This window comes from Mustela putorius, unplaced genomic scaffold, assembly GCF_011764305.1.
Source record: "Mustela putorius furo isolate JIRA1106 unplaced genomic scaffold, ASM1176430v1.1 tig00003909_pilon_pilon_pilon, whole genome shotgun sequence".
NCBI classification, from domain to species: domain Eukaryota; kingdom Metazoa; phylum Chordata; class Mammalia; order Carnivora; family Mustelidae; genus Mustela; species Mustela putorius.
In genome coordinates, this window is record NW_025422057.1 from 27335503 (window position 1) to 27474458 (window position 138956).

Genomic DNA, 138956 nt, shown 5'->3' on the forward strand with positions numbered 1-138956 from the left:
CAGATGTGGAATATTGTTGGGTTCCTCTTGAAAACAGAAAATGTCCTGTAGCAGTTTTGCAAATTCATTGTGGCACTCTGGGATGCCTCCACACACAGTTTGGAAACCACAGATTTAGGGAGTCTGCCTGTTTCCTTTACACAACAATGGTCTTGGAAAGTTTAGGACAATTAGAAAGTTTAGGAAGTCATTTGATTTGGCAGAAGGAAAAGAACTTGAATTTCATCCACAAGACAGGGTCAGCTATAAGCAGGGGAGTCTGGGGGCACCTGGGTGGCTCAGTGGGTTAAGCCGCTGCCTTCGGCTCAGGTCATGATCTCAGGGTGCTGGGATAGAGTCCCGCATCAGGCTTCCTGCTGAGCAGAGCCTCTCTCTCTCTGCCTGCCTCTCTCTCTCTGCCTGCCTCTCTGTCTACTTGTGATTTCTCTCTGTCAAATAAATAAATAAAATCTTAAAAAAAATAAAAAAAAAAAGCAGGGGAGTCTGACAGCTTGAGGTTTAGGTGTTGGAAGCCAGCTTGCAGAAATGGGGCCTTGAAAGAAAATCACTAGCCGTGAGGAGCAAGTCCAGCCAGGAAGAGTCAGGCTCAGCAGAAGGCCTGAGTATCATAAAAAGGAATTCCTTTAGGTAGATTGTAGGAGGGATGCTTAATCTTACATCACTACTACCCAGTACCTTCCCACCCCATCGTGCCTTGGTGCCTTGGAAAACAGGCCATGAAAATGAAACCATATGACCAGAGGCCCAAGCAACTCTACCGTGGGACCACTCAATGGGAACTGGACAAGAGTAAGGCGAAGATGTCTCCTTTCCAGCATGCCTTAAATGATGGCAGCTCAGTGCCAACCCCAGGAAGCTACAGAGGGGGGCCGCCTGGGTGGCTCAGTGGTTTGGGCTGCTGCCTTCGGCTCGGGTCATGATCTCAGGGTCCTGGGATCGAGCCCCGCATCGGGCTCTCTGCTCCGCAGGAAGCCTGCTTCCCTCTTTCTCTCTCTCTCTCTCTCTGCCTGCCTCTCTGCCTACTTGTGATCTCTGTCTGTCAAATAAATAAATAAAATCTTTAAAAAAAAAAAAAAGAAGAAGAAGCTACAGAAGTAGAGAGACGGTAGGTCAGCACCACGGGCCACAAACTACCACAGGAAAGAGGCATTGACATGGTGCAGAGAAATAGACAACAGAGTGGAAGACAGTGGCTCTGATTACATGTGAAACACTCTCCCTCACCCCCTTTCATTTGGGGCTCCTGGAGAGACACAGAAGAGATGGGGCTGAGCTCCTCTCCCTGGCCATCATATGTAGGGACATTTCTAGGGACAGCTTCACTTTGCCTGAAGGACTTTTCAAGCCCCTAGGTTCTTTTTTTTCTTTTTTTAAGATTGTATTTATTTATTTGACAGAGAGGTCACAAGCAGGCAGAGGGGGAGGCAGAAAGAGAGGGGGAAGCAGGCTCCCCACTGAGCACAGAGCCCCACTGGGGGCTCGATCCCAGGACCCCGAGATCATGACCTGAGCCGAAGGCAGAGGCTTCACCCACTGAGCCACCCAGGCGCCCCTAGCCCCCAGGTTCTGATAAACCTCCCTGGGAGGATATTCTCTCCCATTCTCCAGGCTGAATGTCACTAAAGACATGAGCCACTGTTTCCTTTGTAAATATGTGACATATTTTAGATTTGCTGAGGAGTAAAACAGATTGAGAACCACTGTGTTAGTGATCTTACCGAGGACCAATCTATAAGTGGGTTTAGGGCACTTTGCTTTCCATTCATTTATTCAGCAGACATGTATTCAGTACTTACTGTGAGTCAGGCAGCATTATAGGTGTTGCAGGCATGCAAAAGTAAAGATATGGGCTGTTGTTTAACAGCTATAGAGTTTCAGATGTGCAAGAAAAAAAAGTTATGAAGATCTGTTTCCCAACAATGTGAATATACTTAACACTAGTGACTTTTACACTAATAAACAGTTAAGGTGGTAAATTTTGTGTTCCGTGTTTTTCACATTTTTTTTTAAAAGATCTTATTTATTTATTTGACAGACAGAAATCACAAGTAGGCAAAGAGGCAGCAGGAGGGAGGCAGGCACCCTGCCAAGCAGAGAGCCTGATGTGGGGCTTGATCCCAGGACCCTAGGATCATGACCTGAGCTGAAAGCAGAGGCTTTAACCACTGAGCCACCCAGGCACGCCTCCACATTTTTTTTTTTTTTTTAAGGGTAAGATATGGTGCCAGCCCTCAGGGAAGATTTCATTTCCGCTGGAGACAACATGGAACCAGTAATAACACATTGTGTATTAAATATCAATCATGGCAATTCCCAGCTCACAGTTATTGCCCTACTCCCCAGTCATAGAGCTAGATCTGAACCAATGATGTCCACTGTCCTTGTAACTTGACCCTGACCTCTGGCCACCTCCTGGGAGGAGACAACTGATCTAACCTGCACAGATTTCTGAAACTTGAATGGGAGATCAGAAACTGGAGCTGTTGAAGCTGCTACCTGAATGGGGGTGTCTAGAAACTCCAGTTGCTGAGGCCCCAGAGCTGCCCAGCTTCCTGCTCTTTGCAAAGCCAGGCTGGCTAGTGCTGCCTCTGGTTCTGAGAGCTGCTGCGGAGTCCTTCCAATACATCTCTGTTGACTGAAGCTAGCCACAATCACTGTTGTTTTCCACAAAATAACTTGAATTAAAAATAACCCAAACCAGAAGTGTTTCTTCTGGGAAATGAAATTGCAGTTGATTAAGGACTTGCTGGTGATAAGAGAAGGAAGGTCTTTAGTCAGGTAATAATATAGGTGGTTGATTGGTTAGTTCATAGATTTACACAGCAAATTCTTGTTCCATAAACAAACACCTTACCTTGAAGAAACTGCTTATGTCTTGTTAACAGGAGCAGGTTACTCTCCTATTGGATGTACAGGGTCACAGGAGGAGGAAGGGGTTGTGTGTGTGGCCCAAGCTATGCAGGGTTCCTCCCCCTTCTCCCCGTCCTTATTCAGTTGCAAAACTTTGCTAAGGGGCGCCTGGGTGGCTCAGTAGCTTAAGCCTCTGCCTTTGGCTCAGGTCATGATCCCAGAGTCCTGGGATCGAACCCCGCATCGAGCTCCGCATCGAGCTCGCATCGGGTTCTCTGCTCAGCGGGGAGACTGCTTCCCACCGCCCCCGCCCCCGCCTACTTGTAATCTCTGTCTGTCAAATAAATAAACAAAATCTTAAAAAAAAAAAAAAAAAAAAAACCAACGTTGCTAAGATTAGAGGGAGAAGGAGAAGCGGGAGGAGGTTGGGATGCAAAGCTGGGGACTGCAATCGTCCCTCTGGCAGCCAGGGTTGGGACAACTGCCCGGGAGGTAAAGGTGTGTGTATTTAAAAAGAGAGGAGGGAGCTGCCCAGGAAGCTCCCTTGGAGGGGATGATGCAACCCGGTCAAGATCCCTCCCAATTTCCTAGCAAAAGAATGCATCTGCATCGGGGGCCAGAGATCGTTGACAGGTAGGGAGACTGACTTGGAGGGGATGGAGAGAGGCTTAATGACTGCTGGGCACAGGCTGTGTCCCTGTAGCTGGGAAGGGCCTCGGTTCACTCAACAGGCCATTTCTACCTAGCTTCGGCCACAGAGCCACTCTTAGCAGAGTTCAGTAAACGTTTCCTGAACTGTGCGAGGCAGGTGCAAGAGGCAGGGCCGATAGCCTCGTAAGCCGCGAAATAACCCGGGCTTGGGACCTAAAGAGGGAGAGGCCTCGCGCGATTCCTCGAAAACCTCGCGGATTTCCGCGCAGGAAGTCAAGGGGCGGGCGTCGAGGTGCTCTTGGGCTTCGAAACTGGAAAGGAGGGAGGCGATTTGGCGGATTTAAGGGTCCGGGACCGAGGTCACCCGGAAAGCGGATCTGGGCTCCTCGCTCAGACCGGGAAGATGAATCGCATTCCGGGCCGGGGAGGATTAAAGCCGTTGCCTGGGAAACAGAAAGGAGGTGGAGCCGAGCCTGACTTTGACAGGGGCCAGAGCAGGGGCGGGACTCTGCGCCAGACTGGCTTTGCCCCCCCGGGGGGCGTGGCCTACCTATGACTGACAGGCACCCACCCACCCCCAGGGCGGGGCTGGCTTGAGACCGACAGCCGGACTGAGGAAACCGGGCTTTGGCTGTGATTCGTCGGGCATCGCGAGGGGACAGGGGACTAGCCTAGTCTGGCTGGCATGCGCCCACAGCGCCGGAGCTGAAACTGGCCCTCACCACGGCCCCTAAGATGCCGGCCTCAGTGACCCTAGAAAAGAGTAGGGGACTCCAGAACAGAGCAGGATATACTGACTTGGCCCCCTCCCTCTGGCCAGGCTAAGCCAGAGGGGAGCCCTTTTCTTCCTTAGAGCATGGGCTGGGAGAGAGGGAGGGTTGTGGTTTTCATAATGGGCAAGGTGGGGGCTCTGGAGCAGATGAGGCCAGGCCAGGGGAAGAAGGCTGGGAGGAAGACCAAGGACGCAGATGTAGGCTCCCAAAGAAGGGTCCCAGAGTCTGAGCAGGAGGAGGAGAAAGGGAGGCCCAAGAATGGGAGAGATCGCTTTCCAGTGAGAAAAGGGCTGCCTCTGCCCAAATGCTGACTTCTGAGGAAAAAGTCCAAGAGTCTGGAAGCAGTTTGGAAAAGGTACCTGGCTAGGCTTTGCCCCTAGAGAGCCAGCCGGTGAAGTGAGCTGAAAGCAAACTTTTGCTCTGAGAAGCAGGTGTGGAACTAGGAAGGAAAGATGGGAAGAGAGCCTTCCTTCCTAACTGTCCCCCCCCCCCCCAGTGCCTTGGCTGGTCGTCTCTCTGATAGGGCTTGGTGTTATCTGCAGAGTGTAAATAAGTACATTATAAAATGTTCTTAGTGATTTTAGCAGAGATTCCTGCACCTCACTCCCCAAGTAGGTTTATTTTACATGGATTTTCCAATAAAAGTTCAAGGCTGCTTTTCAAGGGGGCTACCAAAGGCCAAAGCTGTACCTTCAGACAGAGGCTTGAAGAGTTGACCCAGGGCCCCATGGGCTTGGTGGGAGGCAGCACTCAAGACAGGCAGAACAGGATAGAATTGAAATGTGTCTTCTAAATGTCACCCCATATTTTAAAAAAATTTTTTTTTAAGTAAGCTCTGGGTTGAAGGTGGGGCTTGAATTCAGGAGCCCAAGACCAGGAGTCACATGCTGGACTGACTGAGCCAGCTAGGGGCCCCCTCTAGATGTTGCCACAAATTCAATTAAGAAAAAGATGGGTCGGGGCGCCTGGGTGGCTCAGTGGGTTAAAGCTTCTGCCTTTGGCTCAGATCATGATCCCAGGGTCCTAGAATTGAGCCCCGCATCGGGGGCTCTCTGCTTGATGGGGAGCCTGCTTCCCTCTCTCCCTCTCTGCCTACTTGTGATCTCTGTCTGTCAAATAAATAAATAATCCCAGGACCCTGCTTGGGGCTTCCTGCTCAGTGGGGAGTGTGCTTCTCCCTCTCTCTCCTCCCTGTTTGTGCTCTCTCTTTTATTCTCTCAAATAAATAAATTAAATATTAAAGAACAGGAATCTTTGCTCATGCTCCTTCAGCTATAAACCCCTCAACTCTTCTGTGGCTTTAGTAAAAGGTCTGAGTATACTGTGGGCCTCAGTTTTGCTGGACTATAACCAAACTGGGCCCAGGGAGGAGACGCCCTGAAATGTCAAAGGGACCAGGAGAACTATTTCAGGTTTGGCTGGAGACTAGCAGGTCAGGAAGAAGCTTATCGTCGTGGCTTCAGAGTCACCAGGCTTGGCTTGAATCCTGGTTCCACCAGTCCCTAGTTATGTAGCTGCGGGCAACTTTTCACATGTCTTTAAGCCTGTGTTTTTGCTAAGAGTGGATATAACATGTCTGACCCCACAGTGGGTTGTGAAGATCATAAAAAATAGTGGGCTTAAAGCACTGGGCTTTATTAAGCCTGGCACCACACATAGGGCTCAATGAGCAGTGGCTGCTATCACCTCCACTGCCCATATGAGTGAATTTCTACGGCCCAAGACGCATAAGTGAGCCCAGGCCTAGGTACCAGGTTCACTTCTGGCTGCTGTGGGAACATGTGGCCCTAACGATTTTTCCCTAATCACCTACTGTGAGAGGTTTGAGCTGACAAGGGGAAATAAGGTCTATGCCCTGCTTGGAGTAGACAATGGATTTTACCCTAGATTCATTCATGTTTATTCTTTTGCATCTTCCAAAGACAAGACTTACAGTAAAAGATGCAGCTATAAACTGTTTAATAATAGCTCTCATCATCTATTCATAGACATGAAATTTTGGTCTCAGTTTTCCCAGGAAAAAAAAAAGGGTGGGAGTTTGCATAAGGAGGAATGGAGGGCCTGGGATGGGGGTGGGGGGTATTAACCAGCAAATGGTCTGTGCCAGGCTTATTCCTGTGTTGTACTGATGGGGTGTGAAGGGGTATGGAGGGTGTGCTGGTGCCCTAACTTCTCTCTGATAGAGCTGGACAGTCCTTCCTCTCTCCAGAGGCTGCCCCGGGAACCAGAAGCTACCAACCCATGCCAAATGCCTGAAGGGAACCAAGAAGCCCAGAGACTGGGTTGGCCTGTAGGTGTGTGATCAGCCTTCTTAGCAAAGAAGGAAATGGAAGGCATGTACATCCCTTCTAGGGTAGTTAGTACTCAGGGTGTGAATGGAGGACTGATTTTCTAATCTCACCGCGCCCTCTGCTGGGAGCTGAAGTTCCTTACAGAAGGGGAAGGAAGAGACTTAAGACCTTCATTTCGTGGGGAGGGAAGGCAAGGCCACAGGCAGGAGGCTGGCTCTCCCTGGACCCGCAGGACATGGAATCAAGTGAAGATCAAGAAGTAGACAGGGTAAAAAAAAAAAAAAGAAGAAGAAGAAGTAGACAGGGTTTCACTTTATTGAGTAACAATGGCATCATAGTTTTAGTTGCTGGTGGCAGATAGCTGGGAGAGAAGGAAAGTGCTCTTAGAGGATCCCATGGGGGCCTTCCTTCGTCGGCCAGAAGGCCCAACTCACTGTTCTCACTGTGCCACCCACTGCTTTGGCCACAGCTCGTGGGAGTTGGAGTCAAGGTCCAGCCCTGTACCCTATGAATGTATCATCATATATTCCATTCCAAAGCCTACCTCTCCTTTGGACCCCCTGTGGATGCCCCGGCCCTTCTTCCTCTTGGGAGATGAGGGCAGAAGTAAGGGTAGGAGCAGGACTAAGCCTCAAAAAAGAGGAGCTAAGGTCGGACTTCTGCTGAATGTCTAAGAGCCAACAGAACACAAAATGTCCTGTCTTAAGATTGTACACTCAGGGCCTAGTTGCCCTTGGGGGTGTCCTTGTCACATCCATCCACTCAGATACCTGAGCAGGGTAAGCACCATGCCCACAGCTGTGTCCCTCTGTAAGAGGGGGCAGTGGGAGCTCTTAAAGGGGAATGTTTGCTCTGCCTTCATGGCTTTTTGGTGTGAGGAAGGAGTTGGGACCGTAGCGTAGAGTCTATGATGTCAGAGCAGACCAAGAACTCTGAAGGTTGTCCCTAAAGATGCCCACACTGTGGTGTGGGGGAGATGGAAAGATGGCCGGGGTGCTACAGGATACTGACACTCCTTTGTTCTCAGAGAGGAGAAAGGATGAAGGTAATCTATTTCAGGATGTGGGGGATGCCTAAACTGCCTGTCTCCCTTATCCTGTCATGTCTTCCTCTGCCAGCCCAGTTCCCAGGTCAACTTTGGGAGCTAGGAACCAGAATTCTGAAGAAGTCAGCCCAGTTTGGCTGGCAAGTGTCCCTCAGTCTCTGCGCTGAGATCCCGCGACTCCTCCTGCATCTAGAAGGGGCGAGGTGCTGCTAGAAATGTCTTGGCCAGTGGAACTGTTGAGGCAGGAAAGTCGTGTAGCCTGGCTGGCTGACAGGTGGCGAGAGGCCAAGAGAAGCCAGATAGCAGGATACCCTAGGACAGCATGTCTGTTCCTAGTTTCCAGAACAGCACGTACACACACACACACACACACACACACTCTCTCTCTCTTACGCACATGTATCGTATACGTACAAACGTAGGTAGAGAAGCCCAGCAGAAAGGGATTGTGTGGCCCTGCTCTTTGAAACCAGAAAGGAGAGAAAAAGGCTGAATGGAGGCACCTCTCTCAGCCTAATGGACTGCTGATCTCCCAGGCGGCTCCCCCACCCAGACCCCACCCAGTACCAGGCAGATGGGCAAGGGAAGGGGAGGGAGAGTGAGGCTTCAGGAAAGCAGCAGCCCGAGGAGGTGAGGGAAGCGGCCAGAGACTGACCCTCCCTCAAAGCCCCTTGTTGTAGTAAACCACTTCGATGTCAGGGTTTTGCTCACGGATCCGAGCCCTCAGCTCTGGCTCCAGCCTGCTCACAGGTAAGGAGCTGCAACAGAACAGCAGAGGTAGGCTGAGTATTCCCGGAACCCAGCCTGCATCAGGCCAAGCGATCACCGCCCTTCCTCCTCCCGGACTGAGGAATCTCCTTCGGCGGCCAGAAAGCCCAGCTCACTATCATTTCCCGGCCCCAGAATAAGTTTAGTGCCAGGCAGGCCAGCCCTCCTCCTGGAACACACTGAAGGCCCCTAAGGGCAGCTGCTTCCACAGATATGGAGACCCATCCAGAGCCCCCAGTCCAGCCGGGGGGCAGCACTTACCTTCTCTGAGGGAACAGGGCACAGCACAAGGGGGTGGCAAATACCAGGCTGGGGAGAAAAGTGTTGGAAAGGTTTGTGAAGTTTTGACCTAAGGCTGTTCCCTCCCTGCACCCCATGCCTTCTCTGGAGACAGCCCCCAGGGGTGGAGACTGATTAAAGCCAATGGTGACATTAGGTTCTGGCTGAGGGACGAGCCTCAGGGCAGCGACCAGAACCAGAGGGCCAGAACCAGCAGTTAAATGTGCATGAAACTCCTGGATGGTACCAAAAGGTATATTTTCCTGCTTTCCTCTCACAAACGAAGACTAGAAATATCTCTTTGAGGGGCACCTGGATGGCTCAGTGGGTTAAGCCTCTGCCTTCAACTCAGGTCATGATCTCAGGATCCTGGGATCAAGCCCTGCATTGGGCTCCTTCTCTGCTCAGAGGAGAGCCTGCTTCCCCCTCTCTCTCTCTCTGCCTGCCTCTCTGCCTACTTGTGATCTCTGTCTGTCAAATAAATAAATAAAATCTTAAAAAAAAAAGAGAGAAGTATCTCTTCGACTAGACTCTTGTCCTTTAAGGATGGAGATCACCCACAGCACGCCCTACAAATGTCCCAAGACCCCCTACAAGCCAGATGTATGAATGAATGAAGTACATGAACATCTTAAAGTCAATAAATATCCACCACACCCACCGTGGAAAGCACACTCTCACACACCCTAGCTGAGTCTTCACACACTTACCAGAAGCCCACCAGTCCCACCTGCAGGGGCGCCCCCAGCCAGGGGCGACGCTGTGGGGAAACAGAGACAGTGGAATGGTTTGCAACCCCTCCTCCCCTCCCCTCCGCCAGGCCTGCTTGCGGACACCCTCCTTAGCATCCCATCACCCATTCCCCCCTCTCGGAATGGGTTCACACCTCCTCTAATCCTCTACTCACTTCCTCCTAGCCTAGTGGCCTCCATGAACCTGTCCCTTCTCAATTCACTCCAGCCATTAGGGACCACCATTCTGTTCCCCCCAATGGACCCAGTTGGTGCTCAATACTTGTGAATAAAAGATTCAGTGAATGAGCTTATATTCCTGTGTCCTGCTTCTCTGTTCTGTTCGTGCATGTGTGAGCCCGTGTGTCTTACTGTTGTCAGTAGGTGACCGCATGAATATGCTGTCAGATGTGATTGTGGTAATCCATCCCCGAGTCAGAGGCCTCAGGAGTGACACTGATTCTCTTCAGGACAGAAACCATTTCCTTCCTTCCCTTATCTTCTCCTCCTGTCCCCTCAGGGTTCCTTCACCCCAGACCAATCCCCTCTTGCTGAAGGAATGAAGGGGGAGGAGGCAGCGCAGGGGTGGGGCAAACAGGAGGCATGTCTCGGACTCAGGCCAAGCTGGAAACAGGCTCCGGGGCAGGTCACTTCTGCTTCCAGCCACCACCACTTCCAGGATGGGAAAGGTGAGAGTGACCTACCTTTAGGAAGTCTTTCTTCTCCAGAGTGTCCATGATCACGGGGGGAATGGCTGCAGGGAGAGTAGGGCAGCAAAGGAGGGAGTTAGTGACGTGAACATCAGGATGCCCCCGGGAGAGACGGATCACCCTTCACAGCTCCTCCCACTTCCCCCCCCCCCCCCCCCCGCAGTGTCACAGCCCCCAGAGTGCTCAAAGCCCCTGGAGAAGCCCCACCCCCCCAGGCGCCTGTGCCTCACCCATGGCAGGAATGGCCATGCAGATTCTCGATATCACCACCTGGAAGATTCCTTGCTTGGCCGCAGCCACCGAGTGGCCAAGTCTCTGATTTTCCTCATCGGTCACTGGGATGCCCACTTGCAGTTCCCTGAAAAGGAAAGGGGGTGGGGAGGGGGGGGTCACACCACAGGCCCTAAATCTTACCAGCAATGCCCTCTTGGGCAGCTGTTCCCTGGGGTCCCCTCAGGTGTCAGAGAGTCAAAGGCTATAGTTCCCAGCCCAGGATCCCAGAGTCAGACTGAGACTGTGCCCAGAAACTTCTGTTTGGGGAGGGAGAGGGCTGGGCCCCCCCTGTGTGGCGGGTCGGTGTGCCCACATGTGCACCACCTGTGTGGTGGGCGCGCGTGCCCAGAGCGGGAGCCACTCACCTCTGCCTCATCAGGGGGATGTTGATGCAGTTGGCAGCCGCCACCGCGGCGAAGGGCACAAATCTGCCGACCAAAGGGGACAGGTGCTGGGGGAGGGAAGATATCACTTAGTGGCCCTAAGGGCCATGGGGTAGGAGGAACTCTGGGGAGAGATGTGGGGAGCCTGTGGATTGGTGTGGACGAAAGATGAGGAAAAGGGAGATAAATAAAGGGCACGTGAAGGGCATTTACCTTGGTGAGGGATTTGAGCCCCAGGGCTGTGGCCACGGCGCCCGTGGTGGCACTCACATAAGCCGTCCCCAGCTGCCTGTGGTGACAAGAATCAGGACAAAATGTGGGAGGTGAGCAGTCCGGCCCGCGGTTATTTCTCTCAGGGAAAGGCCAAATCCTCCATACGTGAGGCATGGAAGGCAAGAGAAATTCCTCCCCTGCCACAGTGTAGGCTTGTCTGGAAGCTCCGCTCCCTCCCTTTCGAGAGAAGAGGGGCCCCCACAGCGCATGCAAGGGGATGCCATGCCCTCAGGCCAGGAAAGTGGGGAGAGGCGCAGGCCTCGAGGAGGGCTTTGAGGCATCGGACCAACAAGCACAAGCACTGGGGGAACAGTAGCAAACAAGAGGGAACAACAGGAGGCCGGGGCGGAGTCGCTGGATTCGAGCTCTCACCTCACAGTGATGGGAGCATCGCCACTGCGGTTGGAGTAGTTGACAACAGCATTGAAGGACTGATTCACCCACTGCCAGAACACCACGGTCGGTGTCTTCCTGAGGGAAAAAAGACACTTACTTCTGCCCCCTCCACGGTGTCCCTCATCCTCAAATTCCTGATAATGCAACCCCAGAGGTTATGCCCAAACCGTCAGGACGGGCCCAGCTGAGGACCCTGGGACTTGCTCTGGTGACCCCCGCACGACCCTCCCCACCTGCCCCACTTACACAACCACAAACCCTGTCTCTGAGGCTGAGTTCCGCACAGTGTTTGGGATTCTAACACGAGTTCTCACCCACCCACTATTTTCAGCCCACCCAGCCTCACCTCGTCATCAAGCTACACTCTGGCATGCCTAAAGTACTCAGGGAGGGCACCCATGGGACAGGACCTGCCTGTAGAAGGTAAGCATGCAGCCAGTGATGGTCATGTTCATGGGCACCTGCGCCGACATACGGCCAATCAGGACCACCTTCTCCCCTGTGTCCGGATGGAAGGCTGAGTCATACACATACTTGGCCCTCCACAGCTGGTCCTCGGTGAGCCCAGGTGTCACCACACCAGCCCTGCAGAGAATGGCAGGGAGGAGATAGGTAACTGGAGGTGGCAGATCTGTCCCTGTAAGGCCTGACCACTCAGCTCAGGGGACGTCTGGGCAGAGGACCAGGAACTTTGACCCCCAATCTCAGAATAAAGGAGCTCCTTGTCTCGGTGGGAGAACCACATCTTCCCAGAAGAGTAGGCAGGTTCCTATTTCTGTTTTCCTTGTAGCTCCACAGAGAGGGGTCCCCTTCTCTTTCTGCCTCAGTGCCTGGTCGTGGGTGATGGTGGTTCCCAGTGGAGTGAAATGGCTAGGGGCATCACAGGGGCTTTTTCTCCTGGAAACAAGGGGGAAGCTCTCCTTCTCCCTGGGCTCCACGTTGAGACCCTCTGTTCTTGTAGAGGGTGGCCTAGCAGTGGGACACGCCCCTTTAAAGGGTTTGTGAAATAGACAGCAGTCCCCTGCCCACCAATATCCATGCCACCTCTTCAACCCAAACACCCTCAGATTCTCTGGATTAAAGCTCTGTGCCATAGCTGTCTGTGAGTCCAACACATAAGGCCAGGGAAGAAGAGGGTTGAGGAGTGGGGCAGGGTCACTCTCAAGCTTGGGGAGATAGATGCAAAAGGTACTGTAGTCATGGCAGGGAATGAGGCTCTGGGCTACAGGGTCAGACGGGGGATTGGTCTACCTATAGTTCTGCACGATGTTCCGGGAGGCTTCCAGCTGTGCTCCAGACAGCAGCAGATTTCGGGGGTCGGTGACAGTGAAGAAGTGCCGGGCTCTGCCCAGGAAAGTGCTTTGGTCCCAGCGAGGTTCCTGGATATTGATATCCAAGGGCAACTCACCCATTTTCTGCAGGGCAAACACCAGCGTTGGGAGGACTCCAAGGAGGGGGTCCAAGAGCTCTGCCTGTGGGAACCTCTGGTGGGCCCTGCCCTAGTCCCTGGGCCGCTGGCCAATCCCTTCCAGAGCTCAAGGTGACTCCAGATAGGTTAGCAGGGTTGGGGGGAGGAGCTGTTTTCCAGGCAATGTTCTGCCTCGGAGACTTGCAGCCACCGGAGGAGGGGGCAGGGGAAAACAGAACCAGAAAAACAGATCTCCTTTGCACTCTGGCCTAGTGCAGATTTTCACCAGAGAGGGCTGACACGTGTATGGTTGACGCAAGAGCAGCAGCTAATCCTGTGTAGTTACTCTCGGGCTCTCTAAGCACAAAAATACATATTATATGCATTATATATCCATGTTCACGTCAGCTTTAGGGCCCAGCTGCCTGGAGACCTAGATGCAAACTTCCAAGGCTGCTGGGGAAGATGGCATAAGCCATCCAAAACCCCAGCCCCTGATTGGAGGAGAGCAAGGGCTCAATGGCCACCCCAGGGGCTTATCTATTCCAGATCTCAAGTCAGGGACGCTGATGCCGGTCACGGTCACGCATGCGTGCTAGTGGGCACGCCCCAGTCTCCTCTCCAGGGGCATCTTCCTCAACCCACACTGAATGGCCCCAGGCCCTCCTTGTTCCCCAGCTGGGCGGGGCTGGCACTAACACCCGTCCACCTCTCCCCAACACACCTACGGCCCAAAAGAATTCAGTAAGTGCCCTCTCCACCCAATACAGAGAGGAAAACCTGAAGCAGCATCTGGCCGTGTTAGGCAAAATCCTACAATATGACTAATCCTCTCCAACCACACTTCCTCCCTCCCTGGAGACACACCCTCCCCTCTCCCGCGCACTCACACGAACATACCCACACACATACATACATGCCCTACACAGACACACGGAGGACACGCCCTGCATACCCTAGCCCACAAAGACCGTTATCTGCACGCTCACACATGCACGCACAAACCATGGCCATCAGCTGCAGACACCTGAATGTACAGCCCCATGAGGCCCCACCCTGACATTCCTCCCCGCAAGCCGCCTCCCCTCGCGCTCCAAGGACTCCTAGAACCAAAGATACTGAGTCCGGAGAGGACAGGGAGCACACTTCAAGGCAGGCTTCCGTCCCTCTTAGCGCCCCCATCTCCTACTCCCCTGACCGCCGAACCCCGCCCGGGACAGCAGACACTCACGCTTTCTTGAGCTCCGGGGCTTCTGGCCTCTGCAGCTTGCAGACCCGCCTTCCTCTAGGCGCCGCGCCCCTGCTCCTGCCCTCCCACCCATCACGCGTAACGTCACGCGTGACGCTAACCGGCAGGAGGGGCAGGGGCTCCCCGCCTCCGCGCGTTCGCCAAGCGTGCCCAGGGATTGGCAGAGCTTGGGGGCGGTGGGTGCCATTTGGGGAGACGCCCCCAGCCCGGCTCCCGGGACCTGGCCCAGCGCCGCCTCCCAGAGCCAATCAGGGCTCGGGAATCAGTTCTGGCCAGTCCCCAGCCAGAGAGAGGAGGCGGGGGACGGCGGAGCGCTGCCCCTTTGCTTGCAGTCCCCTAGCTGGCCTCTGGGGGGACCCGGCCTCGGCCCCAACGTGTCTAGGTTCCCCCGGCGAAGACTCGCAGCGCCTTCCACCGCGCGGAGGGGCCATCCTCTGATGGTGCGCTCCGAGGGCCTCGGATTACCGCCCGGCATGTTGCCAGATGGCCGCCTGGGCAGCGGCCTCTGCCTCATTGGCCCCCAGGGCTCCTACCCCAGTCCCCACAAGCTCTTGTCGCAGCACTCCGGCATTCGCAGCCCTTCACAGTCTCCCTCCTGCCTGTGTCCTCTCCATGTCCCCACCCTTTTCCTCCTCCAGTCCCCTCCTTATCCGCCTCTTGTAACCCCTAGCTCCACTGGGTCCCCAGTTTCCTTCTGCCCCCTAAGCCCGCACCGCAGACCTTGGCCCTAGTCCCTGCCCTGGGATGTGTAGGGGCAGAAGGCTCAAGATACCCCTGTCTGCATCAAGCAAGTGGATCAGAACGATTCTTCCTCCCCCTAGTGTCGTGGAACCAGCGGCTCCACCCTGTGCCCTTTCCAGAACTGAATGGCCGGAGAGACAGCGACACAGAAGGAGGATGCAAGTGAAAGAAGGCAGTACACACACACACACACACACACACACACACTCACTTCACAACTCACCCAGTCACCTCAGAGAACACGCTTGCCCCATACCCAGGTGCCAGCCCACGCTGTGCCAACCGAATGCTTACACCCCCTCTGCCCAGGTGCCATTCCCTCACTGAGGCCTTGGGGGTGGCAATTCCAAGAGCCCTAGTGTCTGGCTTGGCCTGGAGAAGAAGTGGTTCTGGGCTCCCCTGCACTGAACCCGTAGCGGGAGGGGACGAGGCGTGACCCAAACCCTAAGTTCGTGGGGCGGGGTAAGGCATCAGAACTCGAACTGCAGCGGGCAGAACCCAGCGGCCTCAGCCCAGGTGACAAACTGCTGTCCTGCGTGCCCAAGGGAGGGGACGGAGGCAGTGACTGGCGGCTGTCGCAGCCAATGGGAGCCTGCACCTACGCAGGCCGCCTCATTCCCGTAGTCTGGGCGGAGCACGGGCGAGGTTTCCCCCGGTTGCTGCGCACGCGGGCGCCTACGGGCTGGGGAGGCCGCCGGCGGCCGCATCAGCGAGCAGGTGAGAGGAGCCAAGCTGGAGAGGTGGGGGCCGAGAGGACCGACTCGAGGGTGGGATGCTGCGTTCTGAGTCCCAGAGCTGCTCTGGGGGACTTGGCTCCGGGTTTTGTGCGCGCTGTTGTGGGGCTCTAGCCTGCAGGTCCTCCGCCAAAGCCTGGCCACCTCTTTAGAGGAGAGAGGAGGGGGACGGAGGGGACAGCAGCATGGGACCAAGGAAGCAGTGGTGGTTGGGGAATCTCTGGGACCCTTGGCTGCAGCTGTCCCAGGTCCTGAAGCCCTGCCCTAGAGATCCAAGCCCCCTACCCACAAACACAAGGAGAGGTGTGCAGGGAATTGTCCTGGCCCCAATTTCCTTCACACCATCTGACGCTCTAGGGCCCGCAAGAATCCATCTCCACTCTACCCAGGACTGGGCACTGGGGTAGATGACTCCGCTGAGAGTCGGAATGAAGAGTGAATGAGAGGCTCCCACTGGCCTTGTAGAAATGGCTCCGAAAGTCTTGCGGTGATGCCTGGGCTGGGCCAGGGCTGGAGAGGAGAGGGGTCTAAGGCATGGGACGACAGGATGCTCAAATTAGGGCCAGGGTGGAAGTTCTAGGGGTAGCGAGGGCAGCGATTAAACCATTGTCCCCATCCCTGCTCTCCATCCGCAGGCCTGGAGCGCACACTCCCGAGAAGCAGCCGAGGTGGGGCGCTCCCAGTACTGAGACCCCTGCCCCGCACAGAAGGCTCATGGAGCTGGGGGGCACGCAGGGCCCTTTTTGCAAGGGCTAGCAGGTTCCTTCTGGACTTGTAGGGCGTCGGCCCAGGCTAGCCACAATGGCGCAGGGTTTTGCAGTGGGCTTTGACCCACTGGGCCTCAGAGACCTCAGCTCGGGCTCCCTGAGCTCCCTCTCCTCCCGCGGCCACCTGGGCAGCGACTCGGGCTCCGCAACGCGATACCTGCTGAAGAGGCAGCAGCGGCTGCTGAACGGGCCCCCCCGCGGAATCCGAGCCTCATCGCCCATGGGCCGCGTCATCCTCATCAACTCCCCCATTGAAGGTGCGAGCAGGGCCCACCTCGGGTCTGGCGCTGAGGGTGGGGGTAAGGGCCCCGCTGGGAGGAGGAGCTGGAGAGATGGGAGTCTTAGAGCAGTGGGGCGTGGAGGGCCCCTGTTTAGCCACACACTCCTCCTCCTCAGCCCTTTCCTCAGGTTCAGGCCAACCCTATAGGGTTGCAGGATTGTAGAGAGGTGGGAGGAGGAACATAGGAGTGTGGAGGCAGGGACAGGTGTGTGTGATGTGCTAGCTCCCCAGCCAGCAAGGTAGGCTATGGAATGGGCAGCTCCATCCTAAGGACTCCGCCTTTCTCCTTTCCCTTGGTGTTCGCCCCTCGGCCTGGGGGGAGCAGGATGGAGAAGGCTCTATCCATCAACCAACCAGTGTGTGACCAGCTCCATGCTGGGCTGTGAGGACTTAGTGACCACTGGGGAGACAGAATTAAAGATTTCAGGTGCAGGGGTGCCTGGCTGGCTCAGTCCAAAGAGCTCGTGACTCTGGATCTCAGGACATGAGTTCAAGCCCCAAGTGGGTGTAGAGATTATGTAAAATAAGTAAATAATTAAAAAAAAAGATTTCAGATGAAGAAGAAAAAAAAAAAAAAAGAGGTAGGGTAGCAAATGTTCCAAAGAGAGGGGAGAGGAGGAGGGTTGAGGGTCCAGGAGGGAGCCCCAGGCCTGGGCCCCGAACCAGGGGGTTACCTGATCTGACACAATTGCTTCACGCTGTTACATTGCACACCCGCTCTACACCAGGTCCTGCGGGGGACCTGGAGAAAAACGAGGGTCAATCTTCACCTTCCAGAAATGTACAGTGTAGTGGGGCTTAGAGACAGAACGATGAGAGCGGTTGGTGCTGGGATGGAGGTTTCCCAGACAGGGCTGGAAGTGGAAACCGAGAGCACAGGGCAGAGGCCCTGATGGGAGCGGGGGGGGGGGCAATTAGGAGCCAGTCTGGCTGCAGTGGCAGATGTGAGGCGACAAAGAGGCAGTGAACAAGGCAGGACCTTGAGTGTCAGCAGGGGTGGGGAGCAGAATGGGCACCCCCTGGGGCTAGGCTTTCTGTGGGACAGATGTGATAAATATCTCCAGCTCCCCTTCTGTTTCCCAGCCAGCAGAACTCCTCTGGCTGGATCCCACAGTGGACTTTTCAGACCCATCTCCTCCCCTCTGACCCAGCTGGCATCACTGTCCCCTACCCGGCTGCTGGGGTGCTCAGGGTGCAGGCCTTCCTGCACCAGTGGCCCAGGCCTGCTCACTCCCATCATCTACTGTGCTGGGTCTCCCCCACCCCAATGAGCACCAAGGCTTACCACTGTCACTCGGGTCACAGAGCAAAAGTCCGCAGAGGAGCTAAGGGACGTGGTAGGGGACAGGGAAGGGAGTGGGGCACGACCTTTTTAGGTCCCATTGTATTAAAAGAACATATACATCCCCCTCACACAGCCCCCCAGACAATGTCCCAACTATGGTGTGACGGCTCTGTGTGCTCTCCCCCTAAAGATGCTCTTGCAGAAGTTCCAGGATGGCTCTATCCAACTGCCTCGCCTTCGAGCCCTGCTTCTGCTGCAGCTAAGGGGAGGGCCAGACAGACTTCCACCAGCCAGCCCCTACCCTATCTGGGCTGGGAGGCCCTGAGCTCAGAATTTTCCCTTCCACCTGAGCACAAACATCTCTCCAGTCACTGCATCCCGGAACCTTTCCTCCTTGTTACTATTTAGACCATTCCAGAGTCCTAAAGTAACTGATAAGGGAGACATAATGGGGAGGGAGAAACCATGACCCTCCTCACCCCCGTGACTTCCCACCAGCTTGTCAAACTCAGCTGGTCCCAGAGAAAATTCATTCTCTGATCCAAACCAGCCCTTCCTCCCCTCTCTCCTTCATCCATTTATTCTTCTACTTACTCAAAAAATCCTTGGCAGATACCAAGTGCTGTGCAACATACTGGAGATACATTGGCAGAAAAGGATTACAAAGTCCCTACCATGAGTGAATTTATAATCTAGTGAAAGGTGACAGACAATAAATAATATGTGAGCAAGCCAGTCATGAGAAAGGATGGTAAGACCCTTGGAGGCACTAATTTGCATGGTAGGATAGAGTAGTGGCTCGCAAACTTGGGAGGACATCAGAATTGCCTGAGGGGCTTGTAAAAAGATAAGCTGCTGGGGTCCCACATCCAGAACCTCTGATTCAGGGCACCTGCAGCGAAGCCCAAGAATACACATTTTTTAAAAATATACTTTTCTTTTAAAGATTTTATTTTTGAGTAATCTCTACCCCAATGTGGGGCTCAAACTCACAACCCTGAAATCAAGAGTCACATGCTCTACTGACTGAGTCATCCAGGTGCCCCAAGAATACACCTAAAAAAAGGTATTGGTGGGGCACATGGGTGGCTCAGTGGGTTAAAGCCTCTGCCTTCGGCTCAGATCATGATCCCAGGGTCCTGAGATCAAGTCCCGCATCGGGCTCTCTGCTTAGCAGGGAGCCTGGCTCCCTCTCTCTCTCTGCCTGCCTCTCTGCCTGCTTGTGATCTCTGTCTGTCAAATAAATAAATAAATAAAAAGTCTTTTAAAAAATTGTATTGGGGCACCTGGGTGGCTCAGTGGGTTAAAGCCTCTGCCTTTGGCTTGGGTCGTGGTCCCAGGGTCCTGGGATCAAGCCCCACATCGAGGTCTCTGCTCAACGGAGAGCCTGTCAAATACATAAACAAAAAATTTTAAAATGTATTTATTTTAAACAGCAGGGGGAGGAGCAGAGGGAGAGGGACAAGCAGATTCCATGCTGAACTCAGAGCCTGTTGCAGGGCTCGATCCCAGGATCCTGAGATCATGACCTGAGCTGAAATCAAGAGTCAGTTGATTAACCAACTGAGCCACCCAGGTACCCCAAGAATACACATTTTTAATAAGTTCCTAAGTACTGCTGGTGACCTGGGGGGCACGGTTTGAGAATCACTCTAATAGAGGTCTCCTGGGAGGAAAGGAAGGGACTTTAGGGAGGGTAGACCAGGAAAGCTTCTCAGAGAAAGTGCTGTGTGGACCAGGAGGGGCTGCAGATTGGGAGCTGGCTTTATGAAGTTCTGGGCAAGAGTTTCACAGATTGAGGAAACACTGAAATGATTAGCCTGTGAGAGGAATAGGAGAGAGGTCAGTGTAGCCAAAGCTCAATGAGGTTGGGATGGCCAAAGCTCAATGAAGGGAGAGAGGTGGGCTGAGGACAGCCCACAGAGGGCCTTACTGGGCCTAGGGGACTGTGGAGTTCCTTCTAGAAGCAGGAGCATGTGCTGAAGTTTTTAATAAGCAGGACTGATCTGTAAAGGCTGGCTGTGGCCATTGTGTAGAGAATGGCCCAACACAATGGCCCAAAGGGGGCAAGACTGGGAGTGAAGAGACAGTGAGGAGGCTGTGTGCTCCTGGAGTGGGTGGTCAGTGGGCAGGGGTAGGCCAGTAGAGGTAGAGAAGTGTCTATCCTTAGAGGCCCCAAGCTCCTATGCTCAACACTAGAGATTGGCAGCCCACTGGCCCAGGGCCCTAGGAAGGGCCCAGGGAGGAACTGAGAAGAAAGAGGGTTGGGGGACAGGAGAGCCACAGACTCCTGTGCTGGGTTGAGATGTGTGCAGACAGAATCAGGCAGGAAGCCTCAGGATGCCACACATATCTGTCTTGCACCATCCCCTACCCACAGGCTGCCCTTGGAGATTTCTTCCAGAGCTGCTCTGGTCATGTATTGTAACCTGATTTCTCGTACATCAAGCAGAAGTGTGTGTGTGTGTGTGTGTGTGTGTGTGTCAGAGACAGAGACAGAGACAGAGACAGAGAGAGAGAGTTCTCCCTCTCAAATACCTCTAGAGTAAGCTTTGCCCAAGAAGAGATCTCACCTTCTCACCTGGGACCCAGCTTCCCTCTCCAGTCTTCTTAACTTTTCTAACTGAAGACCTTCTCAAGGACCCACCTCAAAGCCTTTGCTCACTCCATCCCCTCCCTCTTGGCGCCCTCCCTTTCTGCTCCACCCATTGAAATCCCACCCATCTTGTCTTCCCAAACACCTTCCCTGGCGACTGCAGCTCCTGGGAAGCCTGCTTCTCTGACATTCCCCAGTGCTGATAGAGAGGACCACTCTGGGAGCTCTGGGCATATACTGCAGCAGAGTGGTGTTTTGGGTTTCCCTCCTCATCTAGTCATGTAGCTCCTTGAGCCCTTACCTTCAGAATCATAGAGTCTAAGAGATAGAAGGGGCCTCATAGACCCTTCTACAACACCCCAGACAGGGATTTATCAAGTGCCAACTTGTATGCCTCCAAAGATGGGGAACTCACTATCTCCCTTGTAAAACTCATTCCATTGTCTGACAGCTGAAGGTTTTAGAAAGTTTTTTCCTACTAAATTGGCCTCCATTGAAGTCCACTATTGAGCTTGGCTCTGCCATCTGGGTTACACAGACAAAAACATCCAGTGCCTTTCACAGAATAGCTCTACAACTATTTGAAGACAGAGCTTGAGCTTTGTGCAGGGGCAGTATCGTAGCCAATGAGGTTTATTCGAGGCGCGATTATTGCTAATTGAAGACAGAGCTTGAATATTCCTTTCTGCTCAAGATGAAGAGCTCAAACTTGGCTCAACTCTGCCCCATAGAATGGAACCTTGAATTTCTTTTCTATCCACCTGACCCTCAGAGTGGCAGGGGTTTTAGGAGTTTGTTCTATCCCAGGCCTGTGGGAGTGAGAAGCTTAGTTAGCACTAGAAACACACACACCCCTATATAATCAGGGAAGGAGAAGAGCATCTTCTAATATGGAGCCCTGTCCTGCTTGTTCCCATACTCTCTCCCTGACCCATACTCTCAAAGGCACCGAGAGGGAACTCAGAAATTGGCTGCCCTTAGGCCTTAGGTATCTGTGCCTAACAACCCAGCCCAAACTGGGAAACCCAGGGGCCCTCTGTGCCCAGACTGGACATGGGAGTCATGCCCGTGTCCCTCCCTGCTCCCGCCACCACACAGCCAACAGTAATGAGAGCGATATCATCCGCGCTGTCCGAGTGGAGAAGAGTCCAGCAGGGAGACTGGGTTTCAGTGTGCGGGGCGGCTCTGAGCACGGCCTGGGCATCTTCGTCAGCAAGGTGGAGGAGGGGAGCAGTGCAGGTGAGCAGGGCCCCCTGGAGGGAGGTGCTGGCTGAGGGTATGAGTCCCCACCTCACTGGGGTTCTGGAGTCCTATTTTCAGGGATGACAGGAAAGGGTCCTCAGCTTTGGAGGGACTGATCTAATGGGGAAATGGGACCACCTCCCTGGATGGAGTGGGCTAATGGACAAGTCCCTAGTCTAATGAGGAATACCCAGACCTCATCTGGGGACCCCAAATCGCGTGGAAGGAAGCCTGGTTGCGGGGGGTGGAGGGGCAGTGGAAGGCTTAGTTTTGCCCTGGGGGAATTGTCCCAAGAGGCCCATGCCAGCTGCCCCCCTCCCCTGGTGCAGAGCGGGCTGGCCTGTGCGTGGGGGACAAGATCACGGAGGTGAATGGGCTGAGCCTGGAAAGCACCACCATGGGCAGCGCCGTGAAAGTGCTCACAGGCAGCAGCCGTCTGCACCTGACAGTGAGACGCATGGGCCGAGTGCCGGGCATCAGGTTCTCCAAGGAGAAGACCACATGGTGAGAAGGCCTGGTCCCGGCCCTGACCTTGCCCCACCCTGTCCAGCCCACCCAGCCCACGGCAGGAGAGGCAGGAGACAAAGGACTCTGCGTGGGACTTGGCTATCCCTGGCTCCTGCTCTTTCTGTCCCCCTGGTGCTGGAAACACAGTGATCCCAAGGCCTGACACTGCAATGAGACAAGGCCGTGTCTGTCCCCCAACCCTCCTCCCAGCTCTGTCTCAGATGCCAGTGGTCCTGCCCCCAGTGCTGCCATCGCTCTCCGGAGCCTGGGCATAGTAACAGCTCCTCACCCTCAGGGCTCTTGTGGGGATGTGAGAGGAGCCCTGGCACAATGGGCTGCTCCACAGAGAGAGGAAATTGGGGCAGTTTCCCTACCTGATGAAGGGGACTTCCCACTGAAGGGCTCAGGACTGGGGAGTCCCCCAAGGCAACCTCCCCTTACCTGTGCAGTCGTCCGGGATGCTGGGAAGAGAGGGGGTGCCTGGTGGCGGCCTGGGGGAGCCCAGACTGATGGCTGCTTGCTGCTGTCCCAGGGTGGACGTGGTGAATCGGCGGCTGGTGGTGGAGAAGTGCAGCTCGACGCCGTCAGACAGCGGCTCGGAGGATGGCGTGCGCCGCATTGTCCACCTGTACACCACGTCGGACGACTTCTGTCTGGGCTTCAACATCCGCGGGGGCAAGGAGTTTGGCCTGGGCATCTATGTGTCCAAGTGAGGGTTGGGGCAGGGCGTGCAGTGGAGACGGGTTGGCAAAGAAGGCTCAGCCAACCGCATGATCCAAGGAGGGCCTAGGTCAGGGGTGGGGCCTGTGTAGGGGTGGGGGGCTCCAGGAGGAGGATCAAAGATTTTGGCTGGGGCGTTCCTGTATCTAAGTGAGGGAGGGTAGGCCCGGTGGCCTCTCAGACTGCCTCCTGTCTGACCCCAGAGTGGATCATGGTGGGCTGGCCGAGGAGAATGGCATCAAGGTGGGGGACCAGGTCCTGGCGGCCAACGGCGTCAGGTTCGACGACATCAGCCACAGCCAGGCCGTGGAGGTGCTGAAGGGCCAAACACACATCATGCTGACCATCAAGGTGGGCAGGACTGTGGGTGTCAGGGAGAGGCCAGACTGTAGGAAGGACTTCCCAGACCTCTCTAGTACTTAATATCTGTTGCCCTACAACTTAGGACTTTTTCATAGCCATTTGTGAGGGCCAGACATTATGCTCATCCCTACTGCACAGAAGAAGAAACAGAGGCTCAGAGAGACAGAGTTATTCAGGAATCACAGTCACTTTCTCAGCTGGCCAGCAGCAGGACCTGCTTGCAGTCCTGCTCCCCAGACCTGGAGGGCAGTGCCCTTTCCGATGAGTGGTGGAGGTGCAGGAGTGGAAGGAGAAAGCGTCCTGCCCAGAGGGTGGGCACTAGCTGTGGCTTTGGGAGGGGCCTGGGCACAGGGCCAGAGATTGGATTTCAGGGGAGGCACCTGCATTCATGATTCATGTGGGTCTCACACTAGCCTGAGGATCATGTCATTCTCACTCTGGCTGCAGGGGCAGGGACAGCTCTCTCTCCACTGGAACCCACTCCGGCCCCACTCCGGCCCCACTCCGGCCCCACTCCGGCCCCACTCCGGCCCCGCTCCGGCCCTGCTCCGGCCCCACTCTGCTCTCCTCCCTTCCCTAGCCTTCACCCATCTCGCTCTTCAGAGCCTCCTCTGCCATTCCTCCGCCTTCTGCCACTTGATTTCCTCTCCCGCAACCCCCTCCCCCAGCCCGTTTCTCCCTTTCCTTCCTCTCACATGATCCCAAACACTCCTCCTCTCTCCTACTCTGCCCCTCTTTCATTCACTCAACATTTTTGAATAGGTACCGCGTGACAGCCTCTCTGCCAGGTGCTGGGGCTACGACAGTGAGCAAGACAGAAGTCTCTGCTACGAGGGGTGGGGGGTGATGGGGTGGGGGGAGCCAGGCCAACAGGATGCATGCTGACTGACAAATGCTGTAAGGAAATTAATAGAGAAAGGGGAGGGGTCATTGAGGAAGGCACTTTTAGCCTGGGGGTCAGGGCAGGTCTCTCTAGGGGGCTGACACCTGCAGAGGGAGAAGGAGCTAGCCAGAAGATGAGGAGAAGGAGGAAGGAAGAGAATCCAGACCGAAGGGGCAGCAAATACAAAGCCTTGAGTTACAGAGGAGTTTGGCATGTTCAGACATAAAGTAGCCCATTTGTCTCGAGCGTGATGAACTTGGAGGAGAGAGATGGAGTTGGAAAGTTTACTCCTATCCCGTCACTCCCCCTTCTCACCCACCCCCTTCTCACCTACTCCCCCATGCCCTCCTATGCCCACCACGATCTTCCCAGGAGACTGGCCGGTACCCTGCCTACAAAGAGATGGTTTCTGAGTACTGCTGGCTGGACCGATGTAAGTGGCTCAGGCCCTGGGCTGGAGGGAAAGGGCTGAGGCCCGACAGTGGGTCAGAGTCTCTGAGGACTAATTGGGCAGGAGGAGCAACCTGCGTGGGACTTCCTCACTGCCCGGAGCCATTTCTGGGCTCCCCTCTGGAAGTTGCAGGTTCAGTTCCTGGCTCCCCTGGCTCTGGAGTCCCAGGTGGGGTGGGGGTGGGGGGCTGCCGTGAATGGAGAAGGGACTTGCCTAAGGTCTCTCAACAAGTCAGGGGCAGGACTGCTGAGCCACCGGTTCCCCAGAGCCCATGCTTCCAGCCTCTGCGGCTACCCAACACTCACCCACCCCCATACCCAAGGTGGTCTGCAACCCTGGCAGGGCCCTGAAGCTGTCCGGCCTTCCCCTGAGATGCCCCTGCCTTCCCCACTGCCTGCAGTGAGCAACGGGGTGCTGCAGCAGCTGTCCCCGGCCTCTGAGAGCAGCTCCAGCGTCTCCTCCTATGCCTCCAGTGCCCCCTACAGCTCCGCTGAAGGCTCGGGCTCCCTGCCCTCCGACCGCATGGATGTCTGCCTGGGGCCCGACGAGCCGGGCAGTTGGGGCCCAGGCTGGGGGCGGGCAGACACAGCCATGCAGACAGAGCCTGACGTGGGGGGCCACGTGGAGACCTGGTGCAGCGTGAGGCCCACCGTCATCCTCAGGGACACTGCCATCCGCTCCAACGGACCCTGGCCTGACCACCGCCTGGATTCTGCGCTCTCCGAGTCCCCGAAGACTGCTCTGCTGCTGGCCCTGAGCCGGCCGCGGCCCCCCATCACGAGGTCCCAGAGCCACCTGACCTTGTGGGGTATGTAGGGAAGGGGCGGCTGATGCTCTCTCCAGAGCTCCCAGTAAAACGCCTGCCGCACATCCAGCCCTGGGCCCTCCCTTGGCTCTAGGCCTTGACTCGGCCTCATTTCCAGCCCCAGAATGCACTGAGATGCCACTCTGGGCCCCATTTTCAACTGGTCTGGGCCCCAAACCCACCCTCAGATCCAGTCCCAGCTCCTGTCAGCTTTGGGCCCCAAACCAGCCCTAATCCATCCCTGCCACCCTACACACACACACACAGGCACAGACACACACACCCCGGCCTTCTCGGAGAGTCCTCACAGAGCTGGAGCCGTGGGTGGGGGAGAGGTGGAATGTGAAGGGGGAAGCCCACCTATGTCCATCCCCACCTCCCCACAAGGCTGGGGGTCCTGTCTGCCCCTCCTGCCCCTCCTCTCTGCCCCTCTTCATACCCCCGCCCCTCGGCCTTCCCTTCTGCCCACCACCCCAGCACCCTGGGTGCTCCCTCATGTCTGCAGAGGAGAAGAAGCAGCGGAAGAAGAAATTGGGGTCCTCTGGGGAAAAGGGGGCCCTGCAGCGCTCCAAGACACTGATGAACCTCTTCTTCAAGGGAGGGCGGCAGGGGCGGCTGGCAGGTGATGGGCACAGAGAGGCCTGGACGCTGGATGGAGGGAGCCCAGCCAAGCCCCGCCCCCGCCTAGACCCGGAAAAAGGTAAGCAAGCAGGATGAGAGACGGGGAGGAAGGCAGTACAGCCCACTTTGGCATCCAGCAGCTCTGGGCTGAACTCCTGCACTGCCTTCTACCAGCTGGGAGTCGCTACCTGCCCCCATAAGCCTGTTTGCTTATGAGTCGCGTGAGAGTAGTGATTACCTATTTCTTCAGGAATGGTGAGGAATAAGAGAATGGTTGTATGTAAATCACTTAAGGACATTGTCTGGCATACAGAAGGTCCTCAGAAAACGCAGTGGTCATTGTTAAACTGTCTCATCTCCCCACTTTACAGAAAGGAAAACTGATAGAGCCACAGCCTAGCCAGGAAGTTGAAGGGCTTGGGTCAGGTCTCTGTGCTCTTGGTTCTGAGGTGGGTAGGGCACGTCTCTCCTGGAATATTTGTCTTCACCTCCCCTGGCCAGAGCTCCACAGACCCTACCTACCCAGTTCTAGAATCATCCCTGGGCAAGGCTGTTTCTAGATCAGGGCTCAAGTGGAAGGGCCTGGGCAGGCTTCACTTAAGACAGGGGCTTCCAAAGGACCCTCAGAGAGGCCTCTTGTCTCTCAGGAGAGGCTCCAAGACTGGACCACAAGTGGATGAGTAAGACTCTCAGGGTTGTATAAGACAGAAACCCAACTCAAATTAGGTTTAAAAGCACTTCTCAGCTCAGCTACTGATGTAAGGAGGTCTAAAGGTTTAAACAGTCTCATCAGAACTGTTTTTCCCCTTCATCTTTGGTTTCCCTTTCCCCTGGGTTGGCTTCATTATCCTGCAGGTTTTGCCCACTCAGAGGGAAGATGGCACTGACACTTAGCAACCCAGGGACAGAGGAGAGCTTCTTAAAGAGGTCCTGCTGAAGTTCCAGGCTCTCATTGGCCCTGCTGGGCCACATGCCCAATGGGGCAGGCCCATGGTACTTTCATGGGCCTTCCTCAGTCACAGACCCACCCTGGAGCCCATGGACTAAGAATGGAGGTCCCCAGATGAAACTGCGGTGCTGTTTGTGGAGGGAGAGTGGAGGTTGGGTAGGCAAAAAGAATGATGGGATGAGGATCTGGACCCAGCCCCTACTGGGGGGCTAAGGTGAGAGTCCCACGGAAGAGACAAGCTCTTCAGATCTGGCCAGGCCAGGCCAGCCCCACTTCCTCAACCCACTTCTTTTTCCACAGCCCCCCCGGGCCCTGCTCTCACCTGACCCTTCTATCCCTCTGGATACCCCTCTCTCTCCTCCAAAGGCTCCTCTTTTTTTCTCTGTCCCCTGAAGGTAGGTGCTCCCTCAAGCTTTGTTCTTTGCTTCTAAATGAATTTCCACAAGCAGAACCCAAACTGTACCCTCTCTCGATCTCAAACTTTCACTGACTCCCCACGGCCTATGAATGAAGTCCCTAGGGGACCGTGGTCCCTGAAGACCTCAGTGGCCTGGACTCTTGCCTCCCCATTCTACCTCCTTCCAGCCCAAGTTCTTCATTTCAGCCAGTGACCCAGCCACCCCTGAGCCCTCCAAGCCCTGTGTTCAGATTGGGAGCCAGGGCCCGCCACTGAGCCTTTCTTCTCCACAGCAGGGGCAGTGGGGCCCGTGCAGAAGTTTGTCACCTGGAGACTGAGACGCGGTAATTCATGCATCTCTTTTCCGAGGCCTGGTTGACATCAGAGCCGCAAATGGGGTGCATGTTGGGGGCAATTAACGGGCTTTGGGCTGAACTCAGTTGGGGACATGCATGGGGGATTGAGTGCATACTGGAGGCAACTAAAGAATTAGGCTAGGCTAAGCTTACCAGGAGAGACAGGGCTGCAGAGAGATATTGGGGTGCATTTTTGAGAACTGGGTACACGGAGGGACTCCTAAAGACAGGTTTTGGGGAATGAGGGAGCCTGGGCCAGAACTCCATTGAGTACTATGACAGTGACTCTTCATAGGACACCAGCAAGGGACAGACTAGTTTAGGGGTCTGTGTTGGGGGCCAAAGGGTCTGGATTGGAGCTCCCTTGCTGGGCAGATTGTTACAGGAGACCATGGTGGGGAGATCTGGGGCTAGGCTGGGATTCTGTCAGCAGTACCTAGGCCTCTCAGCTGACCTGTTCTGGGGTCTGAACCCACTGAGAGAAGCCCCTGTCTCTTCCCCTGAGGGTTCCTGGCTCCATCATCATATGCCTTTGCTCCTTCCCTGCAGAGCGGGAGAGGGGCCGGGCCCTGCTCTCTGCCAGGTCAGGGAGCCCCTCCAGTCAGCTGCCCAGCATGGATGAGCAGGTGCAAGCCTGGGAGAGCCGGCGGCCTCTTATTCAGGACCTGGCCCGACGGCTGCTGACTGATGATGAAGTGCTGGCCATCACCCGCCACTGCTCCCGGGTGAGCTTCCAGCCTACGCCCAGCTCCAGCCCACGGTCACCCAGCCACCCAGTCCCTCATTCATTCAGGCCACAGTCTCTGGTCAGTATCTGGGTTTGATGCCATGAGGCCAGTGGTCGGTAAAAGCAGAAGTCACTCCTGTTGTGCACACGCGTACACGCGCGCACACACACACACAATGAGCTCACAGACAGGAAGAAGAGATACAATAATTAGAACCTAAATACCCATAGTGACAAATCACATCAAGTGCTAGGAAAGGAAAGAACAGGAGAAAATAACCCAAAAGGTACAAATTAGGTGGTGTGGTCTAGGAGGGCCTCCTTGAGCAGGTGATGTTTCAGCTAAGGAGAGAAAGAACTGGACAGGTGATGAGTCGGAGGACACGAGTCTATGTGGTCACTGCCTTCGAGCTCCTCAAAAGCCCAGCCTTCTCCCGGAACCCCTGCCTCCCTCTATACCTGGGTCAGCCCACAGGCTGACTTGATGCCACCCCCCCTCCCCTGTTACCCAAGTAAGTAATCCTTTGTCACCTCCCCATACGCACCTCAAGCCTCCCCCAGCATCTGCACTGTTGTTCTGTTTCCTTCTACTTCAAACAGAAAGTGGGGCTCCAGGGTGGAGTGCAAGTTAGATGTGAGGGAGTCCTTGTGGCCTGGATGTTGGGGAGGCACAGCCTCCCCCTCCAGGGGGATCAGAAGGCCCTCTGCTCTTGTCCTGTCTCAGAGTCCCCGGGTTTCTTGTCCTGATGTCCCCGTGAGGTGGCGGCATCAGCGCACATTAAGCCCGCACGCAAGAACAAGCTCCAGGGGCTCCAGGAAGTCGCTTCTGATTCCCCCCACACCCTCAGCCTGGTCAGAGTTGGGCTGTGTTGTTTGTCTGTGTGATGTGCACAACTGTGTGCCTGTGGGGTACCTAGGTTTGAGTGCGACTGTGTTTGTGTCTAGCTAAGGCAGGTGCATATCAACTGGAGACTGAGACACAATAATTCATGCATCCCTTTCCCGAGGCCTGGTTGACAGCAGAGCCACAGATGGGGTGCATGTTGGGGGGCACCTAGGGCCTTTGGGCTAAACTCTTGTCACCACCCTCAATTCAGTGCTGAGTGGGAACCCAAGCACCAACTTCCGCGAGCTTGCACCTCTGGCTCTGGCCATTAGGTGGCGCGCTGTGTCCATTTCTTGGCTCAGCTCCTTTTCCATCAGCCCTCGGTTCCTCCCACCTTCTCCAAGCCAGGACCACCTCTCACTGCACCCCCACAGCACCTGCATACCCCCCAAACCTGACCCATGCCTCACCAAAGCAATCAGACCCTCTGGGGTGGAGCTCTGCTCGGAATGATTAGTAAATCTCCCCTAAAGACTGGAAAGTGTGGCCTCAAACCCTAGGCCTCCCTTCTCTCTCCTCTGTGCCAGCTCTCCATGGCCACCAGGCCAGACTTTAGAAACCCCATCTTGGATCACTTGACACTCCCCAAATCCCCTTGCAATCTCTTACCTTTGGTGGAACAGAGAAAGTTTCTCAGGCTCACATTCAAGGCCTTCCCTGCTTTGACTCCCCAGCCACGAACCTCAGCCTTCCCATGGTTGCCATGTCACCACCTCGTCATCTTCTGTTGGCCACTGCCTAGGGTTTACACATATGATGAACCGCACAACGCTGGGCCACCACTCACCCCGCAGTCCCAACCTATGCAGCCTACATGGAGGCCCTTCTTGTAGCCCGCAGTCAAGCTAAACTTCCTTCTATCCATTATTCCACCCCACCCTTAGGGCACTTTCCTCTGAGTATTCATGCTGTTCCCTGCCTGTATCCTTAAGAGTAAATGTAAATGAAACAAACCTACCAAGAGGGGTCAGGGTAAAGGTCGCTGCCTCCAGGAAGCCAATCCCGGACATCGCACGCTCCTCTGAGATTCCCTCTGCCCCACTGCCAGTGTTGTGTAGTCCACTGGGGCACTTGGCTCCTTCTGCCCGTTTCCCGCTAGACTGACTTCTGAAGGATTTGGAACAGGGTCTTCATCGTGTGCCCCCACTGCCAGCACAGGGTGTGACATTTAGTAGGAGCTGAATGCAGATTTGTGGCCTTGAAGTGTGTACCTATGTGACAGATTCTGTGCAATCATAGATCTCTCTCTCCAGACATAAGGAGGTGTATTTTGGACACGTGTATGTGTGAGTCCCTGTAACTTTATGTGTGTTTAGGACCACATAGTTTATATTTTATTTCCTGAAATTTATAATGTCTCACTCTGACCACCAGGGCTTGCTGTCTGTGTTTATTCCTTTCCAGGATGAAGGGCGGGGGGGAGAGAGAGAGAGAGAGAAAGTGTGTGTGTGTGTCCCTCTGAATCGGTACTTGTCTCCATTCCACCACTAGGGGGCAGTGTGTTGTCCAAAAAGGGAGGCTCCCAGTGTTCCGTTTGCCAGTTTTTCTGCGTTGGTGGGGTGTGGCTGGTGGCATCGGGCAGTGCCAGGCAGAAGGGCTTCCACTCCCGCCCCCGCCGGGGACTGATTGGAGAGGCTTTCTGTCGAGCCACCCCTTCCCTAAGGTCCCTATTCCAGCACTGAACAAAGCTTAATTGGTAGGTCACTGTGCAGACACAGGCTGGGCCCAGCGGGCCCAGAGCCTAGCGTTTGGCCCCGGTTCCTTCCTTCTGCCTGGAAGGTGGGGGCGGGGAGGAGAGTCCACAGCCCGCACATCCTTTTCCGGCACCGAAGCTGGCGGGAGCCTGACTTCTCAGGTTCCAATCGCTCTTCACACTTCCTTATCTGTGTGGCCTTGGGCAAAGTCCTTCTCTCTCTGATCCTCAGTTTCCTCAGTCTGTAAAATGAGAATAATTCATGTTATCTCTCAGCGTCACTAAATGAGAGACCAGATGGAAAAGGGCCCGTCCCAAAGCCGTTGCTGCCCCCCCCCCGCCTACCCCACCAGCTATTATAGGTCTGTTAGCTCACTTGCAGGCTTCGCCCTAGTCACCAACACTGCCCTGTCCCGGGGACAGCCTGGGGATGGGGAGCAGCTTTCCTAAACATGGGGAACCCCACAGGCCCACGCAGCCCCTCCCCCCAGCTCTGGATGTCCCGGCCGCTGGGTGACCTGCGGCACCTCTCTCTGCAGTACGTGCATGAGGGTGGCGTGGAGGACCTCGTGAGGCCCCTGCTGGCCATTCTGGACAGACCGGCGAAGCTGCTGCTACTGAGGGACATCAGGTGGGGTGGAGGCTGTGGGGAGGGCTTGGGGGCAGAAAGGAGACCCCAGAGAACTCCCCCTACTATACCCCACCAGAACTGTGCCCCTGCCCACCTCTCATCTCTCGCCCTCCCCCAGGAGCGTGGTGGCCCCCACCGACCTCGGCCGCTTCGACAGCATGGTGATGCCCGTGGAGCTGGAGGCTTTTGAAGCCCTTAAGAGCCGGGCAGGTCAGCAGCTGGGGGTAGGACGCACAGATTCCGGGCCCCAGCTGGGGATGGCAAGAGGGCCTCCCAGGGGAGAGGAGGCAGACATGACCTTCAGCTGTGTCCATCATGGAGCCTGGCAGGGGCCCAGGCCTCTGAGGGGATCTCCTTTCCCAGCAGTGCGGCCTCCTGCCTTGAGACCAGCCCGGCAGGACACACCGCCCAAGCGTCACCTCATTACACCTGTGCCTGGTCAGTCGGAGTCCCAGCGCTGGGGGAGGGGGCACATCCCTGGGGTACTGGGGAAGGGAGAACGGGTCTTCCATCCCTGCCCCCACATAGGGTGTCATGGCTTCAGAACACCGTCTGGTCCCCTGAAGGAAATCCCTTGTCCCCCAGAGTCACACTTATCACTGCCACTCACCACCTGTACTATTATTTACTTAATAATTGGTTTTAAACCCACTCACTTTTTAAATCTAGTCTCCTTCTACGTAATAATCTCTGAGAAATGACCAGTTTGGTGTGCGAGTCATGTTTTTTCTAAGACATAGACTGTGATAGAAAGCTTTCAAGTACTGTGTTAGCCGGGAACCTAGGCAGAGTCCCTCCCTGTGGGAACACTACCGGAGGGCCTGAGCCGACCAAGCCAGGGTCTCACGCGCCCTCCACCAGCAAAGGCAAGGACTGGAGCCTGGCAGGGTGGCCTGGGCTGGTGAGGATGGGCAGCCTGACCTTGACCCTCTTCCCCAGACAGTCGTGGAGGTTTCTATCTGCTGCCTGTGAACGGCTTCTCAGAGGAGGATGACAATGGGGAACTGAGGGAGCAGCTGGGCGACCTCCAGCTCTCCCTGGGGGCCTCTGCTCCCCACCATCCTCATAAAGGGATCCCCCCTCTCCAAGATGTGCCAGTAGATGCTTTCGCCCCACACCGAAGCACCAGCACCCCCCCTCCCCAGCCACCTCCTGTCACTCCCCGGCCCCCAAGGCCTAACTGGCTGCTGACGGAACCCCTGACCCCAGAGGACCCGCGGCAGAGCCAGAGCCAGGGCCTGGCTCAGAGCCGCAGCCGCAGTCGCAGCCGCAGCCGCAGCCACAGCCGGTGCCGAGGCAAGTCCCCGGGACGCAGGCGCTCCCCATCCCCAGCACCTATCCCCACCCCGAGTGCTGCTGACGGGCGCTACCACAAGCCTCGCAAGGCCAGGCCCCCTCTTCCACGACCTGTGGATGAGCAAGCAGCCAAGGCAGGGAGCCGTCAAGGCCACTCTGAGAATGGAACTGGCAGGACAGCCAGGGAGGCCACCGAGAAGGCCCCTGGCGGGGAGCTGAGGACAGTCACGCTGTCCAAGATGAAGCAGTCCTTGGGTGAGTCCACATGGGACTGGGCCTGGCAGACGGGGCCCTTGGGTTTGGATGAGATTCCTGGCCTTGGTTTTGGGGTACAACTCGGGGGTCTGGTGTTAAGATTTGGATATGGGGGTCTATTGGGGAGGTTTGAGATTGGAGAGGGTGGGGACTGGAGGATTTTTGGAGTTGAAGACTGAGTGGGAACCGAATCTGGGGATTTGGGAGCAGTTGGGGTCAAGACTTGGTGCTGGTGTGCTGGGTTTCTTCTGGGAGCTCTGGGGTGAGGGGAGTGGCCACACACTCACCCAGTGCTTCTCTCTCAATAGGCATCAGCATTTCTGGGGGCATTGAGTCCAAGGTGCAGCCCATGGTGAAGATAGAGAAGATCTTCCCTGGGGGGGCTGCCTTCCTCAGTGGGGCCCTGCAGGTGGGTGAAGAGTACCCAAGCCCACTCCCAAGGTCCAGAGCTGAATTGGGGAATGGGGGTGGGGGGTGGGCAGAACCTGCTCATCTTCCAGCCAGACAGGTTTAAACCAGGTCACAGGAGGCGCCTTAGGTGCGGGAGGTGGGGGGGTGGAAGGGTGGAGGGGTGGGGGTGGGGGAGTGGGGGTGGTGGTCAGGCCGGCAAGATGAACCAGCCCAGGGAGAAATCTTTCCCCTCATGCCAGCCGGGGCCTGAGGGTGGCCCATCCTGTTCCACCCCTATCCCCAAGGGACAAAGGGCTATTGTCTGTGCTTCACCCTGCCCCCCAAGGCCCCAGGCACAAAAGTCCCATTGTCCATCCTCTCCACCCAGATGGGGAGGAGTGTCCTAGCTGCTGGAGGTGAGAGGTTGGATGGTGGGATGACCTGTGATTTCCCCACCCCCATCCCAGGCTGGCTTCGAGCTCGTGGCAGTGGATGGAGAGAGCCTGGAGCAGGTGACCCACCAGCGAGCAGTAGATACCATCCGCCGGGCTTATCGAAACAAGGCTCGGGAGCCCATGGAGCTTGTGGTCAGGGTCCCTAGGACCAGCCCACTACCCTTACCCTCGGACTTGTCAGCCCTCACTGATCAGTGTCTTCCTGTTGACCATTCCCCTGCCCACTGACCCCTTGATGGTACTCCTTCCCTCCCACTGCCTCCTAGAACCTCCCATTAATGCTCTGATTCCTCCCACCGATGCCAGGCTCCTCCTTCAGAGAGCCAGCCCAGTCCCTTCTCTAGGCCTCCAGACTCCTGATGCTAATCCCAGACTCTCCCCACCTATGCCAGGACTCTTCCCACTGGCTTCAGATCCTCCCACTGACTCCCAGGACCCTCCCGCTATCTCCCAGACCCCACCTACCAACCTCCTTGGGACTCAGGAACCTCCCACTCTTGCTTGACTTGGCTCCTCCCAAAGCTCCCTCCACCTTCTTCCCTCTCCAGCTATCACTAAGGCTCTGCCCTTTCCAGATAAACTTGGTGTCAAGGACAAGGTGCTCCTGGGTAGCCTGTGTCACTCGCTCACTGCCCACAAACTCCCAGGATCGGAAGAGGCTGGGAGGAAGCCAAGGTCTGGAGCTTGGGATTCATGGGCACTTTCTCCCGATGTTCCTTTTAATGCCCAAGCACTGAGGAACATGGGCTCTCAGATAGGGCTTTGAAGGGTCATAGCATCCATCCCCCAGCCCCAAGTAGTGTTCTGTGTAAGGGACAGGACGGAAGGCCTTTCTAGTTTCTCAAACTCTGAGACACCGTTTCATGTCGTAGTCCACTGGGACCCCACACTTTCTACTGGATTTGTCCTCCCCTATTCACCCTCTCTCCCCATGACCTCTATGAGGAGTAGGGGAAGAGCCAGCAAATTGGAGCGGGAGCTGCGAGGAGGGGTCAAGTAAGTTCCCATCTCTACCTAGCACACTCGTCTTTTTTTTAAAAACAAAAAAAAAATTTTTTTAATTTTTTTTCTTTGGGTTTGTACAAGAAATTTACAGTGTGGAAAAATATACAAGTGAAAACGAGGCCATAAACCTGGGTGTGGGGAGGGGCCCCTTGGTCACAAACACAAATAAACAAGACAATTCTGAGTTCTTCCTTTGGTCTGACTACAGCCCCCTCGCCCTAGGAGAGAGGCTGCAGGGCTGGAGCATGGGGGTCAGACCCCAGTCCCAGCCCTGGCCCCCGACCCCCGACATAGGCAGAGAGGGGGCAGGCACATCTGGAGCAGCTGGTGCTATCTGGCTCTCTCTGGCTTTGGGGTAGGGGAGAGTGTGGAAAGGAGGGACCCCCCTCCTCCTCCCAGCCCCCCCCCACTCCCTCGTCAGGGACAAATGCAGTTGGCAGAGTGGCAATGGCAGCAGCAGGAGGGGTGGGATAGGTCAAGTAAGGAGGAGCCTCTGTGAGACAGTGAAACGGGGACCTTCAAGGGGGCTAATCTTGCTCAACCTAGTCAGAGGGCTGCCCCCAGGGCCCTGGCAGAGGCCCAGAAGCCTGGATCCTGGAGCACGAGCGGCTCTGGGGCCCTTAGACCCGGGGGACCTCCGTGGCCCCAAGGTTCCCGCCCCACTGCAGTCAAGCTCCCTGCTGCTCCAGGATGCCAAGGGCCCTAGATCTCAGTGGCAGTGATCTCCTCCAGGCAGATGCAGGGGGCCGGCTCGGCCAGGCCCAGGTCAGCGAGCTCCCGGGCCTCCAGCTCCAGGCTGAGCTGCTGCAGCTCCTGCTCCAGCTGCCGGTTACGCCGGTACATCTGGACATAGTTGTGCTGCAGCTGCTTCTGGTAGCGGATCACCTGCTCCTTCTCCGCCTGCCAGGCCAGCCGCTCCCCCTCAAAGCTGTCCCGCTGCTCCTCCCCGCGCCGCCGCTCCCGTTGCAACTCTGCCCGCAGCCGTTCCACCTGGGCCCGCAGGCTGCCCCCGACCCCGGAGGCTGCCCGCTGTGCCTTGGCTTCATCACTCTCTGCCAGGAGGAAAGGGTCCGTGGTGGTAGGTGGCCCAGGGGGTTCCCGGAGTCCAGCTGCCTCCGTGTCCAATTGGCCAGCTTTCTCTCGGAGCCGCTCGGCCTCCTGGCGGTGCCGCTGCAGCTCCTGGGAACAGGCCTCCAGCTCCAGCTCCCGGGCCCGGGCGGCCTCCTGCAGGCCCCGAGCTCGGCCCTCGCTGACCCGGAGTGCAGCTCGGGCCTCTCGCAGCGCCACCCGCAGGGCCACCAGCTCACTGCCCTTCTGCACCAGCTCTGCCTGGGACTCCTTCAGCTGCTGCTTCAGCAGGGAGATCTCACCTGACTTCTGGCACACCTAGGAGTGGGAGGGGGTTGGGAAGCCTAGTGAGAAGTTTTTTCCCACAGGCTTGGGCCCCGAGATCATGCAGGCTCTCCGGGGACAGTTTGTTTGATCCTGACACCCACTACATGGACAGACACACTGAGGCAAGCCTAGTGACATGTCCAAGGTCATACGGCTAGTAAGTGGCAGAAGTAAAACGCAGACCCAGATCTTTTTCCTTCAAAGCAGGTGACTTCCAACCATCATGACGCACTGCAGAGCCCCAGGGACTGGCTGGTGGCAGATTGTGCAGGCATGGGAGCCACCAAGAGGCACCCCAGCATTGTGGGGAAATGCGCAGATGCTGGAACCACACGGCCCGGGTTGTGATCTCAACTCTGCCACTGACTAGCAATCATTCCGGGCTCCAGTCCTTCTCAGCTCAGAAATGGAGATGAACAACAGCCACCTCACAAGGCTGCTCTGAGGATCACAAGATCCACTCTTTAAGTAACAGCTAGAAAGTTCTGGGCGCAGAGCAGGCTACACTCCTATTCTTACTGGTTGGGAGGCAGTGGACGGAATTGCCACTGGCTATGTGAGCACTCGACCTGACTTGAGGACACCTACAATGGTGGCAAAAGGAGACCCTCCCCCTACCCAGAAAGGGAAGCCTGAGGGGGATCTTCATCTCCAGGAGGTGAGGACGGGGAGGATCTCTGGGAGTAGCAGGCTGGAGGGGGAGTGGTATGGCTAGACCCTTTGAGCCCCGCTCCCCGCCCCTCCTGGCCTGGCCCACCTCCCACTTGGTCTCCTCCAGCCGTGGCCCAAGCTCCCGCTGTTCCCGCTCAAAGGTGGCACAGCGCCGCTCCAGCTGCTCCCGTTCCTGCAACAGCTGCGCGAAGTCATCCTGCAGCTGGCGCTTCTCCTGCTGCAGCTGGAACACCTGCAGCTGGAGCAGCTGTTGGGCCCGCTGCGCCCGCTGGGCCTGGGCGGTGCTGTCGTCCCGCAGCGTCTCGCGTTCCCGTGGCCAGTGCCGCTGCCGCTCCTCGTAGGCCTGGGGACAGAAGGCAGACCTGGGTCCCAGCAGCTCCCCTCCACATCCAGCACCCTCCCGCCATGGCTTTCTACCACTCCCAGGTCACTGAGTGCTCTAGCAGCCTATGGCTGGGCTCAGGGACAGGAGACCCCACTCAGCCATGAGAAAAATTAGGGTAACTCTAGTCATGACCACTTCTAAGATTCTAGAAACGTCCAGAATAGCAAACGCTTCTGCAGGAATTCCTAGGTGCCAGGCGTCATTCTAAGCACTCCACAGCCTTTGCCTGACTTAATCCTCATAATAACCCTAGGAGGCCAGAAATCTCCCCATCTATAGCTGAGGGAAACTAGGCTCAGCACCTTGAAGTGTCTCGCTCAAGTCTGAAAGACAATCAATGGCGGTGCTGGCTGGGCATCCTCACCCCCCTGCAGGTGGAGCCCGACAGCTGGGCGGAGGACTCCCCAACGCCTCACCGGCATCCCCCGACCCCCCCCCCCCCACCGTGTCCCCTCAGCACACACAGAAATGCTCCTGGGACTCCCAGCTCCTGTGGATGTCCTGCCACACCACCCCCGTTATTGCTGCTGGCCACACCTGGCACATGGTCACCTCACTCTCGTCCAGACTGTCCCGCAGCTGCTGCAGCTCTGCCTCACGGTCGTGGAGCTTTCCTTCCAGGACACTGTGCAGCAGGGCCTCATCCGAAGGGGGGGGTGGGGGTGGGGGTGGGGAACGCTCCCCACAGGAGCTGCTGTCAGGGGAGGCCCGGGTGCCGCTGCCCAAGAGCCCCCCAGCCACACGGCCTCCCAGGGAGCCTGTGCTCTTGCTGGAGGAAGATCGACCACTGTCCGAGTGGGAGGGCCCAGTCGGGGCCCCTCGGGCTGGTCCAGGCAGCGCCCCCCGCCCGGGGCCGTGGGAGGGCAGGTGCCCACCAGGGGAGTGGCTGGCTGGCTCGGCACCCCCGGTGCTGTAGGTGGGCAGGCTGGACAGTGAGTTTCGGCCCGAGTCAGACAGTGTCCCCGATGGGCAGCCGCTGGCCCAGCCACTCAGTGCCAAGGGTTTGTCAGCAGCCGAGGAGGAGGAGGAAGAGGAGGACGAGGCAGGGCCCCCAAACAGCTGTGTTAGGCTGCCCTGGCTCCCAGACAGTCCGGCGGCCCGAGGACCCAGGAAGCTAGGTAGGGATGGTGCCCCTCGAGGTTTGGGTAGCACTGGCTTGAAGGCTGTTGGGCGGATCAGGATTTTCTCCATGTTCTGAAATGAGGTGCCACGTGACACTGGGGATGAGCTGCCCGATCTTTCAAAATCCTTGTCATACTCCCTGCCCTCCCATCTGGGGTCCCCGATCCCCACGCATTAATACTAACTGCTACCAACAGCTGAGGGCCTCCTGACATCCCTTATATCAAGCCATTTAAAAGGCTCGTCTCCAATCATCCCAACAGTCATAGGATAAGATATGATCACTACGCCCATACTACAGAAGAGCAAGTGGAGTTGAAGGCCTTATTAAGGAGGCAAAGTTAAAGGCCTTATTCACAGTCAGATTCACAGCTGTTGCATTTGCAGGAGTCGGAGCAGCTCGCCTCTGAGCACATGTCATGTGACAGGGACCAGGCTCAACACTGACATACGTCATGTGATGGAATGCTCTCGACCATCACTGGAGAGCTGACATGGTGTGTCCACATTACAAATACAGAACCTCGGGCTCAGAAAGGTCAAGTGACTTCCCTGAGGTCATGTAGCCAGAACGAGGCCGAGCTGGGATTGGAACCCACGTCTGGTGACTCTGCAGCCCACATCTCTCCTCTAAATTGGCCCCCAAATTCCAGCTTCTTCAGGGGGCTCCCGATTCCACCCTGGCCCCAAAGAAAAGGCTGGTCCTCACCTTCTCCAGCTTTCCAGAGACAGGGATGAGCTTGGGTGGGGGGCCGCGGAGATGGGCACTGCGTGCCCGCTGTTCTCGGGCATCCTCAATGTCACTGCTCGGGCTGGGGGGTGACTCTGCCCAGAAGTCCTCGTTGATGTAGGTGAAACTGGTGGCAGGGACAGCCTTCCTAGGGGGCACAGCTGGGCACAGCGGCTCCTGTGCCTCATAGCCACCCCGTAGCAGGCCATCCTGCTGGCGGAAGAAGGTAGGCCCAGGGGGGCCGTGGTGGCGGGGAGGCGCTGGCCCCCCGGGGCAGGGCCGGCCTGAGATGAGGCTGCTCACGCTGCCCATGGCTGCAGCTTGTGGGGCAGTGGTGGCCTCAGGAGCGGGCTCCAGTGGCACTGGCAGAGTCTGTACAATGGCCATGGCGACAGAGGCTCAGGCCTGGCCAAGGGCCTCCAGGGGAACCTGTGAGCAGGGCAGCGGTGTCAGAGTCCTTTCACCTTGAGCCCCTCCCTATACAAGTCCCTGAGTCCCTCTCCTGACCCCTTGTCCCACATCAAACAGCTTCCTGACATCAGTCCATGATGCCCTGATCCCCCAGGGCTCCTTCTCCAAGCACTGGCAGGAAACTCAGATCTTCCTGGGATCCAGATCACCGCCCAGCTCCGGCCTGAATAGGGCTAAGGGCTGACCCTACCAAGCAAAGACGATGAGGGGAAGGTAGGCCTGGTGGTTATGCAGGGCCCCAGCCCAAACCTGCATCCCTCCCAGAGGCTGGGACGCCAATTTAGGAGGGAGTTCTCTACCAACGCCCAGCACAGGTTCCCAGTCCCCTGGGACAGGTGGCCTCATTAGAGGATACTTGGGGCAGAAGCAACCTCAGGGACACAGCAACTCAGATGGTAATTAGCGAATAAAGAGCCAAGGCCAGGCAGTGCCCAGCCTCCCCTGAGCTGGGCCTCAGTTTCTCCCAGACAGAGAGGCGGCAAGGGTGGAGCTGGCCAAACGAGTAACCCAGAGCTTTTAGGGAGCCCACAGGTGCCCTCTGGGGTCTCCTGCCTTCTAGAGGTGGATGCAGCCTCATGCTTGCTTCCATGCCAACTCCTAGCCTCACCACACCTAATGAGTCTGGCCTACAGGAGCCCAGACTGGGCTGCCGCCAACCTCTGGTTCTGTGAAACCATCCAGCTTTAGACATTCCTCCGAGAAGCCCCTAGGGGATGAGGATGGAAGCCCCACCACCACCCACCATCACAGCGGCTGTTCGCAGATCTCCCTTCCCTGGAACCCCCAGGGAAGAGGGCTCCACCTCCCCAGGCTCTGCTCCTTCCCGGAAGGGGACAGCAAGCCTCCACCCGGAACTCCCTCCCCAGTCCGGAGGCCGAAGACCAGGACTCCGGCATCTGCTGAAGTCATCATGCAGAGCAGGGGCCAAGAAGTGGACAGAGAATCGCGCAGGAATAGGAGTTTGTGTTTGTACTTATCTGTGTGTGTGAGACCGTGCATGAGTACTTAACAATGTGTGGATGTGAAAAGTGAAAATGTCAGGAATTAGTGTGTGTATGTGCCTGTTTGAGCAGCCGTATCAATACATTTCTATTATTCATATGTGCAGATTAACATGTCATATGAGAGTACGAGTGTGCATCGGGATCCCTCAGAAAATATGTAAAAGTAATAACTGTGTCTATGATACATGAATTTGTGGTGTATGAGCTCAACTATCTTGAGTGTCTTTGGATGGATGTCCCTTCAGGTACACATGAGTTTGTATGTAAAACTCCCTGTATCTTACATGAGCATATGACGAGGAAAGTGAGGGTGCACAAGTATGTGCAGAGGAGTGTGTGTGTGTGCGTGTGTACAGAGAATGTGTGAGAGTGGGTAGGAGCCTGGGTGAAAGCAGGGCCAACTGCGTGAGCAGGAGCCTGGTTCTTGTCACTCACTGGAGTGTGGGGAAAGGAGACACACATTATCTGACTCCTTTGCCTGGTCTGGCCTCCTTTCGGGCTGGTATTCCCCTAGGCCTACCCTCCACCTCCCTACCAAGTGAAAGGACCCTGAGAACCAGGAAGGTATCCAGACTGAAGCCAGAGGAGCTAGGGGTTGGGACCTGGGGAAGAGTAGAGCCCACTACCAAGGGCCAGACCTGGGCTAAGCAGATGGCACATGCCATCTCCTGCCCTCTCCCGCACCACTCGAGGGCACAGAGAAAGCTGTGGGGAAGGGGATTCTTAGGGGGCAATGGAGGTTGGCACCTCTGTCCACATTTGCCCACTTCAGTGAGCCCTGAGAAAGTGAGAAATAAGGGCAGGAGAGAGACAGACTCAGAGAAAGACAGAGACCCCAAAGACAAGAGACAAAGACTCAGAGAGGCCCCAGGGTCAGGCAGACAAGGAGACAAGCTGACCCGGTGAGCCTGGGTCCCTGAATCCCATCCCATGGAGCCAGGGGCCCCTAAACCCAGAAAAGATAGAAAAACTGGAACCTACGAGCCAGACACCCAGGGAGCCAGGGCCAGGCCTCTGGAAAGCCAGGCCCAGCCAGCCCGGCTCCAAGAGCGGGAGCCCGAGAGAGAAGGAGGGGCAAGTGGAGGCTCCATTTTGAGAAATGCGTTGCGGCTGTGGGAGAGGGAACCCCTGGCTCCCCCCAGCACTCCCTGAGTAATCACTCTGGCCCAGCACACGCACACACACCCCCTTGGGCTGGGGGCACCGAGCGCTGGGTTCAGCCAGTGCCCGAGGCAGGTCTGGCTAAGCTGAACTCCCACAAACCTGTTTTGGGGGCTGAAGAGTTGGGGAAAGTCTCCCCCCACCAAACTCCAAAGACCGGTCAAGCGGGATCAAGTCTGGGATCACCAGTTCCCATTCCGCGACGGGAAGCCAGAGGCCCCAACCCACCCTGTAAAGCCTCCCCCCCTTCATTAAGTGGGGGCGGCAGGGGGCTGCCGCCTCCCCACCCGCCCTCCGCCGCGCAGAAGTTGGGGGCACCCCCAGGTCGCCTCCCAGCCCCGGCCCCCCCTCACCTCCGCCGCGCCGCTCCATGCTCAGTCCCGGGCCGCCCCCAGCGCTCCACAGGCGCGCCGCCCGGCTCCAGCCCGCGCGCGGCCACTCGGAGCCGCCCGGCCCGGCCCGGCCCCGCCTCCGCGGCGCCCCCCGGCCCGACCGGCCCCCGTCCGGCCCGAGTGGGCGGCGCAGCGCGGGGGAGGGGTCCGAGGGGCGTCCCCGCCCCGGGCGCGGACACGCGCAGGCACCCGGCGTCACGCGAGGCTGGCGGGACGCACGCGGGGCCCGCGCCGCGGGACTCAAGATCACCCCCCCAACAACCTCCTTAGCCCGGTCGGCTCAGGACTCGGTAGCGGCGGCGGGTCACCCTCTACCCCTACTCGGGCCCCGGGGCCAGCGGCAGCTGGTCATTGTTCGAGCACAAAGGACCAGGCGCCACGGCGGCCGCCCTTCCCCCTCCGTTCCTCCGGTCGAAGCCTGCCCCACAAGACACTCTGCGGCTTCAGAGTCCAGAGCGGGACGCCGAGGGTCAGCTGCCCCCACGCCTCGGCTGCTGGAACCCTGCTCCCCAGGACAGGTCGGGGACCCAGGCTCGGGCCCTGCCTGCCCCACCCCCAGCGGTTGATGGAGGCATATTCGGACTTGCGGAGGTGGCGCCACCTGGCGACACATTCGGAGAATACACCGTCATCCCCCCAGCCTTGGGGGCCCCTACCTGGCTCCCCAGCACTGTACCCTCTCGACCCCGCGAGCCCAGGCCTGCCCCGGGCGCGGCTGTCTGCTCCCCAGCCTTCCTTCAGAACTATTTGTTAAGAGAGAGGTCATTGCTGGGAGAGAGAGGCAGCCCCTGCCCCCTCCCCCCATGACTGGGGTGAGGCGGTCCAAACCTACAGTCCAAACCTACACCAGCCTCACAGCTGACAACACTCCTCTGTCTTCTCCGGTCACAGATATTCTCACCCTCTTGCAAACAACACAGTCTTCATAACACCCACACGACCTTTCCCACATTCAGTCCCATGCAGCCACAACCACAGTCTCATCCATCACGTGGTTCCATGTTCCTTCTTTCCATAATCTTTCAGTCTCACACACAGACATACCTGGGTGTCACACACCTTGCTGTGCACAGTCTTTCACATCGACTCAAAGCCCTTCCTACACAGACACAATTTTAAATGGGCTTCCTCTCCTAAGCCTCTTCCACACACTGGTGGTCTCCTTCAGTCAGACAACTTACACACACACACACACACACACACACACACGCACGTGGTGTTTTACAAACATTTTACCACACAGACTTTCCTCCAGGGGTCTCTGTGCCCCAGTCAGGTCAGCTGACACCCACACCCCTGGGCAAGGAGCTCCTCCCACCCCCTACTTGCATCCCCACCCCCAAGGCCAAGGCCTGCCAGAACTCCTCTGCCCCAGGAAGGAGCATCCCCCCCTTCCAGGCCACAGCCCTGGCCCGCTCTCAGCTCTATTTTTAGCTCCATGGAAAGGGTTGTTTTTCTTTCTTTTTCCCTGGAAAGGGAGACATAGCCCAACCACCCTCAGGCTCACCCCAGACCCTGATCCTCACAAGAACAGATTGAGCCCCTCTCCTCAGTAAAGACCCCCTCCTCTGGCCTTGCCCTGGTCCCAGCCTCTTGGGGGACCAGGAGCCTCCTCCCCTTTCTGGCAGCCAGCCCAGAAGCTCAGGCAGCAGCTGGGCTCAGCATGTGTGGAGGGGTGGAGGGTGGGGCAGAGAAGGAGGCACAGGGCCGCTGCCCACTCCCTCATTCCCTGGGGGAGGGGGCTCATCCTCCCTTCCAGGCGAGGGACATAGGCCCACTCCCGTATTTAAGGGACATTTACCCTCATGCATTCTCCGGGAATGGAGGGCTTCCACTCTTGCACGAGTGGGCTTTCTGCTCCTACAGTGAGAGGAGGAGCTCTCCCTTCTGCAAGTTGGGGTGGTGGTAGGAAGGGGACCCACCGGCGCTCAGGCAGCTGCTCCCCAGACTGGAGGTATGATGCGGGGGCTGCTGTACACTGCCGTCCAGCGATACCTTCAGGGATGAGGGCACCATGAACACGTTGGGGTGAAGGAAGGAGAGGAGCCCAGGTAACCCCACCGAGCCCTACAGTCTTTCGTTCTGTGCTACCCGGACTCCAGGGGGCGTTGTGTTCCCATTTCTGGGGGAAGGCTTAACGTTTCAAGGCGGAGAATGGAATACAGCCCGGCAGGAGATCTCGCAGACTCGCCCAGGACTGGGGAGGCCGGTCCTCGCCCAGCTGCGGGGGTGGGGGGGCACAGCCCACTTGTCTGCGAAGCGATCACGTGCTCAGCGCCTGTTTACGTCTTAGTCTTCACCTGTGGGCGGCCAGGAAGCAGGAACCTCCGGAGTTGTCCCACCCGGCCCGCCCCCATCGGCGATCGCCGGGCAGCCCTTTTCTCCCACCCCCGTCAAGTACGCGACAGCAGAGCACCCGGTCCGCTGGGGGTCCCTGTGGGCCCGTGGCGCTGCTCCAGGGACTGCAAGGGTAACCCACAGGGCGCGTCCTTTCCGGAGTGCACGTGTGTTCGTGTGTTCGTGTGTCCCAAGTGCGTGGGTCTGTCTACGCGCGTGTATGGACCCGTCGGCGAGTTTCCGTGTCGATTCCCTGTTCAGGCTCCTCGCCTGCACCCCCCACCCCCAGCCCAGAGTGGGACCCCCTTCTCACTCCGACCCCCGGCTTCCCTAGACCGGGAAAGTTCGCTCCGGAGCCGGGATGTGCGGGAGGCTGGAGTTCCGACACCTCCACCGCCCCACCACTCACCCCGCGCCACCTGCGCCGCTGCTCCAGCTCCCGCCCAGCTCCTGCTCCAGCACGGGGACCTCCTCGCAGCAGATCCGCCGGCTCGCAGCCAGCTCCGGGCTCCGGACTCCGGGCGCCCGCCTGGCCCGGCCTGGTAGAGCGGGGCGGGGCGGGGCGGCTGAGGCCGCGCCCCCGACCCAGGGAGGGGAGTGGTCTGCCCAGCACACCCCCTACCCCCCAACAGCCGACCTGGTACCCAGCCCCGCGGGAGCTCGGCGGTGGTGAGGCTGCCTCTCTGGCCTCCGACTTCACAGCTTTCTGGATTTGGTTTTCGACGTGGGGGAAGGGACGACCAGCACGTGACCGAGAACTACACTACCTGGCTGCCCTAACCCGGTCCGCGATAGGGATTTACTGCCACCTGCCTTGCCCGGTAGGGAATCAGGCCGGACCCACTCCGCGCATTCCCCAGGAGCAAGGAAAACCCCTAGGAAGCAGACAAAGACCGCTCGGGTTTCACCAAAACAGACCCCGCCCCGCCCTCCGGTCGGTCGGAACTGCCCTAGCAGAACCAGCATCTCCCCTCCCCCTGAGCAGGAGTCCGCCCAGGTGAGCCTGTTTGCCCGACCTGGCCCCCCACAGAGCAGGGCCAGGCTTCCCTTCTACTCCCGAAGTTCCACCCACATGCACAAACAGGAAGTTGCACGGTACGGCGGGGTGGCACCTAGGGCTCCCTCCGGCACTCAAGGCAGCCTGTGGCAGGGTACCTACAGCTATCTGGGCCGTACTTGCAGCCTGAGTACTTGGGCAGCCGGAGTCCAGTGAATTTAATCTCTTCTCAAACCCATCTGTAGTAAAGAAGCTGCTAGAGGACCCAAGATGCCCCCTCACAAATATGACGCTAAATCTGAGGACAGGGCTGTAGATGCAGTTGGCCCCTTTGTGGCCAGGCCCTTCCTGATCTCTCAGGGAGATTATTAGTATCCAATCGGATATAGGCAGAGCCCAAGTAATTTGCCTAGATCCACTCTGGTTGGGCACAGGGACAGTGGCTCCCAAGGACCTTACACAGGACCCAGGGATCCCCCACTGCTTTCTAGGCTCCAGGGACTCCTGAACACACTTTGAGCTAATCTTGATGTGAGTTTAGGACAGGTGTGCAGCGGAATGTGTTTGCGTAGGGGGTGGGTGTGGGGGAGCATTAACTTCCCCTCCCATCATTCTGGTTTGTGCTGTGTGTGGGGAGTCTGCTAGGAGGGCTGGGCAAGACAAACAGGCAAGTTGTATCTACTCTTCTATCCCCAATTCACAGAGACCTCAAAAAGGTCCCCTAATGGAAATCCCTAAAGGATTTCCTGAGAGAGAACACACCAGGCATTCCCAGTAAACCAGAGTCCTCAGAGGTAGGAATGACCTGGTGGTGTACATCTGGAACACATGGCTGACGTTCAATGTTACAGACCCTGGGTGAGGCAGAGACCAGCCAGCGGCTGGGAATGATTACTGCAGGATTAGGAGGACTGGCTCCAGCCAGTCTGGGAGAGACCCCCAAGAAGGGAGGCCCTGGAGGAGCTACCCCCTCCCCCCTACCGCAGGTTCTTCCCCAGAGAGCAGCTTTGTTTCAGGGTCTGTTTTGGGAGACAGATGTAGCCACAGTTCTCACACACAACAGACCAAAAACCCCAGAGCCTTCCACAGGGCCCCAGAAGCAACCCCGTTGGTGGACTGGGAGGACTTCATAAGGCAGCCCTGCTTCAAGGGAACAAGAAACCTCTGCCCACCCTTACAAAAGTCTTCTCCCCAGTCCCCTCAGAACATCTTGCATTTTGACCATCCCTGCATGCAAATCTAAAGGGAAAAATGGGACTTTAGGGTATCAGAGGAAGTGAGATGGGAAAGTGCCCTCATTTAAAACTATTTCTGACAAGGTCTCTAACTTTACAATCTCCTTCAGTACTTGTTAAAAAAGAGGAATCCTGCACCTTTCCTCAGACCTCCAAAATTAGAAACGTCTGTGCATGCTTACTGGAGAGTAGGCCCTAGGTTCTGCATTTTTAAAGAGCCCCAAGAGTTTTGACACATACGAACATAAGAGAAACATTTGAGCATACAAGGACAAGGAAAATGGACGGAGAGCCAGATAAGAAGCCACTGAGTATGAATCCACATTGAGAGGTCATTGAGTGGCTCGTATCACCTAGGGACAGCTGGTCAGGCAGGGCCCAGGCATGTGGCCCAGTGACTCACACCTCTGCCACAGATCACATGGATATCCTCAGGGGAGATAGGGATAAAGAGGCACCATCCTGTCATCCCTAAGCCAAGAAGAGGCATAAAGGGATGTGTGGGTCAAGGTCCTTTAATGCCTCTGCTTCCTTGGGGGTGCACAGCTCAAAGATTCTCAATTCAAAGCAAGAAGGAAATCCAGTTATAGGCTGGGGAGACACCTGGTGGACAAACAAGAAAAAACACAGAAACAAAGGCTATGGCAAAAATTTTTTTTCAGTGTAACTAGAAAAGGCTCTACAAAAAGTTATGACTGTGTCCACTCCAGTGGACTGAGGCAGCATAACATGGTATCAGTGTCCAGGTGGCAGGCACTCTGGGCTCACACCTTTCTTCTCTGGCCAGCTTCCACCTCTGGGGCCCTGAAATTACAGGGGCCAACCACCTCCTGGCAGGGTCCAGAGTGGACCGCAGAGGCCACAATGTATGTCATCCTGTAGCTCCAAACCTAGGCTGGAATTTTGGCAAGAAGTCCTCTATTCCCTTCCAGGTTCAGGGGGCCCGAACCCAGTGCTTTGAACCAACTTGCTCATTCCCACCTCAGGGCCTGTGTCTAATTTTCCCTCTGCTTGGATCCTTCTCTCTCTAGATGTCCACATGGCTCAATCCTAGTTCTTTAGGCCCCATTTTCAATGTCCTCTGCTTAGAGATACCTGTTCAGACCTTAAACTAGCCTATAAGCATTACTGCATTACTGTTTTTTCTTCATAGCATATATCGCTACCTGAAACTATGTTTTATTCATTTTTTTTTCTTGTCTCCTTTACCAGACTGCAGGGTCTAGAGAAGCAGGGACTTCATCCGTCTTGTCATTGTTGTACTCCCAGGACCTAGAACAAAGCTTGGCACACAGGAGGTTCTCAAATATTTGCTAAACTGAATTCTCCGGTATGGAATTCTGCCCTAGGTAGGCCCCTCTGACTGAGGGGGGGTCCCTAGCTTGAGACCACAGGACAGAGGTAGCCTAAGCAGAGGACTAAGAAAGTCTATGTCTCAGCCTGTGTCTTGTCAGGTTCATTTCAGAGTCCAGCTCTCCAGTGCCTTCACCTTGAGGGCTTGGAGGGGTTTGGCTGGTTGGAGTGATGGGCCTGACCCAAGCAAGTCTCAGAGTTCTGGGGCACAGCTCCCTTTCTGCCAGAAGAGGGCTTTTTGGTCACTAGCCCATTGTCATCCTTGACCTTCTTGAGCCGAGCCTTGCTCTTTGGTGGAATGGAGAAGGTAAGAGAGCTCTTGTTGAATTCCAGTGGGAAGACACCTACGTCTCCATCAAAGCGGTTCTTGGACACCTGCAGATACCGTTTCCCTGGACCAGTGACCAGCTTCCTGTCCTGTAGAATCAGAACGTTGTCTGCTTCCTGGCTTGCCTGGGGGATGGGGGCAGGAGAAGGAAGCAGCAGTGAGAAGACATGAGAAGAAGAAAGGAAGGCTGAACCTCCAGGGAAGAATGGCAAAGCTCCCTGAACTACTGACCATGATGATGCAGCCACTTGAGTCTTTCAGTTGCTCGACTATCTCACTGCCCCGGATTCTGTAAATGCTGTTCCTTCTGCTTGTGACACTTCTCCTCCACAGCTCACTACCCCACTCTACCCCATCTTCTTGTCATTCAGGTCTCAGTCTAAATGTCACACTTCATCAGAGACCATTCCTGATTCCCATAAAGGAAGAACCACCATCTTTGCACTTTTGTGTCACTCTCTTCCCTAGCTCCATGTTTGTTTCATTGTGGCATAGTTTGTGCTCCTCACCCTGGACTCCCCGTACCCAGCCCAGCCCTAGCATGTAACAGGCACTCAGCATATCCCTGGAAGTTCCAGGATCGGGCTGGTCCTGCTGCCCACAAGGCTCTCCCATTTATTCAATTATTTAACACTTACTGTCTACCAGAACTCAACCCAACCTCTGTTGACACCTCCTCTTCCCAAATGGGCAAGAAGTCTCCCCAGATGTCCCAGGCCGACTCAGATGTCTTGTTGTTCCCCAAATACCTGTGTTGCCTATTGTAGCTCTTATCATACTGAGTTATAATCACTGTCTTACTATTTTCCCCACTGGACGATGTGAGCTCTTGGAGGGCAAAGAGGGCAAAGAACCAACTAACTATTATCAGCCTTTGTATTCCTAGCACACGTGTTTCTCATGTCATGGCCCCAGAGGCGGCTGTCTCTTGCCTCCTCCAGGTGGACAGTCAAGATGATTTAAGGCTGAATGAAGGCCATCCCTGGTCACACCTGTCCCCTCTACTATCCAAAGTTTAGGCTCCTCTAAAGGCCACTTACTTTGGCTGAACCAAAAATTGATGCTGTCTGCAGTTCCTTATCATCGTCTTCCTTCCGGGGATGAATGACCAGTGTCACATGGCAGCTATTGTCTGTTGCAAACTTTCGAAAGGCCCCAACGATGTAGTCTTGAGCCGCAATCCTGCCCCAACCCCAACAAAGTAAAGGCATATTCAGACAGAGGATGAGAACATATCCATACTCTTGATTCATTTACAGCTCCCTGCAAACCACCCACCCCACTCTACCCAAGGACTCACACTTAGGTCCCTATCCATCCATCCCACTGCCACAACTCACACGTCTATGAAGACAGAAATACACATGGGGTGGTGTGTGCAAACACACATTTCAAGTAACAAAAGAGTACAGTGTGCGTGCCTAGGGGCCAACTGCCTGAGAAGACATGCATGTTCGAGTGGGTTTTCCAGTGAGACAAGAGGATGTCACCTGTCTGTGGACAGCTGCTCATGCCCCATCATGAACTGCAGATTGTCGATGACCACGTGACAAATGTCATAGACGTATACTGCATGTTGCATTGTGTCTATGACAGTCCTGGGGAGAGGAAGAGGCAAAGAATTCAAGAGTCAATTACAAGCAGTCTCTGTAAACCAGCCCAGCAGAAAAGCCAGCATTCCTGAAAATTCTGTTGGGGATCTGTTCTCCTGTTCTCCCATTCTTTGAAAACCCTAGGCCTCAGAATCTTACCTGATGCTCTGCTGCCCGTGGAAAGTCATGAAATAGAGAGGCAGGTCTTCAAAGCGGTCGGCCCACTCGTCGTATCTGTCCAATTGCTCTTCTAGCCGCCCCACAGCAAACTGTGTCAGCATGACCCGGGCTAGTCTCACGTTGCTGATCTCAAAGCTACCCCAGAGTGTGTTTACCCCCTGGGTACACAAGTCCAGGGCATACTCACTGATGAATGTCGTCTTTCCACTGCCTGTTGGCCCTGCAGAGGAGTTGAACACAGACCTGGGTGAGGGAGGAAAGTTCTACCCTTAAAACCAAGACCTGGAGCAAGGGCTTCAAAGTTGGGAGAAACCTCCTCTTTAACATTTGTCATGTCCCAAACCCATGTGCTTTTGTCACCTGATCCTTTGCCTCTTACCCCAAGTAGTGATTTCCCAAGGGCTCACCTGTGAAGACTGTCAGCTCACCCTTCCGATGACCCTTCAAGAGACGATTGAGGTCTGGGAAGCGGTTCCAGCGTATGCCAGCTGCCTGCTCCACATTTGACAGTTCTCCTAGCACCTCTTCCCGAAGCTGCCGGAAAGACACAATAGACTTGTGCCAGGCAGGCAGGGCAGTACGCAGAATACGAGAAAGATTTAAGCCTCGGTTCAGGGCCTCAAGGGGACGGGGCTGCTGGTCCCCAGGCCGCACCAGGGAGCATCGCTTGGGATTCATTTTTCGGGCAAACAACTTGGCAGCTTCCCAAGACCGAAGGTCATCTCCCAGCCAGAGCACAATACGTCGAAACTGTTCGAGGTAAGGGAGCAAGGCAGGGGGTAAGCAGGCCGTTCCTCGGGGTAGGGCAAGGGTGGGCAGTCCTGTGGATTGGTTCAAGGCCAGGCTGTCCAGCTCACGACTTGTCAGTACCACCTCAACATCTCGCCGACTGATCAGTGGTAATCCAAACAGATTGCAGTAGATACCAGGCCGGGGAATGGTGGTTTCCTTATAATGTACTTCATTTCCCTGGCCTTCAGCACTTAGTAGCTTCAAGCCTCGTAATCCCATACCTCCAGGGGAGAACCAAGGGAAGACAAGGCTGCGAGCGGGCCGCAAATACCGGACACTGTAACGCTTGAGTGTGTCATCTGTCACTTTGGTAAGGCCAAACATCACACGAGCCAGCTGGGCCTCCTCTGGTTCAGGCAGCTCCCAAAGAGGTATGGCTCGGTCCCAGATCCTCCGGATCTCCTCACTGTCCTCAGCTTCTGGGGCCTCACCAAGCAGGACCCCCTCTCTAGCCCCGTCCCCTTGCCCCTCCACGCTGGCCTGGAAGTCTTCCCAGCTCCCCTCTGCTAGGCTGCTCATGCAGAGAAAGCGGCCTGTGGTCTTGTCAATGAAAAGGCTGAAGGAAGCAGTAGCACCAGTCTGGTCCTTGAGCTGCAAGGCCTTCACAAAGGGGCTTGGTGCCCGCAGGCAGCTGTGGCCATCCTGGAAGGGGATCCCATGTGCTCGCAAATACTGACGGATTTCAGTTGCAGTTACAGGCAACACTGGTACCTCCAAGGCTGGGAGAGCCTCCTTCCTGTACCTTCTCCGAGGAGGGCCTGGGACCAAGCTTCTGGGCAGGCCTCTCCGACCCATCCACTCCCCACGCAGGGGCAGCAGGATACGGAGGGGGTACCCACCTCGAAGAAGTACCCACATTTTTAGTCAAATCGAGTAAGTTACTAATTGAAATGCTTTCCTCCCTGGTTTGGGTGCCTTCACTAGGTCAGGACCTAGGGATCCTCAGCACAGCACTCTACAGAGCCCACTCGAGGTGGTTTCTTTCTCTCAACTTGTCCCTCATAATCATCTCTCTGAATCCTCTTCACCCCTCTGCATTGCTACTTCACATCTGTGCCCATCTTTCACGGCCGTGTGCCTCTCTCTGGCTCTCTACCTCTATGGCTCCGTACACCCACTGCCTCACCTCTACCACCCTCCACGCTGCCCCTCACCGCTGTGCTTTCTCTAGATCATCTCTTTACCACTCCCGCCCGGCCAGGGGATCTCCTCGTCGTCTCCATCTCTACCGCCGCCCGCGTCGTTCCGGACTCCAAAGCGCTATCCCCCAAGTGGAGGCCCTCCTCGCCGCTTCTGCCCTCAAAGGGGACTCGCCACGACTACAGCGCCACCGGGCGGCTCCCGCCAGTCCCCGCTCTCACCTCGACCCCGCGCCCGTGTCCTCCCTCGGCTCTACTGACCAAAGCTGTGCTGCTCGCGACCCTGACCGCGCGTCACTACCATCCTCTCGCCCACCTAGCCCGCAACGTGGGTCACTGGCGCGCCTCCCGCCGTGACCGCGGAAGCAAAACTCCGGGGCGCGAGTGTTCCCGGAACCGGAAGCTTCCGCGTTCGTCCCGCCCCCCACCCCACTCCTGCCCTCCAGGCTGGTCTGTGTTACCTGGGCGCTGCGGACATGACGGCGCGCGGGACCCCGAGCCGCTTCTTGGCCAGTGTCCTCCACAACGGGCTGGGTCGCTACGTGCAGCAGCTGCAGCGTCTCAGCTTTAGCCTCAGCCGCGATGCGGCGTCGTCTCGCGGCGCCAGGTGAGCCGGGCGAAGGGCGCGGGGTGCTCTCCGGGCTGAGGTCGCCCCGGGTCAGCGGTCGCTGTGCTTACTCTTCTCGGCTTCCTCAGGGAGTTCGTGGAACAGGAGGTGGCCGACTTCGCCCGACGGAACCCGGGGGTCGTAATATACGTGAACTCGCGGCCGTGCTGTGTGCCCAGAGTAGTGGCCGAATACCGTGAGTGGGGCCGGAAGAACGCTGGAGGGCAACGTGCGGGGGAGGGGGGGAGGCTGGACCGGCTCGCCTTTCGCGGATCTGACCCCTGATCCATCCGCTTCCTCCCACCCCCTCCCGTCCGCCAGTTAACGGGGCAGTGCGCGAGGAGAGCATCCACTGCAAGTCCGTCGAGGAAATTGCGACGCTCGTGCAGAAGCTGGCGGACCAGTCGGGTTTGGATGTGATCCGTATCCGCAAGCCCTTCCACACGGACAGCCCTAGCATCCAGGGTCAGTGGCACCCCTTCACCAACAAACCGACAACGCTAGGTGGGCTGCGCCCGCGAGAGGTTCAAGACGCTGCCATAGCCCAGGTGCAAGTGCCATGAAGAGTTGCTCCACCAACTCCAATCCCAGGCTTTGGACTCTCACCCCAGTGGGGGTGGTTCTTCCTCTTTTTCCAAGCCCACACAGGCAGATAGAGCCCATCGAAAGGGAAATTGACGCCAAAGCTTTTGCTTGGGATGAAGAGCTGTGTTTTCGTTGCTCAGGAGGCAGGGCAGTGACTTTGTCTCCTAATTCTTCCTTATTTGACATTCCTGAGACCTGACTTCAAGGATATTACAGGATCTGTTCTGAAGTCCAGTCTGAGAATAGTGATCTCAAATCCCAGCATGAGGTTTCAAGATTGGCATCTGAAGATGCAACCTTTTATGCAACCATTTATATCTGCAACCTTTGAGCTAGAGAAGAATTACACTCTGCTGTGAACATGGCATTAGGATAACCACTTTATACCCGTGTGAATGTTTAGGTGACGGCGCCTGGGTGGCTCAGTAGGTTGGGGCTCTGCCTTCAGCTCAGATCATGATCTCAGAGTCCTGGGATCGAGGCCCCCATCGGGCTCTCTGATCAGTGGGGAGCCTGCTTCTCCCCTCACCCCCCCCCGTCAAATAAATACAGTCTTTAAATTAAAAAAAAAAACCAACCTGAGGTTAATAAACATGTTTACACTTGAGGTCTTCAAAATATGTGTAGATTTAAAAAATAACCTCACTTTTCATTACCCTAAAGCCAGAAGCAGAACATATAACCCTTCAGGATGGTTAGTATCAAAGGCCATGTGGTTAATCTAGTCTGGACCCTTGGAGAGTGATTCTAAGGTCAGATCTCTGGTAACAAGCTTGCCGGGGTCCTATTTCCCAAGACAGGCCCCTCTGCAGAAAGGAATTCATGTTGTCCCTTGTTGGGGGAGGGGAGGTACTGAAAAGCTTCCTGTGGATGAGCGAGAAAACAAACCGGGAACATCTTCTAGGCTTAGCTAAAGCAAGGGGGAGGAATGGTGAGGAAAAGAGCCAGGAGGTAAAAACCTACAATCCTTTGTATGAATTCTTGAACAGTTGTAATTTTGTCTGTCAGGCCCTTATCACCATGATCAGAGAGTAATAAGAGTCCTATGAAGGCCTGTGTACCTGCCCAGGGCAGCCAGATGGAGACTGAGGATCCCAGTTTTCTCTGCAAATGGTTTTATGGGGAGCAGAGCCAACCTTGCAGCAGTGTATCCATAGGCTCAGAAGCCTGCCCCCTGGCGATCAGGGAAAGCCAGCCTAGACCAAGTGGAACACACAGAACTGTGGGGAGAGAGGGCATTTATTGACCAACAAGAGGGGGAGGAGCGGAACCCAGGCTCCCCACTCTGTCACATGCCTGTTCTGCCCACCTGGGTGGTGAGTGGGGGCATTCCTAAAGAAGTATAGCCGTTCTTACAATAAATACATTCATTGTGGGGTGGAGGTGGGAGAGGTTGAGTGAAGGGCAGTAAAAATCCGTGGGGATTCCACGTTCTCAACTACAAAAATAACAGTCATCCTCACCCAAGGGGAATGGGGGAGCTCAGTCAGGATTTGATTGTCCCGTATGGGCCTGGAGACTTCAGAGGCCCCTGGACCCTGAAAGTGCCCCGGTGAGGTAGGACAGGGGTGGGAGCCAAGCATCCAAACTCCCAGCCTCTGCCCTTTGCATAGTTCCAAGAACGGGCTTCATGTGCCAGGTGAGACAGCAGATCTCCTCCCCCTGCTCTGGTCTAGGGGTAGCAAATGCTTGGTCCCCCAAAGGGAGGCTGGCTCATTGCAGTGTTGGTCACCCATCCTAGGGAAATGTCTGAGAGGACAGCTGAACGGGAGACGGCTCTCCCTCTGAAATGTCCACGGACCAAACCCAACAGCTAGGTCCGAGGCAGCAAAGGGAGGCTCAGAAATGCATGTGGAAATGTAAGCACATGTGTGTGAAGGGACATGCCTGGGGCTCTGTCTGTCACTCTTGAGAGTGACCAAGGGGATGGGGGTGCTGACTCACAAGGGCTACACATTAAGGAAGAAGAGGGGAATGACACAGTCTTACCTCCCCTGGCTGGCCTGTTCCCAAGCTCTTGCCAAAGAGGTCACTACATGGGTCTGGCTGGAACTAGGGGAGAGGACTAGATAGTATGGGATGTGGCAATTGGAAGGGTACCCAAAGTCCAGGAGAGGTGAAATACAAGAATGCACCAGGAGGTGGGGGCAGGGGCCCTGCAGCCCAGCTGATGGACATTCATCCATGTGCACATGTGAATGTACGCAGGGCTCAGGTGGCTCTGGCGGCTGGCAGAGGTCTTGTCTGGTTTCGGGACCATCCAGCACATAGGGCCATGCAGAGGGTGGTGACATTGAGGTCGTCTGGACCTGCAGAGCCCTGCCTGGGAGAAAGAGGAAGGGTTTGAGCAAAGAAATGGGGCAACCCAAGTGCTTGGGTTACGGGAATAGGAACCGGGACCGGGTCTACAGAATACCACGTCCTGAGGGAGTACCCACCTCTGAGGAGCACCGGTTGGCCTGGGCTGCTCACAGATGGGTCTGTGGAGACTGAGGAGGGGGCTTTGGCTGGGCCTGACTCTGCTAGCCCTACAGGGACATCAAAAAGTTGGGAGAAGGGCCTGGAGTTGCGGGGGTGACGACAGAGTGGCTGTGTGGGGGAAACAGCAGCCCGGCCTGGGGCAGACAGGCTGGCTTGGAAGAGCATTTGTCCTACGAGGCTGGGCTCAGACAGAGCTCTCGTCCAGGTGCTCCACGAGCTGCATGTGCTTCCTCTTCTCCAGGATGCGGCTGAGCTCCTCCGCGAACGAGCAGGGCCCTGCTGGCACTCCATTGTTGCTCTGCCTCAGGAGCACGTAGCTGTTGCCGTTCATCCTGCGCAGCCGGCTGGGCAGAGCCACCAGCCCGTTGGTCAGCTCGGCCGGCGGGGGTGGGGGAGGTGGAGGCGGTGGGGCTGGGGCTCCCTCCCCAGGGATGATCTGGAGGCAGCCACCTTCCAGTCCCCCAGGCCCCTCCCCGTCGTCGCCCTCCTCTTCCTCTCCAGGACACTGGCCTGAAACGGTCTGCAACTGCACGGCCGAGCCCCCTGCCCGGCCTGCCCGACCCAGAGAGTATTTCCTTCGCCGCCCTCGTCTGCCTCCCTGAAGACAGGCCACGTAGAGGAGGGAGGAAGCTAGAAGGAGGCAGAGGCCGCCAAGTGCAGCGATGGCCAGCACGTAGAGCAGCCTCACGTCAGGTGCCAGCTGCGCCCCGGGCATGGCAGGGGCTTGCGGAGCTGGGGCCGGTGTGGCTGGCCGGACGGTGAGGCTGTAGGAGGCCAGCAGGGTGCGGAGGCCGTTCTCCTCGGCATAGCAACCATAGTTGCCACTGTGCTCAGGCTGTATGTCTGTCACCAGTAGCCCATCCACACCCACACGGTAGCCGTGCTGCCCGTCACTCAGGCCCGTGCTCCCATTAAGCAGCCACAAGGCCCGGGCCAGGTTGGATGGCTGGTCACAGGGCAGGAGGACATCATCCCCTCGGAGTACAGAGCGAGTTTTCAGGGGTGGTGGTGGCCCTGGAGGGGGGGTGAGAGACAGGAGTGGTCAATGGAGATGGCAGGCCAGATGGTTCACTGTTTGCGTCCCCAGCAGCAAGCACAGGATCTGGAACCACAGTGACAACTGACAACGGTCTCCTGCACTCATGTTCTCATGTAAGGTTCCCAAGGTTTGCACTGGCTCTTCGCAGTGGTTTCAATTCCTGCTATCCGCCAGTGATTCGTAATCTCAACCTCCACCGGAGTTCTCTCCTGACTGTCAGACTCGGACATCTTCCGCCTGCAGGGCTTCTTGGTGTGAGGCCTCTGGGGCATGGCACATGAACTAAGGCCAAAGCCTCCCTCCCAGACTATACCAGGTCTTTTCCTTGAATTGTCATCGCAGTGAATGGCGCCACTAGCTACTCAATTGCTTAAGTCAGAAAGAAACCTGGAAGTTTCCTTTGCCTCTCTCTCCCCTTCGCTTTTATATCTAATCTCACCAAGACTCTGCTTCCAGAACCCATCTCAGACCTGTTCACTTCTCTTCTTCCCCAACTGGGGAAGCTGGTCCCCTCTGGCCGCCATCTAATCCATTCTCCATGCAGCAGTGGGGTGACCTTGTAAAAACACCATACCAACTATGCCACCCCCCTGCCTCACCTTGGTCCCTGCCCACTTCTCCAGCCCTTTCTCAAACACACCAAGCCCATCTGCCTGCTGTTCCTTCTGCTGGGTTGTCACCCCCTCTCCTTGCCCTCCACTGGTTTTCTTGCAGGAAAGAGCACAGCAGTGATGAAAAGCACAAACTCCAGTCAGGCTGCTTGGGGTCAGGTTTGAATTCTGACCCTGTTACTTCCTAGCTTATTAACTCTGGGTGGTTTACTTACTCTCCCTGCCCCTCACAGGGATGGGGATCATGGCACCTGTCCCCTGACTGCTGTGAGAGAAAGTGACATGGTGTGTGTGTGTGTGTATTCAGTCAGCGCCTGCCACCAGGAAGTACTTAGTACATGTTAGCTGTGCCTATTAACATTTGCTCTTCAGGGAGCAGCCCAGGGATTTTCCTCAGGGAAGTACCCATTATCCTTCAAACCCTTGTCATAGTTGTAAATATTCCTTTTCTAATAAAAACCAACGAAAACAATTATTTGTGTGGCCATTTAATTGCCTGCCCCCCCCCACATGCCTAGAAGTTCCAGAAGTGACAAAAATTTTCCATCTTGAGCCTGTCTCCTCATTTATGACTCCTTTGGGCAACAACTGTCTGTGAAGCACTTAACTCTGTGCCAGACTCTGCTAGGACATCCTTGCCAAAAGCCCACAGACATGGCCGTCCAGAGACACACATGCACAGGTAAATGACAGTCTGTGCAGCCAGGCCTACTCACATCCATGAAGGTCACTTACCCGAGTCCCTGTGGCCTTCGCAGCCTCGGTTGCCTCTCTCCATGTCCTGTATCAGTGTCGTCCTGGAGGCAGAACCAGGGGAAGTGAGCTTAGTTTTCCCCAGTGGCAGGGTCCCTAAGGCTGTCACCAACTGCCCCCATGTCTTCTACAGTCAGCAGGCCTTCCTCCTCCCCTGGGATCCTGACCCCCCTGCCACCACTCACCTGCTACTCTGGGACCTGCTGAATACGATGCAGGCATGGGTGCCGGGGTCCCAGCCACAGTAGGGGTCCCGGGCCAGGATGCAGTCGTAGCAGGAGTGGTAGCGGGAGCAGCTAGACAGTGGTAGCTGAATGACTCCACTAGGGGCCCCCACATAGAGGCTATGCTGGGAGCCAGAGAGGAAAGCTGGTTGGTAACACCCCCAGCTCCCACCTACAGATACACACGGCCACTGCCCAGCCACCCACTCCCTCCCCCTACTCTGGCAAGGCCACATTGACGATCATGAATCAGAAGCTACCTGCACTGGAGAGATGACCAGATTTTCCACGGACTGGGGTTCCTTGAACACTTGCGTCTCTTCAATAATGTGCATCCCAGAGCCCAGCACCACAGCCTTGTGGATCCAGCCATCAGCTGGTATGGAGAGGACAGAGAGTCAGAACCCAGCGATGGAATCTGGTTCTGGTCCCATGCAATAGCCTGATGGGAGCGGCTCCGGAGTCATGAGATCAGGGACAAGGATTCAGCCAGGAGAAGTTCCTCAGGACACTGGGAATTCTGGGCTAGTCATGGCAGAAATTACTGGGTTCACAAGCATTAGGGATCAGGGTCCAATATCATGGTGTTTGGTGACAGGAGTCAGCAGTCACCCAGAGCCAGTGGTCACTGGGGGCCAGCAGTGAGTGTTCACTGAAGAATCAATATCAATGGTCACCAGGGACTTGTGATCAAAAGTCATCCAGGGCATTAGCAGTCAACAAGGGTCAAGGACTCGGTTACCTAAGGGCTCAGAGCAGGGCTCAGAAGTACCTGTGCCCAGAAAGAGCAGGTCATAGGTGGGCCCGGCGGGCGTGGAGACAGGCGTCCCTGTGAGGTGCGTGTAGCGCACGTTTCGCTTGAGCAGCAGGGGCCGTCCGCGTGTGGGCACCACGGGCCGGGCCATCAGTGGGTGCAACTTCACAAAGTCCAGGACCAGGGACGGCAAATCCTGGGATGAGTTGTAGCCACGCGTGCGCAGTGAATCTGTGATGCACTGGGGCAGGGGCAGAGGTGGCGAGCTCAGGAATCTATTGCCTGCCCATCCCTCGCCACCCCCAAGGCTAGATCCTTCTGCCCCTCCCAGGGGTTCTGTCTACCCAGGGCGGACCCCAGACTTGGGCACTCACTGAGCCAGGCCGAGGCTCCGGCACCCCACCCTCATAGCGGCCCCAGCGCCGGGCACCATCCTGGTACTCCATGTAGGGACCTGCGAAGACAGCCTGCACCTCGGCCAGGTCGTAGCGGCAGATGGCTGAGGCCTCTAGGGTCTTCCTAGGAAGGGACACAGGGGAAGGGGCTGAGCCACATGGAGTGGAGCCTGTCCCCTGCCCCCGCCCCCTGCCTAGCTTGGAGCCTGCTGTTACCCTGGCTGACCCCAGCTCTAGGCCTCAGGGCTTCCCCTAAGGGTGAGGAGGCCACTGTGGCCTCTGGCCCCAGGCTAGCTGGGTGTACCTGAAATCCTCTCTCTGCTGCCAGCCTCCCCACAAGGGATCCTAGTGTACCCTCACTGACCTCTGCCCCAGCCCCCACACTGTCCCCAGTTCCTCCTCTCCCCACTGTCCCTGCACTGACCACTGGGTGGTCAGCGTGAAGGCCGCGTAGAAGTGTGTGCGGGCTGAGGCGTTGGCGTCCAGGCTGCAGACAGCACGGAGCAGCTCATACTGTGGAATGTGGCAGACGAGACGCGCCTTAAGGAAGGAGGTCCACTTCTTCTGCAAGATCTTCTTTCCTCCTAGGTCTCCCTGAGGAGGTAGGGGCACAGGGTCAGGGGTCAGGGTCAGAGGTTCAGCTCCTACACTCTTGCCCTGAACCTGGTCCTACTCACCTTGCACACACGGGCCACGCGGGCCACACGGTGGCTGTTGCGGCTCTGAGCAAAGCTGCTGGGGCCCTCATCAGTGGCACGCTCCGTGAAGAAGTAGTAAACCTTGTCATCGTCCCCCACGGCGCTGGCCTCACTCTCCCGCACCAGGACAGAGAACACAAACTCAGCATCTGTGGGTCAGGCAGTTCAAGTGGCCTCTGAGACAGGCTGGGGATCCCCTCCACTACGGCCCTCACTCAGCACCGCATAGGAATAGACAGGTGCAGCCGGGAATTTTAGGAGGGGATGGCCCAGTGCCGCAGGGAGTGAAGATGAAGTTCCCCGCCCCCCATCACCCTGCGCCTCATCCCCCTGACCGTTGAGCCACTGCATGGGCGCCTCCTCTGTCCTCAGGGCGTGCGGGTGCCGGCTCCGGCGGATGTCAGGAACGCTCCGGAATTCATACCGCGTGGCTGTGTAGAGGCCTCCATCTGGAGCAGAGACGGGCCGAGCGTGAGACACACCACATACCACAAGGCACATAACCTACGTGGGTGGTGAGTCCTTGCAAGGAGATCCATGTCCCACAAACCGTATGCTGGTGGGACAGGGCGTGGGGGGAGTGCACGCTCACCAATGATGAGGCCTGTGAAGCCACGGGCTGGGTCGTAAGGACACTTCTCCTTCCCCTCCTCGAAGCTTGCTGGCAAGGTGAAGGCTTCAGCATCCTGCGGGAAGATGGTGCCAGAAGTCAGTGGTCTCGAGGACAGGCAGGGGCTGTGGCCCAAGGTCAGACCAGTCTGGGGCCATGGACCAGAGCCCGGGGGCCTGGGACCAGCAGTCAGGGCGGGGGCAGCCATACTCACAATGGCGGCGCAGAGGGGCTGGAAGGCATGAGTCCCACATGCGTAGAAGTGGGTGGCGTTGAGCCGCTGAAGGAATCGCACGTGGTTGAAGCACTCTGTCTGTGGGGTGGGTGGGGGAGGGCTGTGAGCCCCCAGCCTGCTTAGAGGCCTTTTCCATGAATCAATCCAGCTTTGTCATCCAGCTCTTGCCCCCGCGCATGGGACATGGCTCCTTCTGAGATTCCAGTGGGCCTGCTCACTGCCCCAGACACAGAACTTTCCTTGAACTCACTGTCTTTTGGCTTCCTAGTGACATGACCCCTCTTCTCGGCTTCTGTCTCACTGTTAGGATGACCTGAAACACTCTGCAAGCTTCGCTTGCATTGCCTGAAGTCCCCTGCACGCCCAGCTCTGGGGCCCCCAGGACTCCCGCCACCCTGAGATGTTTCTCTCACATCTCCTTCTCAGCACTGTCCCTCTGTCCTGGAGTCCCCCCACCCCCCCGACGTTCTTTGGGGTGACACTACAAAAATCTGTCTCCAGGCTCTGGCCCTCTCTCCACCTGATAGCCCACAGACACATCAAACTCACCAGGTCCCAAACCAAGCTCATTCCCTCCTCCCTAACCCGCATCTTCCCTCCTAAACCTGTTCATCCAGTTTTTCCCACCTCACTTCATCATCCAACCTATGTCTCAGTCCAGACACCAAGAGTCAGCCTTGCTGCCTCCCACTCCTTCACCCCCACGTTCAGTTCTCCTCCACGATTCTGTCATGTCTCCTGACGTGGTCCCCTTCCCCTCCACCTCCACCACCCCAGTCCATGTCACCGCTGCCTCTTCCCTGGACAAAGAGAGAGACTGCCTGATTGTTCTCCCAAGCGTCCGCTGCTCTGTGAAAGCGACTTATTTATTCAGTGAATGAGGAATACATGCATGCAGTGTAAAATTCAAAAGATACAAAGGGCTATGTTGTAAACAGAGCATCTCCTTTTATCCCTGTTGCCTTCAAAGGGGACTGCTGTTACCACCGTCTGCCGTAGTCTTCCAGAGATAGTCTACCCGTCAGCACCCTCCGGCAACCCACTTTCCAAGGCACATTTTAAAATGTAAACCAAATCATGTCACTGCTCTATTTAAAAAAAAACTCTGGTGGCTCAGCAGAGTCCTGAACCAAGGGTCCCACCACCTCTGCCCCTTCCTCACTCCCTCCAGGCACACTGCTCTTCTCTGCCCATTAAACGCCTTAAGCTGAGGACCTCTTGACTTCTTTGCCTTGTCAATGATCCCTCCTCCTGCCGGTACCCAGGGTTTGAATCCCAGCAGACCTCTTTGTCTCATCCCAGTCCCTCCCTCGGTGTATCTCTCTCTCCTCTCCACTAGCCTGCTCAGCCTCCTTCAGAGGAAGGAGGGATACCCCCAAGCCCCATTGCCTTTCCTGCTTCCAGATTCACTCTAGTTTAATTCATCTAGTGCTTGGGGCTGGATTAATATTCTTGGAGGAGTGCTTCCCCAAGATGTTTACATAACAAAGAGGTGGGGGTGAGGGAGGAATTCTGTGGTCAAATAAGTTAGAAACCATGGTGAAAACTTGCCATATCAGGGGACTTTTCAGAGCCTTAAGGATATTGCTGTGCATTGTGGGATTGAGCATACAGCCCTTCCCAAACTCATGTGACCATTAAACCCTTCTTTTAAAAATTAATGTTCCTCAGGGGTGCCCGGGGGGCCTCAATCATTAAGTGTCTGCCTTCGGCTCAGGTCATTTTCCCAGGGTCCTGGAATCGAGCCCCGCATTGGGTTCCCTGCTCAACGGGAAGCCTGCTTCTCCCTCTCCCACTCCCCCTGCTGTGTTCCCTTTCTCACTGTGTCTCTCTCTATCAAACAAATAAATAAAATCTTTAAAAAAAAAATAAAAGTAGTGTTCCTCAGAACATGCCTTGGGAAATGTTCTCCTAAAGCCTTGCTACCTGAAGTGGGGCTTGGGGACCAGCAGCGTCTGTTTCCTCTGCAAGCTTGTTAGAATTGCTGAATCTTGGGCCCTTCCCCAGGCTTACTGAGCTAGCATCTGCATTTATAACATACCCAGGGGCTTCATGCGCACACTAAAGTTTGAGAGTCTGTCAAGGGCCAGATGGTAAGAGTGTCCATTGTCACAGAATAAAACCCATCCCCCAGCTGGGCACTTACAGTGCTCCGTGACCTGGGCTCCTCTTGCCTCACCAGCCCCACTTTCTACCCACACTACATGCTGGACCAGCAGGCATCTTTGATGGAGTCTCTTAGAGGTGCCTCTTTAAAGATTTATTTTATTTTAGAGAGAGAGAGCACAAGTGGGTGGATGGGCAGAGCAGGTAGAGGGGCAGAGGGAGAGGGAGAGAGGAAGCAGACTCCCCGCTGAGCGCCAGCCCCAGGAACCAGAGGGGCCGGAGGTGAGCGGGGAGCTCGATGCGGGGCTTCGGGGCTTCGTCTCAAGACCCTGAGATCATGACCTGAGCTGAAACCAAGAGTCAGACCTCAAAGGACTGAGCCACCCGGGGGTCCCTAGAGGTGCCTCTTTAAACACAGCTAATCCCAACATCACCCTAGACCTACTGAATTAGAATCCTTGGGCCAGGGAATGTGTTTATTCTTTTTTCTTTTTTTAAGTAATCTCAATGCCCAGCATGGTGCTTGAACTCATGACCCTAGCCAGGGCCCCTGGGAATGTGTATTCTTAAAAAGCTCTCCAGATGCATCTGTTCCACAGGCCTACATGGTGCCCCTGCAGACACCCTGTTCTTTATCGGGAAAGCACTGGCAATTCACTGCCCCCCTCCACGGGATCCTGGGTATTTGACCAATTCTCTCACCAAACCTCGCTTTTTACATCTGACAAATGGAAGATAAAACGATTTTATAAGGTTATGTTGGAATTAGGAGATCCAACAGCTAAGTCAGCATTTACTAGAGGTTACTATTGCTCTCCTGATTATTATTCAGGAGCCCAGGAGAGATTAAGATGCCACTACAGGCCAAGCCGGTAGGTCACCAGATGTTTGGACTGTAAGTGCTGCACCTAGGGCCTGCTGCTCCGGCTACACTCTTGTGCTTGTTGTGGTTGTTGAGACTGACTGGCTGATCCGTACCTCTCCATTTGCGTCCCTACCAGCCCTGACCAGATGAAGAGGAGGAAGGAACTGGGGACAGGGCAGACCACATACCTGGTTGTTTTTCCCTTTCTGATGGCATTTGCTTTGCATCTCTGGGGAGGCCTCCCAGCGGATCTGGAGACAGGGAAAGGGAATGGGCTGATGTGCTGACCCCAGTACCCTTGTCTTTCACCATTATCTGTGGGACCAGGTGACAGGACTCTAGGGAACAGGGGAAACTGGGGTACAGTAAGTTTCAGGAGTGACCCTGGATGGTAAAGGAGACCTGGCTTGGGAAGGGCAGTGCTGTCTGACCAGAGGGCTATGGAAGGCTCGCAGGGCGTCCAGGAAATTGAGGTCCCAGGGAGCTGGATAAAGTTGGAGACCTTCTGGGTGCTCCAGGTTCTAGGGGCTAACCTCTTTGTGCGCCCCATCTCCTATGTCACGGGCATTGAGAGAGAACAGGGCACCTCGGGCTCCAACCAGCAGTCTTGCGGAGGACTCCTCCAGCAGCAGTGTTGAGTAGTTCTGGGCTTGACCCTTGAAGTGCCGGGTCCTAGAGAGCTCTGGGGAGAGTGGGAGTAGTGAGCCCAGCTCTGGGGCTGCCTCTCTACTCCCAGACGTGGCTCCTGCTGCCTTTCAAAGTTGCAGTGGCGGAGGGGGGGGTGTCTAACCTTCATAGGGGATGGTCATCCGCGGGGTGGCATCTAGTTCTCTGGATGGTCTCCGCAATGAGGGTCCAGGGACGGCCGTTGCTGTGAGGAAGCTCAGGAAGAGGGCCCAGAGCCTCCCCCACATTTTCCTGGGGAGGCCCACACTGGTAAGAACCCCCAGGGGAGCCAGGGCCAGAGCCACAGGGGAAGAACAGTCACAGGGGTCAAGGTCCACAGAGGTCACTTGGAAGGTCAGGGGTCATGGGGCCAGGGAGGGTCCTGGAATCGAGGGGACATGGAATCACAGGGTTGTGTGGCCATGGAATCCCAGATTAGAGGTCAGAGGGAGGGATGGATCACACACTGCCTTTCTGCATCAAATACAAACTCCATGGTGGGAGGGAGTTGTTGTAGGGTCATAGAGGGGTTGCAGGTCACTGATGGGATCACCCTGCCCCAACAGAAGGACTAGTCCTGGTTCTCTGAGGTCCGTTTTCTAAAGAAAAAAACAGGAAAAAAAGCTCTTTGATCTGTATGTGGGTAGAAGGTAGATGGCATCATCCCCAGAGTTCAGGGGGCACCTGTGGACGAAGGCCCCCAGAATCCCACGTCAGGATCACCTCACTGTCACTCTATCTACCTCTCTGCTCTGATGCAAAATTGGGTGGAACTTGCCCTCCTTACAAGACCCTAGATTCCTCCCAGCCCAAACCCAAAGTCATGGCCCTCCTCTGACCAAGTCAGAAGCTAAGCTAGGCCTCCATCTCGACTGGAGCTCCATTTTCAGGGAGTACGCTTTCTCTTAGCAACAAGGAGTCCCAACTTGGGGCAGCAGTTGCCCTGGCTGCCTGCGGGGGTGCCTTATGCCAGAAGGCTTGGGCAGAGACATTTAATGGGCCTTTGTTTATTTTGTCCCGTTTTCCCTTTGTTTTTTCTTTTCCCTGGCCTGAGCGCTCCCTCTGGAATTTCTCTTTAATTAGACGTTTCTCCTCCTCAGCATTCCTCTCCGAGAGGGTGCACATCTCTACTCTGCCCATGTGAGTCCATACTGCACCCGCTGGCCAGGCATCCACACGTGCCCCTGCCTGCAAACAGGCACCGTAGACATGGCGGCGGGTGTGGGGGTGTGTGTGTTGGTCTCTGGGCCCTGGGGCTGCACAGGTGTAAAGTCTGTGCCAGAGGCTCTAGTGTGCAAGACCATTTGAGACATAAGCAACATGGAAAAAGTGAATGATAAGACCCATGAGTTCTTGGCCACCTCTCCTGGCACAGCTTGGAGACTATTCCCACGCCTGGACCCTCAAGCCAACCAGCTGGGGATGGGGTAGAAGTAGGTGGCAGGCCTTCTGTGACCTCTGTAATAGGCCTGACCTCTGAGCTGGCTCTTGAAAACTTCTTTGATGAGGCCGGTGTAAAGCAAGCCTGACCCACCCAGTCTCATCAGACACCCACAGACAGGGCCACAGGGCCACTGGCCTCTCCCCTCCTTTCCAGGTCAAATATTAACTATGTGGCCTTGAAGAGAGGGGAAGGACCAGGAACTGGCCAGAGGGAGAACAGAAATTTGGAGCATTTATTTAAGAGGTAAAGGTCAGCACTGTAGAGGTCAGAGCCCAGGGGGTAGAATGTAGTATAAGTGGAGAGAAGAGGGTCCTTGGACCACAGAAAGGGCATCAGCTCTTGGTTTGGGGGTTGAGCAGCAGGAAGTCACAGGCAAACTGCCCATGCCCCACCTCTCACTGTGGAGGCGCACCTGTTTATCTTTGGGGCCTCCTATTTGCTTAGTGCGGAAGCAGCGGGTGGAGGTGGGGGGGCAGCGGAGAGCCCTATGGCTAAGAGTTATCAGCCCTAGGATTGGGCAGGAGGAACACTCCCTCCCCCAGTGACCCCAGGTCAGAGGAACCACTCTGAGTGTGGCTCACAGCAAAAGTCAAACATAATCCAGAGAGGTGTAACACGCACGCAATAGGTGCACATACACACATGTTCACAGACATACACACATGTTCACAGGGCTGTGAACACGTGTACTCACAGGAGAGTCATGCAAATGTACATTCACAGGGAGGTTTGTCCATGCATATGTTCATGTAAAAGCCTGCCAGATGTGTTCACACACATTGACAAATAAGGTTGTATTCACATCCACTCATTCAGCAGGTCACACAGCCTCAGAGATTGACAAGGAAGGTTATAAACCCACACACGTGCATCTGAAGGATTGTACACCTATTCACAGAAAGATCCAGCACATACACACATTTGTGTATGGACATGCACATAAACCCACCAATACAGTGGATCAGGCATGTTCATGTTCACATGAACAGTACTTAAACAGTACTTAAACACACAATTACATATATGCAGAGACAAGCATATGTACAAAGAGGGGTCCAGTTCTCACTGCAGGCTTGGAGGCTATCGGTGCCCACTGAGGTGCAGAGCCTCCCTCCCTTCCCGAAAGTTCCAATTTTAAGGCCGGATTCCAAGTGTGTGTGTAGTGATGTGGGGAGGCATCTGACCTCCGATGCTCAGATGGGATGGGCCTCTCTGCAAAGGAGGGGAGGGGTACCTAACCCAGGTGGAGGGAGGCCCCTAGCTTTAGCAAAGGAAAGGTGGAGTGGATGGTGTAACTTAGCGCTGCTCTACTCCGACGTATAGACCGCTGTTGGAAATGTGGGAGCTGGGCAGGGCCTCCCAGCCCCCATTTATTTAACCTGTTGGGAGGGAGGGCGGGGCTAAGCGAGGGGGCGGAGCTGCTGCCCTCCCTCCCCCAGTGGCCACAAGGCTTCAAGGTCTCCAGTCCACACCCCACACTCCACCCCCAGTACAACAGTTTGGGTTTCTCCCCAGGGCCAGTCCCCTGAACTCTGGTCACCTTCCGAATATTAGATCCTAGGGCTGAAGAAATTGAGGAGGGGAGAACCTCCTCCCCGCAAAACAGGATCGATGTTGGATCAGCAGGCTCTCGACCTTCATCCCAGATGTCCACCTGCTTAGTGTAGGCGGCATCCCCCTCTGCCCAGTAGGATGGCCATCTCTTCTGGCCTGAGAGCCCCTCCCCCGCTACCCTCTCCTTCCATCACCCTGCACGGTCCGCGGGTCTTCCCTCTCCTCAGATCTGATCTCAGTCTCTAGCTGCAGCTCGAGGACAAGCTCTCCTTCGATCCTGCTGGACGCCAGGAGACATGACCCAGATCCCAGGGAACACTGTTCGCCACGCGGGTCCCCGCCCCGCGCCGGTCCCCGACTCCGCGGTGGCGGGTCTGCTTCCAGCACGGCCCGAGGCCTGGCCCGCGCCCCTCTAGAGCCTTTATGCGTGACCGGGAGACTTGCCGGCGAGAAAGGCCTGGCCCAGCCTGGAGGGTGGAATGGACATGGGGAAGGCCTCCTGCCCTCCACCCGCCCGCCCCAGGCCCCGCCGCTGCCGCCCGCACTCCCTGCCTCTCACCTTTGCGCTCGGATCCCGGGCCATAGAGACGGCGATGCGCTGCTCGGCGGCCCCACAGCACCAGCTGCGGGAGGAAGGGGCCGCGGCCGGAGGCGGGGCGGGGGGTGGTGGAGGCGGAGCCGGGGGTGGGGCGGGGGCTAGAAGGCGGGGTCAGGGAGGCGGGGCCGACTGGGTGGGGTGCAGGGAAGGGCGCCGCTCTCTTCTTTAGCGCCCCCCACCTTACACAATAGAGAAGGTTTGAGGCCGAGACTCCTACGGCCTCCGGGCATCTGGCGTCCTCCGCCCCCTAGGGCCGTGGCCCCCGTATTGCCCCCTAGTGGTGACTTTATCATCCCATGCACTCTCGATGGGCTTAAAGCCCACCTTCCCTCTCCTCTGTCCCTAGGACCCTTCTGACTTACCTAGTGCTGGGGACTTAGAAACCTCTCCTCTGGGGGCTTAACTTTCCGAAGGCCCTCTGACCTGTCCTCTAATCTGGACCTCACTTCTTGCGCTCCTGCCACCCTCTTCTGCTCTCTGCCTAGGGTGCAGTGGGCCACAGTAGGTACGGCCGAGCATAGGGGAAGCTCTGAACACAGAACGGGATCTGGATTCCCAGCTCAAGAGCCTCCAGCTGCTTAGTCCTTCAGCTTGAAGTCTGAGTAGGTCGGGCTTGGAGGGATGAAGTAACAGCCTGCCCAGAAGTTCACAGAGACAATGCTGTTTTTCCCGATAAGTAAGCCACAGCAGTTTGCGCTTGTCCACTCAACCAAACCTTACAATAACTGGGGTTTACCTCTCAGGGACTGGGTCACTCAGATAACTGCCTTTCCTTCCAGCTCATGTTCAACATCATTTTTACTCCAGGTCTTCCAGTGAGCTCTCCTCATAGGCAATCAGATATCCTGTCCCTCTGGCTCAATCACCTCACCTATAAGGAAACTAGAAAGCCCCCCTCAGAATCGACTCCCCAACCAGGGGAGATCCCGGATGGTCCTTCCATGCAAACTTTGTGCTGCAGGTTGCCAGCAACTCAGACTATACACCTTTGCCTCATGGGCTGTCAAACCCTCTAGGGTCTAAATCAAACCAGGGCTGTAGCTATGACCTGGCCTGATCCTCCCCCTTCCCTCATCCGTGCCAGTATTGTAATAGGCCCAAGACCAGGACTAAAATGAGGAAGGCCACAGGGACACAGATAACCGACTCTTGCATGTGCCTGGGAGTCAGAGCTCTGGAGAAGCAGAATTGGTTAGGAGAACAGGCAGATACACGCTGGCCTGAAGGAGGGTGAACAAGATTCAAATGGCTCTGTCATTATTGAACTAAAAGGACTCTGGGAAAGACATGCCATCGCTCTTTCCTGAATTCCCCACAGCTCAGTTTGGCACTTCATCAGTCAGTCTCGTAGTTTGGGCTGCCGTGTGTGACTGCAGATCGCTAGACAGCAGGGCCCACGCTACACTTCCGCCTCCCCCAGCGCTCTGCAAATAGGATGTGTGTATGTGGAGGGGGAGGTAGCTGGGAAGAAATGCTTATGTTAAAGTATACACACACTGTTAGACTAGCCAGCTTCATTTTAAAAACTGTACCCTCTTTCTATCCTGAGAGATTCATAGCTCCATTTTATAGATGAGAAAACAGGCTCTAAGAGGTTAAGTGGCTGGCCTTGAAATTCTTTCTTGTTTACAGAGAGGATATAATCAGTTCTGGAAAAGCCTGAGAAGAGGGAAATGGGGTACACCCGAAGGGGAATTATCAAAGGCCTAAGTGTGCAAGTTCGTGCACAGATGTGTACTGGAGGAGAAGGCAGAAAGGGGTATGAAAGAGAAAAGGGAATTTAATGTGATGGGATTGGAAGGTTGCTAGTGGGAAACAGAAGGGATAGTTTGGGAGGGACCATAGAAGAAAATCCCAATAGAGAAAGGAAGTCCAAGCTGGGAAGTCCAGGAAAGACATGGCTAAGAAAAAGAAGTCTGTAGTCCTGTGGGAAAGTGGATTGGGGGTGGGAGTGGGAGACAGCAGAGGGAGGGCCGGAAGATGGCTAGTCCTGCAGTACCAGACAGGAGACTGGACCACAGGGGCCCAGTGGGCTACACGACACAGCTCCTCTTGTTCTCATAGAACTCACGGTGCCCACTTCAGGTCCCTGTGCAGCTGCAGTGATCAGGTGGCGGGCTGAGCATCCCACTTGCGCCTATACCCTGTGAGGCAAGCCTTTCTCCTCAAAGGTGCCCAGATGGCAGACTCAGAACCTCACACGTTTCAAATGAACAAAAGGTGTGACAATGCGGAATCCCAGCATGGCGCTTCCTGATAATAGAGATTTACATCACAATCCACTTCTCTCTGCCGGTCTCCACTTGAGGCTCAGAACCTAATGATCGGATGGGATGGCAATTAAACGGAACTTTCTGTAGAAAGCTTCTCTGACAATGCTCTTCTCTGCAAATCAAGCTGATAAAATATGAATGATGGGAATACTGACAGTGGGAGAGACTCAAAATCAAAGGAAGAAATGAATCCTAACCTAGCCACTGAATTTGTGTCCTGGGACACAGGCAGGGCATTCTGTGAGCTGGTTCTTTCTCAGCCTTCAAGTCACTACCCTGGCTGCTTCCCAGGGTGGCTAGGAGAGGATCCCATCTGAAAAGATTCTGGTGTATGACTTCACAAGCACAGACCGTACAATGTTGTTTTGTTTTTGCTAGGCTATTCTCCCCAACTCCGCTGTAAGAAAATGCCTGTTGTTCTCTGCCACCTACACACCAGCATTTGGCTCCAGGCTTCGCACAGAGCAGCTACTCACTGTATAGCAGGGATCCTAGGTGAAGGGGGTCGGTATGAACTCCTGAAACTCGAGCAGAGGTTCCCTGAGGCAAAGAACTCTGGCCTAGTCAGGTTGTCCTGCTTCCTGTCCTCTGTGGTTGCATTTCGGTTCCTGCTTTGCTGTCTCCACCTCTGGTTTGCCCAGCACTCTCCCTTTAGGTGGCGTGATCTTTATTTGGGCCACATACACAGCTGAGGTCCTTCTTCAGTAGGGACTGTCACCAGGGCATCAATGCTGTAGTCTCTGTCCCACTGTGCCTCAGAAGCCTGTTTTGCCTGTTAAGTTTTCCTCCCAGCCAGTCGTCTTGGAGTCAGACCCAAAGCTGGGCCTTCTGGCTTGCCCTCTCTTGACTCCAGCCTGGGGAATGGTTAGCAAGGAAAAGGGAGTGTCAGGATATGACAACTGATGGAAAATCACCACCTACCACCCCTTCTCAGATTTGGCATGCTGAGTCCTAAAAAAGTCATAAATTTATATATACATGTGTATATATACATATATATTTTTTTCTTTTTTAAATTTTATTTATTTATTTTTACCAGTAGAGACAGAGCTGGACAGAGAAGGCTCTGGAGCTGTCAGAAGGAAGAGAGCATACCTACACTACAATTTTAAGGTATGGTTTGCTTAGATGTCAGTGAACCAAGTGCCTTCATTCAACTTATTTTTTTAAGTAATCTCTACATCCAACATGGGGCTCAAACTCACAACTCGAGTAGCATGTTCTGCTGACCAAGCCAGCTAGGTGACCCTCCTTAAGTTCAATTTTAACTGTCATCTGAGAAGAGCTTCAAATTAGAGGTAAATGATACCTAGCATATATGCCAGGCACCTTGCTACATACTTTTCATGCATTATTCCCTTAATCCTTATAAACTCTGAGATAGACACATTATTCCTTTCAATAGAGGAAGAAACTAAGGTTCAGATAGGTTAAGTAACTTGCCAAAGATCAAACGGTTGGTTTGGTCAATCTGGGATGTGAGGTCAGGACTAAGGTCAAAGTCAAGGCCCTGAACTTGCACAAGGCTATACTGCCAGCATCCCAGTACTTAAGGCAGTACCTTTGCTTTTGTCTGGCTGTTACTCCCACACTCCTCTACCCCAGTCAGAAAAATGCTCACAAGTGGTCTTCTCCAAAGCAGTCTGTCAGAAGGGAGAAATACTGGCATGTTCTGGAACCTGAGGCCTCTGGCAACCATGCCTAGCCCTTCTATGAGCTCATAATAGTTTCTCCTGTGAGTTGTCAACTTGTGTCTCCCTTTAGCTGGCATACGCACAGCTTTATCTGCCTGGCAGGTGCGAGGTGGTCCTGAGCCCTGCTTCTGTATCATATGGCTGCCCCTTTCCTTGACCTAGGCTCTATAACAAGGGAGCCAGGTCAAAGGGATTTCTTTCTAGTCCTCTTTGGCCAGTAACAGTATTTGCACCCAGATGACAGAAGGTACTGAGAGAGATCTGTTTGTGTTGTTCATCATGAGAGATCTGTTTGTGTTGTTCATCACTGAATCCAATTCTCAAGAGTGCCTAGCATGTAGTAGGTACGCAATAGTTGTTGAATCATCCGAGAGAATGAGGTAATGTAAGAATGAGATTACTGAACTGCTGGCCACAAATTATGCAGCACATTATTAAGTAGTTTATGTAAAAGTGAACTGTGTACAACTATAGCTTTATGTATTCCAGAAACAAGCGACATCAAGCCAAAAAACCAGACTGAAGAATCCAAAGCAAGAGGAAAAAACCAATCAGTTTAAAAACTAGGGGGCAGGGAAGAAATAGGACATTCCAGATATTTAACCGTCTCCCACTCCCAAACAAATATTACCGAACACATGTTCAAACTGAGAAAAAGCATTTTTAATAACACACACATACATTCATGGGACTTTAAACAAGATGTAGTAAAAAAATCTTTAAAAAAAAAAAAAGAGAAAAGAAATCTGCATTTACTTGTAAACTGCCTAAGAGCTGGTGGAATAACTGGCTGACAGGACTGCCCAGGGAAAGCAGATGCACAGATGACCAGGTGCCCCAGCACTGTAAATGAGCAAGAAATAACCATCGCAGAGCACGCTCCACATGCCCAGCCACCAGTACCCTATTGCCTCCTTAGAGACAAACCAGGACAGTCTCTTCCCTAATTTTCTAACTCAGTTACTTGTTATTGGGTCACCTCTTAAATTTTTTATTTTTAAATTTAAAAATTACCCTTGGTTTAAAGACTCCACGCATTATTACTGGCCAGTCCCCCACCAACTATACTTGTTTGGACAGAAATAAAAATGCAAATGCTCCTGACTGAGCCTGGATGACAACACGCCTTTTTTCTCTCTCTTACATCTGGGGAGATTTTTGTGAAGTCAAAAGCAAGCTATTATTTGTACTTCAAAACAAAACCAAAATGCCAACCTTCCAAAAGGTGACAAAGGCACCACTGCCGTCAGAAGATAGACAGGAAATGTACAAATGCTGTTACTTTACTGCTACATCAATGCATTTTGTGCATGGAGAGCCTCTTCACTTAACATGATATAACTAAGGGAATTGTATTTTCCGATAACAAGAAAAGCAGTTCAGAAAAGGCAAACAGTTAGTTACACACAAAAGCATAAACACTTACAAGTACCTTAATTTTCAGCTTGCAATAAGGGTAATAAGTTTGACATACATATCCAGAAAATTAGACAAGGTTATTTTTGGCACAGTAATATTGCCAAACACACCACCACTCAGTGCAAGCTTTGTTTGCCAAGTCCCAAAAGTGGCCTGACATTTTCTGTGCAATGAACATTTTCTCGCCCCCCACTACCATCCCATTCACGGGGGTACAATAGCAGGAGGGAGACAGAACATGGGGACTCAAGAGGGAGAAGGATAATACTTGATTTGGGAGAAAAGTCATGGGTTACTGTGCTAAAAGAGAATCATCCAGAATTTGTATGAGAACCCAATGCAAATACTGACTGGAGTTATGACCTGGAGATGGAGACATCTACCAGAGTCATAAATACAAGGGCTCAAACTGATGTCTGGCCATTTTTAAAGGGACAGGTGAAGTATTTTTCTCTAATGAAGAAAGACAATTAAAAATAGAGACTTTTCTTACTGGAACTGCTAAATAAAAATGTATCAAAGTGGTTTTAAATTTGATGAGCAGTTATCTCTTGAAACTGCAATACAAAAGGGTCACTTAAAAAAAAAAAACCTGAATAACCCACTTGTCCCCCCGTCAATGTACACGATTAGAAAATATTTACACACTGTAATTACAAGCAATATAAGCAGTATTTTATACTTTGAGTTTTTGTACACTTTACACAATGCAAAATGAGAAAAATATGAACACTTATAAAATTACACACAAATAATGTATCTACAAAGTATTAAATTACAAAGAGTGAAAGCCCCCATTGTTGGGCAGATAGATGCCAGAGTTTCAAGCTTCTGTCAAATAGAACTCTTTGTATCTATCTCATTAACCATAAGTGGCATTTTCTAATAATACCCTTGAGAGGTAGTATCAAGATAATAATATTCTTACCAGTAAACTCAACACAGAATAAAACTTTTGTTGGTCTGACTCTTGGAGCCTCATTCAGTCGGGGTTCTCGGGAGTTGATTTACGTCTTCCCTATAAAATCTCTAACTGCTCAATGCTTGACATGGGCTCAAAAGTTACTTATACTATTGTAAATGATAAATTTAAGATAAAATGCTTTTTACTCCTAAGCCTCAATTTAGAGGTAGAAAGCTATTTTTAAAAAAATTATTATCTCCCCTCTCAAACCATAAATCTCAAGTCCAATTCCCTTCCTCTCCATCATCTCTTCCCCCACAACTGGAGACCTCAGAATGCTCAGGAAAGCAGTGTCATCCAAGTCAATATTGAAGGAAAAAAGTTGTTGACATTCTCATTCAAGAAACAAACCCCCGCCCCAAAAGGGACACTCAGTCAACAAAAGAATTTTTCAGTTAGTTAGTAAGAGTCTATTACTACCAAAGGCTTCAAAGGGCCCTTGGGCTAAGACCAGCATGTGCACTTCTACTAACCCTTCACCATTTAAACCCAAGGATGGCTTTCCAGTGTTTAAGAATATTTAGAGCAGCTGTGGTTTTCAAGTGCAACAAATTTAAAATACAAGCACACACACACATACACACACACACATGCACACACATGCGTGTGCAATGTCCCAAAGAATAAACACCATCCAGGTCTCTGCCAAGCTTATATACTCATGAAAGTAAGGGTTTTGGAAACTTGTCCAGATCTTTAAGCTTCTATACTATATCTGTAATATGGCTAACCAAGGGCCAGGATTCTAAGATTTAGCCAAGATTCTAAGATTTAACCAGTATTTAAAAAATTATATATACATTTAAAAGGAATCCAAAACAAACTGCTTACGAATGTTTTGGCATGAAAACAGAGACACTATTTTATAGCTTAACTTCTTCCCCTTAAGGGGGATCTGGCAATATACCAAATTTCTGATTCTTAACTGTTTAAATGTATTTTAAAAACCTTACAGATTTATAATCTTGAATAGTGAAGGAAAATGTATGTATTGAAACCTCCCTGTGGTTTATAGCAATTACAGAAGAGATTTATTCTTTTTGTTATTAATCTCAGTTCTAAGTCTTCTTTTTGAGTCTTAAAATAACCAAGGGCAAAATGAAACCCAACTGGAACTTGGTCTTGACTTCCATGTCCAACTACTCAAGTTGGTCCAAACCCTTTCCTACATACTTCCTGTGATTATCCAAGTGCCATAAATACACCCCCCCCCCAAATAAAAGGATAACTGGCTTACAATTTAGCAAAAGAAGTTAACAGGGGTAGGTTAGACATGCAACTATTAGTTGCTTCTACCACTCCCCTCTTGTTATAGGATGCTGCTCTTTTTAAAATGTCAGTTGCTTTAAAATTAAGCAGATCATGTTTCATATCTGCTTTAGAAATGGCAATTTCTTCATTACCAGCTTCATACTAGATATTCAAGTGGCACATTTGCAGCACATTTTCTTAGCATTCCACTGGAGTTTGTAGCATTCTTTCTACTCCTCTAGGAAATGATCTTATTGAATTTCTCTTGGTTCATATTTTTGCTGCTTCAAATCCTGTTATGAATCTGGTACCCAGAAGTCATGAAGCTGCCCCTAGAAAAGGGAAGGGGGAAAAAACAGGATAAAGAAAATCAGATTATGTATTAATCCTTATAAAACTACTAATCATCAAGGGCGCCTGGGTGGCTCAGTGGGTTAAGCCGCTGCCTTCGGCTCAGGTCATGATCTCAGGGTCCTGGGATCGAGTCCCGCATCGGGCTCTCTGCTCAGCAGGGAGCCTGCTTCCTCCTCTCTCTCTCTGCCTTCCTCTCTGCCTACTTGTGATCTCTCTCTGTCGAATAAATAAATAAAATCTTTAAAAAAAAAAAAAAAAAAACTACTAATCATCAAACAGGATTTTGCTAAAAGAAGTAATAAAATCTTTATATTATATATTTCTCTGAACATTTATGGTAATCAGAATTAGTTTTCACATTTTGTGGTCCAACAATTAACAATTAATTTTAAGAAAGTACAGAATAAGTGCAAGATGTTTTCCTCACCAACACACACATGTGAAGGATCATATTTAAGAAATTAAATAAAATGTTAAGGTGACTAACAGAAAAGTTTTGGTATTAAATTCATTTATTTTAATACCACATCAGCAAAAGATGGCCAGGCTAAAACAAGATCTTTTGGGATCAGAAACTGAAGTTAACAAGAAAACATTAGTTTAAGACTTCTCAAAGGCTGTTCTCAAAGAGCAGGCATATCTTATTAAGGCCAGTAACACCAAGAGATTCAAAATACAGAAGAGTTGAGATTACTTTTTCTAATTAATCTTCAGTGCTCCTGTTGCTTTGACATAAACTATAAGCAACTTCTAGGTCCTGTCTACTAAAATTATGGTTCTTGGACCAGCAACACTGCCATAAATTTGAGAACCTGTTAGAAATGGAGCATCTCTCAGGTCCCACTCCAGACCTAACGAATCAAAATTGGCGTTTCAATAAATTGATGCCTATACTCACATTAAAATTTGAGAAGCATAATTTTAGACAATAATATATCCGTTAGTTTGTAAAAGGCAAATTTATAGTATAGCAAATGTAATACCAGTTGCTTACACAATGCCCCTCTTAAGCAAAGTCCCCTTAGATAGGATACCAAAAGCCTAACAAATGGAAAAATAATAAATAAAACTGGACTTCATCACAGCTAAAAAACTTTTGTTCTACAAACGATACTATCAAGGCAATGAAAAGACAATACACAGAATTAGAGACTATATTAGCAAATTATATACTTAACAAGGGACTTGTATTTGGAACAAATGGAAATTTTCTACAATTCAATAATAAAAAGATAAAAAGCCCAATTAAAAAATGAGCAAAGGATTTCAACGGACTTTCTCCAAAGAAGCTACATGAATGGACAGCAGGTATATGAAAAGATTCTCAACATCATTCATCACTGGGAAGTATGAATTAAAACCACAATGAGGTTCTACTACCAACCCCCTACTATAGCTATAATCAAAACCACAGATAATAACAAGTGTTAGCAAGAATGTGGAGAATTTAGAAACCTTATATATTCTGGTGGGAATGTAAAAAGTGCAGCCACTTTGGAAAACAGTCTGGCAATTCCTCAAAACATTTAACATAGAATCACCACACAACCCAGCAATTCTACTCCCAGGTATACAACTAAAATATTTTCATTTGAAAACATGTTCACACTAAAACCCGTGTGGTATTGTTCATGGAAGCATTATTTAGAACAGCCAGGAAGTGGAAGCATAATCAAATGTCCATCTAGTAAGTGGATAATTCATATAATGGAATATTACTTGACAACAGAAATGACAAAGATGCTACAACATGGATTCACCTAATATTATGTGAAAGAAGCCAGTCATAAAAGACCAAATAGTATATCGTTTGACTTAGAGGAAATGTGAGTAGGAAAATCTATATAATATAGACAGAAAAAACAGCGGTCACCTAAAGGCTTGGGGGGAGCTGGGGATAGAAATACAGGTGGTTGGGAAATAGGCAGTAGCTGCTAATGGCTTCTGGGATTTCTTTCTGGAGTGACAAAAATGTTTTAAAGTACGTTAAAACATTTGGTGGTGGTGGTCACACAACTGTACGTATACTAAAAACCACTTTTTAAAAAATTTTTAAAAATATTTTATTTATTTATTTGACAGACAGAGATCACAAGTCGGCAGAGAGAGAGAGAGGTGAAAGCAGGCTCCCTGCTGAGCAGAGAGCCTGATGTGGGGCTCGATCCCAAAACCCTGGGATCATGACCTGAGCTGAAGGCGGAGGCTTTAACACACTGAGTCACCCAAATGCCCCTAAAAACCACTTTAAATGAGTGAAATATGATACATGAATTTTATCTCAATAAAGCTATTAAGAAAAATGCTCCCCATGAAATATCAACCACCTTTGAGGCAATGTGACATTTTAAAATGGGCTCAACCATCTCTGGAAATAAGTTAATAAACAGAAAAGCAAACAAAAACTAAAAACATACACACATTATTATACTGGAGTTTGCAGTTTATCTTAAGATATCTAGAAGAAAGTGCTGTGTAATAATTTATTTCAAACAACATAAAAAGTTACCATTTAGCAAAACTACTAAGAATAAATAAAAAACTTTAATAAAATGACACCTGAGTAGGCCGACAGTTCTGGATTATTTCCTGCCATTTTCCATGTATCCTGGCAACCAGGTCTTTTACCTTAAAAACATCAAAAAGGGGAAAAGTAATCAGATCAAAACATCCTTAACTAAAATCCACTTAATGCTTGATAAAAGATCTGATAGTTGTGACAGGCCCACACCCAACAATTCAATTTAATTTCTGCCAAGAAAGAAAAAAACTGCTCTTTTTCTGGAGGGGCTTTCAAATCACAGAGATTAATGTAAGACTCCTCGATTACCATAACCTAAATTACTGCATGCTTAGGACTCTATTTTCCCATTAGTTACTAAAGATCATCCAGAAAAAATGTGCTCCTTTCCTGCCTGCAAGATACTTATATTTTCAACTTGCTGGCTTTTGAACACCCACATAGATAAGCTCAGGTGTGGGTTTGTTATAGGGCCCAAGGCTTTGACTGTCCTTATCTTTCCAACTTCTATTTGAAAGACTCAAGGCCACAAAAAATGGCTGTCATTTGTTCCTTTCCACATGATCAGAAGATCCAAAATTTACTGTTCTGCCTCTCCACATTTCTGCAAAGTACTACAAAACCCCTTCAAATACAAGGTATATTCCTGTGTTTGAAGGTTTAGTGAGTCTCTGCATGAAACTTAAACTTTCCTACCACTCTAGAGATTCTCAATTAGCTCTTAAACATAACTGCTTAAGAAAAATGTTCTAAACAAGTCAGGAATTTTATAGCTGTTTTAAGTTTATAAAATAAATTAAAAAGTCTACTTTCTTCTCCATTTAGAGTTCAGCAGATTCAGTTTCTCCAAAATAATCACCTTTTCTATTACAGGTTGTGAAGAGGCAACTCCTCAGCAGACCATCCCCCAATGCAATTTCCATAGACCTCTTGTGTCTCTCTCCACTCTAAGAGAAGCCCTGGCACCAATCTATACAGGCTCCTGGCTTTAAGAAACAAAGACCTTGGGTGGTCCCTTTTTAGCACATCTGTCAGCAGTAGCTACTACCACCAAGTTCTACGGGCCAGTAACTCTAGTCAATGTTCAAAAGAATGTGCTTTGAAACTATGGTTTCCACTCTTAAGTCAAAGAGCTATCCCCTACATATTTCTGAAAATCTGCAATCTGATACAACTTCATTAGGTGCTCATCTCTGTATTTAACTGAAATCTACTAAAATAAATACACATACTGAATCCAAATGGGCATTGCTGAAATGATTAACCTTTATAGCTAATTAATTTAAGATATAAAGTTACAAAGCTGAAACTTCACATTTACTGACTTATCCAAACACAATGGCAAAAAAGAATCAGCTTTACATTACAAATGCTAAAAGATGATTTGGAATAAAAAATCCTTAAAAGTTTTTTTTAAAAAGTGTTCAGTGTCTTAGGTAAAACTGTTAAAATCACTGTTTTAATACTCAAGTTGCTTTCCTAACTCTATACTCATAGTCAGCTTTTCTACTGTCTTTGAATGTACTAAACGCTTAAGAAAAAAGCTTATTAGCAAGCTTACTGCTGAATCATTTCCATCTTAGAGCTCAGACTGGGTGAGCAGGACTTAGAAACCTGAAGAATCCTTCTTTAACACATTCTCTAATGGATCATTCAAAGAACAACAGCTAACCTATTTCTTCTCCATGAACAAAACAAGTTTTCAATTGTCACAAAATTGTTTTTAATCCCTGAAACTAATTTTGGCATAAAAGTCTTAATTTGTATAATGACAAAATAAACTTACTAGTGTCTTTTTTTTGGGAAGATATTATTTGTCAGAGAGCGAGTGCGTGAGCACACATAAGCAGGGGGAACAGCAGGCAGAGGGAGAAGCAGACTCCCTGCTGAGCAATGAGCCTGATGTAGGACTTGATCCCAGGACCCTGGGATCATGACCTGAACTGAAGGCAGAAGATTAACTGACTGAACCATGCAGGCATCTCAATAAGCTTCATCTCAGTAAGTTTCATCTCCATTGGAGATGGAGGCATCTCCAACGAGTACTGGAAGAACTTTCTCTTCAGGTGTCAGGAGTTTTAGAATTGAGTATAGTAAAATGAAAAATACATTTGTCTTGAGATTTTTTTTCCCCTTCACTTTTTTAAAAAAAGTTATTTCTTCACCCAATGAAGGGCTCAAACTCACAACCCCAAGATGTAGAGTTACATGCTCTACTGACGGAACCAGCCACGCACCTTTCCTTTCACTTTTAATTTAGCTACAAGTATTTAGTAGAAACTAACTTCTGTTATTAATAGAGAAAATCGTATTTCTCATTTATATGCTCTTTTTAAAAAAGATTTTATTTATTTGAGAGAGCGAGAGCCAGAGAGCATGAGAGGGGTAAGAGAGCATGAGCAGGGTGAAGGGCAGAGGGAGAAGCAAATTCCCCGCTGGCGGGGGGGCACCCCCAATGGGGGGCTTAATCCCGTGACTCCAGGATCATGACCTGAGCCAAAAGCAGATACTTAACTGACTGAGCTACTCAACCCCCACCCCCTTTTTAAAGGGGTGCTTCTCTTCCTCAAATATTAATGTAATCAAAGCTAGACAACAATGACAACAAAAACCCCTAACATTCCTTATGAAAAACACACACTTACTTTAGTTCTGTAAAACAGCCTTGCATCTTCTCTAATATCACACTTAACATGCTTTTCCAAAGCTCCACAGAGGTGCACGAAGTGTTTCTGTGCAAAACAAACATGAGGGATGAAAACAACTCTGAAGCATTGCAAATTAACACAGGGATGGTGCCGTTAGAACTAGCAATCATTTAAAAATCTACACTTACTATATATATATACACACATATATATACACACTTACATACACATATATATACACACACATACATACATACTGCCAGCCGTAAAAAGGACGAGATTTTACCATTTGAGACAAACAGATAAACAGATAAACCTACAGAGTGTAGACATCAGAGCATAGATATCATCCCAGTTTATACATTAGGAGAGTTGCCCAGGAAGTATTAAAGAATTTGCTAAAGTTAACCAAGACTGGTAGTTAGGGAAAAGCCAACCATTTAACCTAGGCTTCCTGACTTCTAACTCAAGTGCATTCCTTTTACTATCTCACAACTGCCCTAGTAAAGGAGTACCAAAAATACTCCCAGTATTGAATTACCAACAACCATCCTTTTACCTCAGTTCTCAACTCTCAAGGTTACTTATGAATTTCTTAACAGCAGTAAGTAAAAAATATCATTCATTTTATAATTTTGTTTGCTAGAATGTATCTAAGTCTCTAAATCCAGAAATGCTAAGGGAAATAAATCAGACAGAAGCCAACAAATACATGATTTCACTTTTATGTGAAACCTAAAAAAGAAAAAGAAAAAACAAACAAAAAGCAGAAAGAGACCTATAAATACAGAGAGCAAACTGAGGATTCCCAGAGGCTGGTGGTGGTGGTGAGAGGATGGGCAAAATGGCTGAAGGGGAGTGGGAGGTATAGATTTCCAGGTATGGAATGAATACGTCATGGGGATAAAGGGTACAGCATAGTGAATACAGTCAATGGTATTATAACACACTGTATGGTGACAGATGGTAGTTACACTTGTGGTGAGCATAGTAAAATATATAAACCTGTTTAGTCACTATGGTGTTCACCAGAAACTATAACATTGTGTGTCTACCTAAAAAACCAAAAAGCAAAACAAACAACAAAACCTAAGAAAACTCCATATGAACCAGTGTTATGTCCTTTTCACAATGACAAAGGAGATACCAAGTTTTAAAACAGGTTGGAATATCCACAGTATGAAACACGATGACTTAAGAACTTTCCCTAGAAGTATGGATTATGGTAGTATGGGAAGGACAGAATAATTCAAAATGAAAATCGTACCACGAGGAGATAATTAAGAAATGCATATATCAAGTACTCTGACTTAACATCAATTTAATTTTGAAGGCAATATTTCTAAAGGGGAAAAAAAGTGTAGTGGGTGAAGAGATGGAGAAAAAACCAGCTAACAGCTGGTTTGGTGACCTTTGGTATCTTATTAATGTATTACACTATTGTCAAGTTAGGATGATTAAGCTACACTCCAATAAACACAACTAACATGCGCAAATAATTCTTGCCAATGATATGTTGCAAAGTTTCTATATTACTTCTCTCTTTCCAGTGTACACTGGGATTTCTATAGCAAACCCAAAGTTAACTTTTACAAAGTTTTCTTCTATATAAAGAATATTCATTCATTCCATCAATAGTGACATTTAATTAGCAACAAAGAACACTAAAAACTACCTACCCGTTGTCCAGAAGAAAAAGAATGAGAACAACTAACTTCACCAACTAAATGAAGAAGAATGTAGGTCAGGTAATATGCCTGTTAGAGAAATAAGTGAAACAAACACCCATGAATTAGCTAGCATAGATATTATCCCAGTTTACACATTAGGAGAGTTGCCCAGGAAGTATTAAAGAATTTGCTAAAGTTAACTGAGCCTGGTAGTTAGGGAAAAGCCAACCATTTAACCTAGGCTTCCTGACTTCTAACTCAAGTGCATTCCTTTTACTATCTCACAACTGCCCTAGTAAAGGAGTACCAAAAATACTCCCAGTATTGAATTACCAACAACCATCCTTTTACCTCAGTTCTCAACTCTCAAGGTTACTTATGAATTTCATAACAGCAGTAAGTAAAAAAATATCATTCACTTCATAATTTTGTTTGCTAGAATGTATCTTAAGTCTCTAAATCCAGAAATGCCTAAGCTGTTGTTTGGTAACTGGCCTCAGTTATACTCAAATGTACTCTTTTGAGGTATCTTGCCCTGGATACCTGCTTTTCGAGTTCCAAATGAAGACTATCATCAATAGTGCCATTTGGCTGTTCAGCCCTTTTCTTCAAGACCATTTTCTTCAACAAATCAGAAGGCTTCATTTGCACAAGATAGCGATGTAGGACTGATATCTATCAACAGACAGAGAAGAAACTCAACAATATTAAGTAATACAGTTGCTCGCTCTTAGTCTACTTTTTTTTAGCAGTCCTCTGTTCATTTTGCCTTCTCTAATTTTATCCCTTTAGCTTTCTTTATAGTCCAGTGATACCCAATTCTCCTTTACTAAAAGTCCTCATTTGCTTAAAAGGGATTTTAAATTAAAAGGTTCAATACTTGTAATTAAGGATAAAAGCTTGAGGAAGAGACTGAATGGCATTACAATACAGGCCACACAGAATGCTTTCTCTGTGGAATTATTTGAAAGTCAGCAAAGCCGAATCTCCCTATGAGTAGAAGTCACTGAATTCTAAAAAGAATTCTTTTGATGAAAGTAAGTATCACTGAAAGGACTGACAGCCCCATATACCTGAAATTAAGTCTACCTGAGCTCTACTAACGAAACCAGTTGCGCCTTCCAATTTCTTTGTCCCACAGTGCCCTGTGCATACTTCTATCGTTGTTCTTACTACATTATACTGCAGTGGTTTATTTTGTTTCAACCTAGATTATGTTTCCAAGAGCAGAGTCTCTAATTTCATTTTTTTATTCCTCGGATCTAGTAGAGAACAGAGCATCTTGTACTGAATTGCAGTTCACAGAAGAACACATCTAGACCGGTTAGCTGTTGAGTTTTAAAATTCCAATTATGTGTAGCCCCTGTAGCTCCCTTAGTGTTATTAAGGTTTGTAAAAAGCTTTCAGGACCTTTCAGTGAAGCTTCTGTTGGACACATTTAAACCCACTTATCTATACATGATGTATTTACTACTGAACAATTACTAGAGGACAACCATGTTTAAGCTCTATAGTTTAAGGAATATTTAATATTAAAACAGGTAAAAGAGGCAATTAATGTACAATAGTTCTGCAAGTTCTAATCTTGTGATAAAACTAACCTTGATAATTATATAAATAGTCCTACTTATAGAACACATTTTGATTTTCCCAGTATTTATACATTAGTTCATCTAATTATCCACTACCAACCTATATGTTACTGAGTATTGATATCATGTCCATGTAATGGACCTTATTAGTTAAGTACCATTCCAAAGATTATATGAATAATATCATGCTTGAGAACTGAGATCTAATCCCAGAACTTGACTTAAGAACCATCGGTTTTCCTTATACCTCCCTACCTTTTCCATTAATGAAAAAAAAACAAAAATACTATTTATACCTGCAGATTACTGGTATTAGGGATATCTTCATGTTTCTCATCCAAAAGCTTTGAAATAATCACTAGGCTGAGGCACTGTCTTAATTGCCTGGAATTAGAATTTAAAAGTATTTAGAATGCATTTTAATCAATACTGTTTGAGAAGCAAATGAATGAGCCCAAAGTTCTTCTAACTGGAAACACAGCTAGTGTTTCAAGAGAAGACAGTATAACAACTTATAAACTTTAACAAAACAGTAAAATTTTCACGTAAAATATTTGTACATAAAGTTAGAATTGCCTGCAACTCAGGCAAATCATTAAGAATCTTTATCTTTGGGGGCGCCTGGGTGGCTCAGCGGGTTGGGCCGCTGCCTTCGGCTCGGGTCATGAACTCGGAATCCTGGGATCGAGCCTTGCATCGGTCTCTCTGCTCAGCAGGGAGCCTGCTTCTTCCTCTCTCTCTGCCTGCCTCTCTGCCTGCTTGTGATCTCTCTCAAATAAATAAATAAAATCTTAAAAAAAAAAAAAAAAAAAAGAATCTTTATCTTTGGCCCTGCTGATTTACTGAAGGAAAATTTTATTGCTCACATTTATGTTTACTAAAGGAAAAAAAAAAAGAAAAAAGCTAATTCATCCATTTTCATGATAATGTGCCACCTGTATTAAATTATAAGATAAGCTAAAATTAAAAATCAAGAGTATCGGGACACCTGGGTGGCTCAATTGGTTAAGCGGCTGCCTTCGGCTCAGGTCATGATCCCAGCATCCTGGGATCAAGTCCCACATCAGGCTCCTTGCTCAGCAGGGAGCCTGCTTCTCTCTCTGCCTCTTCCTGCCACTCTGTCTGCATGTGCTCGCTCGCTCTCTCTCTGACAAATAAATAAATAAAATCTTAAAAAAAAAATAAAAATAAAAAATAAAAAATAAATAAAAAGTATCACAAAACGATCTATGTTAAGGATTAGAATCAGGCTGTCAATGCCTTTTCCCACACCTGACTAAGAAATAAAAGACTGATCTAACAATCAAGGAATGATGAAAGGAAATAAAGGACCCAAAAGTATTTCAATAATGTAAACACAAAAATTTTTCTTAATGTTTAATTCTCAATTTTCAATACCTTCCACGTGATGTCCAGTTAGGGACCAGCTGTACCAACCACAGAAGATTGTGCGGATGATTAGACAGCTCATTTATGGCCAGACAGAGTTCAGGCACCTGAAAAAGAATGAGCAAGATTTTCCAAACAGTTAAGTGGAACGAAGTCATTCACATCCCTTCTTGTCCTATGGGAGCATTATGACAAAAAGAACACTCATTTTTAGAAACTGCATGAAGTCTAGAACCTGCTAAAAAACATACATGGTACACAGACTCAGTTTTATCTTCAACTTCAGAACACACTGAACAGATATATATTTATCAGAATTTCACCTGGCTTTCATGTTTTGTTCTACGTCATACCTATGTCTATATCTAAACAGTCCTCCCCAGAAGAAAACAAATCTAAATCTAAATAGATCTATCTAATTTAAAATTTATTTATTTGTGAGAGAGAGACAGTGCGTGCTAGTGGAGGGAGAGGCAGATGCAGAGGGAATTCTCAAGCAGACTCCCTGCTGAGTGTGGAGCCGACTGCAGGCTCCATCCTAGGACTCTGAGACCATGAACTGAGCTGAAATCAAAAGTCAGATGCTTAACTGACTGAGCCACGCAGGTGCCCCTAAATAGAGCAAAATACAAATACCAGTTTCTAAAGGTGTATAATGAGAGCTGCAGAAGATCATACATGCTCCTGACCTGGGATTTCTTGCATTTTAGGGATCCTCAACTATTTCAGTATTTAAAGTCTAACAAAATTACTTCAAAATAATCTCTGAGTAAGGGAAGAAAGTATGGGATGAGGGTAACAGACGAGACAAAGTTGATTATGTCTTGTTTTTTTTTTTTTTTTTTTTTTTTAAATATTTTATTTATTTATTTGACAGACAGAAATCACAAGTAGGCAGAGAGGCAGGCAGAGAGCGAGGAGGAAGCAGGCTCCCTGCTGAGCAGAGAGCCTGATGTGGGGCTCGATCCCAGGACCCTGGGATCATGACCCGAGCCGAAAGCAGAGGCTTTAACCTACTGAGCCACCCAGGCGCCCCTGATTATGTCTTGTTAATTGCTAAACCTGAATGGTAAGTAATTATGGGTTCATCATACTTGTCTAATTTTGCACATTTGAAATTTTCCATCAAAATGGTTAAAAAATATAATTCTTAAAAATCTAACAATTATACGTTTACCCTTAATATCGCTATAGGGGTTCAACTCAAATCTTTGTTGTGTGTGTGATTTTGCTTCATCATTTCATGTAGGTCTCTCCTCAAAGGTAACTTAAGAAGGGCATTCCCTGGTTGCCTTATCTGAAACAGCAGAAGATTACTTACTACCTTGCTATTCTCTATACCCAGGTCCCACTTTATTTTAATTTGTAGCACTTTTTACAACTTGGCATGGTATTATAATATATATTTACCTTATTATTTAATTCTCTAACTACATAAAACTGCCATAAAGGCAATGTATTTATCTTTTTCCAGGGCTGTATCTCTAGCACTTACATTAACGCTTGGTCCCCACTAAATGCCCAATAAACACATTTTTTTTTTCCAGTTTTAAAGAAGATTCAGTTATCATAAATTTAATACAGTTCCAACAAAAGTAAGTCCCTTCTCCGTTTATTTTTCATCTGCCAGAGATATTTTTTTAAAATTAAAAAAAAATTTTTTTTTAAGATTCCATCCATTTATTTGCGAGAGAGAGAGAGAGAGAGAGACAGACAGACAGACATTAAGAGGGAAGGAGGTCAGAGGGAGATGTAGACTCCCTATGGAGCCGAGAGCCCAACTCGGGACTCAATCCTGGGACTCCAGGATCATGATCTGAGCCAAGGTAAGTCACTCAACCAACTGAGCCACCCAGGTGCCCTCTGCCAGAGATCTTAACTGAGCTTAGAAACTATTAATTCCATATGTACTATGAAAGTCAAATTGTGACAGTATACAAAAAACCAACACTAACACCAATATAACAGCTTTAAGTATGGTTACCTTTGTGTTCCAATCTCTAATGTTTTTCATCAGATTTATCAGGAGGCTTTGAAAGTCCACTAGAGGAATCTGTTTCAGCTGTTTCTCCAAACTCATTTTAAACAACATTAATATCAGCAACATTATTTCACGATCCTGGTAACCTTCTGGATGTATAGATGTACACAAGCCTAGAAACTGTGACAGAAGTACAGCGACAAAACAACTTAAGGAGATATATTTGGAGAGTTTAAATTATAAAAGCTTTCTGATAAAGAATATAAAAGAAAACTTATAGAAAACAAAACATCAGATGTTTAGAAAAAAGAAGGCAAGAAATACTTGTGTTAATAGTTAAATCAGGTGACACAATAAGTATTTTCTTCTCCAATTTTCATTTTTGAGATTTTTTTTTAACGGTTCAGTATCATTGACTTGATTCAGCCACTAAAAAGTTTTAACACTGTTACTAATTCTTAATCACTAAGTTACAAGTAATAACTTTTTTCTCTTCATACATTCAAATTCTAAAAAAAAGTACTGGTTCTAAAAAATAATTGGTTTCTAAAATCTTCTTGGGAAAGGTATCCTAGAACTATATTAACCTATAAAGTCCCTTTCACTCCTAATATTAAAACAAACAAACAAAAAAAACCCCAGCAAAAACAACATTTAATACAAATAATACTGCTAACAAATTTCAAAGATTAGAAATCACCTGGTAAAACACTAGTGATTTTGTTTTAAAACCACTAACCACAAAACTAAATGGTTCCAGTTCTGTGATAAAGACATAAAGAAGAGATTTTCCCTACCTTAACCACATTTAAAATGTTGGTTTCAGGAAGAGTTGAAAAAATTGGCTTACAAGATGAATCTTCACTTCCTTCCCCACCCAATGTCACCTGTGTTTCAGAACTATTGAAAAGAGAATAAAGCAATGTGAAATTAGGCACAAAATAATTATTTTAAGAAACACTGAACAAAAAGGTTTTGTTGAGGCATAATTTACATATAATAAAAGGAATATACCCATTTTAAGTTTTGATAAATATATATGTAGTAGTGTAACTGCCAACAGAATAAAGAAGTAGCAGAACATTTTCATTACCTACAGAAGTCCCTTCATGCTAGATCGAAGTCACTTTGCTATCTCCTACTCCAGGTAAACACTAATCTGAATTTCTATCTCTATGCATTAGTTTTCCCTTGAACAGCTACTTTTTATCAAGGCACTATCCTCATTGTTCTTGGTGTTAGAGAACTATGTAGAAGGTGGCTCTGGCTATAAAAGAACTCATAATAAAGGTCTCATGAATAGACAGGAATACAAAACAATTCTTTTTAAAAATTTAAAATTAACATATAATATATTATTAGCCCCAGGGGTACAGGTCTGTGAATCGCCAGGTTTACACTTCCTAGTACTCACCATAGCCCATACCTTCCCCAATGTCCATAACCCAACCACCCTCTCCCTACCCCCACCTCGGCAACCCTCAGTTTGTTTTGTGAGATTAAGAATCTCTTATGGTTTGTCTCCCTCCCAATCCCATCTTGTTTCATTTATTCCTTTCCTACCCCCCAAAACCCCCATGTTGCCTCTTAACTTCCTCATATTAGGGAGATCATATTATAATTGTCTTTCTCTGATTGACTTATTTCACTAAGCATAATACCCTCTAGTTCCATCCACGTCCGTCATCGCAAATGGCAAGATTTCATTCCTTTTGATGGCTACATGGTATTCCATTGTATATATATACACCACATCTTTATCCATTCATCTGTTGATGGACATCTAGGTTCTTTCCATAGTTTGGCTATTGTGGACATTGCTGCTATAAACATTCAGGTGCACTTGCCCCTTCAGATCACTACATTTGTATCTTTAGGGTAAATACCCAGTAGTGCGATTACTGGGTCGTAGGGTAGTTCTATTCAAAGAAACAATTCTAAGCACCACAGTTCTAGTTGTGGCAATCAGTGAGGTTCATGGAGGAGGAGACACATCAATATGGCCTTCAAGAGACATTTTCTTGGTTAATTTTTTGAATTAATAATACCTTCATATGGTTAAAGAACTAAAAAACTTCAAAAGGTATCAAGGCACAGTATACTGTGAAGAACTGTCTTCAGTCTAAGGCCTTTTGTCACCCATTTCCCCTCCCCATAATCACTACTAGTTTTAGTCCTTCCTTCCACAGGCATTTTATGTATATACGAATAATTATGTATTTATTTGCCCCCCCCTTTAAATGGCAGCACACTATATACTGTTGTGTACCTCTCTTTATTTCACTTAATATGTCTTCTATTTCCGTAAGTATGTATGAAAAGCTTTCTTAGTTTTTAAAGTCTCTGCTTGGTAGTCCTGTGTGTCTTCTTAGCTGTAAACCTCAGGCAAACTACTTAACCTTTCTGTGCCTGACTCGCCTGTAAAATGGGACCAAGAATACTATCTAATAGTTGTAGTGACCATTAAATGAAGTGCTATATGATAAGCACTTAGAACTATGCCTGGTACATAGTAAGCAATACGTAACCATTAGTAGTTGTGATGATGATGATCATTGTACCATTGTACCATGACTATCTTGTACAAGACTATCTTGCTCTTTTTAAAAAAGATTTATTTGAGAGCGAGCAAGAGTGACCACAAGTAGGGGTGGGGATGGTGGTAGCAGAGAGAAAAGCAGGCTTCCTGCTGAGCAGGGAGCCCCATGCATGACCCCATCCCAGACCACAGGATTATGAGCTGAAGGCAGAAGCTTAACTGACTGAGCCCCCCACTGGGGAGCTTCAGTGAGAGACAGAGGTAACATTCTGGTGAGCAGCCACTGAGGGTGGAGGTGAGGGATGAATACGAGGAAGAGCCAATGCAATGATGACTCCTACGGAGGAACCGCAAGCAGATCAATTTGGTTAAAACAAAAGGGACAAAAAAATAGAAAACAAGCCAAATTGTAAAGTCTTAAATACATGGTGTAAAGGCCTGAGAACATAGGAGAAAGAAGTTCAAGGCTATGTTTCATAAAAGGAATCCTACAAGTGAAAACAATAAATATCTTGGAGGTAGAAAGCCCCTGGAGAAATGGAGATCTTTTTGCCAGGGTTGGCATGAAAAGAGGATCTGAATTAGAGTAACACCGGTAATAAAAAAGGAAAAATAGCTGGGACATAAGCAGAGGAACTAGAACACAGGGATGTGAGAACTGATGGAATGCAGGAGAGAAAGAGGTTAGTTGTGACTCAGATTTTAAGTCTGTACATCTAACAGAGAAATGGTCAAGAAAAGAACTGTTCTCCTGTCCTTCAGCATCTTACTCTCCCTACCTGAATATTTAAGAGCTTTCAAACATTTCACACACCCCAACAAAAATGGTTAAGTTGCACGTGAGTCTTAAGTGAATAGAGTTGTGGTCATATCTCAGCAGGATTCAGTCTTGTACTCATGTTGCTTAAACAAGCATTTCATCATGGTTCACTCATCCCTTCACCAGCTCCTCCTTGCTTTCCTGTGCTTATCAGTGCTTACCACTATGCAGCAACGGTGACGTCAGCCACCACCCCACTGTAGTCAACAAACCTAACTGAGGCCAACTCTTCAACTGGTAAGTAACCAATTAAAAAAAACTATTTTGCTAAATATCATTTGTATGTATTATGTCTTAATGCATTCATTATAATCTTTATTTCATTATGTCCATTACAGTATTTGCTTGCAACACTGAAGAAACACTCAAATCTATTGCATACAACATACATTACCACCTGTTACTGATTTCATTAAAGCTTAAATAATAAAATAATTGGAATTTTAACTTCTCAATATAGGTGGTTTCAATATCTTAGTAATGTTTGGGGGAAATGGTTGTTTTTTTTGGATTGGCTGAGAAAGCATTCTTTTCCCTAGGGATAGAACATAGTCTTTATCTGAAAATTAGCTAGTCAACATATTTTTAGATACAGATTACATCTGAGCAAGAAGGGATCCTGTATGGATGGAAAGAGAACTATAGAGGTAAGTTTGGCAATAACAAGAATTTACCTTTTTCTCAGAAGTGAAGATGAGTATATTTTCATATTTAAGAACCATTTTTATTTCTGTGATCAGTTTATTCCTGTGTCCATTTTTCTAATAGGTTACTGATCTTTTTATTAATTTGAAACTAAACTTTTATCTGTAACTAGAATTGTTTCGTTCATACATACATGCATGAATATGAAAAATTCATATAAATATAGATCTCCCTCCCACTCCCTTTTGAGGTTTTTCTTTTGACTGTGTATAGTGATTACTGTCATGGCAAATTATTTTGGCCAAATAAGTTAATTTTCTTCTTAAGGGTTTTGAGTGTTAGGCTCATATAAAAAATCATTTCCCCTTTTTTAAGATTATAAAAACCTGCTGGTTTCTTCTATTATTTTTACAGTTTCATTGTATACATTTAAATCTTTGCTCTATCAGTTTGAGGTATGGATGCAAAATTTGTTTTTAGATAGCTACCCAGTTTTCCAAATAATGGATAATATGAGATACTTAATATCCTACTCTTTCATTTATGGAAATAGCATCTTTAACATTCATGAAGCATTTATATGTATTTGGTTCTATTTTGGACTTTTTTTTTCTACTGACAGAGCCTTGCACTTTGCATTTGTCTTATACTATTATCTGCTAAGGCCAGTCCTACCTCCTAACTCTTCTTTCTCAAAGCTTTTCTGGTTGTTATTTTTTTCCATATGACTTTAGAATCACTTATATAGTATCAACTCTCCCCTTTCCTATAAAATATCCCATTGGCATTTCTTATTCAAATATCATTAAGTTTATGGTTTAACGTCAGGAGCTCTAATCTATTTATATTATAAAGTTGAATCTTCCTGAGAGCATGGTACGCTCTTTCATTTATTTAGGTCTTCTATTTTGTCTCTTAGTAATGTTTATACACACACAAATACACACACTCTCTCTCTCTCTTTCTGTCTCTTCTATGTAAGTTTATTCCTAGGTATTTCATGTATTTTTCTTGCTGTTGTAAATGAAGTCTTTTCTTCCAGTTTATCTTTTTTTTTTTAAGATTTTATTTTTTTAATTTTTAAATGTAATCTCTATCCCTAAGGTAGGGCTCAAACTCATGACCCTGAGATCAAGAATAATATGCTCTACCAACAGAGCCAGGCAGGTACCCCTTCGATTTATCTTTTAGACTAGCTATACTTCATATATCTGAAGGTTATTAATTTCTCTTTTTAAACTTTGTACCCCAGCATCCATACCAACTTCTCTATTATTTTTTTTAAAGATATATTTATTTATTTATTTATTTATCTATTTGACAAACAGAGATCACGAGTAGGCAGAGGCAGGCAGAGAAAGGGGAGGAAGCAGACTCCTTGCTGAGCAGAAAGCTTGATGCGGTGCTTGATCCCAAGACCCTGAGATCATGACCTGAGCCGAAGGCAGAGGCTTTAACCCACTGAGTCACCCAGGCACTCTGCTCTCTGTTTTTTAAAGATAGATTTATTTTACAGCAAGAGAGCAAGAGAAAGAGAGACAGCAAGGGAGCAGATCAGTGGGAGGAGGGGCAGTGGGAGGAGGAGAGAGAGACTCTTAAGCAGACTCCTCACTGAGTGCAGAGCCTGATATGGAGCTTGATTCCAGAACCCTGAGATCACGGCCTGAGCCAAAACCCAAAGTTGGTGACCCTACTGACTAAGCCACCCAGGCGCCCCCCTCCTCCTTTAAAACAGGCTCCGTGTCTAATGTGAGGCTTGAATTCACAACCCTGACATCAAGTCACATGCTCTACTGACTGAGACAGCTAGGTGCCCTATACCAATTTCTCTTGTTTCTTTTATTTGTTACAGCACTTCAGCTGACTCTTAGGCTTCTTTGCATACATTAACATACTTCTGCAAATAATGAAACTTCCACCAACTCATATCCAGTTTTTATATCTATTTTTCTCTCTTACCTAACTGCTTTGGCCAGCATTGCCAACAGAATAATGCCAAATAATGCCAACAAATAATGTCAAATAAGCAAATAATGTCAGATAATGACAAATAATAACAGAATAATGTCAAATAATGTTTTATTTTTAAAAAATTAAAAATTTTAAATATTTCTATTTCATCCCTGTTAAACTTGATGACTTTCAGATTAAGACATATGTTAGGAATGTATCTAATTCAAGATCCATTTCAACTTTGAGAGATTTTAAAAACCAAGAGTGGGTACTGAAGTTATCAAATGAATATTACTGTTATCACATTAAAATTATTTAAAATAATGTTTTTGGGATTTAATTATGAAAATAAAACTTACACTAGACTGTCTTCATTAAAGTCTGGCTGAAGATTCTCCAGAGGAAACAAAGATCTGAAATCAATTCCCATATTGAAAAACACAGCTGCTATATCAGATAATGATGGGATCCAGGGCCAAACTGGTGAATCGCTGAAGGTATCTAGTTAACAGAAGAAATGATTTTATCCCAAATCCCAGGTTCACAAACACACAATTGCAAGTGACAGTCTGCATGTGAAACATGGATTATTACGATGATTTTACAGAAATGATATGTTGACAATATAGTTATTTAGAATGATCATATAGGAATTAGAGATTTTCAAGTAAATATGAAGGCAACGACATTTATGAAAGTATCTGAGAGTGATGATGAATAAAAGCATGTAACTCATGAGGTAATACACTTTGAAAAGACTGACAATAACAATGGTAAAATACCAAACTACTCCTAACACAGAAGATTTTACCATCTTTAGTGCCCATACAATCCCAATCCTCAAAACAAGTGAAAGATGAAAATCACAATGCTCGTTTCATTTTAAGGGATCTCAAAAGTAATAAAACAATTGTTACATTTTTGTAGTAGATACTTTCAATCTCCTCAGTGCACAATCAGTACAATACTTGCACATCAATAAGCCAGTTAAAATTAATTGGCTAAATAAGTAACAAACTTGTAACTATTTCCATTTACCCAGGACAGTAACCCATGAGTTGGTAAATATCAGGTTAGGGCTATCACTTGCAAGATCTTATACCCTTTTCTCAATGCGACTAGAAAACTGCAGATACTGAATGGAGTTTCTTATCATTATTAAAGATTTTAGATCACAAAAAAAATAACTTTTTGTTCTGTATTTCTGAATATCGTAAATGTTTAGCAATACAAGAGACTGTACATAGCAACTTGTAATTCACACTGCTAATCAGAGTAAATCTATATACTCACCATTTCTAATTGTTATTTCCATCAATGTACTTAAAATCTGCACAGACACAATACAGTCTGTATGAACCGACATCATCTGCCAAAGTAGACAAGAATATTAAAAAAGAAGAAAAAAAAAAAAGAAAGAAAATGAGCATTTACTACTTGCCAGGCATATATAAAGGTGTTTTATGGATTTTCTTGAATATGTATTTTTTATGCATTCCATTTTATTTTATTTAAAAAAAATTTTTTTTAAAGATTTTATTTATTTATCAGAGAGAGAGAGGGAGAGAGAGTGAGCACAGGCAGACAGAATGGCAGGCACAGGCAGAGGGAGAAGCAGGCACCCCGCTGAGCAAGGAGCCCAATGTGGGACTCGATCCCAGGACGCTGGGATCATGACCCGAGCCGAAGGCAGCGGCTTAACCAACTGAGCCACCCAGGCGTCCCTATATGCATTCCATTTTAATATTTATAATAACCTTATGAAGTGGCCATACACTACACATTAGCAGACAGGCTCAGAGAGATTAAGATACCCAACATAATGAGGAGTTAGAACTTAAAATTCAGGTCTGATTCTAAAATCAGGGCCCTTTCCATTCTAATTCTGTTTAATTCCATTCCATTCTGTTTTTACAACTTTCCTTTATATTAGACAAATATAACAACTGAAAACTATTAAAAAATACCTTTCTAGTTCATTTGTGCAATGAAATCCGAAAACCATAAAGAAAAAGGCTAACTGATCACAGGCAAAAATCAAACCACACACTAATAAAAATATGCAAAATAATGTATCAATAAACCATTTATTTATGATTAATAAATTAATCATGATTTATTTATTTATGATTTATTTATTTGTGATTTTTATTTATTTGTCAGGGAGAGAGAGAGCAAGCACAAGCAGGGGGAGTAGCTGGCAGAAAGAGAAGCAGGCTCTGAGCTGAGCAGAGAACTGGATTTGGAACTCAATCCCGGGACCCCAGGATCATGACCTGAGCTGAAGGCAGACACCCAATCCACTAAGCCACCCAGGCATCCCTATCAATATACTTTTAAAAAAGAATGTTCAATATCACTAGTAATCAAAGAAATGCAAAGAGAAGTGACAAGCTGTCATTAACTTGTTAAGAGAAGCTTGACTTTTGGCGCCTAGATGGCTCAGTCTTAAAATCTTAAAAAAAAAAAAAAAAAAAAAAAAAGAGAGAAGCTTGACTTTAAGATTGTTAATGATCAAGAACACTGATAACAGCCAGTGGTCGTAAGAGTACTAAGAAAGAGTATAATTTGATAAAATTTAAAAAGTAATTTGGTAGTATTTATGCAAAGTTATTGTCCTTTTTACAGTTAGTCTTTTTACATACAGAAATTTGTATGCACAGGCATATAATTAATATAACTGTATAAAATGAATTTTGGGGGAACAAAATCTCAAGTTTAAAAAATATTTTAAAAAATAAAAAATAGGGGCGCTTGGATGGTTTAGTTTATTAAGCATCTGTCTTTGGCTCGGGTCGTGGTCTTGGGGTCCTGGAATCGAGCCCATCAGGCTCCCTGTTCAGTGGGGAGTCTGCTTCTCCCTCTCCCTCTGCAACTCCCCCTGCTGTGCTTGCTCATATACTCACTCTCAAATAAATAAATAAAATCTTAAAAAAATATATAAATAAAAAATTAAAAATTTTTAAAAGAATCATATAATGGGCACCTGGGTGGCGGCTCAGTCTGTTAAGCATATGACTCTTGATTTTGGCTCAGGTCATGTTCTCAGAGCTGTGAGATCAAGCCCTGTGTCAGGCTCCCCGCTCAGCACAAGTTTGCTGGAGATTCTCCCTCTCCCCCTGCTTGCACTTGCATGCACGCTCTCTAATAAATAAATCTTTAAAAAAAAGAGAATCATATGACAGGCTGAAGGTAATTTTAAAGTGGTTTTGCAGGGGAAAACATTTGTTTCCCTTTTGCTTCGGAGCTGTAGATTGATTATAGTAAATTTAAATCTAAAGTGTAAGGGAGGATTGATTTTTCTCTTGCAGCTCAGCCATTTGGTGAAGTTTGGGTTTTTCTCCCTCTTTCTGGGCTGTTCAGTTCTTGCCAGGCTACTTTGTAGCAAGTTGTGTCCTGAGCATCACCTCCCACCAGACCCCAAAGATCTAGGAGGAGCCTCGGTCTGTCACTAGGCTTCCAATGGATTCGCCAGAGCAGCTTTATCCAACCTGGGCTCCGGGATCATCTCAGACACCCAATGAAGAGGATTCCCAGGAAAGCTCAGGTGCCTCTCAAACGATCTCCAAAGTATTAACCAAGAACCTTGGCAAATTGACCCTAGACTCCAGTATCGTCCTCCCTTCCCCTCTGCCACAGTATCCGTCTCAGCAGCCAGGCAGAGAGAGGAAACCACAGGGGCTGGTGGAGCGTATCCTCAGCAGCAGTGGGAGGAGGACTGGAGTGAGGACCTTGTTAACAGCCGGGAAGGAAAGGATGGCAAGGATGACTCGAATGATTCAGTACCAGCACTACCTAAGCCCGGGGTCTCAGCTTCAAAAAGATCTACAGCAGAAGGAAACGAAGGGTGAAAGAAGAGTGGAAAGATTCAGATGTCGCTGTCATTATTGCCTGTATCACGAAGATCTTGCTGAGGACACCAGCATGGAGAATAATTATGACGTGGAGCCAATGTAAACAGACTTTTATTCTTGAACTATTTCTTTCTGCTAGTGATTTTAGGATCATTTTGCAGCAGCTTGGAGGGCTGCTCTATGTTAGGGCAAACTAATACTTTGATAATCTGTGATATTACAAGGGGTTTATTTTAATATCTTTTTTTTTTTTTTTTTTTTTACCGTGATGCCAGGAATTTGTGAGGAATCCTGTAGTTTGCATTTGGATGACTTCAGTATACTTGCACCTTTTGATTTGACCTAAGGAAGCACTAATAGGTTTTGAATGTTGCCTGTGTGTTTGAGAGAGCTGAAGTCATTAAGATAAGATATATATCAAAAATTGGAAGCCAAGTAACTTGTGCAGAAGGAATACAAGAAAACTCTGGGTGGTTTGGTAAGCAAAATTAGGGTGGGTATATATGCTAGATTTTCTGGTTTTCTGACATTGTAATAAAATTTTTTTGTTGTGCTCTTTCAGTTTCAGTAGGAAGTGTGTGTGTAAAGGATCTTAATAGAGTTATTTGAATAAAAAAAATAAAGTGTAAGGGAGAATAACACAAACTCTGTTTCAATCAGGCATATTTGTATCATTGTATGTTTGTACTCGCATCATTTGTGTGTTTGTGCCATTTTCAAAATCAGCCTGTGTCAAAAACTCAGGTCTAACGTTTGTGTTATGTTTTGCCACTAGGGGGCAGCACCATTCAAGGACATGCTGGAAACAGAACAAATTTGGTAACCATCATTTTTAGGCAGTAATAAATTCTAAGGTGGGCAACCCAGTACTTGGAGATAATTAAATAAATGTGTAAAGAGGTGTATACAACAATATCATGTCTATCAATTGAGACTGGGTTAAATAAAGCAGTATAATACGGCAATAGAATACTATAAAACCATTAAAAAAGATGACGACATATTTATACTGACACGAAAATAATTTGTTATCTGAGATAAGTCACAAAACCCATATTCTATTTATACTGTCATACAGTAATCTATGTACATGCAGAGAACAATCTCAACACTAAAATTTAATAACCCCTGGAAACTGGGATGGCATTAAGCCATTTTACTTTTAAGTTTTCACAATCAAACATGAATTGCTTTTGAAAAAGTTTTTAAAAAGTAGCAAAGTGTGCTTCTAGTTTTACACTCACAAATTCAGGAAAATGCAAATATTTTAATTACATTTTAACAATTAAATTAACAAAAATGTAGGGACCATATAGTTCATTCTTTGTTTATGGTTGAATGATATTCCTTTGTACGTGTGCATATGTGTGCATGTACATCTCTTTTATCCACCAGGGCTGCTTCCACAATTTGGTTACTGTAAATAATGCTGCAATATACACTGGGATGTACATATCCTTCTGAATTAGTGTTTTGTATTCTCTGGGTAAGAAGGGTTAAACAAAACATTAGAACCACAGCACTAAAATAAATTCTGACATACTCTCTAAAAAAGAAAAATAGTTACAAGTTGGTATATCTGTCCATTATGAAAAATGGACTTGGAATTACAAAGGAAAGATGAGACAAAGTGTTTTACACAGAAAAAGTACTAATGTATGATTATTAGCTATATTTTTCAAATAATAAATACATAAAGTATTAAAAACCACTTAAACAAAAGTATACGTATAGGTTACAATCAGGGTTTTAACGACTATAATGAGGATCCACATCAACAAGATAAAAATTAATACAGATAGATGCAAAGTCTTACTTATAAGTTTAAGAAAAGAGATATTGCAGAGTTAGAGAATAACAAAGCTCTGGCATGATAGCAGATGAAGTTTGGAATTGCAGTTAACAGAAATATGTCAGTGGGTATAAGGGAGAGTCTCACTGGAAACTGCTGTTTGAAAGACCTTATATCTCAAGTTTATGTCCATTTCTGCGGGAAATGCTTTAGGAGCTAAAGGTCATTCAGAAAGATAATCAGTAAAGGAACTAGGTATTTACTGACTGGAGAAAGCTTACTACTGGGGGGAAGGTGAGGGTCATAAAGCTGTTTTAAAATAAATGAAGGACTGTTAGATGCAGCATATTCTGGGAAGCTCTAGAAAAGATAATTAGTACTACTACATAAAAACCACAGGGAGGCAAGTTTTGATTTAATTAGGACTGTTTAAAAAAAAATTTACTGGGGTCAAAGTAGCGAGCTCCTAACCACTGGAAGTAAACACTCCTGCCGCCCAGTCTGCACCGCCTGCTATTTTCTCTGCCCAGAGTGCTCTTTTACCACATAGCGGCAAGGCTAACTCCATTACTTTCTTCTCAGATCTTTACTCAGACCTCGCCTGACCAGTAAGGCCCTCATCATTAATTATCTCATATATATATATATATATATATATGTATATATATATATATATATATATACACATATATATACATACATACAATAATTTGATTTTTCGATATATATCAAAATATATATTTTTCGATAGATATATCGAAAAATCAAAAAAGCAAGCTTTTTGATACTTCTCTGTGCCTACCCTAGCCTAATACTTCTTCCTAGCACCACCATCTGACATATCTCTAAACATGCATTCACACATATACCCACTTACTCTCTCCTCTATAGTACTGGAACGTGGCTTTCATGAGATCAGAAATGTGGATTTTTTCATTACTGTTCTCTCCAGCTCCTGGCAGAGCTGGCACTCAAAAAATGCCAGCAATATGAAAAAAAGGAATAAAAGGCTGTATTGGAATATCTAGTTCTTACCAAATACGAGATTGTTTGAAATGCTATCTTAAGGCCCAGAATAGAAAGTTCTTATGTTTTTCCCACTTTTCACTTCATACAATATCCATATTTTTAATAGTCATATTTTTTGTTACCACTGACACTTATAAAGTTACCATGCAGATAATATAAAAATTTAGATAATTAAGTGGTTTAAAAATTAAACATTATTGGGGAAAAGAAGTATTGGGTTGCAGATATACACACATACAAAAATGGGAAAATATTAGTATACAAGTCAAATCCTAAAAATAAATATGCAAGAGTCTCCATAAAATTGGGAGAAAATAATTTTTTAAAACCCCACAAAGCCTCCTTTCCCTCCTCTTCCCCTTCCAAAAAAGGGGTAATGTAAGAATGAGAACTCTTCTGAAACTAACCATATGGTGATCTACCAGTGGGATGAAATATCTTAGGCACAATTAACATTACTACCCTGCACACGATCTGCATTAGCATTCCCTTTATAATCTCTTCACGGGGACTCTTTTTGCCTCTTTTTTTTTTTTTTAAGATTTTATTTATTTATTTGACAGGCAGAGATCACAAGTAGGCAGAGAGGCAGGCAGAGAGAGAGGCGGGAAGCAGGCTCCAGAGCAGAGAGCCCAATGCAGGGCTCGATCCCAGGACCCCGAGATCATGACCTAAGCTGAAGGCAGAGGCTTAACCCACTGAGCCACCCAGGCGCCCCTTCTTTTTGCCTCATTTTAGGTGCCCATCCCACTGAAATCATGGGTTTGATGTGTTTTTTTTTTTCTTTAGTAATGTGTAATGTGCAAATATGGTATTTTAAGTTTGTCTTTGACTAGGAAATGCAGTAGGAAACAACTATACTCCCCAAACATTTCTCTTACCCGAAATAGCCACTTTAACACAGGTACAGGACACTGGACGTAGTGATAAGCAGAGGTAAGAAAGCCTTGTGTTGTCAAAAAAATCTGATCTGTTTTTCCTGATCTGAAAAAATAAAGTGAAATCAATGACTGTACTTTCAGGGTAAGAAACGTCTTCCACCACATCTGACATAATCAGGGAAATGAGCAAGCACACCATCCTCAGACCCTGGAGGCAGACTCTACTCCAATATGGATGGGTTACTCAAAAAGGAAATTCAAGTGATGGCCTAAAGCTGATCCACTATATTGGCCTGTCTCCAGATTTATCTGGTGAATAAATTTACATTAGCTGGCAGTGTTGAGAAGGCGCCTATTAAGTCTCAGGGCACTGTCTGCTTTTGCCAACTTGGGTCTGTAATTCTATAAAGCTCAGCACCAGAATTAATGTGATCTCTCTGGATCTGAGATATCGTGCACTGAGAGAAATTAGACCAACTTGGGCACAGTGGTACAGACTGCTAGGTGCCCATCCCAAGATCTATTCTTGGCTTTCCTGTTGGCAACCGAGTGGCTGACTTTTAGCTCTGCCTTAAATAAAAACCATTTCCCAGTCTTCCTTTAACAGGTGTGGTCATGTTGACTAAGTTCTACCCAACTAGCCATAAGTAGAAATATGTGGGATTTCTGGGAATTTGAATGTAAAGGGCTGGATGGTGGAGAAGAAAGATTATATGGTGAAACACCAGACCTGGACTTCCTACCTTCAAACTTCTTTCACATAAGAAAGAAATATACTTCTTGTTTTCTGTTTGTTTGTTTTTAAATATTTTATTTATTTATTTGACAGACAGAGATCACAAGTAGGCAGAGAGGCAGGCAGAAAGAGAGAGGAGGAAGCAGGCTCCCTGCTGAGCAGAGAGCCTGATGCAGGGCTCGATCTCAGGACCCGGAGATCATGACCTGAGCTGAAGGCAGAGGCTTTAACCCACTGAGCCACCCAGGTGCACCTATACTTCTTGTTTTAAGCCCCTATTATTTTGACAGTTGCTGTTACTATATGCTGATCTTAATCCTAACTAATAAAAGCATATGTGCCAAGCAACTATCTTACACTGCTGCCTCTAATTAAATAATAAACACAAAAAGCAATAGTAATAAGAAGGATTTGAAAACTGATAGGTCATAACAGAAGTTAACCTTTTAGAAGAGTATGGCAGTTAGATACTTTTAGGATAATTTTTATATAGGAAAAAGTAAAATGTTTTTCTGTTTTTCTACTTACTTAAGAATAAGCTTTTCTACAGCGCTCTGTCCTATAAAACCAGAGTCTCTTAAATCCAAGGTATATTGATTGAAAATTTTTCCGGAATTGAGGAAATTAAATATTTCTTCACCTGGGTGATGATCAGGAATAGCATCAATTGTAACCGAAAATTTCTTTAGAAATTCCCTGGAATAAAAAAAGTTACTGAATACCAAATAATTACATTGCATGTGATTTTGTGTTTAAAGCCTGGGTGCAAAGAAAACTTTTCTTAGGACCAATGTTAACCTCAGATAAGACTAGCATGAGAACATGGGTTTTGTTCCTCCCACTGTTTGCCAGTAGTTAATCCAAAGCCGCTAAATGGGTCTATGTGAAAAGAAATAATAACCAGGAGAAAAAAGATGTATCTTGGCCTTAACATTTGTCCTTGAAATCCATCATAGATGGATTAGAAAACCATCATAGATGGATTAGAAAACCATCATAGATTACTCATTAAGAACATAACCATCAGTGGTTCATTTATTTCACAAGAACAAAATTAAGATATATAAACTTAGTAGGATATACATTATGAAAAATGCTATACCTGTGCTCTTCTAAGAGGCCATCCTCATCATCTGTACTGTCTTGATCTCCAATTCTGATGGGGGATTTAATGCCTCGGCCCTGCCTTATGTCTTCCTGTAGTTGCTTCTGCAGTTCATCTAGCCTGAGAATTGAAAGAATATTGCAAAAAATGGCTTACTCTAAAAACAATCTTTAGTTTGTCTAAAAGCAGCACCAAAAAAACCAAAACAACCCCCGCCGAAACCAACCTCTTATTAGTAATAAGTACCTTGTTATATGACAAATTTTGTTGTACTAAAGGTCAAATTATATTTCTTTTTTTTAAAAAATTAATTATTTATTTATTTGACAGACAGAGATCACAAGTAGACAGAGGCAGGCAGAGACAGAGGAGGAAGCAGGCTCCCCACTGAGCAGAGAGCCCTATGCGGGGCTTGATCCCAGGACCCTGAGACCATGATCTGAGCTGAAGGCAGAGGCTTTAACCCACTGAGCCACCCAGGTGCCCCAAATTATATCTTTCCAAACACCATGATGTATAACAGGTTTTTTACCCAGCTACCATTATGGTATTAGAATAGTGTTCCTTCACACAGAAGACTTGAATATTTCTTTATATGAAATCCAAATCATTTAGAGAAAGGGGAAGGAAAAATGGCAAATAATTTGATTATCCCCTTGAATCTTTAATGCTCATTTGACTTCAAGTAGACCAACAAACTGATAATGTTAATTAGGCTTTCTAGTAGCAGTAGTCATTATCATTGTCATCATCATTATCATCACAGTACCTAACACTGAGCCCTTACTAAGGGACAGGCACTATACTGAGAACTTTATGTATTAAATATTTCAACCCTCACGAGAACCCCATGTGGTGGTTTATTATTACCCATTTTACACATGAGGAAACAGACATCAGGAATGCTAACTTGCTCAAGCTCCCAATACAAGGAGCTGGGATTCAAAGCTGGAGAATCTAGCTCTGGAGTCCTTGCTTACACTGCTTGCCAAGACTAAGTTTTTCTAACCTTATTCCTAGCTCCAGCCCCACAGTAGATGAGTATAATACAACAGTAAGTGACAAGTAAATGTACTGCTCTACCAATACAGAAAAGAATCAATAATCAGATCAAACTAGCATCTCTACCTCTGGTCTGTGCAATGTTCATTTCAAATAAACAACTTCAGATCTGACATTACAAATCACATAAATTCATGAAATGTTTAAAGAATTTTACAATAGAGACAATTTCTCTAACTTTAGAAAGGTGAGCACTTCTGACTAATTGTATCTCCTATGGTTAGTTAACTCATCTATCAAGTTTGAGACACATATGTACCAACTTCAAGTCAGTTGAGGGTTTTTTTTTTTAAAGATTTTATTTACTTATTTGACAGACAGAAATCACAAGTAGGCAGAGAGGCAGGCAGAGAGAGAGAGAGGAGGAAGCAGGCCCCCCACCGAGCAGAGAGCCCGACGCGGGGCTCAATCCCAGGACCCTGAGATCATGACCTGAGCCAAACGAAGGCAGAGGCTTTAACCCACTGAGCCACCCAGATGCCCCCCCTTTTTAAAAGATTTTATTACTTATTTGAGGGAGAGAGAGCACAAGCAGGGGGACTGGCAGAGGGAAAGGGACCAGGAGACTCCCTGCTCAGAGGAGCCCAACGTGGGGGCAGATCCAATCCCAGGACCCTGAGATCATGATCTAAGCCAAAGCCAGACACTTAACCAACTGAGCCACCCTGGAGCCCCAAGTCAGTTGAGCTTTTAAGTGAAGTTCTGTGGGCTAGTTTTGAGGATATTCCTTAAATAAGGAAGATACTTTCCCCCTCATTAGCAAAAGCAGTTTACAATGAATGACACAAATTTTATGAGGTCCATTATGATCCTCAAACTTTTTGATTTCTCTATGTGTGTTTGTGTGTGAGAGAGAGAGAGAGACAGAGAGAGCCAGAGACTGAAAGAGAAACACAATTCTAAACTTCTTCGTTAAGAGTAACTTGATAGGGACGCCTGGGTGGCTCAGTTGGTTGGACGACTGCCTTCGGCTCAGGTCATGATCCTGGAGTCCCGGGATCGAGTCCCGCATCGGACTCCCAGCTCCATGGGGAGTCTGCTTCTCTCTCTGACCTTCTCCTCGTTCGTGCTCTCTCTCTCTGTCTCTCTCTCAAGTAAATAAATAAAATCTTTAAAAAAAAAAAAAAAAAGAGTAACTTGATATAGGGGTCCCTGGGGTGGTCTCTGCCTTCGGCTCAGGTCATGGTCTCAAGGTTCTGGGATTGAGCCCCATGTAGGGCTCTCTGCTCAGCAGGGAGCCTGCTTCCTTCTCTCTCTCTGTCAAATAAATAAATAAAATCTTAAAAAAAAAAAAAAGAGTAACTTGATATAGAAAAAACTATGTGTTGGAATACATAAGAATGTTTAAAAAAAATTCTATGCAAACAAAAAACCCGCAAACAACTCAATTAAAAAATGGGCAAGGGGCACCTATATGGCTTAGTTGATTATGTCTGTCTTTGGCTGTGGGTCATGATCCTGGGGTCCTGGGATTGAGCCCCACATCAGGCTCCCTGCTCAGCAGGGAGTCTGCTTCTCCTTCTTCTGTGCCCCCTCCCTCTCTTGTACTCTCTCTCTCTCTCAAATAAAGCAATAAAATCTTTTAAAAAATGGGCAAAGGAGCTGAACAGACATTTCTCCAAAGAAGCTACAAAAATGGCCAATAAGGACATGAAAAGATGCTCAACATCATTAGTTATTAGTTTAAAGTGAAAATGAAAACCACAATGAGGTACCCCTTCATACTCGTTAGGATGGCTATCATCAAAAAACCAGAAAATATCAAGTGTTGGTGAGGATGTGGAAAAACTGGAATCCTTGTGCACTGCTCATGGGAATGTAAAATGGTGCAGCCACTATGGAAAACAGTATAGCAGTTCCTCAAAATTATGTACAGAATCACTGTATGATCCAGCAATTCTACTTCTGAGTATATACCCAACCCCTAAGAACTGAATGGGGACTTAAAGAGATACTTGTACACCCACGTTCACAGCAGCAATGCTTCCAACAGCCAAAAAACAGAAGTAACCCAAGTGTCCATCAAAGGATAAATGGTTAAATAAAATGTGGTATATACATATACTAGAGTATTATTCAGCCTCAAGAAGGAAGGAAAATCTTGGAGCACCTGGGTGGCTCAGCGGGTTAAGCCTCTGCCTTCAGCTCAGGTCATGATCTCAGGGTCCTGGGATCGAGCCCTGCATGGGGCTCTCTGCTCAGTGGGAAGCCTGCTTCCTCCTCTCTGCCTGCCTCTCTCTGCCTACTTGTGATCTCTATCTGTCAAATAAATAAACAAAATCTTAAAAAAAAAATAAAAGGAAATTCTGACACATGCTACGAAATGGACAAACCTTGAAGACACCATGCTAAGTGAAATAAACCAATATAAATGAATGAATACTATATGATTTCATTTAGATGAGGTACCTAGAACAGTTAATTTCATAGAGGCAGCCCCACTGCCAAGGGCTGGGAGAAGAGGAGGACGGGCAGTTATTATTTAATGAGTACGGAATTTCAGTGAGGGAAGCTGAATAAAGTTCTGAAGATGGATGGTGCTGACGGTCGTACAACATGAATGGATGTAATTCCAGTGAATTGCACAGTTAAGGATTAGAATGGTAAATTAAATTCTGTATATTTTATCACAATAAAAAAATACACACAGAAAATTCTGCCCATACTTTTGATCAAGAATTTCAGCTACCAGTTAGATTCGGCTTGTGGTAAGCAGAAAGGAATTTGTATTATTACAGTAATACAGTAAACCGTAAAAACCTGATCTTCTGACCCGGCCTTGTGAACAAGAGTACTTTATTTCTAACAAAGTTGATAGTAAAACTATTATAGTAGTATTGGCATAAAATGCATGCTAATTTCTCACAATCCTTAAAGGAAAATTAAAAACCCAACCCACCACACAAATAAGCAGTATGTTTAATTTAGCAAGGTAGTCATGATGCTGACCTTTGAGTGTCTTCCATCTCCTTCACAAGACGTTCTAAAGTATTTGTATATGTACCACTATGAACACGTTCCTAAAACAAGAAGAAAATTTAGGGATACTTTATAACATATCTTAGTACAAGAATTGGGATGTTTTAAGTTACTCAGAGAACTAAAGAGTATTTTCTATTTCAAAAACCTAGGCCAGGAGGATACCTTTCTTAGAGAATTTTCACCATCATGCTTTAAATCTAGTATTTTGTACTGCAGGCAATTTGATTTTACCATTTATTAGGAAAGGCACTAATTTTAAAACCCTGTCAGCCTTCGGAACTGACTGTAAACACCCAAGGGCTCCATGGCTACCATGTCTTTATTTTTAAATTCTATTTTAATGTAATCAAACTAATTTTTAGGTGTTACCATGGAACATTAACACCTTCCCCACCAAATTTTACAGACATATTAGAATTTAATCCAGCTTATTCCCAAGATAGAATGAAGCACTTTATAAATAAAATTGCACACCACAATTAACAACATTTCTACACTCTACCTTCATTTACAGCAGTGGTCTCCAAAGCAGGGGGTGTGCAAGGTGATCCATTGGGGTGCAGGAAGAAAATAATAGAACTTCTATTTATATGGAACTTCTATAGAAACTCCAGTAGAACTTAGTCTATAGTAACTTCTATATAACTTCTATAGGAAAATACTTTTTTCTTCTTCCTTTTAAATTCTGTTTTTGCATATGCTTTAGAAAGTACACAGTAGTATAGTGGTACATGTATATAATCTATAAGTATACATATATATTGGAATACATGCTTAAAATTTTTTTTACTAATAGAAGTGTTTGTGATCAAAAAAGTTTGGAGACCACTGATTTACAGTAATAAAACTAAAGATATGGGAAACCCATTAACCAAACAAGAACTATACCAGTTGCAGTCCAATTACGAATCATAACAGATACTACGTTTTTAAACAGTTCTAGCAATTTATCCCTCTTTCACTCATCAATCCAATTTTCCCTCTTCAGGTAAAGATAAATGTCACAGAACTACTTACTGTATAGTCTGATGACTGAGATCTAAGCCCCTTGGAAAAAGCAGGAGGCTTTCCTGTAGTTGCAGGAGTCTGATTGAAGTTCAAAGCCATTATTTCTTCCAGTGATTTTAATGTTTCCTCTTCCTCATCACTGTCTAGGTTGTAACCTAAACTTTCTTCATCACTATCAAAATCACCCCTTAGTTTTCTTTTCAGTGCATTGCTACCTGCATTGGAATTTCCTGTACTCTCTTTATCTGAAGGGGCTTTATCTGAAGGTGCTGTAGGGCTTGGGGTACATGGCACTGGCACAACTTCCAAAGCAGGAGGGGGAGACTTTGTAGTAGTGCCATATTCTGAACGCAAAGATCCCCCAGAAATTTTCCCTGAAGATACATTAGAATCAGCTTTATCAGTCTTTGTTTTGTGTTCCTTGTGTCTGGAGGACTCTGCAGAATGCCCAGAACATTCTTTAGATGAGGAACGCTCTTCTTCTTTTTTAGGAACTGGAAGAGTGCAATTTTTAGTATTTAATGGTACCCGGGAGGAACCAGCACTTGGAACATGGGAAAGTAAAGGTAGAAGTTTTGTCTCCTTTGATGCCAGAGAGCTAGCAGTTTTATTTTTCTGAAGGTTGCTAGCTTTTTTAACTGCAGACTTTTCCTGAGGTAAAGATATGTGGGGTTTCTGAATCTTAGTCTCTTTGGTACTTGCCACACGGATTTGGTCACTATTCCTGGAAGAATGGTGGCCGGAATTTGAAGGTGCCAAGCCTCCAGAGGAGCGATCAATTTCTTCACTGGGTTCCTTGGATATATCTTCCAAGCGCAATACATCCCCGGGCGTCTTCAGTGCAATATGTTTTATAAACTTCTCTCTCTGATGTGGTCCGTCAGGACGCTTCTCAAGGAAGGACTCCTTTACTTTTGGCATTATAGATTCTCTTGTGCTTTTCAGATCTGAGTCCATAGAGTTCCTTTTTCTTTTGTCAGGGAACTTATTCTGCTTAGACCCTGCTAAAATTTAATTTTTGCCAGATTAGTGAATAGTAAATTTTCCTATCGTAGTAAAGTTTAGTGAGTGTCTAGAATACTCTGACAAAATGCTTAAATTGTAAAAGTTTAGGCTGAGATCATTCAATATATGTGGCATAAGGAAAAAAAGTTAGTACTATTATTTATTTATTAACTAATAAAATACTGGTGTCCAAATTTAAAGCTAATGACAATGCCCATTTTCATTCTAAAGCTATTAGAAGTTTACTACCCAAACAAAATTCAAGGTATTGCTCCCTGAAACACAAAAGCTGCATATCTATTATCATGGAAGGTAATTCCCTCAAAGTTGATATATTCTTTCTTAGATCAAGGACTATCTGATTCCAGAAATGTAATACTTCTAATCTAAATTTATAGCATCTTAAAATATATATATGATAACTAGCTGAAGGCAAACATATTTTCTCAATTAAAATAAAAATCTACCCAAGTCTTTCTCCCCAGTGTTTAATTGTTTATTCCTTCCTGTGTATCCTTCTAGTCATTAGCTATGTTATGAGTTGTGGTGGAATTGTGGCTCCCAAGACGATATATTGAGGGGCGCCTGGATGGCTCAGTTGTTAAGCATCTGCCTTCAGCTCAGGTCATGATCCCAGGGTCCTAGGATCAAGTCCCACATCAGGCTTCCTGCTCGGCCGGAAGCCTGCTTCTCCCTCTCCCACTCCCCCTGCTTATGTTCCCTCTCTCACTGTGTCTTTCTGTCAAATAAATAAAATCTTACAAAATAAATAAATAAAAAGGTGATATGTTGAAGTCTTAACTCCCAGGATCTCACAATGTGACTTTAATAACAAATAAGGTCTTTACAGGGGTAGTTAAGTTAAAATAAAAGTCATTAAGGTGGGTCCTAATCCAGTTATGACTGGTGTCCTTAGAAGAAGGCGAAATTTGCAGTCTTGAAGTCTTTTATCTTTTTCACACTATCATGTCATGAATTTACAGGGAATGTACTACAGCAACCCAAGCTCCTTTCCATTGGTTCTCACAAAACATACTTCTCTGAGTGGAGCAGGCTGGCATTTTAGTTGAACCTAAGTACCTTCCTCTTTGGCTTCCTTCAAAAGGGTAAATTTGGACATGGAGATAGAACTGAAGAGGGAAGATGAAGTGGAAACACACAGGAAAGGGGTGCCTGAGTGGCTTAGTTGGTTAAACGTCTGCCTTCAGCCCAGGTCAACATCTCAGGGTCCTGGAATTGAGCCCCAAGTTGGGGTCCTTGCTCAGTGGGAAATCTGCTTCTCTCTCTCCATCTGCCCCCCACCCACTTGTATGTTCTCTCTCAAATATAAATTTAAAAAATCTTAAAAAACAAACAAACAAACAAAAAAACAAAGAAAACCCCAACCACACATGCAGGGAAAAGATACCATGTGACATATGACAGGAGTGATGTATCTAAAAGTCAAAGAATGCCAAGAATTGTAGGCAAACACCAAAAGCTAGAAGAGGCAAAGAAGGATTCCCTCCTTAAATTGCTCTGCTGATAACCTTAATTTTGGACTTCTAGCTTCTAGAACCATGAGAAAATATATTTCCACTGTTTTAAGCTACCTAGGTTTAGGGGGTCCATCCAAGAGAACTTTAATAAACCACATTTATTTGAGTTAACCAGGTTAAAAATGTTTCTTAATGTGTTTAAAAATGGGACGTTATCATTAATTAAAACCCATTAATCATTAAAGATTACTATTTATATAAACAGTATTCCCCAAATCAATTTTCTCTCTGCATAAGGGCATATGTCCTCAAATCCTCAACAATTTGATTAAGACAACGACAAAATAACTCAAGAGGTAAGAAACTTTTTATAGCTTGATCAGTATATAATCTGAAAAATTCCATTTATAAACATGAAAAAAATCAATAAACAAATGTCTCTATCTCCATTTTTCTTTTTAAAGATTTTATTTACTTACTTGACAGACAGAGAGAGATCAAAGTAGGCAGAGAGACAGGCAGAGAGAGAGGGAAAGCAGGCTCACTGCTGAACAGAGAGCCCAATGCAGGACTCGATCCCAGAACCCTGAGATCATGACCTGAGCCAAAGGCAGAGGCTTATTAACCAACTCTGAAACACCCAGGCGCCCTATCTCCATTTTTCTACAGGTAGCTTCTTTTACCTGAAGAAATCATTCTATATCCACTCACTTTGCTGGGGTTAAATGTCTTGTAAAAAAAGGACAAGGGTTCATTATGATGAGAAAGCAACTAACTAAGAAAAAGACTTGGGGTGGATTTACACTGATTATTTTAAGTTTGGGATTTCAAAAAAGATAGCTACAGAGCTGCCAGCTTGAGTTCTGTTCCATTTCCTAGAGAAGTTAATTTATATATATAGCTAGAAATGAGAAATTTCTGATTTGTTTAGGAATTTATGATTTGTTCAGGTCTTCAATTCTGGAACAGAAGGAGAGAAAAACTGTTTATGAACAAAGTTTAGGAAAAATCACCTTACTAAAAGCTTCTGACGTCTGGAATTAGAGGAGGTTGAACTGGTACTGTAAGTAAGCTTCCCTTTTGCAAGCTCTCTAAAGCGGTGGGTTTACTGCATGATACTTTTTGTACTGCTTGTACAAACTGCAGACTGTTTAAGGACATTTCAAATATCTGTTAATATACAAAACAAATAGGGGTGACTGGGTGGCTCAGTGGGTTAAGCCTCTGCCTTCGTCTTAGGTCATGATCTCCGGGTCCTGGGATGGAGCCCCACATTGGGCTCTCTGCTCAGCAGGGAGCCTGCTTCCCCCCTTCTCTCTGCCTGCCTCTCTGCCTACTTGTGATCTCTATCAAATAAATAAATAAAATCTTAAAAAAAATAAATAAAACAGACAAGACAGACTGAATTTGTAAACAGAAAAAAAGTAAAAATACAACTGTTCATGAATAGGGGATTGGTTACTAATAAATTATAGAATAAACAAGGGATGGATTAATTTAGACCTCAGAATGCAGCCCAAGGACAGGATTCTAGAAGACTAAAGAGCTAAAGGATTTTATCAACATTCCTAAAATCTAACTTGTGTGTTATTATGTACATCACAACTGAGAAGTATAATAGCAGAAATATGAACAAGACAGTATATTTGGATTATTAAGATCTATTCGCTATCAGATAAAGATAAGCATTCTTCAGGTTATCTAGTGAAAAAGTCCCTTATGTTCTTTATATTCTGTTGACAGTGAAATGCAGCATAAATGTGTATTTATTAAAAAGTACAATACCATAAGTTAAAATGATTATGAAACATGCAAAATACTAGAAAAAAACCATAAATCAAGGTTATAAATAAAATATAAATAAGAGGGTTCTTAAATCTACTTATGAAAACATGAAGAAAGCGTCTTTTTTTTTTTTTTTAAAAAGGTTTTATTTATTTGAGAGAGAGAAAGCACGAGGAAGGGGAGGGTCCGGGGAGAAGCCGACTCCCCACTAAGCACGGAGCCCGGTGCAGACTTGATCCTGGCACTCCAGGATCATGACTTGAGCCGAAGGCAGATGCTTAACTGACTGAGCCATCCAGGTGCCCAGAAAGCATCTTTTTCAAGTACTGTTCAAAAACTGCAGTATGTGGAACTGTATAAATGAAACTACATTACAGTCACCACTGACGAAATCTGCAAATCTATGAACTGAATAGAATTTTTATCTTAGTCATTACTAGAGAAAGAAAAAGCGAGCTGAAGAGCTTGGTGGCAACACCACCACTAGCACCCCTTTATACTGGGAAGAGCAAAATATTTTACACTAAAAATATTTTGTTCTTCCATTCACCTCACTGCAAATTGATCACTTTTTACTATAAATGTGTAATATAGTGAGTACAGAACAATCTCATGGCTGAGAAATTATTGTTCTTGTACTTCATAATGTCAAAATTCAATGAAAATTTAATCACTAAAATCAACACTGTAAAAATTAAATAAAAAATTTATAAAACTTCAAATTCATTCCTGTATCTAGAAGCTCTCTTTACGATGGTAAACTATGGTTTCTGTCCTGGCTAAAAATTGATATTAACACTTGAGATTACCTGCTCAAAATGCAATACACCTCTAAAATATATAAAAAATACAGTTTTACATGAAACCTGAAGAACAAGGAGTCACATCTGTCTCTCTCTGTACCTCTCTTTTTTCTTAATGATTTTATGAGGATGTGAAGATCAAATGAATTAGAAGCACACAGACCAGGGCATGGCACACAGTAACTGTTCAGTAAATGTTAGCTATTATTGTTATGTTCACTGTTATCTTACTCAGCATGGGAATTTGTAAAATCCATTTTTCAAAGTCTGCAATCATGGCAGAAAAAAATCTATTACACCAGATTATTAACAGTTGTTATTTCTGGAAGTCTTTCATTTTTTGAATTACAAATTTCTGCAATGTTTGACTTTTACACTGTTCTATTTTCTAGTTAAGAAAAGATAAAGATACTTTAAGAATTATGACTGAATTAACAGTAGCTATTTATTACTATGTATTTCCTCAACTAATAGATAGTAAAAGTACAAATTAATATATGTAGGTGTCCTTGAAATTTCATATTAAAAAGTTTATCTTTGTACTTGAAATATTAGAAATATTTGGATGTTGTTGTGAACGATGGTAACAGTTTTAACCTTATACAAGGCATCGATAATACCAAGATCTTAGTCCACAGTTCCAATAAGATTATGCTTCTTACTATAGCCAAGATTCAGGAGCAGAACATGGAATACCAAAATGAGAAACATGCTGCTAGGAACTCTTGAAAGAGGCAAAAAGGTAAAGAAAAACCACAGGTTATGCATACTAATTCAGGGACTAGTCTTTTTAAATATAATTTAACCAAACTCTTAACTAATCTCAGACATTTGCAATTTCCCTCTAGGAAGGAAATTGTGTATTTAAACAAATCTGCTTTATAAAAATGCCACTGAGATACAGTTTTATATAAAGATTAATAAATTAATTTTGATTCTACCTGAAGCGGGTTCCCATGAATCAGAAGAGGATCTTTTCCTTGAGAAATGTCCATTTTCCTATTAGCAAAATGAGAAAAAATTAATTAGGAATTGGGACCAGTAATGGATGTGAACTTTTCTTTGTAACATTTAAACACGGATTTCTAGACCAAAATAAATAAATTGAGTACTTTTATTTGGAGGTAAATTCAAACTTTTATAATAAGACATTTTAGGGGCGCCTGGGTGGCTCAGTTGGTTAAGCAGCTGCCTTCAGCTCAGGTGGTGATTCCAGGGTCCTGAGATCGAGTCCCACATGGGGCTCCCTGCTCAGTGGAGAATCTGCTTCTCCTTCTTCCTCTGCCCCTCTCTCTGCTTGTGCTCTCTAGTAAATAAAAAAATTTTAAAAAGACACTTTAAACTCTTAACTTTTACAAAAATGAAGGACATTTGTATGATAAAAATGTAAAAATGTCATAAAAATAAAAGCCAGTTTTCATAAGGCAAATTTAGAGCTTTGTATTAACTCAGGATTAGTATTAAAACCCTGTATCATTCTGATAAAGAAATAGTAAGCCTAATACTTGCCAATTAAGGAAAATAACTCAGGAGCGTCTTGGTGGCTGAGTTAGTTAAGCCTCTGACTTTGGCTCAGGTCAAGATCTCAAGGTCCTGGAATGGAGCCCTGCATCAGGCTCCCCCCTGAGATGGGAGTCTGCCTAGCCCCCTCACCCTGCTTGTATTCTCTCTCTCAAATAAATAAAATCTCTAAAAATAATGGACATAATGAACTCTTCAATATTTCAGTTCAAATACTGATGTACAATCAAACACTGCAATCTTCTAAGAATGGACCAAATGTGGGGTACCTGGGTGGCTCAGTGGGTTAAAGCCTCTGCCTTCAGCTCAGATCATGAGCCCAGCATCCTGGGATGGGGCACCACATCAGGCTCTCTGCTTAGCAGGGAGCCTGCCCCCCCCCCCTCTGCCCGCCTCTCTGCCTACTTGTGAACTCTGTCAAATAAATAAAATCTTAAGAAAAAAAAAAAAAAAAAGAATGGACCAAATGTTAATAATGATTATTAGCAAATCTCATTGGTAAAGACACCAAACTCCTTGCAAATCAACCACAGAGTTTACAAATACATTTTCTAGCAATATGCATGGCAACACTCTCCATTTCCTCCTAAAATGTCAGTTTGGTTTACTGTTTTGGTCTATCTGGTTTTAAAATCTTGTAGCACTGTATCAACACAGCCCTTTCTTGACATCTGAACTTCCTTTATTGGCTCTATATGTAGAGAAGTTCTCTGAAACGGAGTACTTATCTTTCTAGGGGAGAGGATCAGCTTTTGTTTATCTAGGTTTGGTCTATTCTCAAGGGAGAATATGATGAAGTTAATATGTATTTGCATAGCTTTCTAAGTATTATCATCTAAGTTGTCTAAGACTCATTCTCAAAATTATTTAGGACTTACATATAATCTAAACCAGTGATTCTCAAACTTTAAAGTACATCAGAATCATCTGGAAGCTTTAATTCCAGATTGCTGGTCTTACCTCCAATTTCTGGTTCAGTTAGTCTCGGGTGGAGCCCGAGATTTTGCATTTCTAAGCTCCCAGGTGATGCTGATGTGGTTAGTCTAGGGACCACATTTTGAGAACCACTGTTCTAAAAGATTTCCTCCTGTTTCAGATTTTCCATTCCATAAGTATCTCCCTTCAGCACAGCCTAATTTAAAAATGATGGTACTTGCCTAAAAAAAGAACGCTTACTTTCTTAAGAAAGGTCTTTGTTCATGGTCTGAAAAAATTAAGAGTAAGAAACACTACTAAGTTCTATGGACAGTCGGAGGAAACATAAGGAAATTAGGTTTTAACAAACTGTGTATCAGTATTTCCTTAACAAAAAATACCAATATGATGTTAACAGTTATTAAACATTTTTAGATTTAGCATGCTAAATTAAAGTAGTAGCCAAGCTGACTCAGTAATTATTACACATACCAGGTTTGAAAGATTGCTCTTTCCAGGTGTGACGTCATTCTGTTTACTTTGTTCCTGCCTTGATTTACATTTTCTTTCTATACTAGAAGATTTTAAAGAAAGGTTGCTTGCTTCTGAGAAAGAATTTTCTGAATTGATTCTCTGCTCCATTTGCTCCCTTCTCAACTTCTTTAGTTCTCTTTCTCTGCAATAAGAAGCTAGTGACAACTGGAATTTAGCCCCCAGTGGACTTTCTCCTGGGTGGTGCCTGGATAGACTGCTCCTGCTGCTAAGACTCCTAGAGCTGTTCTTGAAGATGTCAGTTTCTGTCACTGTGGCCTGCTTTTTGGGATCTGTATTAGTCTTGTCTCGATCTCTATCATTCTTCTCCCTGCTATTTTCGTGAATGAACAGTGACTTCCTCCTCTCTGGAGATCGATGTTTTTTCTTCAATGCCTTCATCTCCTTTGACAAGCAGTATGGAGGAACAAAGACTTTTGTAACTGCCTTTGGATATTTGGTGGCTATTGACACACAGGGCCGACGTGACTCATGCATACCACGATCTTTATGGTGCTCTTTAACACCTTTCATTAAAGTCTCTAAAATAGTGCTCTTTTCTGATGGCATCCTTTTGGGTTTAGATTTTTTTGGTGAAGATAGTTTCCTTTCAAACTGCTCTGTCCCAGTGATGGACAATCCACTTCCTCCATATTTGATGTCTGATTTTTGTGCAGAATCCAACATATGTCTGTCTAAATAGTCAATTAAAACACAAATTGCATGTTATTAAAAATAACACAAACTATTACATTTTGTACAATTATATAAATAAAAATACTAAGTCATCACAAAAATTTTCAAATCAATATTTAGATGATGACACACATTTTATGGGGGGATTAAAACATGGTTTATTTAATAACCTTACTTCATAATGCTCCCTTTTACTACATCTTGTAACTCACATGGCTCTATTTATAAAATTTTACTGTATTAGAAAGTTAAAATACTATACAATATGAACATTATTGACTGGAATATTTTAAGTGTAAGAAAGAACAACAGCAAAAAGTTTCTTCATGATGTTTAGAACTTATGTTTGTTAAAAACGCTGCATCTTCATTTTTTTTTTTCAATTTGAACATTCTGCTTAATCAAGTAAGAGCTTAGAGAAATTTAAAAATTGAATCCATCTCCCTCTTCGAAAGATCCTGTAAAAAAATGCATCAATAGTATACATACCTTGTTTTGAAGCTGGTTTGAAGAAATCTATAATTGACTGCTTCCTGAAAATAAAAGCATAACTAATATAGTATCACATAAGCAAACATTAAAACCTCAATAATTCAGATTAAGGGGAGAATACTAGATTTATAGAATATAGATTGGATCTCATTACCTGGTTTAATCAAGTTCTGACAATAGCAATAATGCTTTGCTAAGCTGATTATAAAAAACTTCCATTTTCAATATAATTTACCATTTCCTTTAGGAGCAACCTTATAAATGCACAACTGAGGTTTATACAATCTATTGTACTAAAATGTAAGATTGTTGGAGTATGGATCCAGGGAATTGACAGTGTGCTTCCTAAGAAAAGTTTACTGCTCCATGAGGGGATCTGATCCTATTGCTTGGTATCTCCGGTGACTGGTACCAAATAATGCTCAATAGATGTTTGCTGAATGAATAATGGAAATTATAAAAACTGAGTAAAACCTGAAAAGACTCATAACAAGAGTAGATGGTAGCATGGCAGTATCAGTTATTGGGCCCAGATGGGGAGGGAGCTGAGTTGAAGGGCATGCTGACCAAAAGGCAGAAAGGATCAAACGCCAAGCTGATAGTACCTTCTTTGTATACTAAAATGTAAGAGGTTAATCTACGTAACAGCAGAAATTAGAATGAGTCATCACAACTAATGTTCCAAAATCTTGTCTTTTACCTAAAAATTCTTAGGATATTAACAAAATAACAAAAATAACACATTGAGGAAAGCACAAGAGAAAAGGAAGAATGTGAACAATTACCAAAACCAAATTGTTTTAACTTTTAAGGATTTCTGCACCTTTCTGCACGGTAACACAAAGTGAACCATTATTACCAGAATTTGTATTTGGATTGATGTATTTAGAGTTATTTGTCAGCTGCATAAAGAGGAATGTCATCATATATAGAGCAAAAAATTAACTTCCTGGCAAAATTCTGCTAAAATGTATTCATTTTACTGAAAGAGAAGCAATACACTACCAGTTTTCCTAAACATTTATTCACTATGAGGTTGGAATGCTCAGAGAAAACTTGAACAATCCATGTCCCTTGTATGCTTCACAGGTCACATTAGAAGACCAACATCCTTCTTTAATGGTTTGCTGAAAGTCCACAACGTTTGTGAAATGTTGACGAAAAGCTAACTGTTATGAAATGAATATGAGTGACAGACTAAAGAAGAATTTATGCATTTGCTTTCATAAAAAATAAAAAATTAATTCCGCAGGAGAATAAACGAAGAAATGCCAGACGTTCTGCAAATCGGGAAAGGATGATGCCGTCCGTTACTGGTCGAGGAAAGAGATGAGAAAGGATTAAGCAGCAGCTAATTTGAAACAATACTATATATGCCTTTACATTAATTACTAAGTTAACATTACATCTTTCCTAAAATATTAGATCCCAGGCTCCTTTTCGAGTAATACACCAGAGGGAAAAATGGGTTTGGGTAAAACATACAAGGAATCTGTAAAATAACCATGAATGTAACTTTCAAGTAGGAACCGTTATCTAATTTCATATGCACAGAAATGGGCATTAGTTATTTATAACTACCTTTAAAAAATTTTTAACAGCTCACAAGCCCTTATCTGAAACTTTTGGGGTCAAATGTGTTTTTGAAATTTGAAGTTACTGGATTTTAGAAAGGGGGTAACTTGGATGCATTACATAAAGCCCCCAGTGGGGTCTGATACTGCACCCCAAAAGCAAACACACGAGCATTTCTCCATTATCGCTTACAAATACTCCCAGTTAATGCGATAAAGCCCATATACAGCCGTCCATTAATTCTAGTCAGGTTTGGCTGCCAAGTCAGAGGTGGTGCCAAACTTACTGAAAACTTTTGATTTTCATAGCATTTTGGCTTTCACAATTGAGATAAGGGATTGTGGACCTGTAGCACAACATTAGAAGATAAATTTAAGCTTTTTAAAACTTAAAATAAAAAAGACAGTACCAAGTGCGTAGAGAATTTAAACATGTTTTATTGTCAGAGGATGTCAAAACTCCCCATCTTATTACATAGCTCCCACAAAATCTTCACAAAAAACCTAGCCTCTTAGAGAGGCGGAAAGTTACTGAAGGAAAAAAAACATATCACATTCCAAATCTGCATGTTATAAGTATCAATCATCGTGCACACTGGACTATAAAGTAATTCGTGGAAGGGTTTCCCTCGTCACATCGTACATAATTTCACCCACAATTTAGAAAAGATTTATACTGTTAAACTACTACGATCAGTAGAACTGCAACGTACAAAAAAAACACCTAAATATGCACTAAGCAGGTAGGGCCCCGGGTCCAGCTATCGTGAAGGACAAAAATCACGGTCTACCTAAGGCGGGTTCTCCGTAGCCACCCAGGCTGTGGTCACTAGACGGAGAACTGCGTCCCAACTACAGAAAAGGAAACTCGAAGTCCCAGAAGCCCCCGCGCGGAGGCGGGGCAGGGGTTTGCCAGGCCCCGGAACGCCGAGGCCTGAGCTCGCGGAGGATGGCGGGAACTGAAAGAGCGGGCGTCCGCAGTCCTCCCTCATACCCTTGCCCCCGCGACCCGGCCCCTTCTCCAGCCCTCTGCACGGTACCTGTCCCCAGGACTCTTTGTTCTCTTTCCCGCTGCAGCAGGGGCGGTACTACCGGGTCTCAGATGGCAGCGCGGGGGCGACGACCCCGGGGCTGGGGATGAGGGGAAACCTGGCCTAGCGGGCATGCAGCGCCTTGTCATGTCGGCGCCGCTGGCGACGGCGGCATGAGCTGTGGCTGGAGAAGTTGGGTGCGTGGTTGCCGTCTTGCTGCTGGGACTCGGGGAGGCTGTCGGAGCAGAGTTGGGCGGCACCCCCTTCTCTCTTCATGGCGGTTCTCTCTCTTCGGAAGTGACTCCTGTGTGAGCGGGAAGGAACCTGAGGACCAACAGGGGGCGGGCCTTACTTGAAGGGTCGCACTCTGACTGGTTGACAAGGCGGTCATTTCAGTAGTGGAGCAATAGAAAGCCGCAGCCGCTTAGGAGAAGGCGGGGTTTCGAGAAAGGGGAGGGAGGTACGAAAACTGCCCCCCCCGTCACGTGCGCAGTTGGGGTGGGGGGAGCGCACAGTTGCATCCGGGCCGCTTCGGCCTCAGCAGGCACGCGGGGGCGGACAGGCGCGGGCCGCTGCGGGCTCTGCGGCAGCTGGCGACAGCCGCCTGGTCGAGGGCGAGGGACGAGATTTGCAGAAGCAAACCCGAGCCCAGCAGCTGCCCTCAGTGAGGGTGGCCAGCAGTTGGGCTTCCCGTGTCATACAGTTGTGCCTCAGAAATCTCCAGCTGTTCATTACATCGTCTTTTTAACAGATTAGGCCAGAGTGCCCAAATGCTGTCACCATTTCCTTGGTAATGGTGCACTGTCGAATCTGAAGACTTGTCCGTTCTGTGAGAGTTCTTGTTAAGTGTGGATGTTTTTTCTCTTTTTTTAGGAAAGACCCCCCCCCCCCAACACACACACACCAAAATAAAGGCTGTTTTTATTCCACAGAAGCATTTTGTTTCTCAGCTGTTGAAATGAGTTATCCATGGAGCCTCTGCAGCCAGATTCCTTAGAGATTTTTTGAAAGGAACAAAGGGTCAGCTTTCAATTACCCATGTTAAGTGTGGACAGCATAGATTACTAAAAGCTGCCAGCACTCTCCAGTCCTTCTTTGTAAAGGGTGTGTGTGTTGCAGGTTGTCAGCCAGGGTTTTCCTTACAAACAGACTGGTCAGAATATCTCTGAGCCTCAGTTTCCACATCTGTAAAATGCCATTCTATTTTTCCGGGAAATTGTAAACTATAAAAAAGATAAGCAGTATAAACTTAACAGTTCGGAGTCTCTCACGTGATAAGTACCGAACAAATTAGTGTTCCCTTTTTTTGCTCTTTAGACATATTCTTAGACTTAAATCTTACAGAGATACATCAGATACTGTATGACATAGAATATATGCAGACATAATATATTGTATGTAATATATTGATAGTTATTTATATATACAGCACATATGTATATATCACATCTATGGAATAACTATTAATCAAAATATCAATCTTACGTATGTCCAAGGTTTGTCAGACCTGTTCAATCGTTTGGGTGGAACAAAATCTTAAATAACACAAAAGAATTTAGACACATCTCTAAAGTTCATTGTACTGAGGGGTGCATGGGTAGGTAGCTCAGTTGTTAGGTGACTGCTTTTGGCTCAGGTCATGATCGCAGGGTCCTAGAATCAAACCCCACATAGGGCTCCTTGCTCAGTGGGGAACCTGCTTCTCCCTCTCCCTCTACCTGCTGCTCCCCCTACTTGTGTTTTCTGTCTGTCAAATAAATAAATGAAATCTTTTTTAAAAAATAAATTAAGTTTATTGTACTGAGATTAGACTGCTTCTGTAGCTAAGCCAGGCTAACTGACCTGAAGTTCACCTCTTTTCCTTCCTAGTCAGCCCTTTGGAGGAAGAATTAATGAAGAATAAAAGCAGCCCACAAGGTTGCAAAGTATAAGGTAAAAGATAAACAGTGAGGGGCATCTGGGCAGCTCAGTCCTTAAGCGTCTGCCTTTCACATCGGGCTCCCTGCTTGCTGGGAAAGCTGCTTCTCCCTCTCCCACTCCCCCTCCTTGTATTCCCTCTTTTGCTGTCCCTCTCTCTGTCAAATAAATAAAATCTTAAAAAAGATAAACAGTGAATGTACAGATCTCTCATACATCCAAAAAAGCATATATACACAGCTATATACTAGATAGTGGTAATACAAGAAAGAAAATACTAAAATAAGGGGCATTTTTCTGCTAATAAGTGAGAAGTTGTACCTAGCATCATTCTTTACCTAACAGAATATAGTAGATGCTTGAAATGTGTTGAATGAATAATGATTTACACATTTGTCTATTTGGGGCTTTTTACATGTATTATTTTCTGTCTCGTCTTAGTGCTTTCTTTTGGGTGTTTTGACACTAGTAAATTCTTGCTTCTGTAATGGCACATCTACTAAACATTTAATCTGATTCTTTTCACTGCGTGCTCGGTCCATAAGGAAGAGCGATGCATAAAAAACAACATTCTACATGATCGATCAGTTGCTTTTCTTGGGTTATAGTATTTGAATCATCTGGCCTCCAAGGTATCCCTTTAAAGTCTGTACTCATGCTACCAAACAATAGTTTTCACATTTTCTTAATCTGAGCAACAGATTATGGAGTTAAGTGAGGCAAGAAATCCCTTGATCAATAAATGGAGATGGAGTCATAATGAAAACACAATTTTAAAAATCTCTTCTTAACAGGGAAGTAGTTCTCTAAATCCTCAATAAGCATCAATGCTCTTATTTGTTTAAGCTGTGTTTGAAAATGATACAGATTTGGTTGCAGGGTGAAATATGTTGAACATACTAACTAGAACTGCTGGGAGCATCTCGGGCTCTTTCCCCCCACAAATAGCATTGGGTGGTCTTTTTTGTGTTTATACGCCTTCTCCCCGCATTGAATGTGTACCTAGGTCACATGTGCACACACGATTCATGTAAGGTTCATGTCCTGGGCCAGAAATAGACAGTCAGGAGCTGTCTACCTGGTGAGAGATGGTAAAGAGCTCAGGGGTTTGCATGTGAGAATAGAAGTGGGGTGGGGCTGGGGGAGAGGGTGATGAAAAAAGTAGACAAGACTGAATTAGAGACTTCAGGAAAAAATTCAGCCAGGATTGGTTGACGAGTTTGGAGAAATTAAGGCTAGATGACCATAAAAGTCAAGCTTGAGAAGATTTCTGGGAATGCAGGTGGGGATTAGGAAGCAAAGACCATTAAGTGTGAAGTGGCTTCCAAGCATGAAGCTTCTATGGGTGCAGCTCAGCTCCGTCGGGGACCCTGAACTGTTAAAGACCGTTAGGAGGAGGGCAGATTCTGGCCTTGATGGGAAGGGATGGGGCAGCAGCAGAAACAGTGTTACACGAGCAACAGATCAAGTTTGCTAGGAGTGTAAGCCCAACATGGGAATCCTGAGAGGAGTGCCAGTGTAACTGATGCCAGAGATTCCAGGCGGGCACAAAGAAAACAGCAGTGGGCAGACTGGCTCACGCAGTACCTTAGCAGGCAGGGACTAAAAGAACAAAAGGTCAGCAAGTTACCGAGAACGATACTAAAAAGAAGAGAACTAAAGTAAAAGTAACTTCTGGTTCTACAGTAATGACGTACTTTTGCTCTGAGATTGCTACCCTCTGGTAAATTCCAAGGCTCTTGTTAGAGGGTTTTCTAGGGCAAGTGGAGAGACAAAGATGGGTTTACGGCAGAGCTGCCCGCTGGTGGCTGAGCCTGTAGTTGTGGAGGGGAAGGTAGAGGGACCTGGGAAGGGGATTAGGAACAGACTCAGAGAAACAGGAAATAATTAACTTGAATGCCTGACAGAGAAAGAAAGACCACGTGATGATCTGAACAAGGAAAGGCGAGCTCCTGCTTCTCAAGAACCACATGAGTCACTTTGCAAATGGATGCTGAACTCAAAACTGCCCAAAAAGCATTTGGAAAAAGCACTGGCTTGGTTTTAAGAGGCTGCTAGGGAAGTACCAAATGTAATATAATGCAATGTCATATCATCTAAATTCCCTGGGAATAACTAGTAACACTCTGAAAAAGCAGATCTGATGTTAGGGAAAGTGTGTTTCGTGTTATTTCATTATTGAATGTAAGATAATATTTCCTACCCTTTAGAACGCAAGGAACATATTTGTGATTTTTGACATACCTGAATATTTCCTGTACTATTATTGACTCAATATTTTCACTTATATCAATTTATTTTGGAAGAAAACTGAATATTCCCATAAGTTAAAAATCAGTATCCCTTGAAAAGTGATAACTTTCCAAATGGAAGCTGACTGTAAGAACAAGATGAGAACTAGAAAAACTATCTCCCCACATTTCTCCTACGGTCATCATGTTTACTAGTGGTGGTAGGCAGAGATATTATTCATATGTGTGAAATACAAGAGAGTCTTTGGGAAATACCAGTTTTACGGACTCCAGCTTATGATCAGGTGTTTTTCACACTTGGTTAGCAAACCATTAGAGGGTTTTGAAATTGATGTAAGGGGTCACAAACTGTAATTGAAAAAAATGGTGGGAGAGTGGAATAGAGAATATTCGTGTATGGCACATAGTCTGTAGTTATGTGTTATTTTGCAAAACTTCACTTGTCTGTATTTCCTTTTACAAGCAGTGATGTAAAAGGTAGCTCCATGCTCCTATTGTGTGCAGTGGTGGAAACGTTTGAAAGTCATTGCCGTAATCTGTATTCATACTTTTCACCCTTCTGTGTATTGGTGGCAATGACAGCAGACGCTGCTTGGAGGAGAAAAGGTGGGCTTCCTTTGTTCACTCCTGCTGGTGAGGAGGGTGGGGAGACACAACTCAGGCTCCCCTTATGTTCTCGTAAGGTCGTTCCCTCCAGGAGTGGGGAGCCTTGTAGAGGGAGGCTGATGCCTCTCCAGAGGAGTTTGCCTTTCCCCTGCCCTGCGCTGTAAGAGCTTCAAGATGGGGAGGATGGCCGAGGTGGCCCCCTTAGGTCCAGCCTTGTCCTCAGTAATCTAGGGACTGCGGGTGAGAAATGGAAGAAGGGAGAATGTTGTAAGCGAGGGAGAGATCCCCTGTCCAACCTGCCCCTTATGTAAAACCCTGCCACCTGGAACTGGAGAGGGTCTGGGAGGGAGAATGCATTTGACCTCACATCTTTGCAATGCTCTTCCCAGAATTCCTCACAGCATGACCCTTACTTCATCAGGCTCTGACTTGCCTCTTCAGTCATTCCCTACCAACATTATCCTGAAGCTGGAAACTTCCACAACACCAAAATACGGAACTCTCCGTGCTGGCCTTCCTGAAAACACGCTTCCCTGAGCTCCCAAAAAGTTTGTTAAAGACGTAGGACGACACTTAAAAATCAAGAGATTTCACACAAAACTCTAGATTTTTGGCTCTGACAGGTACAAAGAGGGGTCTCACATGTATGCCCACAGCGACTGGGTAAATATATATGTGAACCAGACTTCATTTTCCTGACTTTTATAGGGAGTGGGGGATCAGAGAAATATTTTGCAGGTGGCATGAAGATGGTGGCGAACTCCTGCTGGGCCTCACTATGGGTCAGACCCTGTCGTAAGCACTTTAGGACTGCTGACCCCTTTAATCTTTGCCACGTTCCTGCAAGTTAGGAAATGGTGGCACTGGCCCAGTGTTTGCACAAGCATGGTGACAAGTGGCACGTGGAACTCAGCCTTAGTGAGTAGAGAGACGAGGCCCTGGGGGAACCAGGGGTCTGGGGGGCACATTCTCTGCTGATTTGAGACAACCTCTCTAGGCCGCAGTTTCCATGTGGATCGTAAGCCTAGTGTTTCCTCTCCTTCTCTCAGTGTCAATGAGAGAAGCATCTGGCTTCTGGTGAGGCAGGGCAGTGCACAGCAACTCCTCTTTGAGCTACCCTAGGTGTTTTAATTTATATCCTAATATTTGTTTCCAAAGTTCTAGGAGAGAATGCTGTCTTAAAGCAAATGTCTCTGGCAGCCAACAGAGGAGGAACTCGTGCTTTCGGTGCCCAGAGGAGCCTCACAGGGAGTTAACAGGGCTCTCCGTCAGGGATTCTTACTTAAAGAAATTGCCAGACTTTACCTGTAATCAATACCTGGGGGCATTTCAAAGAACCGATGGCCAATATCTATCAAAGATGTAAAATGCACATATCTTTTGATTCAGCAATTCCCCTTCTAATGTCTCTTAGAACTATACCTCTCCATTCACAAAGGTGGGTCTAGAAAGTTGTTTGTTGTAGCATTAGCCGTATTGTAAGGCTGAAAAGAAACTAAACAGCCCAGTAGCAGGGGACACAACAAATCATGGCACAGCCACTCAGTAGAATGCTGTGCCACCGTTAGGAAGTCACTTGGAAAGCACAGGATCCTTCCAGAGAGTCCTGGCATATCCATGTGAATCACCTCTGTTATTTATACAAGCAATAACACAGTCTATGGATACAGGGTGACATACACTGTTCTGCAAATTAATTTTTTCGCCTAATGTATCTTCAAAGCTATTTCATACCAGTTTGTATTGTTCACAAATGTAGAGGTTTCTGCGAAACTACTCTGTAATATTGCCACCTCGGCAGCTACTTTGTACGGCCAAGCAGCCTGCAGGGGCCTTGAACTGACGTCTGCCCTCCCACGCGCAGGCCGAGATAACAGCACGAGGTGTAACAAATAAATGTACGTTCCTGATATGGCCCCCCAACAGTCCCTGAGATCCACAGTCTCCCCTGCCTCCCAGGGCCTTCCTTTCGTGTGCCCCTTAATAAGACTCCCTGTGGAGCTTACCAAAATCCAGCTCTTTTCAATTTGAATTGACCAATTGGGCCTCAGCCTGGGAACCCCGAAGGATTCTATCATGAACCCTAAGAAAAGCATGTGCTGGAGCGCCTGGGTGGCTCAGGCGGTTAAATGACTGCTTTCAACTCAGGTCATGATCTCTGGGTCCTGGGACTGAGTTCTGCACCAGGCTCCTTGCTCAGCTGGGAGCCTGCTTCTCCCTTGCCTGCTCTGCCTGCTGCACCCCTGTATGTTCTCTCTCACTCTCTCTCTCTCTCTCTGACAAATAAATAAAATCTTAAAAAAAAAAAAAAAAGTATGCACTCCAGGTCCTCTGCTCTCTCTGCCTGAAGCCTCCCTTGACCTCCCCAGGCCACTGGGCCTTTAAGTGGCCGCCTTGATCATAGGTCAAGAAGCTCTTAACAGTGGTTGCCTCCAGAGAGAGTTTTTCCGCTACCTTTGAAATTTGTATTATACCAGTTATATATACTCCGTTTCCAAAGAAACTCCAAAACTCCAAGACAGATCCAAAGATCTCTTTCACCTTCACATAATAAAATAAAAGGACCAGGCGCCTGGGTGGCTCAATGGGTTAAAGCCTCTGCCTTCGTTCGGGTCGTGATCCCAGGGTTCTGGGATTGGGCTCCGAGTTGGGCTCTCTGCTTGGCGGGGAGCCTGCCTCCCTCCCTCTCTCTCTCTCTGCCTGCCTCTGCCTACTTGTGATCTCTGTCTGTCAAATAAATAAATAAAATCTTAAAAAAAATAAAAGGACTCATAGTTTCAGATTAAGAGTTATGCTGTTATATTAACTGCTTTCAGGGAAGACTTGCCAGATACCCGCCACTGTTTCTGTTAGTCTCTGCCCATTTCTCCTTCATCTTCTTTCCCTAGAACCTTGACACTGACATCCCTGTTCTTATCTGCTTGTTGTGGGCAACATGGAGGCCCTTTATTTATGTTGCCTGAGGAGGGATTCAGTAGTACAAACATTTCATGCTGACTTCTCAAACTCTGCGTGTCTTAAACGTAACTCACTATCTCCCCTACCGAACCTCCCAATGTAATGTTCTCTCCTCCTGTACTTCTTATCTTGAGAGAATGGTCGCATCATCTCCCCTCCCCTGTCGTCCAAGTCAGAAGCCTGGGAACCCTCCTAACCCCTCCTCTCTATTACTACCCTCAGCCCCCACCTGTCATCAGTCATCAAGTCTTAGTGATTTTGCACCCTCAATATCACTTGTATCCTTTTTTTTCTCCTAAAAATACATGCATGTGCACACACAAATATATATTTGGTTCTTTTGGGGAATGGGAAAGATACAGACAAACACAAAGAAGAATATTACAAATGCATATTCTCCACTCCAGACTCACAAACTGTTAACGTTTTGCCCAGCTTTACTCTCCTCTCCTCTTTTCTGTTTTTTTTCCTTTTTTTAAAGATTTCATTTATTTATTTGAGAGAGAGAACAGAGAGCATGAGTAGGAGGAGGGACAGAGAAAGGGGGAGAGGGACAAGCAGACTCCCCACTGAACAGGGATTCCTTATGGGAGGGGTTATGTGGGGCTCAATCTTAGGACCCTGAGATCATGACTTGGGGTGAAGTCAGAGGCTTAAGTTTAACTGACTGAGCCACCCAGGAGCCCCTCTGGTCTTTCTGTTTTTTATAACAAAATATCACAGAAATAGCTGAGTCCTTTTTAACCAATACCGCAATATAATTCCCCTCCCCCCACTATTGTGGTTTTCAAGTACACAAGTTCTCTGCACCTCAGATTCCTTATTTTTTACATATATCTGTATTCAATCATAAGGAATATATACGATTATTTTGTATATGGTTTTTAAAAGATTTGCATGCTTTTAAAAGATTTGCATACTCTTAATTTTGTATGTAGTTCCTATGCCACATCTTATTCATTACAAACAATGCTGTCACGAACATTTCTGTACATGCTTCTTTGTGCCCATGTGCAAGAATATCTGTGGGTTATATAATCAGAAGGTAAATCATTGGGTCATAGGGTATTTGCATTATCAAGTTTATTGTATGCTGCCAAATTGCTTTCCATAAATGGCCAAGTTAATTTATGGCCCACTAGCAACGTAAAAGAGTTCAGTTTGCGTCATGTCTGCCCTAATCTTTGATACGACGCTCCTTTTATATTTTTGCCTATCTGGAGGGTAAAAGTGGCTTCTCATGTTTTCTTTTGCAGTCCCTCACTTATGAGGTTGACTATGTCCTCAGACATTTTGGGGGGGTCTATATGGATTTTTTTTTTTTGTCCATTGTCCATTTCCATATTTCACTCATTCCTAAGCTGTCTGTGTTTTTCTTATTGGTTTGTAGAACTTAAAACTACATATTCTGTACTCTAAAGTCCTTTCTATCCCTCCTGCTGCACCCCAGTACAGATCCTAATTATCCCCTGCGAAGTCTTTGGCAACAGCTTCCAAGCTGGTCCCTTTGTCCTTCCTCAATCCATCTCCCCATCCAGCCTGAGCTATCTTTCTAACAACCAAATCTGAGTATGCAACTCCCAAATTCATTATTGACAGGAAAACAACCAAAACACAATCATCATCATCATCAACAACAAGCCAATCCCCGGCAAACAAATTTTAAGGCACTGAATCTACAACTCAATTCTTTGGCAGGCCCTATGAGGAACTCCATGATTTGATCCCCTTCTATCTCTGAGAGACCAGCATATTGCTCTCCCCATGCGTCTTACTTTCCGCCTGTCGGAACAGTGGTTTTGGCCATTCTTTGAACACATAAGCCTCACTCATGCTTCTGGACTTCTGTGTACCTCACTTCTACTGCTAGCTTGTCCTCCTAGTAAAATTTTACCTGACATCCCTGAAGAGACCTGGTTGCTCCTTTTCCATCCACATCCACTATGACCCCACTAAAACATTTATGACCTTGCATTGGAATGATTTATTGTATATATGTCTTCTCTATGGGTTGAAATCTTCATTTGGCTAGGGTTCTGTTTGTTGCAAGAGGCAGTATAATAGAGTGGTTAGGAGTAGAAGGTCTGAAGCCACAGATGGCCTGGGTTTGAATCTCAGCTCTGTTACTATTTGAGAAGTTGCTTAACTTCTCTGTGACTCAGATTCCTCATTGGTAAAGCAGGGATAATAATAGTACCTATCTCATTGGCTTGTATTGAATCAGTTGATACACATGAAGTACTTACAATAGTATACAGCATACAATAGGTGCCCGATAAAGGTTAATTCTGATGATCTGTGTTTGTTAACCTATTATTAATAACTATTACTTATTCATGGTAGGCATTTGGTATCTTTGCATCAATACCTTGTCCACCTGCACTGTATGTCTTAATGCCTTTTACAGAGTTAATACTGAGACTGTTGAAACATGTGTCCACTGCCTTTGGGGGTATTACATCCTCCATGGGGGCTAGCTCTTATTTTATAGTTGGGTCAGTTCCCCAGTTTGTCTCCTGCCCAGTCCTGGCTTCCTCTGATTTCTGGACATAGGTCCATTTCTCAAAAAGTGATTCCTAAGGCAAGAGGAGATGCTTAGTGTAGGAGCAGTGCCAGCCTAGGTGACACACAGACATCCCCAACTAAAATTTCAGGCGTAATCCCCACTATTCACTTAGTCCTGGCTTGGTCAGCGGGACTTGTTCAATGGTGCCCGTGCTTCCTCCTTTCTTTCCCCAGCTCCTCCATCGCAGGCACTTAGCCACCATACCAGAAATAACTGTAGACATTAGAAAAATGCATCACATCAAATAAATCTGGGAACATTCCTTGCATTTTAAAAACCTTGGCTAGCCCCTCTCTGCGACTCCCCCACCAGTCCTTTCCAAGCCACTCACCAAATCTGCCTTTTCCCTCTTCTCTTCACCCTTGAAGCAGGCTTCAGTCTGAGGTCTCCACGTGTGATAAGCCCAAACCATCCGTTCCAAGATTCTCCTAGAATCCGCAGTTTCCCATGGTAGGGACTCAGATGGTCTTTACCGGAACGTTCTCTTTCTGAACTCTCTCAAGCACAAAATTCTCACTTCGTGTTCTTAGGACGAGAGCAGACACAAACCTTTCCCGGGTAGCTGGGAGCAGGAGAACTATGCTTTGTTTTTGTTTTGTAGAGCATAGCTTAGAAATGCCATGCCTGATTTTCTAGACACCCTTAGAGTGCTGCTGACTTCGATCACAAATGAAAAATTCAGATGTGGACAGGTGTGAAAGTCAAGGGATCAGCCTGGGGGATTCTGGGTGTCTACAGCTCAGTGGGACAAATGGCAAAACAACAGGTGTCCACAGATGTGCCGACCCGTGAGGCACTCATAGCCAAAGCTCACTTCGGGATTGAATTCTCTCATAAAATCTACCCTTTCTCTGTGCAGCCCCCTTCACCCAATCTCTGCAGGGCTTGGGAAATGAGGCATTCTGCTGGCCTTATATTACAGGTACTAGGAGGTTATGTGTGACTCACTGAGAATTAGCTGGCTTTAGGACGCAACGTTCTGACATTTTCAGGCTGTTTATTAGTCATAGAATGTTGCAGCCTACCTAGAGATGTATAATAATGAAAAATTATGGTTGAAGCAAATGCTCAGGAGTGGCCACAGTGACAGAGCAGAGTGACCTGTTGATTTGGGAACCCAGTGTGGGGTCCTCAGAGCCACAAACTGCTCTCTTGAAATAAGAAGACGGTTTCCGGGGTGGAGAAAGGACCTCTGTGGAAAAAAGCATCAATAGGACTTTCTCTAATTTGGGGATCAGAAATGGAGTTGTTGAATTTCGGAAATTAGGCATTTCTCGGACAGAAACCAGAGCCAGGGACTGCTAACTAAAACATTTTGTAGGCTTTGTACCACCCCGCATTTGTTCCTATTGTGAATCTCTGTTTGCTTCTCAGAGCTGTGAAAGAAAACACTTAAAATCCAAACAGCCCTGTGTTCTGGTCATCAGAAGTTCTAGCCAAACAGGAAGCATAGGGAACTGGACTCGGCTCCTTAGCCTGCTCGGGGGTGATGGTGTGGCAGCCTCCAAGGGAGCAGGAAGCAGACGGAATACTTGGGTCTGCAGCAAAGGACAACGGGAGAGTTTTGGTGAGGCACACTGCGGGAGGTGGCAGTCGGTCCTGAGAAAGGACAGAGCCAAGCAGTAGCAATTTCATGTGTGAACTTGACTGCTCACATCAGCATGGGCTGTAACAGAACATTGGTAACAATGCACATGGCCATCAGTAGAGGATGGCTCAATAAATCATTGCCCAGCTTTACCAGGGGATACCATGCAGCTATTAAAGAGAATGGAGAGACAGGGTACCTGGGTGCCTCAGTCATTAAGCGTCTGCCTTCTGCTTAGGTCATGATCCCAGAGTCCTGGGATGGAGCCAAGCATTGGGCTCCTTGTTCGGCAGGAAGTGTGCTTCTCCCCTTCCCACTCCCCCTGCTTGTATTCCCTCTCTCTGTGTCAAAGAAATAAATAAAATCTTTTAAAAAATATATTTAAAAAAAAGGAAAAGAGAGGATATAAGCTTGGTGATAAAAAGAGATACTTGACATACACTAAATGAAAAATAGATCGTGGAACAGTGCGTGAGTAGTAAAATCGCACTTTTCCAGGACATTTCCCTTTCCCAGTGGACGGATGCAATGTATTTACAATATTCTTGCGCCTACAAAGACCATGTCTGGGGGAAGTTCTCTGAAATTGTTCACAGTGCCTCACATCCACCTTCTGGGATTCCACATAGGGGAGATATCCGGGAATTATTACTTTTAACTTTATGATCTTTATTCTGTTTGGAAGTTTTAAAGGCTGTTTATAATTTTTTAAAAAGATTTTATTTATTTGTTTGTCAGAGAGAGCAAGCACAAGCAGGGGGAGTGGCAGGCAGAGGGAGAAGCAGGTTCCCCTCTGAGCAAGGAGCCCCATACAGGACTTAATCCCAGGACCCCGGGATCATGACCTGAGCTGAAGGCAGCCGCTTAACCAACTAAGCCACCCAGGCATCCCAAGGCCATTTATAATTTTTAAGAAGTATTTTTTTTGTAGAGCTTTTGAGGGTTTTAGCTGGGCAAATTTCAGAATTTATAGTATTTGGAAGCCTGTCCCTGAACACTAATTTCAAATAGGAATATGGACTTTAGTTTTCTTATTTATACCTTCACCTGGGATGGTGGACAAAATTGCAGTATTTCAGGCACTTGCCTAATATTTACAATGACCATGTGCTAAGCCACAGCAGGATGCAAGAAGATACCAAAAACTGGTAGCATATAAACATTCTCTATCCACACTTAATAAAATTAGAAATCAGTAACAAAAGTACTACATTTAAGTAACAGTTAAATACCAGTTAAAGACATGGTCTGATTCTAAATTCTCTAACAGTGATAACATAAAGGAAGCCCTGTCTTAATGAGCTTTCTCTGGTTTTTACTTTTCCCCTTAATTATGATGAGGCTGTTTGCTGTTCCTAAGTTGAACTAGCTGTGAAGAAGTGAACAAGTCAATTTATTTATTTATATCTCATCTCTTTCTGTTCAGGTTTGAAGGCCATTCGGTTGCTTGTGAACTCAGGCTAAACACGGAGGAAATTTCCTTGTCAGTGGTTGTCACACTAATGTATGAAAACCATGAAATTCCTCCAAGATCCTAACCCTTGGCCACAGGCACCAGCATTTGAAGGATCCTGTTTTACTTTAAAAAGGAGCCTGCACTTGCCAGTTGTTTAGATACTGACATGGACAGATGCCCAAGATACAGCTCCTATGAAAAACAAAATAGGTTGCTGGACAGTGAGTACTGTACGTAGTGTTAGACGACCTAATTGCAAACCGGGCATACACTTAGGGTGACAAGAAAGAAAAAAAAAGTTTTGAAAGAGAACATGTAGTTTTTAGAGTACTGAAATTATAATAGAAGGAAAAAACCAAAACTTTGACTTCCATGTGTTTCTTTTTGAATGAAGCACAAGTGGGATGGGGACACGAAACCATTTCCAAGCTCAGGCTGCTGAAGTTCTAAGTCTGGCTGTGATGTTATGATACTAATTTTGTGAAAATTTGCATATATGTACACTTATATTAGACGTTCATATATGCAGAGAAAGCAATCTGGATAAATACATCTCAACTTATAAGTGTTTATCTCTAAAGGATAGAGGTCTAATTTCTTTGTTATGTATTTCTGTAAATTTTAACATTTTTACAAGGAGTGTAAGTTACTTTTGGAACTAGGAAAATAAATGAAAAACAAAATAAAACACATTTGTTTTAGGCAGTGTGCAGTTGGGCCTGGCCTGGGAATATCACTCACTGACGGTGAGGTTATGTGATTTTACTGCTTATTTGCAGCTACTGAGATTCCACTGCCAAACTCCGGGACAAAATCTCTCCAACAAGCCTGGCCTGAAGGCTCACCCTGATTCACTGCTGCCACCTCTGATCTCTGACCATAGTCTACCTGTCCCTTTGTCCAGCTGGTCTCGGTTGACTTTCATCTGACTATTAAGATTCCCAACTGTTTTTTCTCTTTTTCAGCTTGGATGGACCCCTTTGATATGACCTCAGACCTTCTAATTAAACCCTACCTCTTTTTCTTATATAAATAGGCCTTCTGGCCATTTTCTTGCATGATTCAAAACCTTGTGGAAGTGCTCTGACAAGCTGGATGAGTATAAAATGTGGGTGCAATCAAAATCCTGAACACAGAAAGTTTGTAAAGCTGTGTTTGAATGAGAGAACAGGAGCCAAAGCCAGCCTCTCCCAGGTGGAGGTTGCTCACAGGATTCCTGCCATCCCGGGATGAAGGCTAAACCACTGGACCAGAGGAGCAGGACTAAAGGAGGCCGTTGGCAGTGGGAGGTGGGGCTATCAAGTGGTGATGGGGGCTTTGGCTGGCTGGGTGGAGAACTCATCAGAGTCTGGAGCTTCCTGAAGACAAAGACTGTTGGGACCAACGGGGATTTACTGGGCTGTCGCCAAGTCTTGGCTCTGAGACTCGCAGATGACCGGTCTGGCTATTTGTTTATATGTTATACAGAGACCAAACCCAGTCAAAGGGAGGCCTGGGAGACCAGAACTCTCTGAGTTAGAAGGACCCTTCCCCAAGGTAAAGCTGATGGCAACCCAAAGTAGCTCTTGCTTGATGAATGGTTGGCCACCCCAGGAGAGCGAGAGTGGGAGCATGAAAGGGGAGTGTGGCTGCCCAGGGAGCACTTCTCTTACCAGATTAGAAAGGAGTCAAGAGCCAGGCCTGGAAAACCAAACCTCCTGACACCTGTATGATTCTTCATGTGTGTGGCTTCCCCAGTTTATGTTTTTCCAGGTCTGTTTCCATGGTGATTAGCAGCAATCAGTAGCAATAAAGCAGCCAAAGCTTTTAAATAAAATGTGTTTGTCTTTGAGGGCAGCAGGGAAGGGGGCCTTGGGGTTTTGGCAAAGGCACCCACTGAGGGAGACATGGGACCCACTGTGAAACAGGGCAAGAGACCCGGACCCAACAGCAGGTCTGGGCCCAGGAGACCCTGGAGGGCTTAGTCAAAAACAAAACAACAAAAAACACAGAACATCAACAACAACAAGAAATAAAAAGCCCTCCCCTGTTGGATTTCTCACCCTTACCCTCATTTTACTTATCCCTCTATATGGTACTTCTTTCATACCTAGTAAGAGATAATAAATTACCCTGTAATGATTTGCTTTTATATTTCCATCTAGATATTGGAATGAAAACATGTCTCACATGCTCCTTCTTACACGTTCCCAAGAGCCTGCTGCAGAACTGGACATGTAGTGGAGGCTCTTTATATCTTTTAAATTAAATTTTACTTTTATACACAAGCATCTAATGTATAAATGTGCCCTTATTATTTTTTTCCTTGGCTCTCTCCTTCTCATATTTATGTAATCATGTACAAGCAGAACATACACACACATGCACATGCTTGCACACATACACTTTTTTTGTTGTTGCTGAAGTATGTTTTACAAAAATATAATGATGTCATCTTACACACTTTTCTGCCTTTTGCTTTTCTTCTGCAACAACTGCTCTTGGAAATCTACCAAGTAAATTTCTATAGGATCATCTTCTCTTTAATGGCTGTATAATAGTCCAAGGTGTGGCTGTGCTGAAGCCACCAGCCAACCTTACATCTCTTCCCAGCCTGGTGTTCAAGAGCACGGGTCTGGTAGCTCCAAGTTAGGCATGGTGAGACTGGTTACATATTAGGAATCTGCAAAAGCTGCAGAACAGGGCTTTTTCCTATTTTAACTAGCCCATCACTAAGCCTTATTAATGGGTTTTAGTTTGTATCTAGCTTTTTTTCTGGGGGAGGGGTTTGGGAGGGAGAATATCCAGTACAAATAAACAATGCTAATACACACACACAAACACATTTCCTTCTGTGCTGGTGTTTTCATTTCTATTGATGGGTCAAAGTGAATACATATTTTCAATTTCAAGAGATGTTGCCAGCTTGTAAAGGGTTGTAGAAATTTATAATTCTACCAGCAATGTAAGAACTGTTTTCCAGGAATCCCTGCCAGCAATGGAAATTACCCTCATTTTAATTTTTGCTTTCGAAAGGTATGAAACAATATCTCATTGTACTTTAATTTGCATCTCTTTGAATACTAATAATTTTGAGTTTCTTTTCCTACGCATGTTGACCCTTTACAAATGCTCTTTTGTGAGGTGCCTTCCAACCGCTTTTGCCTATTTTCCTGTTATGTGTCTCTGGTCCATTTATGAAGCCTTTTTGTTTATTTTTGTTCTTAATTATCTGTCTGTCCTGGACATTATGAATATTTCCCTCCAAATCTATTTTGTCCATTGGCTTTGTTTATCTATTGCCATACAGGTTATTTATTTATTTATTTATTCATTTTTATTGTTACCAGGTAAAGTATGTCTATATTCTGTATAGATTCTGGACTCCAGTTTTGATTCACAAAGCCCCTCTCTCCTGACTCCTATATTGAACATGTGAACTCTTAAATTTCCAAGATTGGTATTGTCTCCTTTTTTTACATTTGTCTTTAATCTACATAGAGTTTAAATTTGTATGTGGTATAAACTAGGAGTCCAGTTTTATTTTCTTCCAGATGGAAGTTGCCTTGGCACCATTTATTAAATAATCCGTCCTTTATCACAGAATTGAAATACCAACTATGTCATACGGTAAATTCTCATATATACACTTGGTCTATTTTTGGCTTCTCTATTTTATTTCAATGATACATTTATCTATTCCTATGCCAATACCAAATTGATTTAATTGCAGTGGCTCTATAATACATTCTGATATCTGATAAGGCAAGTCTCATCCTTTATTTTTCTTTTTTACATTTTATTTGCCATTGTAAAGAATTTATTCTTCTATATAATTAAAAATTTTTTTTTTACTCAATCCACCCCATCAAAATTTTCTTGTTATCTAATTAGAATTGCATCAAATGTGTACATTAATTTTGGAAAAATCGACATTGTTATCAATATTTTTTCCAAAGATATTTACTGAGCATGTACTTTGTGACATGGTCTGGGGATAGAGCAATGAAGAAGACAGACATGATCTCTGCCCTCTTTGAGTCCAGATTATTGTTTTGTTTTAGGATTTTATTTTTAAGTAATCTTTACACCCATTGTAGGGTGCCAAGTTATAACCCTGAGATCAAGGGTCACATGCTCTAATGACTGAGTCAACCACACACCTCCAGATTATTGTTTTTAATAAGTAAATGGCCCAGCAATTGCACACTTGTGTATATACCCAACAGAACTAAATGCACATCTACCCAAAGACACATACAAAAATATTCACCACAAAAACTAGAAGCAACACAACTGTCCCTACAGAAGAATGGAAAATAGATTGTGGCATATTTATCCAATGAAATTACCACACAACAATGAAAAAGAATGGAGTATCAATAGTCAAAATATTGTAGATGAATCTCACAGATATCAACACCAAAAATACATACTTTATGATCCCATTTACGTGAAATTTGAAAATTGACCAAACTTATCTAGACTTATCTAGACATAGGGTAAAATGGTGGGGTGGGGTGGGGTGGATGCGTAGTGACCATGAGGGGATACAAGAGGAAGTCCCAGGGTGGTGGTCCTGCTCCGCATTTGATCTGACTAGTGATTACGTGAGCACACACCCAGCAAGCCACACATTCTGAATCATCCACTTTACTGTTTGTAAGTTACATTTCAATTAAAACAAAAAAGGATAAAAGGGAATCTGTCCTCACAGAACGGCCCTTCTCCCTTTCTGGGTGCCTAGGATGGGCGGCCATCTGCCCACCCCTGTCTTCTTGCCTTCTACATCTCTGAAAAACTGAGCTTTCCAGCACTTTCTAGGCTGGGCTATTGCCATCTTGATGGGCCTACAGCTGCTGTTCCCATCACAATTTTCCGGGTCCCTCCCCTCTTTAAAAAACACATATCTATCTATCTATAGATAGATAGGTAGATAGATAGATAGATATGTTTAAAAAACAACCTCTTGATGGAATACAGTACAGTCTTGTGGAAAAGCAGCAGACTTGGACCAGC

At 47.6% G+C, this 138956-nt stretch overlaps 7 protein-coding genes and 1 pseudogene across 21 annotated transcripts; 3 read left to right on the forward strand and 5 right to left on the reverse strand.

Annotated features, from left to right (window-relative positions):
- Nucleotides 1-6862: 6862 nt before the first annotated feature.
- On the reverse strand, nucleotides 6863-14171 carry SFXN3 (sideroflexin 3). The gene is made up of 11 exons (XM_004749460.3): nucleotides 14063-14171; nucleotides 12675-12838; nucleotides 11838-12008; nucleotides 11400-11498; nucleotides 10968-11043; nucleotides 10737-10822; nucleotides 10329-10456; nucleotides 10093-10142; nucleotides 9368-9417; nucleotides 8640-8687; nucleotides 6863-8368 (listed from the first exon to the last, which is right to left on the reverse strand). Exons 2-11 carry the CDS (start codon nucleotides 12833-12835, stop codon nucleotides 8272-8274), a joined length of 966 nt encoding a protein of 321 aa, XP_004749517.1. The 5' UTR covers nucleotides 12836-12838; nucleotides 14063-14171; the 3' UTR covers nucleotides 6863-8271.
- Nucleotides 14172-15452: 1281 nt separating this feature from the next.
- On the forward strand, nucleotides 15453-35069 carry PDZD7 (PDZ domain containing 7). 3 transcript variants are annotated; one of them, XM_004749468.3, is made up of 17 exons: nucleotides 15453-15538; nucleotides 16191-16579; nucleotides 21582-21722; nucleotides 22055-22229; nucleotides 22765-22941; nucleotides 23156-23303; nucleotides 24571-24631; nucleotides 25050-25457; nucleotides 25960-26154; nucleotides 27715-27765; nucleotides 28327-28502; nucleotides 31623-31714; nucleotides 31833-31924; nucleotides 32078-32152; nucleotides 32654-33265; nucleotides 33574-33674; nucleotides 34123-35069. In XM_004749468.3, the coding sequence occupies exons 2-17, from the start codon at nucleotides 16357-16359 to the stop codon at nucleotides 34336-34338; spliced, it is 2943 nt and encodes a 980-aa protein (XP_004749525.2). In that variant the 5' UTR covers nucleotides 15453-15538; nucleotides 16191-16356; the 3' UTR covers nucleotides 34339-35069. The 3 variants fall into 3 exon arrangements, with proteins under 3 accessions (XP_004749525.2, XP_012910076.2, XP_012910075.2); XM_013054622.2 differs by lacking the exons at nucleotides 33574-33674; nucleotides 34123-35069 and having other exon boundaries at nucleotides 32658-32809; XM_013054621.2 differs by lacking the exons at nucleotides 33574-33674; nucleotides 34123-35069 and having other exon boundaries at nucleotides 32081-32152; nucleotides 32658-32809.
- LOC123388784 lies at nucleotides 21081-21267 on the forward strand (annotated as a pseudogene).
- Nucleotides 35070-35138: 69 nt separating the features above from the next.
- Nucleotides 35139-45320, reverse strand: LZTS2 (leucine zipper tumor suppressor 2). Of its 9 annotated transcripts, none has more exons than XM_013054626.2 (6): nucleotides 45194-45320; nucleotides 44249-44747; nucleotides 39399-39848; nucleotides 38105-38761; nucleotides 37268-37525; nucleotides 35139-36501 (listed from the first exon to the last, which is right to left on the reverse strand). In XM_013054626.2, the coding sequence occupies exons 3-6, from the start codon at nucleotides 39804-39806 to the stop codon at nucleotides 35818-35820; spliced, it is 2007 nt and encodes a 668-aa protein (XP_012910080.1). In that variant the 5' UTR covers nucleotides 39807-39848; nucleotides 44249-44747; nucleotides 45194-45320; the 3' UTR covers nucleotides 35139-35817. The 9 variants fall into 9 exon arrangements, with proteins under 9 accessions (XP_012910080.1, XP_004749523.1, XP_004749522.1 ...); XM_004749466.3 differs by having other exon boundaries at nucleotides 44249-44442; nucleotides 45194-45290; XM_004749465.3 differs by lacking the exon at nucleotides 44249-44747 and having other exon boundaries at nucleotides 45194-45313.
- A 2336-nt stretch (nucleotides 45321-47656) lies between these two features.
- On the reverse strand, nucleotides 47657-52779 carry TWNK (twinkle mtDNA helicase). Of its 2 annotated transcripts, XM_045068603.1 has the most exons (6): nucleotides 52623-52778; nucleotides 50877-51003; nucleotides 50449-50689; nucleotides 50188-50295; nucleotides 49738-49879; nucleotides 47657-48822 (listed from the first exon to the last, which is right to left on the reverse strand). In XM_045068603.1, exons 3-6 carry the CDS (start codon nucleotides 50568-50570, stop codon nucleotides 48502-48504), a joined length of 693 nt encoding a protein of 230 aa, XP_044924538.1. In that variant the 5' UTR covers nucleotides 50571-50689; nucleotides 50877-51003; nucleotides 52623-52778; the 3' UTR covers nucleotides 47657-48501. The 2 variants fall into 2 exon arrangements, with proteins under 2 accessions (XP_044924538.1, XP_004749532.1); XM_004749475.3 differs by having other exon boundaries at nucleotides 50877-52779.
- A 22-nt stretch (nucleotides 52780-52801) lies between these two features.
- Nucleotides 52802-54199, forward strand: MRPL43 (mitochondrial ribosomal protein L43). The gene is made up of 3 exons (XM_004749474.3): nucleotides 52802-53007; nucleotides 53097-53203; nucleotides 53329-54199. The coding sequence occupies exons 1-3, from the start codon at nucleotides 52877-52879 to the stop codon at nucleotides 53568-53570; spliced, it is 480 nt and encodes a 159-aa protein (XP_004749531.1). The 5' UTR covers nucleotides 52802-52876; the 3' UTR covers nucleotides 53571-54199.
- Nucleotides 54200-54813: 614 nt separating this feature from the next.
- SEMA4G (semaphorin 4G) lies at nucleotides 54814-68715 on the reverse strand. 2 transcript variants are annotated; one of them, XM_013054625.2, is made up of 16 exons: nucleotides 68587-68715; nucleotides 65154-65628; nucleotides 64897-65045; nucleotides 64552-64614; nucleotides 61372-61470; nucleotides 61140-61233; nucleotides 60883-60996; nucleotides 60527-60696; nucleotides 60274-60443; nucleotides 59829-59973; nucleotides 59473-59695; nucleotides 58961-59076; nucleotides 58662-58825; nucleotides 58459-58520; nucleotides 56031-57087; nucleotides 54814-55911 (listed from the first exon to the last, which is right to left on the reverse strand). In XM_013054625.2, exons 2-15 carry the CDS (start codon nucleotides 65275-65277, stop codon nucleotides 56258-56260), a joined length of 2523 nt encoding a protein of 840 aa, XP_012910079.1. In that variant the 5' UTR covers nucleotides 65278-65628; nucleotides 68587-68715; the 3' UTR covers nucleotides 54814-55911; nucleotides 56031-56257. The 2 variants fall into 2 exon arrangements, with proteins under 2 accessions (XP_012910079.1, XP_012910078.1); XM_013054624.2 differs by having other exon boundaries at nucleotides 54814-55915.
- Nucleotides 68716-73233: 4518 nt separating this feature from the next.
- Nucleotides 73234-120897, reverse strand: SLF2 (SMC5-SMC6 complex localization factor 2). 3 transcript variants are annotated; one of them, XM_004749471.3, is made up of 20 exons: nucleotides 120625-120897; nucleotides 118008-118051; nucleotides 116784-117517; nucleotides 114797-114854; nucleotides 108794-109785; nucleotides 107744-107814; nucleotides 103730-103852; nucleotides 103156-103323; nucleotides 101892-101994; nucleotides 95629-95704; nucleotides 94695-94836; nucleotides 89176-89278; nucleotides 88382-88558; nucleotides 86407-86504; nucleotides 85305-85392; nucleotides 83960-84091; nucleotides 83426-83503; nucleotides 81744-81830; nucleotides 79137-79205; nucleotides 73234-76558 (listed from the first exon to the last, which is right to left on the reverse strand). In XM_004749471.3, exons 1-20 carry the CDS (start codon nucleotides 120762-120764, stop codon nucleotides 76523-76525), a joined length of 3519 nt encoding a protein of 1172 aa, XP_004749528.2. In that variant the 5' UTR covers nucleotides 120765-120897; the 3' UTR covers nucleotides 73234-76522. The 3 variants fall into 3 exon arrangements, with proteins under 3 accessions (XP_004749528.2, XP_004749527.1, XP_004749529.2); XM_004749470.3 differs by having other exon boundaries at nucleotides 108794-109788; XM_004749472.3 differs by lacking the exons at nucleotides 108794-109785; nucleotides 114797-114854; nucleotides 116784-117517; nucleotides 118008-118051; nucleotides 120625-120897 and adding an exon at nucleotides 108279-108370.
- Nucleotides 120898-138956: the final 18059 nt, after the last annotated feature.

What these genes read in the sequence shown, in the direction of transcription:
- SFXN3 (XM_004749460.3), bottom strand. Translation starts at nt 12,835, where the DNA reads ATGGGTGAGTTGCCCTTGGATATCAATATCCAGGAACCTCGCTGGGAC. An exon ending in TGCATGCTTACCTTCTACAG is followed by an intron (nt 11,499 to 11,837) that starts GCAGGTCCTGTC and finishes TTTTTCCCTCAG; the next exon opens with GAAGACACCGACCGTGGTGT. An exon ending in ATCCCCCTGATGAGGCAGAG is followed by an intron (nt 10,457 to 10,736) that starts GTGAGTGGCTCC and finishes TTTCCTTTTCAG; the next exon opens with GGAACTGCAAGTGGGCATCC.
- PDZD7 (XM_004749468.3), top strand. Translation starts at nt 16,357, where the DNA reads ATGGCGCAGGGTTTTGCAGTGGGCTTTGACCCACTGGGCCTCAGAGAC. An exon ending in TCCAAGGAGAAGACCACATG is followed by an intron (nt 22,230 to 22,764) that starts GTGAGAAGGCCT and finishes CTGCTGTCCCAG; the next exon opens with GGTGGACGTGGTGAATCGGC. An exon ending in CACCTGGAGACTGAGACGCG is followed by an intron (nt 27,766 to 28,326) that starts GTAATTCATGCA and finishes CCTTCCCTGCAG; the next exon opens with AGCGGGAGAGGGGCCGGGCC.
- LZTS2 (XM_013054626.2), bottom strand. Translation starts at nt 39,806, where the DNA reads ATGGCCATTGTACAGACTCTGCCAGTGCCACTGGAGCCCGCTCCTGAG. An exon ending in GTGAGGTGACCATGTGCCAG is followed by an intron (nt 37,526 to 38,104) that starts GTGTGGCCAGCA and finishes TTCTGTCCCCAG; the next exon opens with GCCTACGAGGAGCGGCAGCG. An exon ending in TGGAGGAGACCAAGTGGGAG is followed by an intron (nt 36,502 to 37,267) that starts GTGGGCCAGGCC and finishes TCCCACTCCTAG; the next exon opens with GTGTGCCAGAAGTCAGGTGA.
- TWNK (XM_004749475.3), bottom strand. Translation starts at nt 52,119, where the DNA reads ATGTGGGTACTTCTTCGAGGTGGGTACCCCCTCCGTATCCTGCTGCCC. An exon ending in CACGGGCAGCAGAGCATCAG is followed by an intron (nt 50,296 to 50,448) that starts GTAAGATTCTGA and finishes TCCTCTCCCCAG; the next exon opens with GACTGTCATAGACACAATGC. An exon ending in GAGCAGCTGTCCACAGACAG is followed by an intron (nt 49,880 to 50,187) that starts GTGACATCCTCT and finishes GGGTTGGGGCAG; the next exon opens with GATTGCGGCTCAAGACTACA.
- MRPL43 (XM_004749474.3), top strand. Translation starts at nt 52,877, where the DNA reads ATGACGGCGCGCGGGACCCCGAGCCGCTTCTTGGCCAGTGTCCTCCAC. An exon ending in GCGTCGTCTCGCGGCGCCAG is followed by an intron (nt 53,008 to 53,096) that starts GTGAGCCGGGCG and finishes CGGCTTCCTCAG; the next exon opens with GGAGTTCGTGGAACAGGAGG. An exon ending in CAGAGTAGTGGCCGAATACC is followed by an intron (nt 53,204 to 53,328) that starts GTGAGTGGGGCC and finishes CCCGTCCGCCAG; the next exon opens with TTAACGGGGCAGTGCGCGAG.
- SEMA4G (XM_013054625.2), bottom strand. Translation starts at nt 65,277, where the DNA reads ATGTGGGGGAGGCTCTGGGCCCTCTTCCTGAGCTTCCTCACAGCAACG. An exon ending in CCTGCTCTTTCTGGGCACAG is followed by an intron (nt 59,077 to 59,472) that starts GTACTTCTGAGC and finishes TCTCCATACCAG; the next exon opens with CTGATGGCTGGATCCACAAG. An exon ending in AGCAGGTCCCAGAGTAGCAG is followed by an intron (nt 58,521 to 58,661) that starts GTGAGTGGTGGC and finishes TTCTGCCTCCAG; the next exon opens with GACGACACTGATACAGGACA.
- SLF2 (XM_004749470.3), bottom strand. Translation starts at nt 120,764, where the DNA reads ATGACAAGGCGCTGCATGCCCGCTAGGCCAGGTTTCCCCTCATCCCCA. An exon ending in CAAACCAGCTTCAAAACAAG is followed by an intron (nt 117,518 to 118,007) that starts GTATGTATACTA and finishes TTGACTATTTAG; the next exon opens with ACAGACATATGTTGGATTCT. An exon ending in ACATTTTAAATGTGGTTAAG is followed by an intron (nt 88,559 to 89,175) that starts GTAGGGAAAATC and finishes CTTCTGTCACAG; the next exon opens with TTTCTAGGCTTGTGTACATC.